Source organism: Anopheles merus, chromosome 3L (assembly GCF_017562075.2).
Source record: "Anopheles merus strain MAF chromosome 3L, AmerM5.1, whole genome shotgun sequence".
In the NCBI taxonomy this organism is placed as follows: Eukaryota; Metazoa; Arthropoda; class Insecta; order Diptera; family Culicidae; genus Anopheles; species Anopheles merus.
Window position 1 is genome coordinate 38,643,933 of NC_054085.1, and position 121,896 is coordinate 38,765,828.

A 121,896-nucleotide genomic window follows, 5' to 3' on the forward strand; every position below is an offset into this window, starting at 1 on the left:
CTGCTCGAGGTTCGCATTTCAAACTTAAACAGTTTTCCACATTTTTATTGGAACCGGCGGGCGATTGGCGATGAAGTCGGGATGGATGGTTGGGGCTCTCCACTCTGCCGTTGAGTTGTGAATGGTAAAATTATTTCCAAGACTGGCGAAAACTAGTGAATGCTATGTGAAGGTTTGCACAATAATTTGAAATGAATCATGACCGTATTCGTCCAATAAATCGCACCAAATCGTGTAAGACCAAAGTCATTTACGGGCGAACATTATTTGGTTGTTTTCATCGTTGCTCTTTCCGTCCTCAGTTTTACTATTTCAAGAACATTTTCAGTGTATTATTTCAGAGCTGCAGCCCAAAACCTTATTAATTATCATTCAATGTTTTAAATAAATAATGTTCATAACACGTAAACCAAACGCAACGCTGCCGACAACCCACAAAGTGCCACATGCCAATTAGTGTGCGTACAGGCCGGACATTCGTCTTGCTTATCCTTGTTTAATTGGCAAATAATTGTACACAGTAATTAAAACAATGCGGCTGCAGTAAACGCGTACGCGTGGTCATCCATTCGCGCCATCCTTACGCCCGAAAGGCGCATTTTATTGCCCGGGAACAAAAGCCCCAATACCGTTCCAATCCTTTCCATGCAAACATGCAGCTAACAAAAAGGACTCCCGCAGCCCAAACACGAATGCTCATATTTTACGCGTTTCCACCGCGGGGCTTTTTTTTTGCTGTGCTTTTGTGCAGCGCACACGGCAAGCTCTTCCGCTTCGCCGAAAGGAAGTGTAAAATCGAATTTTTATTATTAATCAATTTTGCCATAGCTACCGTTACCGCACGGTGAGATACGCAGCAACAGCAAACAGCAAAGCGAGCAGTCGAATTGTATCGGAATCGGGATGCGAAACGTCGAAGCTCACAGTGCGTTCGATTCGGTGGACACAGAATTAAAGATAATTGAAAGAAATGTGCACGATTCAATTAATGCACACGCGTCGACAGGGTTTTTCGCTGTTTCAATTCGATCCGTCGATGTAATTAGTATGAATGTGCTCAACTTTTTATGCTGCCCGTACGCCTATAAACATTGCCGGACCGCACCGCACCAGGCCCGAACAGGCCAGATTGGTTTGTCAACGCACACGTGTAGTTTGGTAAATTTTTATTTACATTTCTGTAGCACGAAAAGGACGAGATGTAGTTACCGCATTGGGGAGCGAAAGAGAAGGAGGCAAACAACACAGTACGGCAAACAATTAAAATGTATACAACCCTTCCCGAAAATTAATGTAAAGTTATTGTGTATCCTTCAATTGTTGGCAATTTAGTGTCAATATTTCTCTCCGCCGCAGCAGTAAAAGTGCTCGCTTCACGCAACAATGTGCAACAATTCGTTCTTTATGCCTCGCCACACTCGCTTAATCATAATGAGCTATCCTGGGCAATGTTTTCCGTTGTGCTTTGCATTGCTTTTACTCCCGCTGTACTGCAGCATAAAATATTCACGTCAACATTAATTTGGTATTAATAACGTATAAATTTGTGCCCGGCTTGACCCCACCGACCCCCGCGCTGGACCGATGAAAACCTTGCTTAAAACAATGTGAGCGAAGTGGTGTGAGTGGGGTTTTTCTCCTGGTTCGGAAACCAACGTTGAAGCAAAACATGAATGCCGCTTTTGCAGTGGCGCATCGTTCGGTGTGTTGTTCAATTGCGCCAGTGTTTTTTTCTGGTGCTATTGTGTGGTAATGAGTGAGCATAATTTTCGAACTGCATGATATATTTACTCCACCGTCAGGGGGTGTATTTTGCATTCCAAATGTAAAGCAAATATTGTACAGTGTTGCACATAAGAAGAATGATCTTTATGTATGTTTTTTATGATGATTATCAACCTCCTCCTGAGTTAATATCCACCGCAAACTACTAAAATATGCTACTTGACGCCATTTATTGGAAGTATTCTCCTTAGCAAATTCAATCCGAAGATTGAATGAATGAATGCACGAACAAAACACACCCATTTACCCAAACGAACGACTCCACTCGCACACAAACATTATCGCTTTTCAGCACACATATTAAACGGTGCTATAAATAAATATGCAAATAAATCTGTTCGCCAAACCGCGCTCCCGCGCTAGTTCTGTCGAAGAACGCACCCAGAAATGCCTTCCCTTCTCCCCTGCTTGGATGCATCCCGTTCGGATGCGCAGCAAATCATCCTCTTTTGCGCGGCCCGGCATCGCCCTTTCCCGGGGGCAGCATGTCGCGCTAATAAAACCATTTATGACATTTACACGAACGCTGTCTAATTGCTGCACCCGAATAAATTATCTCAATGCTGTGTGCAAGACGCAGAGTGAGCGAAAGAAGAGCACACCGGTAGCACGGTCGGGGAGTTGTCCTCGCGCAACGAGGAGGAAGCTCCAAATGATGCCGAGTTTATGCGGCGCACTTTCCTGATTCCGCACGCTGGAAGCGGATGGATTTCCTCCGTGAAGATGCTTGTTTTCTTTTTCTTTCGGTTCAGACCAAACCAAAGTGACATAAACGAGCCAGCTATGCTCATTGACCTTTGCGAAGCGATGAGGATGGAGAGGATTAGTGGAAGGGTTTACACAAACCGCCCAAACCGTTCGTCACGGTGGTAGCGGTGAAATATGACAAACATGTGAAAACCAGCCGCCATCCGTCAAAAGGATGTGGACAGAAATTTTCATAAAGATGCACCTCACACCCCAAAACGCAGTGTCTCCCCTTTCGGCCAGAACGAATCCGAACGCGCGATTCGCTCGGTGCGCTATAATGAGCAAACGCACCAGACGCTGCGGAGGGCGCAAGCCGTGCGCAAGTACGCTGTAAATGCCTCGTGTGATATGATTTGTCGTCGCCTCGGCGGACCATTTCTCAAACTCGCGAACCCTCGCACAGGCATCCAAATGCATCCAAACACGCACACACACAGGGCGAGCGATAACCGTGGCAAAGAATAAAGAAGAACACATCGTCTCCCGACTCATTCTCATTAAAAAGGACGCTACCTTCTAGTGAGACATTTATTAGCGAGCGTTCAAACATGGCACACACGCATCGGGCGACCGGGGAGTCCGCCTGCTACACTTCCTGCAAGTGTCTGCGGGGCGGTGTGCCGCAGGGAAGCGGCCACGCATGGAGCTGTAAATTGGCAGCCAAGCATTAACGCCCGACAGTCGGCGATGTCAACATTCGTAAAGTGAGGAAGATATATTTTCGCACGCAGCTGTGAAATTGCTGGTGACGCTTAACACCAGTTTAGGGGCGACAGTCATTATTGCCAACCGCGGGACCATTCTACATTGCACTGCCGAGTGCGCCGAGTGCCCAGTGCCCCATTCAAAAGGTGTAGCTCGATCGTGGTTCATCGTTCGTCGAGCAGCCGAGTCGTCTCCCGGGGATCTTTGGGATGACACCACAGTCAACGGTTGCAGTGGGAAGCGATAAGTGAAGATCTTGCATCAAACAGCGCCTGCACACACACACACAGTGGTGCTTCATTATGGGAGGATTAAAATAACACGAGTTTCGGATGTAAATAACAGGACAGATGTCGGTGTGCGGAAATTAAATAAGAAGAGATCCTGCGATGAAGGTAGTAGATCAAACGAGACTTAATTGTTGATAGATGACGCTTTGCTAGCATACAGCGCCATCTAACGGAAACTGTACGAAGTGTAATTAGTTGGTTATGTGTTAGGGCCTCGTATTTCTTCTGCAAACCTCATATTTTATCCAACACACTCCATCTTCCCATAGTGACTGTAGGGTCTTTCGCATTCGCTCTGCAAACTTCATCTCATCTGCCTACCCACGAGTGGATCTCCTGCGGCACTCGTCCCTTCATCCTCAGCCGGATGCTTTCTTGCCATGTCCCTCTCTCTCTTCATCTCAGATCGACCAACCCAGTACGCTTGATTTGTGTCCATGTTTCTGCCGTCTTGGCCGGTCGACCGTATGTTGCCCGGTATGATTTATTCGCTGGCTGGAAATTATGATGAGTGCGGTTTAATACCGCATAAGCTGCCGGGGAGATTGTTCATCATCCATCACTTTATCACCTACGCTTGCCCGGATTCTCTCCACCGTTTCCAGCTATGCCTGGATAGGCAAAGCCGTGCTGTACTGACGGCGTGGAATGCAACTCGATTTACTGACCACCGGGCACTGTTGTGTCCGAAACACGCGCACACGCGGGTTGGGCAGAAATTACAAGCAGTTTCCCGCGCTTGGGCACCGGAATCGGTCGTCACGCTCAATCGAACCGTCCAATCGGTCGACTCCTCCACCAATTGACGCGCGCTCGGTCAGCCGTTTAGCACCCACGTTTAGCAGCAGAATATCAATTTTGTGACCCACTCGGGTTTTGGGGCCCGCGGAGTTTGTGCAAAACCCCAAAACCCCCACCGCCTTCACACGTGCACACATTATCGATACCGCAGGCTGTAGGTTTTCCGGCTGCCGAACATCAAACGGTTCGAGGTTTTAGCAGCAGCGCTGTACTAAACTGTGCTACGTTACAGGCGGCCACTGACCACTTCAACGCACAACCCAGCCTGTTTGCACAGCTCGGTTTTGGGGCAGAGCAAAATCAATTCGAATTTCGCTAATTTATGGACGGAACCGTCCGTCCGTTCGTTGGGTTCGCATCTAAGCGGCTAAAGAGAGGTAATGCAGCGAGGCCGGGATGCGAGATTGCACTGGCGACAATAAAATTGACCATGGTTTGATTGTTTCCCGGTCACCGAAATTCCAATTTGCCTGATATTCCGCTGAAATCGGTGCGCTCTGGCAGCCGCCGGTAGATGAATTCACCGCGGTTAGTTGAATTATTTAAAATATCCTGCTGGATTCACCACGACCGGGCACTTTGTCGCCATGGCCATTGAGCCGGATATGTTCCATGTGGTTTTTACCCAAGCTTAGATAATTCCACTAATCAGATTGGTTAGGCACAGTCATCACAATCAAACCGCTTCAATGTCAATCAATACCAGATGTATATTTGATAAACAATCTAAAACCATTCTATACAAACGTTTTCATGCAGTGTGGTTTAAAAAACAAACATTTACCTTTTATAAAACGTACCAAGCTCTTTCAAAAGGAAGCACACCAACAACCCTTTCTTTTTTCTTATAATAATGGGTTAGAATCATGTAAATATCGCATTACATTACTGCTCCATGATTGTCAATGAAACGAGCTCTAATTGAAGCTAGTTTATTGCTATTACTTACCGCCATTGTCACCAACCACCGCCATCTGCATAGAAAGACAGCGCCATCCATGCTTTCTGCTGCGCTCTCCACGCTTCAGTAATTCTAAACTACCGCCTCTGGCGCGATTCCGCCAACTCGCACGCCCGACTAACCATGCAACCGAGCAACAAGCTGCTGGAACTAGCAATAGACTACGCCTCACCTCGTTCGATTCTGATTGTAGATTACCCATTTCGATTGGAACCCATTGCGCTCGGTGGGATGTGGGGGTTTTTTGTGTGCTGTGTGCTTGCACTCTTTTATTTTCCATTCAGTGTTTTTCGTTTTACTTCCCTTCTGTTCAATTCTTTCCTATCGCGAACAGTGCGTTTGATCGTTTTTTGTTTTGTTTGTTTCCTACTCCCGTGTGTTGTTGTGTTCTCTGTTTGCATGTTGTGCTGTTGCTTTGCTATTTCTTTCCTCTTCGTTTTGCAAATTTCCCATCCCCTTTTCGGATGCGTTAAGTACCGCGAGTTATGGGGTTTTTCGCATAAATTATTCCAAGCATAATGTTTTTTTTTTTTTTTTTCATTCGTTTTTGTTCACTGCAACCGATCAATAACGGCGTGGAATATTGCATGGAAGTAATTCAGACGCTGACTTTATGTTCTTTTGATTCAGATCGGCGTTTTTTTTGCCTCCATTCCCTTCCCTTTTTTCGCTCTTCATTCGTTTCATTCCGTTGTTTAATTTAATACATAACTATTACGCCCATGCCCGTTCTGTTCGCTGTTTGGCTGCGGGGAAGAGGCCTGAGTTTTACACAATTTTTCGCACAACTTCAACCGAAACGGAAGCGAACTGGCGAGCGAGCAGCCACAGCCTCCACCGTTCCAGCTTCTCGCTGTAACCTGTTCCCCTCCCGTACTTGATTTGATTTGATTCGTTGGTTTTATTAGCATCATATGTTCCGTTTTCTTATGCTACTTGAGTTCTGTTTGTTTTGTAGTTTCTTTTTTCGCCTGGCTGTTTCTGTTCTGCCACAGCCGCGTTGTTTTATTAGCTTGTAGGTATTTTACTGTTATTGATTCTAGGGTTTTTTTGCTGTTTTGATCTCTTTACTTTTTTTATTCGGTGTTCGATACCATCGATTCCGCAGCATTAATTCGCTCTGCCGAGCGGCAAGAATTTAAAGCCGCGTTCCAATCGAACGAATTTCGTTCGTGGTCTAACTCAATTGCGGTTTTCGGTTGCATCTTATCGATGCGAAAAACCCCGACGCTGTTTGATGCTGCTGCTGAGGATGATGACGGCGATGATGATGATGATGATTGTGAAGTGGCTGATGGCCATCCCGGGCCATCGAGCGGGAGCTGATTGGAGTTGATTTATGGAGCAGAAATCAACAGGCCCGCGTTGATCGCGCCCAAGATCTTTACCTTTCCTCCTCTACTTCATCCAGTGTAGCTGTAAGGTGGGAAGCGAAGCGAAGAGAGACCAGTTGTTATCGAGTTGGTGGTTGCTTTATTTACTGACTGTGTCTAGTCGCTTCCTCTACTCCTTGCCCCTCTCCCAACGTATCGTAAAATGGTACGTATTTTAGCTACCGAAACATAAATAATCAACGGCCGCTTGCAGAAACCAAGCCACAGTACCGCCCGATGCGAGGGTCGATCAGATCGATCCATTAACCGTGAAGAAAATGAGCTTGGCTTGGCTCTTTACAATCGCACAGCATCGTCACAGCCAGAAGTCGACAGGCTCTCGTACCTCTACGCTCTTCTTCGACAAACTATACATGCCCTTCAGGAATTGTCCGATTGGTGTGGTGAAAAGAAAGAAAAACTACCCTAGAGCCCCTTAAGCAGGATAGATCAATGAGGCTGATTGAAATGATTGCACTGATGAGCGATGAGTGGCTGGCATTTTTTTTGTTAAATCAACTCAATTACCTGACCACTTTGTGGTTAGCTTTCAGTCGCGTTCATTTCACAAACATTAAAAATTAAATCGCAACTGTATGTAGAGCCGCACGTGCACGAGTGATTTGAATATTTTCCTTCCGTTGCTGGAAGTAATTTTTACCTCCCATGTCTTATCGCCTCGCCAACAGCTGTCAACAGCTTGGGGATTTCGCGGAATTGAAGTCCAATTTGCAAGGGGCTCAGAAATATGTCTCATCCTTTTCAATCACAGCAAATCCATCCGGCCCGAAAGCCCGATCCGATCAACGGTGTGGTCCTCCGCCCCGTTTCGTAACGCTGCAAGCCATACGTGTGTCGTTTCGGATTTGTCAACTCCAGCAGAGGAGGCAAGTGTCAACATTTCATGCAAAAATATGCCCTACGCGTGAGCTTTTCCAGTCCAATGCTCCACCTCGCTATCGTCCACAACGTCAAACAAATGTCACTAAACTAACGCGTGATGGAAGCGAGCAAAAAATATGTACAAATATACACAGGAACGCCCGCCGGATCCTTTTCATTCCGGATTACGTTTTCACCCACTAGAAAGATTCACACGCTTTACCGGTGATTGACTATTCGCTGAAATTTGCAGTCCATCTTGGAAAAAGTGAAGAAGCGGCTAAAAAATCACATCTGCGTGTATTTTGTTTTTCTCTCCCCTGCCGCCCTCCAAGGGCCCTTCATTTGGAACTCCTTCTCGGCGACAGATAGCGACCCGTTACTAATCGCACTTTTACGCGGAACAAATCAACCGACCGCGAAGCAAAAATCGCTCCTCGTAATGACAATTTCGGGTGCCGAAAGTCCCGAGACGCAAAGCCGACACGCACCAGTTGCGCCAGAAGCACTTCATTAATGTCATGTTTGCCCGCCACGATTTGCGTGCTTTGTTCATATTTCGCTGTAAAAATTTTGCATACCCACCCCCCTCCGACTCGACTGTAAAATGAGTAAAAAAAGCAGAATATTTCCACGCGGTTGCTTGCAAACATAATCCTAACCCTCCCAGCTCGGGTGACTAAATGGACCATATCCGAATATCACAACCGTTTGGCGGTCAAATCACAAATTCAACGCTCTTCTTGGGAAGAGGGTTTTCACCCCTCCACCAATTTCGCCTCCCCCCCCCTCCCCTCCCAACATGCAGCGAAACATAGCAAGCAGCAGCCAAAACAAAAACAACCCAAACGACCAGACAACAGTGGCCACCGGACCAAAACCGACACTGCTGCTGCTGCTGATGCTGCTAACGAACGCGACATTCCGGAGCGTGAATTTATTAAGTGTCGGCATTCATGTTAAACCTTTGCTCCTTCTTTTTTCGTTGTTCTGTTTGAATGTTGGCCTCTTTGGCACACGCTTACACACACAATGCACACCAAGGATGGCAACCATCCGAATAGAATGCATCTCGTGTCATCACCGGGCGATGCTGCATCGCTGCATTAGCTTCTTCCCTCGCTGGGGGAACGGATAAAGAAGGTGTACGCATCAGCACAAGGACTGCCGCCGTTGCCTGTTTTCCATGAAAGCGAATTTTCTGCAAAACACTTGTACACAAAATTATCCCCCCAAATGCAGAATGCATGCATGCATCACACGATGGGCGGAGGGCTGTTGTTGGCCTAGCTTACGCGCACCGAAACCCTCCCTGGGTCGTTAATTGGTTCGTCGTCGGCTGCGGGAGAAACCGTCACCACTCATAACTATTTTAATGACAGACCGAGCAGAATTGATGCTCATTAAATTAACTTCACATTTACGGCAGACGAAAGTCAACTTCAGAGACCTCCCCCAGCAGCCTGAATGTTCCGTGCCTGGCCTGGCTTAGGCTAGTGTCTTCCACCGTGCAGCTGCTTATGTTTCATACCTGGTGCATCTCTTCTTAGGCGATATGTTCACCAAAGCCCATGGAAGCACATCTTCTTAGCGATGGAATGTGCCGGAGAATGTAAATTAAAAGGTGAACAATATCTCTCCCTGCCAATTTATGCAACCGTTACATTCAAATTACGCCCTTCGATGTACAGCTCCATCGCAAGTGCAACGCACAGTGTGCCCACAAACACACACACACACGAGAGAGACTATAAGGAATGTGGTTGCGATGTTTCTAAGCAAGTGTAATTATTGGCGCGGGAGGGAACGGAGACCGCAGTGGGCACGTTTGCGCCGCAACTCATCTTTGATCGTTGCTGAAAGAATAATTCTCTTTTGAGGTGCGCAATTGATAGTCATTGAAATGTTGATTGCCTTTGGCTGCAAACGGTGGGAAAATGCCACTCAAAGGACAAGCTTGTACAACGTAAAAAGAACCTTAAAAAAATAGCTGCAACACAATGTAAATGATCGATTATTTCTATCTCAATGAACAGTAAATGTTACAAACTATAAAAAACACAATTCTCAGCGCTCCTTTCATGCTCTATTCCGAACGGCAACACTTGACACCAAATGCAGCTCCCAAAATTGCCCATATTTGCAACACAAAACGGCTCCAAGAATTGCCATTCTGCATCGTGCGCGTGCAATAATAACGATAATGCCGTGGCCCAATAATCGCCAAAGCCCAGGCCGGAATGATTTAAATTTTTGTTCGTTAATATGACATTAAAATGGCCATAATTTACCACTTACATTCATTAAGCACGCCACGGAAACCGTACCGGGCGCGCGCGCGCGCGCGAGAGGCTGGATCGTGTCGGCCATTCCGCGAGATTCGCGACCATTCGAGCATTCTAACCCATTTGGCAAAGGGCGGGGAAGTAAGGTGGGAACGAGCAGCGAAAAAGACGATCCACTGTTCCGCTTCTAATGAGCATTCCATTCGTGCTGCGGACCAGTTTTGTTGTGGCATCTTTCTTTCGTCCTCGTGTCCGTATTGTCGATCCTGCACTGGGCTCGCCGCCGCTGCTGTTGCTGCTGCTGATGAGTCTCCGCTTGAGGTCCATATTCAAAGCGCAACTGCACAGTCTGGTGCGTTGGGTGTGCGTCCAAGGAAGAAGGAAGAATGACAACGGGAAAAGCTGGCCATTCGGAGTAGAAATTCCAGCCCGGCCGCCGCATGTGCGTACACATATATTATGCCGATAAATGCATTACAATTTTCCACACATTATGGTTTCAGTTTCGGGTACAACTTTATTAGCGTGCTCTTGTGGGGCGCTCGTATTGGCGAATCGATTCACGTCGATTCAGTTACAATTCCAAACTCTGCCGACGAAATGTTTCGGGTATGGGTGGTGGCTGTTCTTGTTTTTTTAATGGAATGGGACATCCATTTCCCCCGAGGACCGACACCACCAGACGCCGTGTGACCACCAATTGCTTGTGCAACTATGTGTCCGCCGAGGAGCACGGATACATCTACATCATGTGTGCTGGTTTTATTTTTTATTTCATTTCGCTTCTGCAGCGCGTTTTACGGCCTTCTTTATGTGTCATCGTTCTCCTTCGTGCAGTAAAGACACACCCCATGGACATGTGGAGCGCAAGCATTTAGAATATTTTTTGCAATTTCACCAAAGTGGATTTCTTTCACTCTTTGCCCGTCCCTGCGCAGCCCCACTACCGAGTGCCGAGGGGGTTTCAATTTTATTTACGCCCAAACGCCCAGCCGTAAATCTTGGCCCATGCTACCTCCCCCCTCACCCCTGGTCGCTTCTCGGGCTGGTTGTTTGTGGCGCTGTCGCGTTGTCATCAGCGCTGTCGACACAGACGGCTTCCTCCCGGGGATTCGTCGTCGTCGTGGTTGCAGCCGGCAGGGCCACCGTCTGGCCCGTCTGGTTGGGGCGGGCGACCCGGAGCACACTAGATTACTGCTAACTGCACACGAAATTGGAATCCTGTGTCCTGCACCGCATGCCACCGCACACCCAGCAGGTGGCGCTGTCCCTGGCACAATGGAAAACTTTACTTTACAACTTTCATAACTGCACGTGTCAGTTGCTGGCTTGTAAGACGCTTTACGGATAAAAGTGGGGGGACGAAAACTTGACGCCACCGAAAAAGGGAAAGCGTTCCCTCGCTTGGAGACATCCAAACATCCGAGCCTGAAGGTGTTGCGATAGTGCAGCGATAGCTCCAAAGGGATGAACGTCGCTTTTTATCAGCCCGACAAGCAGCAAATGGCAAATGGAGTGTTGGTTTAAATTTACGCTATGAAGGTGGTGAGTTAATCTGCAGACATGTTATGCTCTTTTGACATGGTGATATTCCAGGGTGAAATTATAGTTTTACTTGTAAGAGGATACAAACAATGATTTTAAAAAGTGCTCATCCCACGAAAATTAAGCTTATATGTGCAGTTGAGTACTTTTTCTCCCATTACAGTGCTTCGACGACGATAAAACGAGCATTCTGGTTTATACGCCCTAATGTATGCAATCACGCGTATTCTGTAATGCAAATGTTCTATCGCGTTTTCATAATTCGCATTGAAACATAAATCAGATCAAAGTATGCTCATTAAACTCGAAATCCGAATGAGAAATACGATTTTGCTCCCAATGCTTTAACTACGCACCTCTAACAACGCTTTTGCCGGCTTCCACTTAAAGAGGAAATATTTGCATGCCTGAGGCTAACACATCCGCCCCTAAAACAGTCAGACCACCTTTCATGCCTTCCATAATGCGATCTAATGAACCACCGCTGTTCCTAACGCACGCATAACGAATCCTTAAGCATCCCCACGCATTCTGTCTCCCCGTATTCTTAGGGACACATTTCTGCCGCCGGCTATAGCATAATCTACTTCAGTCAATTCTCATTCTCGCGCGCGTGTGAGTGATACTTCAAATGTAACTTTGTTAGAGTCATCCTGGGAGGGCCCCACCAGACAAACACACACACAAACACACACTCACATACGAGATAGGAATAGGCCAAAAAACGCAGCTGAAGAAACCACCATCATATCATATCAATGTCGTCCACTTCACTTAGGTGCCACCATTCGACACGATCGAAATTATGCTCATCATCTTCATCACCTACTGAAGGAAGTGGACGAGAAAAAGCGGAAGAACACGGTCTTCTCCTTACCGTTCACCATCGCCAGAATGCCGGTCTGGTCGAGTCCAATCACGGATGGAGCCGTAGCATCATCTCCTCCGTCTGAATCGCCACCGTGCAAAAACTTCCTTTCGATGCTTTTATCGAATCAGCCCATAATAGAGTAATTTAATTCAATGTACTACTTCTTGCCCCTAGGAGGGAACTAAAAAAAAAACGGCGGCGGTACGCAGCCAAAACCGCACCGAAACGTCTTCCAAATGCGCACATTCCTGACACGTTTCCGAACTGCCGAACTGCCCGAGGTGAAATTACATTTCACACTTCAACGTTTCAGCCGGGCCACATGCCACAGTCGCAAGACACACATTGAAGCTGAAGGGGAAGTCCGCAAATTACTTTGGCCTCCTCGGGGCCCCCGCTTCTGAATTCTAGCCTTCCCAACTTTGTCGTCTTTGTGCTCGGATCATTCTGCTGGGCGGAAATGTGTATCCACAGCAAAAGAATCATATTATGTCCTACAGCACTCAAACAGTTTCCAATATCGGAGCCCCTAGCAAATGCTCCAGGAGGGCACCTCCCCCCCCCCCCTCTTGGAGCCACTGGTCAGCTCGGTCCATCTTGTAGCTTCTAATGTCATAAGCAGGCAGGGATGAGATCGGTGTCAGCTTTTCCGAATTAACCTCCCCAACAACGCATACGCGAACAGTGGACGATGGACGGACGTGTTGAAGTTAAGTCACAAACAACACCAGCGCAAGCAAAACAAAAAACAAAAAACCCCACCCCTAACAAGAGCTCCACTTCCATGGCAGTGTCTGCCGGCGTCAGCTGGACCATTACTGTTATCGGAAGAACATTACCGCTAAACGAGGAATATATTGCCCATTGTTTTGTGGTCAGCAATTTTCTGCGACACTACGAATCTATTCTTGGAAAAACAACACCCAAGGAAACGCTCCCTTTCAATGTTGGGTCCATTTCGCGCACGATGGGGACGCATTCAACACGCATGATCGTTTAAGGAGGCGAAATTGATCCACACAGATGGACGGACTCTGTTCCCTGAAGTTGGCCCTCTAGCGAAGGCTTCTCTTGGAGTGGGTATTATTCACTCCCGAACCGAAACACAATCCCTTTGGCTAAACTCCATTTCGCCCGGTCCATTGAAAGGATCCTGCTGCCGTTGACACTTTATTTAGCAGCCAAATAGTAATAATCTTTCGCTAAATCAGCCACCATATGTCGCCGTCGGGATCCCGGAAATGGAAAAATAAAGCCATTAGTTTGACGAATGCTACGTTGTGCACACACACACACACACAAACACTCGAGCGAAATGACGAAAAGTCGGAAGAATAAAAGCAATTTGTTTCCAGAGGCAGGAGAGCAAAATTATACACCAAACCAATCGGGAACCACAGAACTGCCGTGCCTCCATCTCGCAGGAAGTCTCCAGTGGCGTCAGTCGCTCCCTCTCTCTCTCTCTCTCTCTCTCTCTCTCTCTTTCTCTCTGAATCGGACTTGGGAGGGACAGTTTTTGGACAACATGACTAACTAGCACGGAAGCGGCGACAACTTACCCTTGTGCGACCTGTGCTAACCGGTAGTGTTTTTGACGTCAAAAGCGACCACCAACAACGAGCGGCGCACGATATGCGAAACTCGCCGGAAACACGGTTGCCGCCGACATGCCGACAACAATATGCCGTGCCCTGCTATGGTTAAGACTCGACCGGCTTTTTTTAGGATCGCCAGCCAACAATCCTGCGCTGGCTTATTTTGGGACCAAACCGGTGGTGAAATTAACTTTTGCTCTGTACCCGGCAACACATCCTCTAAATAGGGAAACGATTCGGGGAAAATTTCGTTTGTTCTCCAGGCGGGCACTGCAAGGCACGATTTCAAAGCGAAAACTTCACTGTCACTGTCTTTGTGTAGTGAATGAGCATGCAGTGACAAGTTTTGGCTCATTCACATTAACCTCGCTGGCGGTGAAGTTTACAGAAAGAGCCAGAAATAATCGAAATCAATTCTGCACAACACAAATTGCACAACACTACCATGAAGAGCGCGCCTTAAAGTATGCAATTTGCACAACAAAATTATTCTTTTAACCAGTTCGCTCGCACTTGCCGTGCCAAACTGTGAACAGGTTTTTCGTAGTTGCTACAGCCAGCTCAAAGTTGTGTGGCAGTTTTTCCTTCCCAAACATAATAATGACGTAGAAAACTAACTTCGTAAACAGAGTCGTCACTCAGCTTCCCCGTTCGTTCGTGTGCTTGTTTTTTTTTATTTGCTACTTTCCCGAGAATGACTTTGCCTTTGCTGCTCATGATGATCCTGAAAGTAAGCTTTTTTGCACCATTTTCAATCGAATCGTGCCACACTTAGCACAAACGACACTCACCCTTGTACTGACACGGCTTTGTAGCAACCGGCATCGGGTAAGTATTTTGCAAATAACTTCTTCCGTCTCAAGCATGACGAGCATGACAGCGCATTTCTTTTCCGAGGAATGGGTAAACTTTTTACGGGGAAAACCATCCTTGGGCGCATAATTGTGAGCAAACGTCACGTTACTAGTGCAGTCTGAGTCTACACATCTCAACAGTAGCCACATGGAAAGGGGGAAAGATGAAAGTTTGAAAATGAATTTAAGAGAACAATACACTTACATCCGTTGACGTGAACGTAATTCTGTGGAATATGACTTTCCATGGAGTACGGGTCGTGCTTTTGAATTTCTTACAATCATTTTTGGAGTTTTGAATCAATGTGCATTCATTAATTTACAGCTCAATCCTTTCGCACTGGTAGCGATTTTACTGAGTCGAGGAAATCGTGAAAACTATTAATGCGCACTAAGCGACTTCTCCGCCATTAATAAGTCAGGATACACCAGGAATATTGCATTCAACAGCCACATCACCCACAATTCACCCTTTTCTCAATGCCAGCTCAGAAAATAATTGATTTAAAACTCATGAACGTAGTTATCCTGCGCTTCGCGGGCCCCAGATAAAGAAGCAATAGCAACGGCCAACGAGAAAACAAAAACTACACCGCCCTGAAGATCCAATTTCCTCTCCGAGGCATCTGTAGTTCATTAAAACATTTCCCTTCCATCACCTATGCCGGGACGTGGCGAGACGAAAGACCCCACCATTGTCGGGCGAAATAATTCGATTACCCCGAGTTGGTGGTACCATACCAACGCACCCAAGACCACCGTTTCCGACCACCAAAACGCTATTAAGCGGCCGGAAGAAGTTGTGCCTCACAGAAATCACCAGCGTCGCAGGAACGCTCTCTGGACGGGGAACACAGAGGTGGAAGCCCCCCCCCATTCGTTGGCCATCTGGGTCAGTGTGGTTCGATTTTCTCCATTAAAACTCAACTCGATTAGTGTGTATAAGTGTGTGTGTATGACCACCAAGTACAGCGAGGATGAAGCACAAGAAGAAAAAAACTATACTCCCAACTTGATGATGACATAAATTTCTGTTTCGCACTGCCCTTTTTGCGTTTCGAGCAGAGCAAAGTTATCTGGCTCCTGCCCGCGCGCTGATTGTTCGATTCTTCGTCCAATCCAGGGATCGCGGGATGCAACTGCACTCGGAGGAAATTGGAAACGAACGCTCGGACCGCAAGGTGGAACGACACCGACGGACGCACGGGCACCCACCAGCGCTACGGAAATTACGTCCGATCTTACGGAGGAAAACTTTCCCAGAAAGGAAATGGGTATCGTGGAAGTTTTATTTTTCCCATAAATTTAATTTTTCAACTCATCAAACTAAGATCCACCTCGTTGCGAGCCAAACTTCTTCTGCTGGTGCTGTGATACCGGCGGTGGAAGAATCTCTGTCCGACTGTATAACAAATCGGACTATCTACTTCCTTCGTTTTTTTTTCTTCAATATGCCGTTCCAAAGCGTCTTAGCACGTCGTGCTGTTTGTGGAAAGTTGTGTTTTATTTCCGCAAACTCCCAGCACGCGGGCCGGAACGCTCGGCAACTCCATTTGCCGGAAACGAGGATCTATTTCAATTAGAGTCCAGTTCTCACTCACACTTGTGCGGGGAGGGTTGTGATTTGTAGCAAAACGGTGTACACCCATTACACACCCGGCTTTCTTCAGCTACCAAACTTTTGCTCCATCCGGGTGCAGGTTAAACTTTCAATCCTTGTCGACACCCACCCAGACCTCAACCGTGTGTGTGTAGTAGCAGTAGTAGAAAATAAAAGACAATCGAGCAAAGCAAAGGGTAAACGGATCTACCGGACTCCCGAAATTCAACAGAACACAGAGAATGGGTAAAATCCCTTTCGCACTCGCTCTTTCCGGTGGCCAGGTGTGATTGAACGACCTCCACAAAAAAGGATGTGCCGTTCTTTTTACTTTTACCCCTTTGCTTGGGAAAAAGAAAAGCACTAAGTATGGTGTGGGGTGCGCCACTTGGGCCGGAAGTGAAGCTGCCTTGGCGAGCTGTCCGAAAAAGGGCGAAAGCCAGCCTGTGCCAGGCCATGAAAGGATACTTTTAATTAATTTTAATTTACGACTTACAAACCCCCTGAGACCGTTGGACGAGAAGCTCACTAGTGGACCTCCATTCTAAGATCGGAACCGAGGGATCGGAGGTTCTTTCAACTCATCAAGACTCGCTCAAGAACCTTAATCTGGAACCGAAAGTCGAAAGGTTGAGTGGCATCGAAAAACTCAAGAAGCCACTTTCGCTTCAGCTCTGTCTTAGAGCGGTATTGCTCCAAACACGCTTCTTATCCTTTCGGGGGGCCACGACTTGGCACCGTGAAGGCTTCCTACAAAGGAAGGAGGACGAGGGCAAAGACGAAACACGTTACAAAATTAATAAGCTACGGCCGTAAATTACTCCAACTCTTGCCACCGCCCCGAAAAAAAGGGATCAATGTTCGCTGGCTTCCTTCCCCTCGCTGTTCCACCAGCTTACCTCTCCCGAAACGCAGACAACATCTCATTAGGCGCCGAAAGGTGTGAGTTTATTGGTTTCATCTTTCAACTACCACCGGCAAACGCACCATCGCTCCGCACCGCTCGAGATGATTTTCCATTTGTTTTGAAATCGTTAAAATGATCCCCTTTTTTTCTAAAGCAAAGGATAGGGCTGGGAAATCTCCACCCGAAAGGAAGACATTTGCGAACCGATTTCTTAATCAACTGCCAGGGAACGATAGAGACCGCTCCGGAGCCATTCCGGAGCGTTTCTTAATTAGATGAAAATTTGCTCCGTATCGCTGCGTTCTGGAGGATGCTCCGTCCTGTCCTGGCGAGCATTGACCGTCGAATGAAAAGTTGTTTGACTAATTTGAATCATCTAGTAAATTCGATGATTACAGCCAGGAGGGGCCAGAGAGCGGGCGGAGAGAAAAAAGGATGTTTCTTTGATGTTAATTTATTACCTTCTCCCCCTTCGACCGAGCTCTGGTTCATGCTGTTCGTCTCCAGATGCCAGCGAAACCATCCCAGAACAGAGCGGAGTGGGATGGGTGGCTAACTCACCTCCCCAGTGAAGGTGAAATACAGCCGAGTTTTCGTTTGCCAGAAAAAGCATCTGTTTGTCCTCTTTTACGCAAAAAAATAACAAGCTGCGTATCAGATTTCCAAACAACCACCACCAAGATCCATCAGATTTCTGCTGCACAAAGTTGCGCTGGTTTTTGGGCTGCGTTGTTTCAACTCCAAATTTATGTACCCAGTAAATTATTATAATTCTAAATTAACGCTCTTCCCACCCCGATAATGGAAGCAAAACGGCGTGTATCTGGAGACCATCGGAAAAGGATTAACGACAGCAGTGTGGAGCTCCATATTCCATCCATTAGTTTTATTGGATAGGAAAGGGGTTTTGCCAGATTTTTACGACCCACGGTAATGCTGTTTCGATGTTACTTAATTATTTTATTGTTATCGTTAACGCGATGGAATGATTTTTTAACAGCAATTTCCTTAAGCTTCCCTCCTACCCATCGATTGCGGTAGGAAAAATTAACATTTTAATTAAAATATATGTCAAACAACACACCATACCATCGCCTCAAAATGGAAATTCGGATAAATGTTATCAGTAAACCATTAACTACTGCCCCTTACCGAACAATATCTGACCACCGATGGTTCCCGCTGTCCTTCCGACACACTCAAACACACCCAAAAACCCCTTCCCGGCTTCCGGCACCGACGCTAACGGTGACACACCTGACACTAACCAGCTTTTCCGCGTAGTACGCGTAATGATAATTTATTCTGACCTATCATAAATTCAAAACCCATCCAATGCTACCCACCCCCACCAAACCGTTTCCCTTCCCGTACTGGTGCTGTTTTATTTTATTCTATCGCGTGTCTACGCTTTTTATTTTGCCTGTAACTGCAAAAGTGTGCAGGAATTTGAATCTGTTGCTCGTACCGTGCGTAGCTCGTGCTCGCTCGTGCGACTAGTGTGGCTTCGATTTTTCCACATGACGGTTCCGGATTTTTACGGTCACCGGTGGAAAAATAAATTCTAATTGAAGAACCATCCGCCTGCCGGCTCTGCTGGTGTGTATGTGTGTGCCTGCGTGAGCTTTCCCGACGAGGCTAACGTACGCGCTGTCACCGCCGGAAAACTCACTCCGATGGCAGCGCGCGAAAAAAAAAACTGCCATAGCGTAACAATATACCCTCATTTAGTGGTGTGGAAGAAAAAGGTGACATACAAAAAAGAGCCCCGGTCGAACGGGGAAGGGAACCACACCGAGCATAAAAAGGACATCCACAACCACAAGTGAAAATCACTGCATTATTAGACCATAAATATTTATCAACCAAACCACCGAATGACGATAATAATAATGGCATTCTGCGTGGAAATGGAGCGCACACTTTCGCTGCTGCTGCTGCTTCTGCCACACCCTTGCCACCGCCACCGCCGACCCGTGACAATGACTCATATACTTATAATCAAATTTCCAAACTCCGCTCCGTGCGCTCGGTTTGCTTCGCCCCGTTTTAGTGTTCCCGGTGCGCGCACACACACAAACACACACAAAGAGCGGCATTGGAAATTAAGATCACACTCCTTGGCACACTGTGGGGGGAATGATGGGTGAATAATAAACAGACACTTGAGAGCTCGCTTTTCTCACCCGACACGGAAACCCGCTCTGATACGCGGCGCTCACTCGCCCTCCGAAATCAAGCGGCTCTATTCAGCAGGCTTCAGGTGCTGACTGGAACGGGGAAATGATTTCCTCACTTTCACCGATAAGAATCTTAACGCTGCCGCCGCTACAGAGCTGCAAACGTGCCGGCGAAAAATCGAAATATATTTATTTATGTACCGGTTAGGGCTGACGGTGAGCGAGAAGAATGGAACATAAATTTCCCCTTGAGCACTTTCTTTCTCGACACGGAGTTTCGGTTCGTGTACCTACGCGTTGCCTATTTGCCGGGTGCTATTTTGCTTTCCAGCTCCACACAGACAACACGGTCGGTTCATCAAGAGGCACTTGTTTGCAGAAACATATCCAGAGCACTGGTAACATCGCCACCGCCATCCCACTGTCAGGACATCAATATTCACGCAATGGAGCTGACTCTTTCCGCCTGCAACGCACGCATGTCCGGCGTCAAGCGTCAACCCCCGCCAAAGAAAGCCACAGATTGACATCTAATAATCGTCATATTCCGATTTGATTATGTTGTGTGACACTCGAAATCGAATTTCTACACCCGCCGGCCTAGGATAGCGATAAGGGCGGCAAGAAAGGCGAGATAAATATTAAATTTTCTCCTTTCTGGTGTGACGTCTTGGGAAGATTTTTGCGTGAATCCATGGAGAGCCAAGCAGACGAATAATAACGCACACACTCTGACGGTTGAGTTACAGTGGATGAGATGAATAAACTGACAGCTATTTTTCTGAATATTTTTGCCCACTCCCGAGGGAGCCCTCAGCTAACAAAGTGACCGTGGACAGGCGGACAAAAAGAGTCGGTCCAAAAATATCCACTCGCCGAAGAAACGGGCGCCAGACTTTTTCTTTGCGTAATGTGACACCGACATCATAATGGAAAAGCCAGTTTCGCTAAACTTTTCTTCCATCCGCAGGGACAAAGGGAGCTGTGGGTGTATGGGTGTGTGCCATTTACTGACAGAATCCCGGGAATGCACTCACAAACCACGATGAGCGGGAGGCTTTCTGGAGGATGTGGTAGGATTTGGACGACAAGTAAATTGTATTCCAACACAATCGTTTATGAGCGAGAAAAGATCCTGCCAACATTATGCACGAGACAATTTGAAGAAGATGTCAGTGGAGATACGGCTTTATCAAGATTACAGTAAGCCTTTATTAAAAAACGTGTAGCTTAACTTGAAGACCTCCCGTTTGAGAAACTAAGATAATTCCGCCTAAAATTATGCAATCTGCATCATAAAACTTCTTATAACACAGTCAAGCGCCCTCTGTGAGTGATTCCGTTCAGCAAACATCTCTAAAAAGTTTGTCCTAGTTGAATTGTAATAGTTGTAGCATTCACTATAACGTTCTTAATAACTTTAAGATAACAAAACGTCCTATATCTTCCTTAACTTCTGTGGCAAATAATAGACAAAATTGTTTTTCCCGCCCGCCTAAAACGAAAGTCCAACTCGAGCACACTTTTATGCCTACCTCCCGGCACCGGACACGTTCCAGCCGCAATCTGTTGAAGACTTTTCGACGCCTCGGCCATCGCTGATTGCGTATCATTAAGCATCCAAAAGACACACACTGTTTGCCACACAGTGCTGTCCGGGATCGTGCGTTTGTTTTTGTGCGTGAAACCATCAGGAGACGCTTCCGTTCATCCTCCGATCGTAAAAACCGGGACCGGGGTGGATTCGCACTGTTCCGCTGCGGTGATCCACAGGAAAGCCACCGGAGAATTCACGCCTCCCGCTCCAACCGGGTCAACCTATCGCCCTATCGCCATCACCGTCGCCCATAAATCCTCTTATCAGAGAAGATGATCCATAAATTAGCCATAAACTGTTTTAGTCCACCGTGCCGGGGGCGTGTGGTTGTACCGTTCGCTGTTTTTTTCTACCATCTTGTTTGTTTCCTCAGCTCTTCGTGCAGTTGCCAGCGAACCAGCAAAGTGGCCATCTTGTTCTCTCCATTGCCGGGCCGGGCAGATTATGCGACGAAAATGTCCGCGGACGGGTCGTAAAAACGGAACAACAATCTCCGGCCGGTGCAGGTAGTGGTGGTGGTGAAGGTGGCGAAGGATCGGGAAAAACTCGCCCACTCCATCATCATCATCTAGCTGTGAGCTGTGAGCAGGCACATGACCCTTCAGAGGACTGTCCCGTCTATGCTTTGCCAACGCCGACTTAGAGCTGAGCCCTGGGAAGATGAAAGCAGTATTCATCCCCTATTAATGAATCGACTTACGACAAACTTCAGTCCACTTCTTCGTCCACTGCTGACCTACTTTCACAGGTCCTGCCAGTGTTTTCGTTTCCGGTGCCCAAGATCCCGGATTCGATTTTATCCCCCTTCTCTTCTGCCTTTGCTTTTGGAGAGCATTTTTATGTTAATTGGCCAAAGTAGCGTAGCACCGAACAAAAGTGGAAGAACACGCGAATTACGCTCTCCAAACGACCGAACGCATGCGACATCGCAATTTTCGGAAGGACTACTTTCGATTTCGAAGAGCGTAGAGTTCCCTGTTACGGTTACCGGTTTTTACTTTTGTTCACATATTGCTAACGACACAAAGGCCGATTAGGCAGGGCAAGCAATTTGCCCCAAAAATCCTAGCCCTCTATTGATAAGACTTTCGGCAACGTCTTCCGATTCTACCGGGCGGCAAACAACGGCATGTCTAGGTAATGAAAATTTAAAACAAACAAGAACAAAGAGGCTCTCTGGAGGCTTAAATATTCTTAGCCAACTTCAAAGCTTGCCCGTTGCTGGTCTGTGAATTCTTCGCCCAAATTAAAGTAGCTCCCTTTAACGAACAAACCTGGCTTTTTTTTGTTCGGTCTTCCGTTTGCCTAGCCACAGCCACCGGCTCCCTGATAAAATATAGTCCCAAGGACCTTGAATTCAAACGCTACCCAACCGTATCATTCTGCAAAACGAGCATTTAATATGCAAGCGGACGGTTATAATTTAGCACAATTTTGAGACCCTTCGTGGTTTGCCGTTTCGCTCTGCTCATACACCAACCAGGAAAAAAAGGATCCAACCAGTTCGGAAAGAACGTTTCCACACGGAATGCATGCACAAGCGGCACGTTCTCCATGCGCAGCCGATTGTTGCATGCCTACAGTTCAACTACTAAATCGTGCCAACCGTACCCGTGAACACGTCTTAGGGAGACAGAATAAAAAATATTTAAAACACTACTTTCTCAAACGGAAAAAAGTCTGGCGGAGGGCCGAAAAATATATTACAGTAATAAAAATAATTCATTCACCACCGATCGCACAAGACGGACGCAATGTCGAACCATCCGGCAGAAGAAATGACAGATAATTGCATGATTGACCGAGTCCGGGCCGGGCAAAGGCGCTGTATGTTATTTTAAAAGCATTAGACAAACGCATCGTGGCGCGAATCATTGGAATGCCAACCTGCCAGAGCCTCTGCTGTTCTCTAATCGTTCCCTGGACCGGTTTTCGTTGGTGTGTGTGTGTGTGTGTGTGTGTGTGTGTTTGTGTGTGTGTTTGTGGTGTATTTATGCTTTGTTTCTGCCCGAAGGCGTTACCAACTCGCACCGAAAGTTCCCATAGTTTATGAGTGCTTCCTGACGTCTTATTTCGTTCTTCCCCTCTTTGGGCCAACTCGTTCATGATTAAATGAATTAAATTATATGGCAAATTATCGAGTCAGCTGCATAAAAGCTTTGCTGGTGAGCACATACACTTGTGGTTCACCATCTTATTAGACGGGAGATGTTTGTGTCCTTCAAGTGTTCTTATTTTTCCGTGTTCTTATTACATTTTGATTAGTTTCAACGCCATCTGTTGGCCATACATCCAAGCAACAAGTACTCGGAGAAGTATGGTAGAAAACGCCCAAAACTATGCAATACAAACAGCAAATTCATCTTACTAAACATTCAATTACGTTTTCTGGGCTACCATCAGCTCGATGCAACCTTTATACGGCATTAAACGAAACACATAAACAGACCAGCAATAAAACTCGCTCAAGGGGAACAAAGTGTGAAGCAGTTTCTCGCGCAAAGAAATAGAAGGAAAAACCAATCACTTTTACTAACCGCTCACAGTTTTACGGCCATTTTTCGTCCACACTAAAAACGGTATTTTTACCGCATTCCGTGAAAGCTTTCGGAGAGAGAAATTTATCATTGCACGTAAACTGAGCAACAGAAGGCACGGTAAAGATCAACTACGTACTACGAGTCATAAAAACCACAACCACCCGCAACCAGCACCTCAAACTGCGCCAGTTTTCGATACTTAAAACTTTACATTAAAAACATTTTGCCGTGCAGATGAATCAAAAGAAAAACATTAAACGTTAACCATTGCCACATTCACTCATCCCAGACGGATTGAAACGCGAAAAGTCAGGCTCGCGTATGGGTCGGGAAAACGTAAAGGATTTGTGATAAAGCACCACACACACAGACACACAAGCACTAAAACAACATAAAATGTCCTGCAAATTGAGGTTACCAGCAGGAACGGGATTTTAAATCCTTTTCCTTTTACGCTCCATCTCCCCGTGTCGGTTGGGTGCAGCATCTCGACCCCCGAAAGGATTACCATGCACTCCGTACTACTAACTCCAAATGTCCTTCTCCGTGTGTTTGTGTGAGTGTGTGTGTGTGTGTGTGCAAAGACAAGTAATAAAATGTACCCTTTTCACCACATGCTCCGCAATGTCCAGGGGATTCGGTTTTAATTTCTGCTTCAATGACGGTCTGCAGCAAAGCTCCCGGGCAAAAGCATTTACCCACCCATACTCACTGCGAGGACTTTTTCCTTACATTTTCCCTGTACAGTTGTATCCCGACAAGATGAAAAAGAAAACACTCGTTGCTCGCTGTCTATTTTTCCCCCATGCAACTCTTACCGTGTAGCTACTTATCAACTCCGTCCGGACGGTGAACCGTGGGTGAACGTTGAGCTTTACGAATGGTGTTACCGTTTACTTTTTTCCTGCTCTGTTTCGTTCGCTACAGATTGCTAATGTGACATGAAAGCGGTTGACCGGCTCGCTCGCAACCGTGCCAACTGTGTACTGTTGCATCATTACAACCCACTCACGCTTAAAGGGCAATTAGAACAAAAAAAATACCGGAGCAAAAGGCAAGCGCCCTTTCGTTACCCTTTTAACAGTCCTTCTTGTGATGAAAGCTGTTTTGGGAGCTTTCAAATCCCACCGGGGTGAAGGAGGATTTTTATTTCATCACTTTTTACCGTGGATTACAAAACACATTGCGCCGGCGTATGCTTTAAGCTTGACATGGGTAATAATGAATGTGTCACCCGTTTTGAATTGCTGGTTCATTGGTCCCTTTTGAATGGCAACATTTGAAAAGGATCTTCTTTCTAGAAACAAAACAGAAATTTATCAAAAACTTATCAACACTTCATACCAATAAATTCTAATTTTCATCTCCTCGGACCAAAAACTTCCCCTTCCTCTTGAACTATATGTTATTTCTAATCTCGTAACTCAACTAGCACTCGAGGCAATCCATTCTTATACGCTCCAGCCCCAACTCCTCCCAAACTCCCCAGTCAGTCGGTTCGAAGAATCTCATCAAGAAACTATTTCACCAGCAACAACTCGTAACAAACAGCTTTCGCAACCGCTAATTTGCCTGCAGTAATCAACCGACGTTTCCTAATCTCAACGCCGGTTTGCCTGGCCTCTGCAATCTCCAAACCCCGTTTTTGCCATTCGATGCACACCCGGTGTACTGCCGGTGCAAATACTATTTCCATTTTTGCTTCGATCAAACCCAACCAACCCCAGCGGCAAGAAGAATGAATCCGTTATACAAGTTTTAAGTTTAAATAAAACAGATAAATCAACCGCAACAGCACCGCAGCACCACCAGCCCAGCAGTACGGTGTAATGGAACCGCGTGGAAATTCTGCTACCACACCACACCCCGAAATATCCGGAAATGGATAGCCGAAGATTCTTCCCGAACGGTACAACACTCCCGGTGGACTCCGGTCCGGTACTTCCAAGATCGACCACCAACCAGCAACCAGTGCAATCACCCCTCACCTCCTTCCACTAGGGTACACAAAGCCAACCTTTATAGTAAGGGTGCAGGAGCAGCAACCAGCAATGCCAGGATGTGCTGCAGGAAGTGTTTGGTAAAGGATATGACTCTTGTCTGCCTTAATGTGAGTAATCGTATCACATTTGCCTGTGATTCCCATCTTTCTCTCTCTCTAACTCCCTCTCAGAATTGCCGTATTTCTTGCTGCGCGCTGAGCGGTACCTCCACGGTTGGCAAATGATGAGGTCCTGTACCGAAACACCGTCTGGGCACTCGCACAGCGTTGGACGGAAAGCACCCACACATCCGGGGGTTGTGTGGAACCTTGCATTCCGGAATTCCGGCGAAAACCCTTTCGCCACCCGAACATCTCCTCCGACCCGGTTTTGTCGTTTTGAGCAAAAATTATCGTTTTACACAAACCGTCCTCGTGTGGCGGGGAATGATATTGCCCGAGGCTACAACAGCGGCAACGTACGGAAAGCTCGAGTCGGTCGAATGCATTCGCCCGTTGCCGCTGCAGGGTACAGTGTTTGCTGAAAAATATCGAAAAGCTTTGGCATGGTTTATTTGAACAACGCCAGGAAAAGCATTACTACGTACTTCGGAGGGTAATGGAGCTTTTGGTAACGGAATGTTGATCTAATTTCTAGAGAAGGGTTTCCAAATCCATGCCAAATTATTTTGAACTAGTGTTCGATTCCCGGAACCAGGAAAGGGATATTTAAAATGATTTTGTGCATAGAATTGCATAGCTTCAGGCGCGTTGCGGTGTGATCATTTGCATAGTTTCAGGATTAAATATCTTCAAATGGTGAACATTGTATTTTCTTCTTAAAAATCGCTTGTAAAGCGCATACATTCAGCTAACTGGGAGCTTTGTAACATTCCTCGAAAGTAGTGCTCTTCTATGAAACACATATTCCACTTTCATGCTCCACACTGTACGGATTGCGATTGCTTTCACCAAGCGGCGAGGTAATCGGAGCTAATATCCTTGTCTTCCCTTCTACTCACTTACTGCTCGCTATTGGCAGACGGGGGCAAAACAGGGAACCGACGAACAAAGTGGCACGTAAGTATATCTGTATGTGTGTGTGTGTGTGTGTGTGTGTGCTATATGTGCTAGAATTCGAATCCTTTTCTCGCCCACTGCCCGAAGCTCGTTATCTTTTCCGTGACAATGAAGACGGTGACTAAAAGAGGTGTCATATGGCCCTTTTTTGTGCGTCCTTTCCCTCTCCCCCTTGCCAAGCAACCCCACAATCCACCGGCCAACTACACGGTGCAATATGAAAAATAATACTTTAATGGAGTTATCCCATCCGTACGGTGGCAAGCACGGGCAAAAAGCGTCCACGCGGGCCATGCGACGGATGCAGCGAGCACGAGTCAAGTCGTTGCGCAAAACCCGTACCACCCTCACCGACCGTGTGTACGTGCTTTCAGACGAAATGTATATTTTGTACCAACTTTTTGACACGCATACGCGCAAACACACTATGTGCTGCGGAGGCAGCACAGGAGGGAGCTGAGAATTGTGAAAAGAGACTTCAGTGCTCAGTTTGTTTGCGATTCCACTTGCACGCCCCGTCGTTGAATTTCTTTCCACCAGTGGGTTATTATGTCGCTGTCGCTTCCGAAACCGGCTGGACTGGGGGGGGAGAAACAGGCGAGGAACTGTTTGCAAAAGGATGTCAGTTTGGCGAAGGCTTTGGCGCTACTTGACACTGTTGCAATTACTTCTTACATAATCAACTTATCTCTTGCATCACAGACAAAAGGTGCGGTGCTATCTGCGCCGGAAGGAAATGAGATTCGGGAAATAGGAAATTGGAACGCTGTTTGAATACGGGAAAATGGTAACATGCGCTAAGCCTTTGTTTTCAATTACGGAAAGAGCATCGTTCTTCCAAATTTAAATGAAAGTATGAACCACACTATAATGTCTTTATATTAACAAACGAGTTACGAAGATACGTTGAAAAATCATAACAAAGACGTCCACGAAGCTTTATAACATTCAACTCGATTTCTTTACGTCCAGTAGCACCACGGGCTGCAATTAAAAATCAACTACATCCAGCATGAGCTTATCTCGATGGCGACAATAGCATAACGAAGAGGAACCAGAAACTTTTCCCTCTGACACACTTATCAACTGAATCTTCCAAGGATTCGTCTTGGCTTTTGCCTTAATTACAGCAATGCCTCAGTGGTTTACGATTTTCTTTTCCAAAAAAAAAAGAGAACCAAAAAGCAACCCAACACTGATTAATCAACCGGCGTTCATAAACAGACCCATAAACAACACTTTCCAGTCATAATCAAAAGACGGCAAAAAAAGACTACCGCCTAATTTATGGCCAATATGGTACAGCCTGTTGGATGGAGCAAGCGCCACGCGAGCCGCGATATGGTACGTATTTCATTTTGAGCACAATTTTCACAGCCATTTAAGCACCATTCGCAGCTCATAAACGGGGATCTTGTTTTGGTTTATTTCCACCCAGAGTCATTGTCCTATGCGAATGGTTGCTGACAACATCTTCAACTCTTTATCGATAGAGTTACATATGTACGGATGAATCTTTCCGCTTTTTTCGCACAAAAAGCTGCACCTAAATGACTTACAACCATTACAACCCTGGAGCAATCCCGGCGCCTACGGGAAATTGGAGCACGACTTAACAATGCAACGGTAACCGTGTGCACTCGTTGCGAATTGTTACCATGCGCACCGAGAGAAACTGGGACAGCGTAAGGTGACGTTCGCATCAGAATAGGATCAAAGTGAAATAAATATTACCTACTCGCACAATACGCCACCGTTAAAAGGACGAGGTATCCAAGCCCATTCGCTACGGCTAAGGTTGGCGGGAGGATCCCCGGAATGGACCATTATTTTCACCGCCTCAACCTCGCAATACAGTCGAAGGCCATAAAACACTCCCAAACATTCACCGAAGAAAGACACGGTCGCTGCGGAACGGGCAAATCTGGAGCAGTCAACAAAGGAGTCACTCACTTTATGAATGTCAAAAGCTAGCCCTCGGGTTACCTCGAATTACCTCCCTGGGATGGGAAGATGCAGCTCAGTATATTGCCCTCCCATCTACCACCGCCGGACATTGGGAAATTCATGAACAAAACGAAAATATGATAACGATCCGACATGTTTGCGCTTAAGAGGCCACGGCTGCTTCCCAGCGGAAAGAAGCAGCAAGATGCTTTATGATATCTTGCCGCGCGCTTTTTTTTGTTATTGTTCGGCTTGCCCCGAGGACTTCCGGAAGCTGCTTCGCTTCTTGTGCCCCGTGGTAAAGCTCGTTACGTTTGGCACATACGTGCTTGGTTCAAGTAGCGAGACCGTAATCCTAATGCTATCCGTTCTCGATGCATGGTAGCGGTTGAAACTTTATAAAGCGAAGACAAGCACTTGCTTCTACCCTTGAACATGCTTGAGAGTAAACGGTTATTTTGATTTACTGATTGGCTTATACAATTATTGTTGGGTACAAACCCCTCCGAAATTGATCTTTTTCAGAACTTCTGCCTTTAATTGAGAAGAATAATAAAAATCTTGGCTAAAGGACCCTGAAAATCGCTAAATTGATACGTTATTACGCCTAAAGGTATGCAATTTGTAATGCAAAATTACAGTACTCCTCAAGCATAACCTTCTTATTACACAACATTGTTATAAAAAAAACATTCCAGTCAAAAAATCGAATACATTTTCCAGCTCGCACAAAACACAATCTTGCGCAAACTGTTTGAACCGTATGCCGTTGGCTTACTGAAAGGAAAATTAAAAGCTATTAGATGTGCGGGTAATGGAAAAAGGGAATATGTTACATCAAACATCAAAGTGAAAAGCTCGTCCGTTCTTTGCTGTGCCCGAGTTTTGAAAGTATTCGGTCCAATTTCCAATCATTAGAAGAGCAAACTCTTTCACCGTGTGTTATTTTCGTGTGCATTCAATATTGGCCTGTGTAAGTGGAAATTCTTTCCTTCCTTCTGCTCAATTCAATCAAATTACAATCGAACCGCACCTGGTTCTGGCATAGTTTTCTAAAGTCAACTTAATCCAACAGTGCTTTCATCTCGTTGGCAACATTTTATTAGAAAACTTTGGCTCAAAATGGCTTTTTTGTGAAGCAAATTCCATGCAACATAGATATATAATGTTTCATCACAAAACTCCACTCAAAATTTCATTGAATCAACAATTTTGAGAAACATTTCCACAAGGAATAGAAAATCTCTCAGCATTGATACCGAGTATTTGAAAGCTATACCTTCACGGAGCAATTAAAACGAGCCCCAAGAACAAACCCCCGGTCCCATTTCGCTAAATTTATTGCCTTGTGTTCGCGGATGTTCACACTCGCACACCATCAAAAGCTAATGCTAAAGCATGCCAATCAATGCAATGCCAGTTAGCGTTAATAGCTTCTTTATGAGTGCGGCTTGAGCCTATTCGCCAATACCTGCGAAAGCTGCATTTGCATCGACTAAAATATTGATAACAGCCAGCCTGCTCCCTCGCTTCTGCACTCCTCTAGCAAACACACACCTGGAAAGGACGAACATTCTACCTACACGTACACACCTCGGCCCACCACGCTCTTTCTCTCACACACACACACACATTCCGCCACACCTACGGTGCCGCGGCGAATGAATAATTAAACTGCATTTAATCGAAATATTCGAGCCCGAACCCGTCGCGTCCCGGTCGCGCACCCGGAAAAGGCTGAAGGAATGAACGAATGCCGCAGGATGGACCCGAGCTAGCTGTAATTATCGAAGTAATTATAACTCCGCTATCAATTTCATCACGTGCGAACATTCACACCGCCTTACCACCACACCACGAGCTGGAATCACACAGGACGCACTAAATCACTAATATTCCCACACACTAGAGCACTAGTACACATACATACCTTTCGGAAAACAATAAGTTACCTACCGTATTTTGAGAACCATAATGGTCCATTTCGCTTTCCAATAATTGACACGTGCGTGGCAATATTCACACGCGACAAGACTGGCTTCCAGCGCAACACTTCAATGCAGCACTGTAAACGCAGCGGCCATAGTAGAACTGCCGCCGTGCACTAAGCGCCAGAATTGACATTCCACCGCCGACACCTGGCGGGTGGAAAAGTGCAGTGACAAAACCTGCAGCACGCATTCCATTTACTTCCGCAGCTGTTCCGCCGCACCCACGCGCCGCTTCCAATCCCTGCCTTTGGTCAGCCTGTCTGGGTTCTCTTTCACCATTTTCTCTTTGATGAAATTTATGCAAAATAATTATAATCACTAATTAACTATCATTATGCAAAATCTAATAATTTTAATTACACTCTGTGCTTCATCGTGGCGACTGGAAAAACCACGACCAGGTGCATACGCAGACACACCCATACAACGACTGCGTCACATTCGCTCCAATCACGTATCCTCGCTAAAGATCGTTTCTAGTGCACCGCCGCCGCCCTTCTCACGTGGTTTAATCGAGCGCACAGTCTATTCACACGGTGCAGTTTTTGTGAGCGTGTGTGCGTGTGTAATTTCTTTTCAATATTCTGCTCCCAGTGTCATTCTCCTAGTTCTCCGCGGCTTCGTAATGAGAGGGTTTGGAGGGTGGGTGACATACTGCAACATCCTGTCGCATCCGGTGGGAAAGTTGCGAAATGCTCATTTCGGCGAGGGCGCGAGTTTGAACTGACTGTTTGTTATTTTGCGACAGTAGTCTCTGTGTGTGTGTGTGAATGCACGAAGCTGGAAAATGAACTCTATTAATTTTACATTTTCCGACCCTTTTGCGCTGGTGATTTATTTATTCAGTGTTGCGTACGGGGGGTGAGCATCAACTAATTTCCAACCACTCTATTGAACTAGATATGGTTCGGAGCTGTGTGCAGAAGTGCTGATTGGCAATGCGAAAATTATGAGGTGTCGGTGGAAAAGCGTTCCAATTATGAGCAAAGTTAATCTATTCCTATTTATTTTCTCTCACACATGTATACTTGTAGAAAAAAAACATCAAAGTGTAACTTATTTTGTCGCATTAAACATGAGTAAATTACCTTTTCACAGGCGATAAGTAATACACATCTAAACGAGACACTACTGCTTTCCTCATTCCACAGTGGAGGCGTCGTTAGACTGAAAATATTTAATTAAAACCTCTCATGTACTTAGCGATATTAGAAAAGCATACAAACGACTGCTTTGCCTCACTTTGGTCAATTAAATTCCATTCCAACGGTTGATTTGCTGCTCCCCACCCCGTCTGCAGAGAAAAGCACATAAAAATACAAATTAATGCATCACTTACCTTTTGCGCCAGCGCGTCCCGTGTTCGTGCGGGCTGTTGGGACGCAAACGCAAACCCCAGCCCAAGACCGCAGACCTGGGGGTCGTTCGTTTCAGCTGGCAATTAAATAATTAATTAAATGCAAAAATCAATCCTTTCGCACTTGCCGCATTTCGGTGCGGGTAGTGTCACCGGATCGGTTGCAATCCAGCCGCCCAGGGATGGGATATCGTCCTCGCCTCGAACTCGTGTCAGTAGAGGAAAGCGGACACTAAACTGGAGAGAAGAAAAAAAACATAAGCAAACACATTCCGCTGGCTGAGTTTTAGAACTAATCTTATAAATTATTTATACACACTGAAACCGACACCACCCAGTCGGTTGTTTCTCGACGACGACCGAACTATGCTTTGCTGGGAAGACAACAATTTACACCATCTCTTACTGTCCACCTCCTTTTGTGTGTGTGTGTGTGTGTGTGTGTGTGTGTGTGTGTGTAAGTGTGTGTATCCTGGACCGAGAGCGGACAGTTTCCACCATCGATCCTTGTCTTTATGCACCGAGCAACACACTTTGCAGGTCCTTTCACGCTGTGAAGCAAAAAGGGGATGATGAGAAAAAAAGGAAACTAAACTAGTGTAAGATCACTACCACTACCACTCGCTGTTATACTACCCTTTTCTCTCAGTCACTCCAGCGGTAGCACGATAACTATCTCATCCTTGGCAGCATCCTTGTGCAGCAATTGGAATTTTAAATCAAGACCCGGCGAGTTTGGGCATCCCGGGCACCACCCACCCGCTGCGATGGTGGTCATGTTGGTGGACCCAACCCTTGCTTTCCCCCCCCCCCCACGACGGGTGCTCTGGGCATGACCCCCGCTCCACGCATAAACCCATTTGACGGACTGGCTGCTGGTGAAAAATCGTTCTCCGCCCTTTTGCGCTTCTCCGGAGATGAGCGTGAAAAACGAACGGACCCGAAACCCCTGAGCCCGCAGAGAGAAAGAGAGAGAGAGAGAAAGCGGGTGAACATCGAGTAGTGGAGTAGCGACATCGGAAAGAGTTGTAAAATGTGATTGTACAAGCTGTTGCAAAGCTGCAAAGTATAAATAATGAATATTTATTGGAATCGGGTTCTGGCTGGCAGTTTCTGCCCCATGGTTTGGCCAAACAACCTCGTTCGAATATTGATGAGCGGGAAAAATGTGGGCGGAATTTAGAGCGAAAGAGAGAGAGGGAAAGAACAGCACCAGTAACCCTTTTTTTCGTCCCGATTATCTTTCGTCCAAAATCACACCTCACACACTTAGGAGAGGTTTGTTTTTCTTTTTCGCGCAGCTAGTTTATTTTATTTGGCAATGCAGAGGAAATGGGGTTTTGTTTGGGATCGAAGGAGAGTTTAGTGGGAAATTGGAAAATGAAACAACTCTATTTGACCGGTAACAAATCCCTTCATTATCTCTAACCCGCTCTGCTCTATGCATTGAAAGAGGGATGCTTTTAAAAGCGAAATTCGAGTTAAATTTATTCCAAGAAGTCGTCTCTCTATTACGCTCCCTTCAAACGGTTGGGGGTCCGTTTGAATTTCAATGCACATCCCTAAAACAACCACTTTCGTGCATGGTGCAAGAAAATTGCTACACATTTATCACGCAACGATCGCGCGCCCCTCGATCGATAACAACACCGCGTATTATCTTTATCGGTCCGTTTTCATCCCCATTTCACGCTGATAAATACCTGAAGTGTCGAAATCGGGATATCATTTTCACGCTAACGTGCCCTTTCCCGCTCCCAACCCAAGGAAGGTCAGGCAGAAGACATTAACATACACCGTACACCTGGCCTCTACCCATGGCCCTTTCGTTTGCGTTTTATTCCACCGGTTTGATGTTATCCTTCCATAAATGGGCAAAGGATTGAATAACTGGCTCGCGGGCCTGACGCGCGAGCGGGATAGAAAGGGACATGAGCGGGGAAGGATGAAGAAGAAGAATTGGCTCGACCCCATCCAAACCGACCGGTAATTTGCGCCAATAAATCAACCCAAATCAATTCGACGTTAATCAATATAATTTAACGCCGCAAATGAATCGCCGCGGCGAAGCAGGCAGGACTGCGGATGGGCAAGCACCACTGCCTTCTTTGCCGAATGAAAACAATCGATGCATTGAATATGTCGTTGCTTCACCTCCTCGGTTGCTTCACCCCTCACGATCACGTACGATCGTCCCCGTGTGGCAGTGTTATGCTTTTGCATCTTCTCGCCGCCGCCGTGGCCTTGATCGACCCGGCAGCAAAATAGTACACGAAAGCTGGCGTTAATCGTGTGACAGTTAACGGTTCAACTCGGCCCGATCACCTTACAAAACAAGCGATCCTTCCCTCTCCCTCTGCCAAGCCGGCTCCAGGGAAACGCTTTTGGCGGGCAAAGGTTGAACCGATTTTTAATGCGCGAACAAATGGCAGATGAAAATTGGTGTAATTTATATCCCGATTCGCCTCGTACCCGTGCACACATACGTGGCCCGATCTCGTGCGGCCGATTGATCGGCACATACCGCATAGTGTTGGTGCGCGCTCTACGCCATCCTGGACCAATAATTTATTGGCCATTTTTCCACCATAACCACGGTCATGGCCGCGGTGTCAATTAAGGGTGAGCAAGGGGCAGGAAAACAACGTGCAAGGATGCCACGAGGCGATGGGGCCTTTTATTTATTACATCAACCTCACTTTGAGCAGCTCCATATTGGGATTAAACGGTGTGCAGGTTTCGATCATTGCGGGTAAAGAAAGATCTCCGATTTGCATAACCTTGCGCTGTGGCTTAAAGACCCACTGTACATCTTGCGCCCGTTTTCGTACTTTGTTTTGTTATTTTTAATTAAATTACATCACAATGCTATCAGCCGGGTTCCCGTTCTAATCCCTATCACCGAGTGACTCATAAACATTGATTGATGCCTAGGAAGCCACTTCAGTACGGGGCCATTATCGTGTTATCACTGTACGGTATGGCAATCAACAACGAACCAAAAACCTTCAGCGTCGATCGAGCACTGTTTGAACTGTGAACAATCTGACGCACACATTCACTAGTCCTAGTTGAGGGAGGATTACTACGGTACTGCCCTGGAGAGTAAGCTTATCAACTACTAACTTCGCTAAATGGTTCGTCCATAACTGTATAGGCTGTTCTGTTTGCCTTCCGAGATACTGGTCTCAACCCCCAGGTCCCCCGGTAATCAAACCACTTCAGATAGGGAAGCCTACGAGTATGGTTTTGGAAAGCTATCACCCTCCTCCACGTTGGAGAGATATGTGTACGTTTTGGCACCATCGTGCAGGGTAGTTTACATAGGCACGTTGGATCGTACCTGAGTTCAGTTCCGTGCCAGCCTACATCTGTAGCGAAGGTTACCCGTTGCTTGCCGTATTTCACATTCGAGCGCTAAAAGCCCCAGTTTAGGCACAAGTGTCGGATCTTCAAAGCTCAAAGACGTAGAAAGGCGAAGATGTGTTCCCTGATCGGATGCTGTTGCGATTGTGCTGCCTCGATTGCTTGCTGGTAAGTTGACATGGATACATGGTGAAGTTTTTGAGTCGAGGCATCTCTGCCACTTCACCCAAGTAGGCAGTGAGATATTTGCACAGTCTCTGTATCGCACGGTGTGCAGCTTCTCGCACCAAGACGCCTCGAAAATGTGTTGTTTTATCAAAACGATTTGGTTCTGCGTGAAAAACCTTCTTCAAACCGCGTGCTAGTAAGTAGCTCCAAATACCGGTGTTAGTCATCACCGACGACGATACGGTGTTTATCCCCTCCCTAAACAATCACAACAATTTGGGACAAACCCACCAGGAATTGTTCCATCTACATGGTGGTGTATGTGTGTCACCTCTGTTCAGGGCTTCGATTTGATTGAAATGTATTATCAGTTCCGGTGTTAGCCGCCCGTTCCCAATCTTGGTGTCTTGGTACATTGTGACGACAGGGGACAGTCACACACAACCTGCCATCTGAATCAACACACGGTGCTATTTGAATATCTCGGCGATAGCACGTATACAGCCCCGCAGCTAGATATCCGATAACGAGCGATTGTTTTTTGCGTTATCTTCAAAGCTTTCTGTGTAGTTTAACGCTAGGTGCAGACTTCCTGCTCAGTGCCGGTTCGTACACGTAAACGATCGGTTGTGATTGATTACCGGCAACAAACAAGGGTAAAATGTGTGGTATACTTCGGTGTTGTTGCGATTGCACCAAGCGTATTGCTTGCTGGTAGAGATCAAGCTTCCTCGTGCTTTACCTTCATTGTCTAATGCTTCTCCCATCTTCTCCCCGCAACAGCTGCTGTACCTGCGCACTGCAGACGATCTGCTGCATGGTGTTTGTGGTAGTTATCATCTGCTTGGCGATCGGATTGGGCGTCTACTTTGGCATCTTCCACAACCGAGATTCGGACTCCGGTACGACCACGACCACGCCACGAAGTCTCATCCTAAACGCACTGATGCCGGACGGCTTCCACGAGGAAAAGGAATCCACCTGGGTGTATTGATGAGAGAGTCGCCCCACAATGCATCCACTATGAACGCTGTGATATGTGATTAGACTTAGGCAGGAAAATAGTGTTGCGGCCTCACGCGTGTGTGTGTGTGTGTGTTTTCGTTCCAAAATTTCCCGTTTAATAAATCGAGGTGCACTCACGAATGCTCACCAAAGGCAAAGAAGAGCAACATCCAACCGCGTGAATCATGCGTCCCAGTTTGTCCAATTCTATGCTGACGCAGCTTGCATTTTATCAGTGTGAGTTTGAATGGTTACTTTCGCAAGCGATTGTAGATAACGCTAGATTTGTTAGTTGTACCGCGATAAGCCGTCGGACAAGCAGCGACTAGACGATGCACTCTCCCTTCCCGGAACCAGCGTTAAGATGTGTACGATCTCATTCGGCGATAAAGTTGCTCTAATTGGATGGTCAAAATTAAGAAGATCACTACAAATTAAGCTGTCCTGTGTTGGCTGGCCCCTTTTGGCAATTATAAAAGTGAAGCAATTTGAGCTTGAACAATTTCAAAAACAATGCCGCCCGTTGACGTGATGAGTGTGTCCGTGCGCCTAAATTTATGTAAATTATCGCACCGTTCTCTCTATCTCTCTCCCCTCAGCTCCGAGCGGAAATCCAACCGGCAGTCGGAACTGTTTTTTTCCTAAACGAATCAGTCTGCAAAACACACGACCTGCTCCCTCAAAGTACAATTTCCTGCCGAAAAGCGTGTAAAAAGCGTCACGCAACGTGCGAGGAGCGATTCGTGCGCTGATGGAAGGATTAATTACTGACTGACCCGCCGTGGTCTTGGACTTCGATCGGCACTGCCTGATAGTGTGACAGCCGAAGGGTATTTTTAAAAAAAGAAAGTATCAGCTGATACGAGCTCGCAGGTCGCTGGTGCAAGGTCAAATGGGTAATTGGAAATGAGGGTGCAAATAAGGAGGAGGGAATTACTTCCACTTCAACTAAGCACGACTTGAGCAACACTCGCGCTTTCATGCGTTCAAGTCATGTTACAAAAAGGGTCTTTTAATTCCGGGAATGCGTCGGGAGTCTTAACACAGCGATAATTTATTCACGCACCCGCAAGTCCGTCTGGGCACTGGGTAGAAGCTATCAGATTGTAACATTATTCCTGCTTACTTCCGTTCAACCGCAAGCACTAAAGCGTCCTTTGTCTGATCGGCTAACTGCGGCTCATGTTGCGGACCAGAAATTATGACGCTATCGTCATAGAGCCTCCAACCGTCCTATACAGTAAACAAATCGCCCAACGAGGGGAACGATTTCGCACCATTTTACGTCACTGGGTCCAGCTAAACACGGATCCGGAAGCTTAAGGCCCCAACAAGCCTACCCTTTCGGCGCTGGCCGCATCCTATCTCCCAAACTAACCCGTCAAGCGTCAATGAGCATGCAATTTGCAACGCAGCGTTTGGCGCGGTCGTACCGATTTTTCATTCATCTATTGGCATCGGACCGATGCGTTTGTTTTTCTTCACAACTCAGCCCATAAGCCGACACGCTCGCCCGCTGTACGCTCACCCGGTGCCGGTTGCGTGAGATGCGTTTGAAGTGTGTGCCACCGCTAACAAATGGTCGATCATAAATCCGGGCTACTTAATGTCGCAGCATTGAATTACGCCTGCTTCATGCCCGCCCTCGGTCCACGGTAGGCGTTTCTAAGCACGTAAATTATGGATTATGGAGCGCGAGAAAGGTGCTAACGAACGGGAGCGGGATCTATTTTTACACCATCCAACCAACCAGCCAACCAGCCCACCAGCAACTTGCAACTTCTGCGGTGCATGTGCTCGAGCATTTGCGGCTCAAATTACGCAACGGTCACTTGCGGCAGCATCAACCGTCCTGCCCGGATGCAACCGAATTAATCCTGCTGCGTTGTTGCTGCGTGTTGCGCACCGATAGGACCATCCGCACCGATCGCACGCACCGGTCAGGCGGTAATTTATGTTCACAGCTAACGTTGCAATCGCTTTTTTCTGCCAAACAAACGTGTGCAGCTGAAACCAGCAATATGTGTGGTGCAGTGTGGGTGATAATTTCGCTCATCAATGGGAGCGTTATTTATGGGATGATCTTTGAAAACAATCCTGTAATGGGAAACTGTTTCCCGTGTGCTGTAATTGATAAGCTAGCTAGCAATTAATATTTTATTGCTTTCAAGTGTTTTAAACGATGTTTCTTTTTCAATTTATTTAGCTTGCCGTAAAACAAAAACCGCCCAACCTTCATCCACAGATAGAGCAATTTTAATCAGCTTATTAGTACAATTTAAAAACACAAGCCAACTAATCTACCTTGACCTACATCTCTGTGCGATCGATTGCAGCAATGCATCATTTCCCTTCCCTAATGATGCCATTATACCCAAAACATGCTCAACCTATTTTTTATTGGCAGCCAAAATGATGATTATGATGATGCTGATTCACCTTTTTTTCACAAATGTGCTCAATCAGGTTATGCTTATTTGCCCGCCTGATCCAATAATCCGCTTACGATGTGAATGAGCGAACAAAACTACCCAGAAGAGAGGAAAAACGCCTCATGTCAAAAATATTTCGCCATCCTTCAAAAAACCTCCCATCGAGCGAGCCTCGTAACGCGCCGATGCAACGATGCACATTTCGATCCCGGGCCCGGGGTCTTTTGGCGAAGACATTCGACGACAGCAGCGCGAAGGGATTTAACAGCACTGGTTCGTCGTCACCATCGCCAGCGACAGCGTCAACGCGAGACTTTACAAAGATTATAATAAATAAGCCCCCTAAATGTTACACAGACAGCAACAGCGGCAGCAGCAGCAGCAGCACAGCTTGTTCTTCTCCTTGCCACCGAAAGCGCTTTAAGCATCCGGTCCCAAACTCGAAGCTGATGATGCCGTTATTAATTAAGCCGTCAGAAGCGTGGCGAACGGAAGGTATTATTATAATATCTTTCTTTTTTTTTCTTTTTTTGGTCGGTTCTTACTTCACTCCGGCAAGCTTACAGCCGAACAAGTCTAAAGTCTGTCATCGGTTTTCGAACTTTTCTGTCGCTGCACTCTATCGGTTGTTTACAAAAACCATTTAAGCACGATGCAGCACGGCATTCAGCGAGAAGTTGGAGCGAACGAACGCACCATGACGTAAACCCAGCCGCCTAACTTTCGGTGGAATAAAAATCTGCACCTCTTTTAAGCGGATTTTTGGAAGTCATCGGGGCGTTGATGCTGCTGCTGCTGCTGCCGCTGCAAACCTGCAACCGAAAGCACAAGGCTGCAAACCTTCCTACCATTCGCTGAAGCGGTGGGAAAATACTTACTTCCCAACAAAGCTGACCCAACGGCGGTAGACGATGGGAGAGAGTAAGGGTACGAGTGCGGAAGGAAACGAACCCATCACCGAACCCGAACCCAGCCAGGTGAGAGGCTGTTGGAGTAAAGTTTATCAATTTTAGCACCAACTAGCCCCGAACCCCGAACTACACCACCGCAGGACAAAGTTGTTGGATCGAACCGAAGCCATCGCCATCGGTTGTCATCCGCAAGCTGTCGGTTGGTCGTAAATTTTCACCAGCATTTCCACGAAAACGTGCGAAAGGTGTCTTTTTTAAGCATCTTTTTGCACGCACCTAGCCCGAAAGTTTGCCCCAACCTAACCACCGATATACCACCGATACCATTGCATTTGGCGACGACACCTTACCCGCGGGAGAGCGGTGGGCGGTTGTATTTCTTTGCCGAGTTTATGACCCGAAAGAATTGTGCCATAAATTTGTACGGTGCCCCGATGGTGCCTTACCACGCGCCTTTTGTGAGATTGCTGTCCTTGTTGCAAACTGGGAGCCATCATCCCTTGGCGGCACAAAATTGAATCAAGCGCTCGGTGGCGCGCTCGCGAACTGCCAAATCGTACTAATTCTTCATTCGCTGAATCGATCCACTGAAGTATTAAGTAGAAGCAGTTCACGGAGTTGGAAATTTATGGCGCTCGGACAGGAAATTGCACCCTGTGCTGTGAATAGTTCGATGCTGATCAATATAAAGCGTTTGATAAAAAAAAAAACAGCACACGAAAAGCTCTGCTGGAGATCCTATTAAAGAAATGATGTCGAACAAATTGCCTAACTTTAGGCGCATTAGATCATTCTTTTCGTTAAATGCTTCCTAGAATCTGTGTATAGTTGTGTTCGTTTTTTTTACCAACACTTGCCAGAAGCTTGCATCGACAGAAGCCCAAACCTCTCTCGCCGTTACCCCAATCCGATCTGGGGCGTAATTTGATGGGAAAAGTTTTAACGGCCTCACGCAAACGCATTACCCGCGGGAGATAAATATGGCCACAAAAGCCCACCGAAGGTTATGATGAACTGCCGGGAAAGGCTTTCTAATGGAGCCACCAAACGTCATCTTGCAGGAATGATGTGCAATATTTCGTCCAACACCCGCAGGCTGCTGGATGTTGTTCGCTAACTGACATTAGAACAGACCAAAGGTGAGCAAATTTGTAGACTTTAAACTGTTTGCTCAAATGCAAATTGCTTTGATTTGTTTTTATGTATTACCTTTTTTGTTTCTGTTTTGCAAAAAGTACAATAAATTTCACTCAACTGTGCTGTGTTTGTCGAGAAGTCGAAAGATTGAATGCGCATCCTTCTCGCTACCTCAGGCCCAAATACTGCCCAACATATTCTCTGAACGAATAACCCTTAACCTCGTTTTTTTTCGTTTCACTGCTGCTGCCATTAAAAGGATTCACTCCACGGAAAACAATACGGCGCATCGAAGCTGGACTGTGGGATGGTGGGAAAATCCCGTTTTCTTATCAACGCACCAGCATCGCGTCGCAAATAGCGCCTCCCAGCGGCAAAGGACGGGGCCATGTGGCAAACAACTCGTTAGCTCCGTGCTCGACGAAAGCCATTACGACGGGCGCCCGGGTCGTAACAAGCGGCTGTCGTGTTAGCTGCTACTACTTCTTGCTACAAAGCAGCAAAACTCAGCTAAAAATTTTATGATGTCCACCAGTCAAATTCACTTCCCCTGTCCTGCCGTGGAAAGGGTTTCCATGGACCCCCCCCCCACCACCCGGACGCGGGAAAAAGGACGAAGACAGTCGTTCAAAGACAGCCGGCCAATGTTTGCCAAAGTTGCTGGCATGCTTCCACATCTCAACCAAATGGGAGGAAGCGGGGGGGGGGGGGGGGGGGGGGAGAAGGACAACCGCTTTTTATGGGCACAAAACACTTCGACATTCGCGACCGTTACCGATTCGAACGACCCACGCTGATGACTACTGGTATGGCGATAATAATAATAACAGCTAATGGCCACCATTCATAACCGGGGCATGTTATTTTTATTTTCCACTCGCTCGTGTACACGATGATGGTTTTACGATGGTGTCATTTCGCGCGATGAAACATACTATGTGTGTACGGTACGGCGCGACTCATCTTCACGACTGATCTTACTCACTGCCCGCTGCCCATCTTCAATCTTTCAGCTGGCAGCTTTTTTTTTTTGGCAGCCCAATGCACTGAAAAGGGTCTAGAGAGGAATATTTTGCAATTATCATCAACCGAGAAGCCGAGCAGGAACGAGTGTCCAGTCGGCTAAGGGCCCGGCATCGACACGACACGAGCATAAAATCATAATCCGTTTATTTGTATTAAGTTAATCATGAGCCGTGCGCCGTGTTTGATGGTGGTGGAGCTTGTTTTTTACGACGATTTTTCCGCTTTCCCACTACAACGACACCAGAGCGACCGGGACGCTTCAGTCTCGCGCTAATCAACGGTTTTAATGGCAATGTTTTGCTCCGTAACGAGGTACGGGCCCCGATGGCTTGCCGGGTAGGGCATAAAAAGGCGAACAGAAGCAATTATGATTCCCCCCGTTGACCAATGATTGTTTCGGCGAAACGCTCTAATAAGAAGGATTTATGGTCGACATCCGAATGCTCACACGGGATGGTACATTTGAAGCTCGAAAAATTGTCATAAACTTGATTAATGAATGTAACAATCAATCCTGAAGGACCTTCTTTGCTGCAACCGCATTGTCTACATTTAGGCGCCGATCGATCGTTTGATGGTAGATTCATAGAACGAATCGATTTATGTGGTTCATTTTTTACACCCGTTCTGCACACTTTAGCGATGACAAGCATCCCGTCTAGACAGACAATTCTAACCCAATTCTAATGTATCATTTGCTAACGGAACGGACATTTAGGTGTTTAGAGAAGAAGAGATTCGCCACAAAAAGTAGAAAGTGTGTCCGCTAGAAAAAGTGCCCTTGAAACGAGGAGCATCATTAGCATTGGCTGGAAAAAGGGGAAAGATTCCTTCGCCAACACGCATATCATAAATTCCTTCACCAGAACCAATCGAACTGCTTGAGTTACGTGTCAAAAATTGCTGTTCTAAGCGGTCGCTTCCTTCGCAATCTTTCTCTTGTGTGCTTATCTCTTCCAAAACGTCTACAAAATTTCTTTCTTTTATTCCTTTTTGATGCAAAAACAGAACATTTTAAAACAATCACACACCCATCATATCATTTAATAAAGACCGCAGCATTCGAATGTGTGTCCGTTTGGTCCGATTCTGGTGATTTTCTTACGGTTCTCTTCTGTTTTTTGCAGATTAACTGCTCATTGAAAGCTCGAACGAAAACGAAAATGGATCGAATAAAATGGGCAGCAAGAGATAACACATACACAAAAAACACGCTCCCTCGCACCATTCTGGCTAACGTTAAATTAAATGGCCATCTGGAAATTATACGTAATTACACAATCACAGCGGTTAGCCATGGCGATGGTGGGCGAAAAACAAACGTCCCTCCCTCGGGACGTACAAGAACGCAACGAACGGGCGCGTGAGAAAACAAGAAAACTACAATCATCTCAAATTGCTGCCGATCGTCTGCGTCTTTAGCAGGTTGTTTTGAGCAGGTTGGTTGGCTGTTCGTTTTTGCTTCCTGTGTCGTTTGTGAGATGATGCTCAAATCCCACCACAATCGATGGGTCTTCAGCTTGTCCGGATTTGTGATTCGTTCATACGCAACGCATTTTAATCCGAAGAGCAGCGTTTGTGTCATTATTCAATTATGAATATTTTGTTTATGAAATTGGGGAGAATGTTTTATGCGCCGAAGAGGAGAATCTATTGCAGCCACGTTTGCGTTTCAATCACGTTGCAAAAATGTGCTCGCTTTCCGCATGACGCGCACAGATCGATCGCTTCTTTCTCATTACCTTTCCGAACGACGCACTATCGAGTGTTATTCCATCTGGCCAATCAAAACGCATCGGAAGGAGGGTGCCGGTTTGCAGATTTTCCTCGCCAAACGGCAGCGACACTAATCCCCGTCCCACAGTGGTGTAAATTTTGTCTCCCAGCCCCAACGGAAAGAATGGCTTTCGGAGGGGGCGAGCGAGCATTTGCGAGGCTGCTTCCGGACGCGCATTTGTTAGGCCGGGCTTCGTTTGGCTGGGCTGTGTCGCGATCGTCACTCACGCCAACGCAAACTGCATGTGCACGTGACGTGTCGGTGCAGATAAATCAGCTCCCAGTCACCCCGCTCCATCCCATGGTTGCAGATATCCGTAGGGTTTTGTAGGAAGCAGGCTTTTCCGGCTGAAATTTGCTACCACCGGATGTCGCCGTGCTGCAGGTGTCGTACCGTTTCAGTCTTCTTACGTAAAACCCATTTTTCAGCTCCTCACAATGGGCTACTTTCCTCGTAGTAGATTAAAAGTTAGAGGAAAAAGGCATGTTTTTTGTAGTCGAAATTACGTTATTACTTAGCCTAATTCAGGAAGAGTTCAAGAAAAATGTAACCTTTTTTTTTAAAATTTATGCAGATTTTTCCCGCCAATTTTCGGTTGTTCTCACTGTGCCTTCGTAGGATTAAGATAGGACACGCACCAGGCTACCAAAACCGAGCCTCCACCGTCAGCCACGTGGTTACAACGGTCCTACAACGTTGGTTTGTCACCAATGCAACTCGGTGTAATCATACGCGTCGGCGATAATGAGCATCGAGCGCTCCCAATCAGTCTTGCACAACGTGTGGCAGAATGTTAACAGCGCACGGCTGGCAAAGTACGTCAACGACAAAATCAACAAAATACCATGGATAGGAACAAAACTACCTGTCCGTGAAAATGTATCGAGCTGCATTGAGTGCGTTTTGGGCACGGCTCAACACTGACACAAGCGCCCAAAGATATGCAATGCACGTTACGCAATCATCTTATTAAATCATGGCGTAAAGCTTTTGCGTCTACTTTTAACCGTAACGCCTTCGTTGTAACGGTTTAAGAGAAGATATGTAAGCTTCCGAACGGCTTATCATTTGACATGGACGACACTGAAGCGAAAATAACTTCATCACATCTCCCTGTCTGACCGGAACGGTTAACCGCAGTGGAATGCTTTCCTACAAATATTTGCCAACCAACCTGGAATGCAAAAGTGAGTGTGTTTTACTTTTCTACCGCCAACTTCTTCCATAATGTTTTAGTTTGAAATGTTTTTTTTCTGGCTGCTCCCCCGTCTCTATTCACCCTTGACTTTTCCTAACGAATGTTGCTACCCACGCCGTTTGGAATTCGAATAAAACTTTCGTTCTTCTTTTCTTTTTGTTTTCGTGCCTGCAGACCTCGTTTACGACCTCTCCAACATAACTCCTTGCCACAACAAGCTCAATGCAAATTGTAGGGGTTGAGGAGCTTTTTGCTACTTCCCATTGCCGCAGTCTTTCATCTTTGATCTCCAAAAATAGAAACACCAAGGCAACAGCAACCACCTATTTCCTACTTCGAATTCTGGGACAAAAGTCAACCCGAAACTATTTATACCCTTTTTCAAAAACAACAAACTCGCAAAAAACACACACACACACTGGAGTCGTGCAAGGCATCTAAACAAGCTTTGTGGTACGATCTGAATGAAATAGGAAGGTTGGTATCGGTCAGCCTCCTTCCCCGGGTTTTTTTATAGTACTCCAAAGCGGAAACTATATCCTTTGGGAAGGTGCAAGACCAAGACCAGCTTAGCGACACCAAGGGAAAGCTCGCCCACACATCGTCTAGCGGCAATGTCTCACAGAACAAACCAACTCAATGTGGAAAAAACAGTCCTTTCGGTGGAAAATCCCACACCCCAGTTGCGTTAAATAGGTTAAAGAAAGGATCCCGGGTTCGATGACGCAAAGCCACAAACATTCGGTGAAATAAATTGCTCGGAATTCCTACGACGGCAAACTTAAATACACTACACGCATTTGGCTTGATCGCTCTAAATCAACACCCTCGACCTAGAGAACGACTTGTTGCAGCAGAGTGGTGTGGGTAGTTATGATATGACGCAATGGAAGACGAAAGCATTGAATAAGATGTAGATTATAATAGCTTGAGCCATCTAATGTTCCTACAAATTACTCCAGTAACACAACAATAATTAAAACTGTTAAAACAAAGTTCGTCCATTGCGATTCAAAATTGAATTAGGTTCTTGTTCTTTGATTGTTGTTTATTTATGACTAAATCTTCAACAAAATCATTTAAAATTATGTCTGCAAGCAGTTTTCGTCAACGTTTCAAAGCATTCCTCCCCTTGTTCGGCGCTCGCGCCATCTATCGGGATTCCCAAGACTCAAACCTGCTAGAAGCGTTACGTAACAACGCTACCAAGGAACGTTATTATAGTTTTATTTATCCGTTGAATAATGTTGAGGCTTGTTGAGGCCAGTTAGTGTGACTAGGTACTGGTCATTAAATTACTTTCTGAACTTCCTTTTACAACGTTCAGTTTCTTTATTTTAGAAAATAACTTATTCCAGCTAAAACCATTCACTCAGGCAACTGCGGCTCTACTGTTTTTCTCCCGGCTGTCATATTCAGTGTGGCCAGATTATATTGGCAGATTTCGGTAGGAAAAGCAACATTTTATCTGTAGTTTTCGGTAGGTTAAAACTCGAAACTCAGTTAAAAAGAAGCATTAAGCAGGGGGTAGGGTGCTGATGCACAAAATGAAAATTTCATCTCACAAGAATATGCATCCTTTATCTAGGATATGGATTAGATTTGGTTTCCGATATAAAAAATTGGTAGGAATACGGATAAATCGGTATTTCTGGTCACTCTGGTCATGTTCCACCACAGCTGCTGTTTACATTCGCTCTCGTAACGCAACAACCAACAGCGGAATTTCACTTGCAAAGTGAAAAGTTAAATAATTTCCCTACCGTCAGCCGGCGTGTTACTGGCCATGCTTGGGCAGCTGGTACGCCGGGGCAGCCGGTATCCCCGGTGCGTGTACGCCGTCCATACACGCACAATCAAAGTGGACAGTTCAACCAAGCTCGGGTTCCCGTGCGCTTACACCGACGAGGAAACGAGGAAAATTCTCAACACACTCAACGAACAGGACGTGGAGGAGCTGTACAAGTGAATTTTTAACGCATTAGCTTCATTTGTAACACTTCTCTTTAATTATTGCTTCGACTTTCCGCCGTTGTAGGTATAACATCTCCAAGTACCGGCTGAAGAAGATCGAAGGATGGCGCAAAAAGTTCGGCACCTTTCTCTCCCTGGAGCAGGTGCTCGAGCTGGACGGGTTCGGCGTGACGGTGTTGCGCAAATTTTACGACTCCATCGTGCACGGCCCAAAGGAGGACGCCGTGGTGGCGCCGAAGGCCATCAAAAAGGACGTTAAGTTCACGACGCCCCTGCTGAGCGCACAGATGGTGCCGAAAATCAACAGCTGCGTGTCGCTGTACGTCGGGCTGGACTACGTGACCTGGGCCCACTTCAAGCTGGCGAAGGAGCAGCCCACCGCACTGGCCGGTTGGAACAGTTACAACATCAGCGATCGCAAGCTGCACATCAACGAGCTGATCCGCAATGTGTCGCAAATCAATCGCCTCATCCCGGAGGCGGACGTGTACGTGGTGGAAAACCCACCGGTCGCGCAAGCCTCCGCCATGGGCTCGGCCGTACAGACCAACATCAACGTGCAGCGCTCGCAGCTGATCGGTATGCTGATGCTTATGCTGGCCAACAGGCCGTCTCCGTTTACGGACAGTGGCGCCAATCAGCCGCCCGATGGAACCGTCAGCAGCAACGTGTTCTTCCTCAAGCAGTACCTCTCCGCCCGGCTGTTCGGTATCTTCGTCGGCAACGAGCGGGTATCGTCGGAGGAGGTGATCCGCTCGATCATGGAACGGCAGCTCGCACCGAACGAGGAAGTGCTGGAATCGATCCAATCCCGGCTCGTCATACCGTCCGGGCTGAAGATTATCTACGAAGAGAACGACAGTGCGGAGCGCGAGTTTCTCGGCCAGTCGCTGCTGCTCGGGCTTACCTTTCTGCGACTGTGCATATTCAAGTGCGAGGACAGTTTGAAAATATTTAGAAGATAAACCCTTAACGCGTGCCCCCGCGTGTGATAGTGCGATGTGGTAGAGGAAGATAGAGAGGCATAAAATGTATTCAAATCAAACGCAAACACACTTGGATCGTTATTAGCAAGAAAAGCGAAACATATTCAAGCGAACACTCGTAGGTTCCTCAAAATTACTTCCGCTTTCCTTTGCCCTTCCGACCACGTCCTTTGCCACGCATCTTGCGCTTCCTTTCCGCGACCGAACGCCACGCACGCTGCAGTACCTTTGCCGCCCGGTTCATCATAAACGCTTCGATCCGTTCCTCCTGCTCGCGTATCTCAATCTGACGCTTCTCCTCCATTGCATCAAAGTACCTGCCAAGGAGAAACCGTTTAAACACACACACACTTCTCCGCCGTTACCCTTCCCCAGTACCGTACTTTTTCTCCTGCGGATCGAAGATGTTGCGCTTCCAACGGTTGTACTCCTGCTGGCGCGTGTTCAGCTTGGCCACCAGCTCCCTCAGCTCGTGCGTCCTTTCGCCCGCATCCTTATCATACTTGTGCAGCCACATTTGAAGCTGATTGGTAAGCTTCAGTTTCTTCAACCGATTCGTTTTCTCCACCGTCAGATCGGCCTGCAACTGTTGCTGGTAGGTCTTTTGCGTGCCGGCCGCTTCCTCAAGCAGATTCTCGTACCGCTGATCGCTTCGTTCGAAGTAATGGTACATCTCACGATCGGAATCATCCCTAATGAAAAGAGGTGCAGGAGAAAGAGTCTTCCAGAACGTTAGGGAACGGCCCAAAAGAAGCGTACTTACATGAATTTTACGATATTGTCACGACTCCTCTCGCCCAACTCTTCGTACTCCTGCCTGTACCGCTCGATCACGGCGTACTTTTCCTGCACCGACTCCTCCAACTTTTCCTTCTTCATCACCAGTATGTCTTCGATCTTACGGATTTCCTTCTTGTTGCGCTCGTTCCGCGTCCACAGGCGGTGCAGTATCTTCTCCTTCGCCAGGTCCTTTTGCGCCGTCAGCTTCATCTTGTTGATCGTGAACTTTCGGAACTCGCGTATGTTCGAAAGAAAGCGACGATAAACACCGGGAAGCTGTCGGTGGCATGAAATCGTAGTGAAAGGAGTACAGTTTCTTCATGTCATTTACTACCAATTACCTGCTTCACGTGCCCAACCGTCGCTGCGTGCAGTTCCTTCTTGGAGAGAAGCGTCGCCAGCTCTATCAACTGTCCGGAGGGAATCTTCAGCTCCTCGACCTGCAAATTAAATGCCAATCAAATCACTATTGAGCCCAGTTTCCTGACCCTTGCTTCCTTACATCGATATCGTCCTTGGTCATCGCGGGCGTAGTATTGGACGCAATGTACTGGCTCAGGAATTTGATCACATTCTTGTCGTCCACATCGAAGCAAGCGTCCAGCAGGGCTTCATTTTGGCAGATGATTGGCAGACAGAACAGCACCTCGAGTGTTTGCGTCATTTCGCCCAGGATCATGCCGACCCGGTTGATCTGAATGTTAAACTCCACCTTCTGGAGGCTTTCCGGATCGTATGAATCGTACTCCTCCTCACCGTGTGCCATTATTTCCGACGTTATCTTCTCCACCATTGCCCTCACGGCGGCCACATCCTCTTCGGAATCGCCGGCACAAACCGCCTCAAAGCTATCGCCCATAATTCAAATGATGTTCCGACCTCGTCCCTGAAGCTACTGGAAATGTCTTTAGATAAAGAGAAAACTCCCCCAACAAAACGGTTTACAAATTCCATAGCAGCCGTGGTTGTAGTTATAGCAACGGATCATGCGCATACTAAAATTTTGAACCTTTATTCGAAAAAAAAACTCCCCCAAAAGGACTCACTTCTTCCCCTTGCCTTTCTTCTTTCCCTTCTTGGAGCGCTTTATGTCGAGCGTCCGCTTCCACGCCCGCTGCAGCACCCGTACCGCGTGCAGTTTGCGCATTTGCTGCACCTTCTCCTCCGTTGCGATAGTCTCGAACACTCCAATCTGGTCCCGCAGCTGGCGCAACCGTTCCTCCTGCGGCCGGGACACAGTGTCGCGCCACTCGTCCAGCCCGGCCACCTTTTCCTCCAGCGCCCGCAGCGAAGGCATCGGTTCGCCAATGAACTTGTCGTACTTTTTAACCCACAGCTGCAGCTGCGCGTCCATCTTGGCGATGCGCTTCTTCTTCTGCTCGTGCTTATCGAGCAGGGAGAGATAGTCCGGCGTGGTCTCAAAGTGTGGCTTACTGGCTAGCTGATGCTGTAGCCGTTGAATGATCCCGTCGCCGTCCAGCTTCATGTCCACAAGGACGCTTTGTGAGGCATTGAGTTGGTCCTCCATTTCCGCTGCACTGCGCTGGTGAAGGCGCCGGCGTTGGGCCACCGCTTCGTTGGCTTTCCGTTCGCATTCGTCAATCTTGCGCTGGAGCGACTCGAGCTTACTCTCTTGCAGTGCTATCATACGGCTCCAGCGGAACGTTTCATACTCGGCCCGGTTCTTGATCGTCACTTTGGGGCTTGGTGGACGCAACAGTGAGCTCTCGCCAATGATCCGGACGTGTCGTATCACTTCTCCTGCAAGCTGAGTGATTGGATCATCGGCACAGCATCCCGCTCCTTTGGACTTTTTGTCCAAATCTCTCAGCATGTGTTGAAATATCGTGCAATTTTCATAACCTTGAGCGCATCCGACCAAATCCCTCCAAACGGTTTCTCCTTCCTTTGGACACTTTTTAAGATATGCTTCTACCCTTACAAACGCTTCCAAATCGTTCACCAGTTCCTCGAAAGCTTCCCCGATGCGCTCTTTCTGGAGTGTAAAATCTACATCCTCTTCTAATGCCGGTTCGTTCTTCAAATCAAGGATAGAGTCAAAGCTGGACATGCTTTTTGACGGAGGACTGAGGAATACCGTTCCAAACCCGTCTACTGTTGAACTGTGCACCGCGCGTGCCTGCAACGGTCGCCAAGGAAACCCCACCAGGTGGCTCCGTTGTGCGTTGTCTTCAAATAAACAGTCCAAGCGGAACAGCGGTAGTGATTGGAACTGTTTCTACCGAAACAAGCTCAATTCTTTAGCAAAAAGTTAAAAGTTAGCATAAACATAAATCCAAAATGGGAAAGAAAAAGGGAGGGAATAAAAATAAGCTGGCCAAAATGTCCGACGAAGAGCGGGCAAGGTACTTGCAGCACCGGGCCGATATGGAGGAAGAGGCCAGACGCCGGAAGCAACAACTTATAGCGACATTCATGAAGGTAAGTCACTGATTTTCAGTTAAGTAAATTCGTACTAAACATCAACTTACTATACTTACCCCCGAGCAGAACAAGCTGAAAAGAGAGGATGCGTTCGCGCGGCTAAATCTGGCCAAAATCAACCAAGAGTGGCGCACCATTCTACGCAACATCAAGTGCAAAGAGCTGAAGGAGGAGGTGGAAGCGGTGGAGAAGACGTGCACCGAGTGTATCGAGAACAAGAATGCCGTCATCAAGCGGCTGCTGTGCGATCTGGACGAGTCGGAAGATTTGTACTCCACCATGCTGCATGCGCACATGGAGCGCGTGGAGAAGATCATACGTAAGTAGGCGCTGGACACGTGCGTACCAGCGTGTGTGACCATACTTCCGCACCTTCCTTCCGTACGCAGGCATTCACAACGATCGTGTCAACTTTCTGACGGAGCTGTACGAGCTCGATAAGAAAGAAATCATCGACAACTACCAGCGCGAGATGGAGCTGTACAAGCAGAAAAAGTTCGAGCTGCAGAAGGACCTGGAGTGTGTGTTTTACGGGCTGGCGGAGAAAGCGCGCACCGACCGACTGCGCAACGAGGAGGAGCACATGCTCAAGAAGGATGAGCTGAAAAACTCGGTAAGTAGCGATGCTGTCATCGATTGAATGTTTTATTGCCCTGCTAACGGAGTTGCTTAACTGCTAACAAACTGGTGCGCCGTGTGCTGTTTAAAATGATTCGCCAACCTAGCGTCTAAAACATAGCGGAGGTCACACTTTCCCAATCGTCACAGTTCGTCTCGAACCGGTCGCTCAAGCACGTGACAAAGCGCATCGAATAGTCGCACTTGTCCTTTAGCCGATTGTCCAGCCCGAGCATGTGGAAGCACTCCTGGATCGAGTCGACGTAAAACTCGCGCAGCTCGTGCTCCCGGATGTCCTTCGTGATGACGTGCAGCACCTTGTGCTTCTCGGGAAACCCGTCCGCGTTCGTCGCCTTCATCTCCTCGAAGAAACACTGCATCAAGCAGGCCCGATCGCGTTCGATCGTGGAGGAGGAGGAGGAGTTCCCACCGCTCCGTGTTCCATTGCCACCCTGTCCCGCTTCCCCGTACTGGGGCGAAGCGCGTCCGTTGTAGGAATGCTCACCCGCCGACCCGGAAGACGACGAACCCGACGTTTGACCTCCGTAGTACTGCCGTTTGCGTCGGCGGTGACTTCTTCCGTAGTCGCGCATCATCTGTTGCTCCTCCTCGTTGCGATCGCGCTGTCCCCACTCGCCCATCGTTCTCGCTCGATCCGGCTCTCCGTTGCGACTCTGCTCTCTTCTACTGCCATCCATCTGCTGCCATCGGCCACCCTCCTCCGGTCGGTTCATCCGTCCCTGTCCTCGCTCATTTCCATCGTAGCGCCGATCGTAGTACACCTTGTTCGATCCTCCCTGCCTTTTGGGCTGCGAGCCGCCTTGCCTGCCGTTGTCGTCGCCGTTGTCTTTCCGCTCGTTCGATTCGTCCGAAGCCGATGAGTCATAGTCCGCGTACTCGTCGCTGCTACGATTCTCCGACCCCGCGTTCGTTATCTTGTTCATGCACGTCCGCACGATACGCTTCACGTCGTCGGCGCTCGGTCCTTCACCCGTGCGACAGCGCAAACCTTCGACCGGCGCGGGAGACGTGCCCACCAGCAGCAGAAGCACTATCGCACCACAAATGCCAACGGTGACTGCTCTGCCAACACACCTTTTCTGCGGTGTGTTCTCGTCCATCTCCGTTAAATGTGTTCCAACATTTCGCTTCTGACTCTGCGAACTACCTGATACCTGATTGCTAGAGCTACTTCATCGGAGTTGGACGAGTCGGTACGGGTTTTATACCTCACCGAGCGACCCACATTTGATGGACAGATCTATCGGCCAATTGGTCTGTCAGAATGCGCGATAACAATGCGATGCCTACAGAGTGGACATGTTAATTGCCGTCAGCCTTGAGATGGCACATATATCATGCCATGTACACTGTTCACCTGCAACTCCCCCCCTCTAACCAATGTACCTTGCATACCTTGCAGATGATACTGAAGCTGGAAATGATCACCAAAGAGCGGGAGCGGGAGATGGAACGCCTGTGGAAAGAGTTCCAGCGCGTACTCAACGTCTACCTGCGCAACACGGAGGAGTACCGGAACGAGTACAACACGCTGCGCGACCAAGACTCGAGCGACACCAAGAACATCCAGGACCACTACGCGGAGGTAGCACGGCTGAGCGACCAGATAGCGGATCTGCGGCTCAAGCTGGCCACCCTGAAGGAGGAGCACGACTTCAACATGAAGCAGATGCAGAAAAGCAAGGCCGAGCTGCAGTCACGCGTCCAGAACCTCAAGCAGGAGATGGAACTCGGTACCCGGCTTGACCGCGAGCAGCTGAAAACGCTCGCCGTCTACAGCAACGACGCCATCAAGCATCTCCAGGCGATGCTGAAGAAGGTGAAATCGATCTACCAGATCGCGAGCTTCTGCAAAAAGTATGAAACCGAGTCGGAAGATTTGCTGCCCTTCGTGCGACGTGCGAACAACGAAACCGGACAGTCGGAACAGCCGGCAGCCGGCGAGCGAGCGCTCGTACCCGCCGCCACGTTGGATCCCACGATGGAATCGTTCAAGCGCGAAGTGTTCGACACGGCGGAACTGTTCGAGAGTTTCTGGATGCGGTTCAACAAAGCGCGCATCGATGTGGCCTGCCTGCGGGAGGAAAAGCAGCAGCTGATCGATCGGAACGAGCAGCTGAAGGCGCATCTGAAGGATTACCTCATCACGGTCAACATGAACAGCGGCGGGCCGGTCGAATCGAACGCCGATCTGCTCGCCAAACGTCCCACCTCGATGAGGATCGAGAAGCTGGTGCGCGTCGACGAGGAGGTGATCGTGCCGGAGGGAACTCGCAAGGCGGTTCGATTCCGAACCAGTGGACAGCAACAGCGTCGGCCGGTAACCTGCATCGAGGGAAACCTCAGCAACGCCATTCGTAACGAGCGGCTGCTGGAGGTGCGGGCGAAGTCGTCCGAAATTTACTCCATGGTCCCAAACAGAGCCTGAGCGCGCCGCAGTGTGTCAGATTTCTGTTAAACTTTTATTAAATAAATTCTTCTTAAGCTTACGAGGGTTTGTGTCTGTGTGTGTGTGTGTGTGTGTGTGTGTGTGTGGAATGGTGTGATTAGTGCTTACACTGTAGAATACGTAGACGCCATACCAAATATACGCTTACATCGAAGCATACATGAAGCGTGTTGCAAGGGGCGATGGATGACTTGGTTCTTCTCTAGCTAAACCGATGGGAAGATCTGGTGCCGGCTACGAGCACTGGTCGATCGGCCGCGACGAACGATTGCGTCCGGCGGATCATGAACTCGCCTGCGCTGGTCCGGTAGGTGGGAGACATGGCCTGCGAAAGGAAGCGAACGTGTAACACAAATCGGAACAATCTCAAGCGCTTCCGGCTACCAACCTGCAGTTTTGCCTCCACGATGCCCTTGTTGTCCTCCGACAGCTGTATCTTCTGCCGGGCGAGCTTCAGCTCCCGGTCCAGCCGTTTGCGCTCCTCCTCCAGCTGCCGCAGCATCCCTTCCGCCTCGAGCAGCTTCTGCTCGTTCTCCTGCTGCCGATGCTCGAACTCCATCCGCTTCTGGCGCTCCTGTTCCAGCAGGCTCTTCTGCTCCGCCTGCAGCTGCTCGAGCTCTTCGCGCTTTTCCCACTCCTCGGCCAGCACGCGCGCCTGCAGCGCCCGTACAATCTCCTCGTCCCGCTTGGCCTGTATCTCGTCCTCCAGCATCTTCTCCAGGCACAGCTTCACGTCCTCCAGCTCGGCCACGCGGCGCGAATCCTCCCGGGCGACGGCCTCGTACTGGCGGGCCTGTGATTCTGCCGCCAGCCGGGCCTGCTTCTCGCGCTCCAGCTGGACGTGCGTTTCCTCCAGCCGGCGCAGATGCTGGCTGCGCAGCTGTTCCTCTTCCCGGCGACGGCGCTGCTCCGCTTCGCGCTGCTGCTTGCGCCGGTTCACCGTGTCGCGCTGGAACCCTTCCCGCCCGGTCGAGTACGTGATCGCTAGCTGGAGGGCGGCGATCCACTGCAGCCGCGTCTTGTGATCGTGCGTCCCGAGCTCGTACGTCCGGTCGCCCGACACGAGCGTGAAGCGCTGCACCTTCTCCTGCTTGCCCGAGCTCGGGTTGCCCGCCGGCTTCACCATGAAGCGCGAGTCCAGCACGATCGTGCCGCAAACCTCCCGATCCGCTGGGTGCTTGTAGTAGGACAGCTCGCACGGCTGCAGCACGAAGAAGTACTCGCGGAACGTCGGCAGCACGTAGCCACGGCGCGACAGGTAGCCCTTCTTGATCACGTCCTCGATCAGCGTCTGGTACATGTCGCCGATCGCTTCGCAGATCGATTCGCGGTAGTCGTTCACCTTGTCGTAGTTCTTGAAGCGCAGCATCTCGAGCAGCTCGCCAAACTCGAGCGACTCCTCCGAGGTGCGCAGGTAGTCGTACTTGCCGTCGCCGTCGTAGTTCAGCCCGAGCGCGTTCAGCAGATGCTTGATGATGATCAGCGCCTCCATCGGGTGGATCTTGACCGTGTAGAGATCGGGCTCGGACGCGTCGGTGGACAGGTCGGCCACGAGACAGAATATGCGGAACAGCTTGTACACGGCCTCCTCCGTGTAGTACTGATCGTTGGCCGGGAAATTCATCCGGCACACTAACCAACAGACCTAGCGGATGATGGAAAATGGGTCCATTTAGCTTGAGCCAGCCTTTCTTTAGTGTCCTCTTATCTTACCTCATCGATTTTGGTTTCATAATTGCGCAACGCCGCCAGTGGCAGCTCGTTCGACACGCCAGCAAACACCTCCTGCGCCAGGTAGTACCGATAGTGCTCAAAGTTCAGTGTTGCCGTCGACCGGAAGTGGTCCAGTCCCCGCTCCACACCGTACAGATCGAGCAGCGTTGCAATGTTAGCCGTTAGCACCTGTTGTGAAGAGCCAAGCGAGCAGGAAGCGTTAGACCAGGGTTTGTTGTTGTGTGCATTAAACGTGACACGTTGGTGGCAACAGCCAAGGTGGAACATTAAACAAATAACAAACTTCTAAAACCTATTTTTAAGCATCTAAACGGTTCATTTTCAAAATAAAAAGCACTACGGAACGGAACTAGGAAGCTTTGAGCAGGGGAGAGTCAAAACAATCTAAAACGTTTAGCAACTTCGTGAACGGTGTTGTTTGTCGGACGGTTTTTATTACTTCCTCGTGGGTCGGCTAGACGTTTTACAACACCCTAGAGGTGCCAACAATAAACAAAAAAACCCATTTTCAAACAGCTTTTACAACCTCCATTACGCTCGGATGACTTCGGTGGGAAAGTTCAGAAGTTATTGGGAAGGTATATTGAATCCAATCATTAATAAACGAAGGGATGGCCTTTTAATTTCAATAGTTCGAAAACAACACTCACCTTCAGCTTCGATTTGCTCACGAATCCGTCCCGGTTCTGCTGCAAAGCATTGAACGCATGGCATATACTGTTGGTAACGTTCTTCAGCAAGGTCGCCATGATGATTCACTGTGTGTTGTCAGCACTCGCCGTTCTTGATTGTTGAGTTGGTTGAGCTTCCGTTCCTTTGCCTACTGCACCGTTTCACAAACTACACTTGGTGTGTCTTCTTTTGCAGTAAATGTTCACTAATCGTCTCTTTGCTTTCGGCGGACTTAATTATCGTTCCGTAATCGTGTCACTGTACCAACTACGCGCGCACTACCGACAGCGTATCGCACTCGTCGCCACGCACCAGCACACTGTCCGGCGAGCGCATCCTCGCAACACCGATCAACGCTGGAAGCTGCTCCGGCTGCACCAATCGGGCGGACGAGTGGGGCGATATCTCCAAGCCAGCCGATACGAACCTCGCGCAGAACTCAGCCACAGTCACAACACAGTCGGTCGGGCACCAGTGTGCTTTTGCTGTTCTTTCGGCTGCTTTAGAGAGGGTGGCAACTCCGATGGCAACCCCTTATTCTCATGCGTGTGCGTACCTAAAACACGAGCTCTGGCTGCAAGATTGAAACGATTAGAGGTGAAGAAATTACATCGATTTGCCAACCCAGACCCCGCGCGTCCGATTGTGTCGCCTCCCACGGCGCGAACAGTGGGACGCGCGCACGTGGGCCTCCGGGGGGTTTTTCCCACCCATTATCTTTGCGAAGAAGCGCGCGCTACTAATTTCACGCATTCATAGCCACTAATCAGGCTCGGCTGCACGAAGAACGTGAAGAGATTATCACAATAACAACAACAACAGCTGAGTTCGGCCGGCCCGTGTTGCAATTGCAGTTTTGCACCTGCCCCAACTGCATCGCCTGCGCGGCCTGTGTTTGTGTGCATATTTAGACATTGCCGATGTGAATGATGTCACAAGGGCGCACATATTTGACGAGACATTTGATACCGAAACAATGGCGCGTGTGAGCGCGCACGTGCGCGTTTTCATCAATTGCGACAAAGGCAGCGCGAGTCGTCGAGATTACCCATTGCACACAGGTACAACATGCAATTGGCGTCATATGTGCACTTGAAATGGATGTTTATAAACACTGTTTGAAGCATAAAAGTTGTCCTCCAAATCTTCCAACCCTTTGAAAGTCCCTAAAAGCGCCCTGGAATTATACAGTACGGAACTAATTCTATCACTTATTGGGAATCAATCTCCCAACATTGTAACGATCTCTGCCCCGCGATCATCGATGAATCACGGGTTTGCCCAACTCGGATCGATAGCAAAACAGTCGCGGACGCGTTCTCGGACGGTATCGATCGCCTTTCTCTCCTTTTCCAGCGCTCCCGAGACGCAAATCGGTCCCGTTTTCAATGTTTGATTTTTGCGTACTGATTAGTCCAGCCCCCGTGCCGACCAAACCCGCTACCGACACCTTATTAGGCGAACACTGGCTAGCCAGCCAGCCAACAACTTGAGGGGATGTGTTCAATCGTAACGCTTCTTAATTGCTAAACACCATTTCGCACGCCGACCATTCGCCGTTCGCTTTCCCGGTCCGTGTCCATGTGGTCCCCAGCATTTTCTCCCACGCGACGACAATTGCGCTGCTCAAAACCGGTGATTATAAAACTCACTCAACTCTCCGTTGTGCGTGTACCTTGTTCAGTTTTTGTTTGTGATTTTTTCTTCTTTACAGATTGTGAGAGACATGTCGAGCACTGGTTGGTTCTCCTTAGCTGAGCAGCATTATTTGGACAGAACAGCTTTTTTTTTTTTTGTTAATCCAGGGACAAGCCCGACCTCTGATCCAGATTTGTGGCAAGCCCAGAAAACACACGAACCATTCACGCGCCGAAAAAGAAATGATCGCTAGCTGGCGACATAACGACACAACGCGATTCATTAATTTGAGTGCTTTTCTGTCGCCATTTTGGAAGCGAATCGAACCGGGGTTCGCACCTTGCGCCAAGAAACACGCAAAAAGAAAGTGCTGTCGCCCCGCGGGCCCGCAAACGAGGACGCATCGTCCTCATGGCGATCGCGTTGCGTGGGCGATCGTTGTAATATTAACGATCGATCGATGGTCGCGCCATCAATCGGCTTCCACTGGCCATTTCCAATTGAGGAAATTGTCCCCATTTTGTGGATCGTCAACAAAACTATCGTTTCAAAACTAATGAACAAAAGAGCGAAAGATATTGGCCCAGTTGTGCGCTTGGGCAGCTCCGCTGAAAGAGTCTTTGTTTTGAAATCGAATGACAAACTGGTATCACGGCAAACGGGATTCTACCCCCATGCGCGGAGCTCCAATAGAATTAGCTCACATTAAATATTAACAACGCAAGATCGTCGCAAGATTCGATCAAGCCAGAACTTCTTCCTCGAACGCCCTCAACTCATATCAAAAGCGTGTGTCTGCTGGTTATGAACTGCCGAACGTCTAGGATTTAGGACGTTCGCCATCGGACCAAATAAGGTTCGGACGTGTTATTTGCATGCAAAATCACCGATACTCCCCTTTCAAACCCCACCGAGGAGCAAAATTGATCGTTAGGCAATTAAAATAAATGATCTCTTCCATTTCCGGCCGCAATCAACGTGCGCGCGCCCGCGTGTCCTTTTTGCGCCAACGGGCATATCCAACTCTCCAAGTCCAAATGATGCGTAGTAACCTTGTGGCAAGTTATGCACATTCTGACAGCTCAATCGAGGATTAAATATGATACGATATCACGAACGACACAAGTCTGTTGCGTGTTTTGCAACAATCTTGTCCTCTGCAAACGGATGCTCTTAAACGATCTCATCAACTCCACCGGGTGGGTCATTAGCATAAATACCGCCGATCGTAATGCCTCGCCACTTTGGGAGACACTCCAGGTGCGGACCTGAGCTCTTAAGCGTTGGGGCGCTAGAGAAGCCGCGATCTAGAACGTCGTGGTCGACAATAAAAATGCACTTGACATTCGTGACTAATAAAACACCGCCGCTCGGAATCCCATTTGTGAGACAGACGCCACCGAGCAGAGCGACGAGTCCCCCGCCGTGGATCGATCCAAATATGGACATTTCTTTATCAAAACTCACCGTTCGCGGCTTGGCAAACGGCAACCGACCCATCATCGCACATCACTCTCGGCGCTTCGCCAACAACAGAATCGGACAACTTCAGACAAATCTCTGGGAAGTAGGAGGACAAGGAGGAGCAGACAACAGACAAGTAATAAAGCAGCCACAAACGGCTGCTCCCCCCATCGGCGGCAGCACATTAAGCGGCTCCAACTGGCGGCTCCAGCATCATAAACTTAATCCCTCCCCCTCCGATCGACATCGGCCGGTAGAGATTAATAGTAAAGCCGCGGTACCGCTTTGCGCTGCGGCCATATTCTAATGAGATCTCCTCCACCTCTTCTTCCGTCCTCCCGCTCGACAACGACTTCCTTGTGGTGTCCGTCAACTCCCAGCCACCCTCCCATGGTAATGCGCAATTATAAAACGATCTAGTTTTGAGCAATGTTTGCGAGTGCCGAGTGCCCGAACCAAACCGATAGTGCGCCCCGGCACAAGAGCGTCTATAGAATACGGTACACACTCCAGCAACCGATTCTAATGTGCCCTGCTAAAGGTGTGCCCCGTAGGCGGCCCGTCGCTGTCCGTTTTGCTTAGGTCCGTCCATGGCAATGACCGAACAATACACGGCTACTCCCGGGTCTGAGGTGGGTCCTCAACGGCGCTCCGCAGCGCAGCGTGAAGAGAGTGCCCAAAAAAGGTCACCTTGTTCGCAGCAGTAGGGCCTGCCGGCGAAGGGTTCCGAAAAGGGCCGCGAACGATGGCCAAGGACGCGGCTGACAGCACAACGCCGACGCCGCATGCCCAGATGAATGGATGCGCGCGCCCCACGTCAATGTAAACAAACGCTCTTCCGTAATTTCCGCACGCGCGACTGAGTCGGAGTTCAAAAGCACGCTGGGGTTCTCTTCCTGACCTTGACCGACGACGCCACCGCCACATTGTCGCGTGAAGCTGAAGCTGGGAACGAGTTTTTATGCCCAAATATGCTCGCGCCCACCTCCGCTTCGGGGCACATTCTTCACTTCTACCGCTTGGTTGTATAAAGGGGGAGTTGTAGCAGTACCGCTTGCCGATCATTATGAATTCCACCAACTCTTCCAAGCGCACAAGCGCACTGCCACGATCGCGGGGCACCGGACCGATCAAGACTCGGGGCCCAAGTGTCAAGTTACAACTGCCAACTTGGTGATGGTGTATCACGGGCGGCCCCCTCCCTTGGCGGAAGGCAGCGTGTGAGATAAATTGCCCGATCACGATGTGTCGTGGCCAAAGCATAAACTAAACGAGCGACAAGCAACGCCACGCGGCCGTTTGGCGCCGTTTTACGACCGACTCGGGGAAGGCGCCCCCGCTCCAAGGGAACCAGGGAACGTTCTTAAACATTGCCGATCGGTTCGGGGACAATCGCTAGTCCACACACGTGTGTGCCTGTGTGTGTTTGTTTACTGTCCCCGATGGTCGGTAAGATAAGCACCTTGATCTTAGCATTAAACGTAAACGATACCTCAGTCGGACAGTTGATCCGAGTTGTAGCCCCAGTGCACCCAGTGCGATTGGGTGATGGGATATTCACCAGGTCGTGTGCGCTTCTTCGTACAACAGCAGAGCGGGGGAAAAAGTGGACGGAAATACACCAGCACGCGTCATCTTACGCGTTGTCACAAGTGCATCCAATGCAATGTGATGAAATATGAATGGTGATGATCGTACGATCTTGAACACAAGGGCACTAGGGTCTTTGTACCCAGGGAAGTGCTAGAGTGGGGACAACAGTGGAGCTACCTAAAACTAGGTTAATTGAATTTCACCAAACGACAATTCCTGACAGTAACTGGTCTTTGTGCTCACAACTTATCACATCGTTCACCTAAGACCAATTAAGTTCTCCATCAGTGCCTCACACGTCAATGCCTTCCGCACGCACCCTATACTTATCTCCCGAGTAGCGACGACGACCACAAGAGTTCCCCCCTAACACAGGGATTGGGTTGAGTGTGTTGCTGTTGTTTTTATCAACGCCAGGAAGCGTTGACAACCCCACCGGACATTATCGCCGTCGTGCGAGACACCTCGCGTCAATCACCGTTCCCAAACACCTGAGATAATTGAATAATTATCTGACACGCAATGCACGCGTCGTCAAATCAAAGGCAGGCGTTAGTGGCGTTCCCCTTAGCGAGACTCTGAGCACCGGGGGAGGAAGCGGATATCTGTCGACGATCAAAACATTACGACCCGCTGCGTGGCGTTAGCCTCCGCACACAAGAGTTCCCAGTTCCGCGGATCATAAACCATGTGCCATATTAGGTAATCTCAACCTGCTGGGAAGGTTAGTGGAGTGTGTTGTTGTTGTCTAGTCATCGTTGGACTACCACCACCTTCGGGACGACCGGTTTCAACCAATCAACAACACAAAGCCAGTGTGTGTTGGTTTGGGGTCTTTATTTACCATAGGTTCATAGGAGACTCGAAGCGTCTTTTCGGCAAGCGACCCACCAAAGAACTCCTCTCTAAGGGCAAAAAAACATAATCAAACAGTCCGTTTCTTTGCTGCTGCTTGTAGGACAGACGCCCAACGGCCCCAAAAACCCCAGCGTATCAGACACTTTACAGCCCCTGGCACGATCTTCTACCTAGCACACCCCGAAAGGTAGCAGCAGGAAGTCTACAAATGATGCCGTTTTCGATGGCACGACCTGCGAGGGAGAGACCTTCAGGACGGCTTCGAACCGGGCGAACCCCAAAATGCGCGTGATTCATGCGCCACCCCGGTCGTCGGTAGGCCCCAAAAAGGAGACCCCCGAAAAGCCTACCACTGCCTGCGCGGTGGTGCCTCGCAACTTGTTGTGACACCGCGGTGACACATTCGGAGCCTGGCTCGGTTGTGACAGAGAGCCAGGCGCCGCCGCATAACGTTTCGATTGGAGTGGCGAGGCGACAGCACACTTTTGGAGGTCGATCGTTCCATTTCCAGCTCGTCCAAAGATCGCCTCTCGTTCTCTCTCTCCCCTCCGCGGCCGCCATAATGCTCGTGTTGTGGTGCGCGAGTGTCACGGACGGTCACGGATCGGCATTTCGCTCGGATGAATGAACTCATTGAACCGAAACCGATACTTTTCTTCCGACGAATGTGATTGACCCTCTCCGATACCCGCTGGTGGAGGTATTTGAGACATTTTTAAAGGTGTCTCGAGCGACATCTCATTAGTCAAAGGTTAGGCGCACGGAATTTCAAGGTTAAAAAGATATATCTGTAGAAGTCGCTGCACACGGCGTTACCTAAAAGCGGAGCAAAGCGAAACCTTAATTAAGTAATGAAGAAACTTTCCATCTGCATGATTCTACAGTCTCGACTCCGCCAACTTCTGAAGATGTAAATTTAATCAATACCCTTCTGTCGAGCGGGTAACCATTTTCGCGTCCCTGCGCACTAAACACTATCATTTACCGCCAATTCCATTTAACGAGTTGTTTGCTGTAGCTACTACGCACGTCCGTTTCAAGGTGAAAATAAGACATAGAGCCGACCGGAGCTTAATGATCGGATCCTCCCAGTTACAGGGCCTGACGTCCCAAAGGATCACGCCCTAATTGACCAGCATAAGGGCGATGCTGCGTTGCAGTAATCATTTAATCACTGGCATTCGGTGCTGATTGCAATGTGTCGTCCCCGGCTAAGGCCGCCGGTGGAAGGGTAAATGCATCTTTTAATTCCCAGCACAACAAACAAACAGTCAAACAGTCGCGAATCACACGGAGCAGCGCGAATGGAGCGAATGCAGAGAGAAAAAAAGTCGCCAGGCGTTTGCGATCTAATTACGCGCCACGCGGCATTCTTCGGCACGCGAAACGCGATTAAAGCTCGTTCGTGGCCGTTTTGCGAAGGTCGCCGCCAAGGACTAGTTCCCCCGAAGAAGCACACATTACCGGTGTACGACGGTGGGGATGTTGATCCTTGTGGATGGACCGCTGGTTCCGTGTCCGTCGTTGGTCTTTGTTCCCGCGAGCGCTCGTCCCGGACCCGTCTAGAGAGGGATATGGGTTATTAATTCTTTGAAGTGTGGAATGTTCTCCGTCTCGCACTCCACATCCTCTTCAGACAGGACATTCCATACCATTCCTGCCATTAAGGTGGCTCCACTTTCTGCGCCGTCCGTCGACTCGAGTGGATCTTTGTATCTGAAACGATTAACCGAAATGGGGCGACAGAAGGCAACAGGCCTCATTCAACACGATAAACAAACACACAAAAACTGACCAGCCAGCCTCTATGTACGCCGTCTGGGCCGTGCGCAATAAATCAATTTGCAGGTCGAATGTCGTATGCAGCTCGGCGTTTGTGTGTGTGTGTGTGTTTGTGGAGGTACTTTGATCAACATACGGTTTTCCGGTTTACCTTGTCACTATCATGCAGCCAAGCATAAACGGTTTCTATAGAGTAGCCTGTATGGAGAGAGGGAAGGTAAAGCTTCGGCGGTCGATCGCGCTCAGACCTGTCAAATTAAAAGGATGCTTTGCGGAGGTACGCGGAGTGGCACAGACAACAAACCCCGCTCCTTCCGCTCCTTCCGCTCTCTCTCTCTCTCTCTCTTTGTTGGAGATTGGTCTAGAAGAGTTTAAAAGATCCTTCTTCCTGCACCATCCCAGCCCGGAGGACGGGCGGCGGCGGTTTCTGTCGATCGCGGCCCAATGCAAAATTCCAAACCCCGTCATCGGCGCAGGAAATAATCTCGCAATGTGCAGTTTTGTCGGGTGTTCGGACTTTTTTAAGCTTATTTGCTTTCGATTTCATTTCTTGAGACATTTTTTGCTTCTCGTGCGCCGCCAAATGCACCACTCTCTGTCTCTGTCGGGTTGCACACAGCGCAACATTGTACGGTGTGTCTAGACAGGACGGCACACCCTTCTTCCCGTGCACTGCCCACCGTGCGGAGGGACCCAGAGTATGTTTCCAATTCCGCCTCTGCCTCGCCGTGATCGCACAAACGAACACGCTCTGACCAAGGCGCCGAATAACATGCACGCACGCAATATGCAAACCCCCGAGCTGCACGTCCAGTGATTCGATCGCGATGATTCGATCGCCGAACGGCGAGAGGTGCGAAATGAAAATCCCCTCATCCTTGAATAACCGCGCTCAGAGGTTTCATTGCCCTTTCCGGGTAAGGGGAGTACGGGAGCGAGCGAGATTCGAAACAGATGGTGGTGTGGATGATGATCGGATCGAGGATCGAGCCATGAACCGTGCGGTGGCCTTTGCTGCCATTCTGCCGCTGAGCCTGCTGTTGTGCCCACGAGATGACGAAGATGACAGGCTGTGGCTGACTTAACGAAACGATGGTTGGAATGCGCTTTCTTATCGTGCCGCGCGCTCTGCCCCATTCACCAGCGCCGGGGTAGATAAATTGCCCCACGCTTTTGCCCGTGTTTGCCCATGTCACTCACTCACGGCCCAAGGGCGAGCCCGGAGCCACTTCTGCGAATGCAATTTCTTTCTGCAAACGGCACGGCACGTGTCCTTCGGTGGCCCGGAACAAATGGACAACGGATGCGGAATTGATGCACTTGTGGCTCCACCAGTACGGAGAAGGGGGAAGCGATCCAATCTGTAACATTTTGGGGAAATCTCTGTAGCTGTTGATTGATTTTATTGGACCAAACTAATGGAATTGTTTGTATGCGTCAGTGAGTTCTAAAGCGTTTCGCTAGAAAGCTATTACACGATCAATGGAGAACTTCCTCAAGTGATGTTGGTTGAGTGAGCAACAGTTTGGTTTGTCTTTTAGCAAACAAAAAAGCGACTCATTCAAAACAACATTCCCATCCTCTTTGATAAGCGTGATGAATGGAAGAAGAAGCAAAAACTCACAACAAGCGACGAAACCCCCGACGCGCTCGCTGAGAAGCTTTCCATGCCATCCTTATCTTAATGCAATTCATTCGAGAATCGCAAGACGTATTTGCATTTTGCAAGCACCGACCCGGACTGGCCCGTTTGTGTCGCGTGTGCTCGTGTGTGGGCGAGGAGGTACACGGATCGGTTCCCATTAGTCAAGAAATTATGAAATTTGCAAACCAGACGCCCAACGTGACGCTGTTTTTGCTGACCCCCGTGGGCATGCCTTGACTCTGATCGCCTTTGCCGATGGCTGTGAGGTTGATTAAACTTGGTATGATATTGTTCCGAATCGGACAGGGTACACGGTGCGCACTTATCTGAAAGAATGTTCCAAACATTGAGTAATTGCCACTTTCTTCTAGCTGCACGTACTGATTATCTGTTCCTTGTGTTCTTACGTTGTTTTCTCATCGATCGTGACACAATCTTGCAAACAGCACACACACACACACACACTCAAACACACAAACACGTCTTAAATGATAAGATAAAAATGCCATTCCTTCACGCGGAAAGGTAAGTAGTTAACGAGACTTTGTCAATTTGTGTCACTCAATTCGAACTACACGCACACCCCGTTCTGAGCTTTGTTTGCTTGAAAAAAACCCTTCATGGAACACCTCCTGTTTAAAAACACATACACAATAATGGCTCGAATTTGCAGTGATCATCAATTTTTGCAACGAGAGCAGCAAGCGCCAGCCAGCCACCGGCGACTCAAGCACTTCAATTCGTAAAACGCACCCCTGGCACGAACAAACAAAACGCTCAAGAACCCTCCCTACTTCTTCTCCTCTCGCACCAACTCACTCACTACACTAAACAGCGGCAAACGAGAAGTGCGAACCGTTCAAAACCGCGCTCAGATTCAAACTGAAATGTCGCGTGCGTACTCTGCCGCCTTCAACGGTCGCTCGGCCACGGCGACACACACACACACACATACGGACACACACGAGGCGTATGAATCATACGAACCCGCGGGTACGATCGTTCCGGCAAGTGCGCGCGCCGTCCTTTGTGACGATCGTGTCGCACGATCATCGTCGTCGTCGTCGTCATCGATCATCGATCACACGAAGCCGGGGCCTTCCCTTCGGGCCCTTCGGTGCTGACGTATGGCAGGTGACAACCGAAATGGATGCGTCATACCGCACGTCTCCACAACACAAAACCCGCTAAGCGCAAGGGCCCATCCTTGAGGGCGGCAGGTCACGGGGTGTACGCACCGACCCAAACGGAGACGCACACGTTCTAAATCCCTTCCGTTCTCCCTCTGTCTCTCTCTCTCTTTCGGTAGGGCTTTTAGATAACGACCGATAAACAGTGAAGCGAAAAGGCAATCAATCCAACGCGTACATACCTCTAATATGCGTCTGCGCTTCCAGTTTTGACCCTTAAAAGGGTGTTCCCCGCGGGCGCGCCCTTCTCCTTTGCTCTTCTCGTCGCACCAGAATGCCGGTAAAGCCGTTTCGCCTTCTACGAAAGAAAACCGAGAGAAAAGCCATCACAAACAGGTTTTTGTTTCCGCCGCCGCCGCCGCGCGCACACCTAACGCCAACTGGCCCGCTGCACACTTACCGGTTGGAATGGTCGTCGGCACGTGGGTAATGGATGTCGCAACTGATACCGCGCCGAGGTGGGTCGAAACGTTCCTCCGTTTCGGGTTTTGCGGATGCAAAATGTGCGCTCATGTTTGCATTATTTTTAAATGTTTTCCCGTGCCTCGCTCTGCTGCAGGCACAGAACGAACATCTACTGGAAGGTGGGACAGATGCAGACCTCTCGCCGACACTATGACTCACGGACGGGTTCTTTCATAAACGTTACATAAAACACACACACACACGGGACACGAGCGGTAATCATTCCATTAGTTCAGAGACGGACGAACGTTCGCCTTTTGATTTGTTGTAATTTTGAGATAACATACATATCATATTGGATGACCCTCGTCGTTCAGGGAGAAGGGAGAGCACAGACACTGGAGACATTCTTTCCCCATTTTCTGATCCCTTCCTCACGCCCAGGACAATTACAAATGACTTAGAAAACGCTTCTTCTTAAGGACGTAAAGACGCATGAGCCATCTCTACCTCTCCGAGGGGGAGAGTGGGGATAATTGGGGAGTTCGTCACTATTAAGTGGGTTTCCACCGTGTGTCTCACACTTCATATTTAGTTTTCAAATGGGAATTTTCGCGAGCTCGGTTCGATAATTCGGTTCTCTACGTGCAATGACAGACGATTATTTCTAAGTTATTTTTAAATTCTTGTGTAATTAAGTGTTCATGGAGTTCCGCTTACATCCAACGCTTTTTTTTTTTTGGTTGCTTTTTCTCTCTGATTTGTGATAAGATTGTATTATTCCTCTAACATGTTTAGTTTTAAATGTTTTTGTGTAGTAGAATGTACGGCGTCGCATTCGGCGAAAGTGTGTAAAATAGTGGAGGAGTTCTTTTCTAGCATCCTGTTGCTTTCTAACTGTTGCGTTCGGTTATCAAATTTTAGAATCCTGCATACGACGAACATCGTGAAAGTTTTACACACCAATAATTTCTCTCTGCTACACACATATTATTAAAAACTATTTTCTTCCTGTAGCGTGTGCGATTTCGTTTTATATTTAGTCCTGTGGTTCAACTCTCTCGCTGACACTTTTCTTTATGTTGTCTACCCCTCGTCGTTTGGCACGCATGATACGCGTTCGTTTCTTCATAAGAAATAATCGACAACCAAACAGAAAAGCAATAAATAGTGCATAGGGAATGGTTTCCCATCGTGGCAAGTGACCCCATTAAATAATCTGTATAGAGGAAGTTGTTACAACTGGATATTAATTCATTAGCGTTGTCTTTTCTTGAATTGCTTCTAATGCTACCGAGTGTGGGAAATTATCCTGGATGTTGGGATTTACGACCAACTTTTCACTCACTTTGTACGTTCGTAACTAACTTAAACTAACCTAGTGCAAAAGAAAACCCTTCCTTTTATCAATTAAAACACCACAGAGAAACACACAAGCGTTATACACAACTTACCGTATCAAATAAATATAAATCTTTCCGCATCTGTTCGCGAACTTCACAAACAGATGCACACGCTACCTTCCGTTTCGTTCTGTCACTCTGCTTGCAAATATTAGCAGTAAACTTAGTATAAATCACGGTAAACGGTACAACTAAATCCACCAAACCGACGCCTTTGGGTGTCAGAAACAGCCGGTGTCGCAGGATAAGAGCAACGAAGCATAGTGTTATTGACAGTACGCCAAAAAGCACATTTCTCCGATCGTATCGATGCAGTCTACAACTTATACAAAAACACAGCACCAAACGGTCGCCTAAAGAGCGAAGAATATCTTCATGCACGCGACGAGCTAAATGGAACACACCTGCATGTGGTAAGTGGTTTGTTCTCGATAATACCAAATAACGAGTCCATACTAGGAAACTCAACCCTACCGTTGTGTAGCAGTGCAAACGGAGCATACAAAAACTTACACCCATATCTTGCACACTTAATATTCCTGGCAGATTTCTCTCAGTAGCGCACTGCAACGGTTCCTTCTTCACGCTCCCAACCTGCAGCAGCTTTCTACTAGTCGGCGTATCATGGCTGTGTCGGTTCAGTCGCTGCAGGTAAGCAGCCTGCAAAGGGTAACATTGAGAATGCCTTCGTTCTATCCTATCGTTTGGCGGCCTGCTACTACCGCCCGCACACGGGATCAACACTAGGGAGAGGCAACACTGATCTGAAACTCTACGACCGTTCGCAGCTATGCGAACAACATTGCGAATATGCATACGGTTGATTATAGTGGTACGAATAAGAGTAGTTACGAGACGGGCGAGAATCTGCTTACGTGTCCAGTGGATTAAATGTTATATCAGCAGGATCGGCAACCGAGCGCGACTTTCATCCTGCCCCGGTCGCTGCTGCTGGTGCCGCTTCGACAGATGATTATGTTGATAGGGATGCATAGCACACGTCCACTGCTGTTGCTGCTGCTGCTGCTCCATCGAGTCGTACCGGGCGTCTGGCCGGTACAGATGATCCAGCGCATCCCGCTGGTACCAATTGCACTGTATCGCGGCGTGTGGATCGCTGCTTTCCCGCGGCAACAATTGTCACCTGGCATCGGATGCGCAGGGAGTGGCTAAATTTTTGGCCGCTCCACCAGCTGCCGTCGAAGGGCCGGCACCGCCTGCACCGCCGCCGCCACCACGATGAGAGTGATGATGCAGATGGCGCTGGTGCCGGTTGCTATGGTGGTGATGGTGGTTGTTGTGCCGCCTATTGCGCCCACGGTGATGATCGTTCTGTCCCGAGCAGCACGGACCAGCGCAGGCGTCCGGATCGTCATTCGCCTCACCATTCACCGGTTGAGCATTGTTGCGCTGGCGTGCACCCTTTGAGCTGGACGAGCTTTTGGCCTGCTGTTGTGCGTTGGTGCCCTGCTTCTTACCGGCAGGGTGATTATTTCCGGGCGCCCTAGCTTCGGGCATGACACTGCCAGGGTTATTGGAAGTTTCGTTCGTGCCTTTCGGAACCTAAAAGTCAATGATGCAGCAGTTATTGTTTCAATATTGCGTGTTGTTCCCCTCTCCGCATGCTCTGCTTACCTCTCCATTCGGCGATTCTGTTCGGATCGCAATCACGTTACCCTCTTCCGCCTCCAAATCGATGATACCGCCGCGCCGTTTCTGGTGCATAAACAGCCGGTTCATTTGTGCCTGCAGCGACTTCAGCTCATCGGTCACCTGGAATCGTGGCGCACTTTCCCGTTCCGCCGGTGGACGGCAGCGCATCAGCGGCTCCACCTCCACATCGATCGGTTCCCGGCACACCGGGCACTGGGCCTGGAACGGTTTCGCTTCCTTGCGCTTCCAGATCGGCAGCTTCTCGATCTCCTCCTCGTAGTTGCGCTTCGAAGCATTGATGTGGCACGCTAGGCAGTGGCTGTGCAGATAGTGATAGCACACCGTCTTCGTGAACTCGTCGCCCTCGAGAAACCCGTACAGACAGATCACACACTGGCCGGACGGTAGATTGCTCTCCGTCAGATGCTCCCGGATGATGTCGATCAGGTCGAACACGACCGGCTGGCCAAGCGACTCGGTCAGCTTCTGCTGTACGGCCCGTTCGATCAGCCCGATAATGTTATCGTCCAGTCCGCGCGGATTTCGCAACTTCACGTTCGGGCGCACATCCGGATAGCCGGCCGAGGGTAGCACCTGCAGCGTGATGCACACATACTGCGATTCCAGCTCTTCGCCGACTGTCGGAAACACGGTCGTTTCAATTAGCTCGGGAAATCCGCTTCAGTAGGTTGAAAGAAAGCAAAAAGAGAACAACACACACATGAGATGAGAAAGAATCATATTGTGCAACAATCGGGGCACCTCCACCCGTCGAGCCGCGCCTTCTTCACCGAGCACCGAGCGGAAGGACACTGGTGCAAATCAATAATTCCAGGATATCACCCTCATCTTACCTCGCATTCTTCGTAATCTGTACATCGTCCATCAGAATCGCTTCCAATGACTCGACTTCGTCCAGCAGACTGCGGAAAGAGAATGCAAATACGAAATGTTTATGAAACCTGGACGTACAGTTTCCTTTTACCAACAGCAAGCTTTGCCAACCGTCCCACGAACGGTTTACGCCCTTTTACGGGTAATTAAACAGTACACAAGGATTAGCAGGAAAGTGATTGCCCCTTCATTGAAATCTCGCCTTCGACGAAATTGCAACCGATCGATACTTACGCGTCCATCCTGAAAAATCACGAGGCCGAGTTTTCCACCCAAAGCAAGCCAAAACCGACCAGTTTCAGGGGTCTGGTGGTACGGTCGGTGATATTACAGCACGGGATACACTTTTCCAACGCCTAGCACAAGAAATAAACACACTTTTCCGACGATACTGCACGGCAAGCGGTATCGAAAATAACCTGCCCGTCTCTGGTGAATGTGTGTGCACTTTCAACTTATGCAAAAGACCAGGTAACGCCATTGCGTGCTCGATTGACAGCTATCCTTCGTGATTGTACAGATTTGACATTTATCTGACAGATGTGCGATTTGAATAGCTGTTGTTGTTCGTTGTCGGCCGTTGCTGGCGATAAAATTTCTTCATTGAGGTAATTAACGGTCTATTTATTCCCCCCCCCTCCCATTCTTTTCGCACAAAAAAGATTTGAATCGAAGGAGACAAAATAATATAACCGCAAATCCAGTCTGATCAACAAGGAAGGACTCGCCAATCCTATCTATCTGGAGTCATTTGTTTGAGCACTCGCCACAAAATAAATCCCCCAACTGGAAATAGAACAGCTTTTAACGGAGGCAGTGTTATCCATTTCTGTTTTATTTATTCATCTTCAAATATTCGTTTCACATCTATTGAACTCTTACTTCAACGTTTTCACCCGGGGCACTTCTAGGGACTGGATCGACACACACACACACACATTAAATGCGCTCTTAGTACGCTTTTCATCTTAAAAACGGCCTCCTGCTTCTTTTAACAACATCTATTCCAACCGATATCCGAACAAGTTTTCCCCATCTGGAGCAGACAGATAGGTCATCAATAATGTATCTAAAATCTACGTTTACCTATTGAAGAGTCAACCCACGAAAAACAGGGCGAATGTTACGAATGGTCAGAAATTGGTCAGAACATAAAATACATAAAGAAAACATGACAGAGAAACAATGTGAATAGAGAAGGATGGAAATGATTTCTTTCGCCGTTTGCATGCGCGTATCAGGACAGAACACACCCAACCAACAAACTCCAGACAAACAAACCTCACCCAAACTACACACCCTAACCAGACCATACAATAGTACTTCCCGTCAACCTTCAGCGAAATCCTCTAACTACACACCAAACACCTACGAAAGGACAACCTCCTAATCACAACTCTGCTATACCTACAACGAAGAAGTTCTAGTTCACGAATTCTTTTCATTTTTATTCAAATCGAACTCTAGATCATTTTCTGTTGCTTTTTTTGTTCTCTGGTCGCACTGGGAGGGAAAAAGATTTCAGGAGGATATAAGGGTTGCTTGCGTGTGTAAGTATTCCGCGTCTATTTCAGGTACGCCACCTGTGTGCGCGTGTGTGGTGCCGTGTGTTGTATCCTAAGCCGACGACCGGAGACGATGTTCTGGCGATGTCCTCCTCCTCCTCACCCTCCTTCTTCTTTTCCTTTCCCGATGGATCCTTTACATCGCTTTCTTGAACAAACGATTCTCTCCTAAAATCGTGCGCATAAGTATATAGCAGCACTACCTCCGGAGCGATTGCCTCATACTACACCTAAACGACGACGACCTAACACAACAACATCCCCACCCAAACCCACATAATGGCCCATATGTTTAATCCCACCTCCCCTTTTCTCCCCACTTGAACTAAAGGTGTCTAATCCTAACATTAAGACCCTAACATACCCACAACATCCCCACCCACCCACCACTCCCCTTCTTCCGTAGCAGCATTGTGGCAGACCAGAGTAATAAGGGAAAATTAGATTTAAATGGAGCTTTCATTATCCAAACTCTCCTTGAAATGCGCGCAAAACATGTGTTTTAAGTTTTCCTTACTAGTAAAGAATTTATTGTTTATTACTTCTCGGGCTCTTCCGTTTTCACTGAATATCAAGAGACAAAAAACTAATCCGTTTGCGTATTCGGCGCACGCGTGAACAACACACGCATGCGCACCCTACACACCGCCGACGCACGTTGTAATGGCATGGTCAAAAAGGGGGATGATGATGTTTGAACGAACTGAATCAAACATGGCTACTAACCGACACACTACTACTCCTCTCTTATGCTATAACCCCTCCGCGCATCTGTTATCTTCTTCCTATGCTGCCGACTGCTCTGCACAAGTTTTCCCAGAACTTTGTACATGTTTTCGAAGGGTAGTGTATCATATGAAGACCAAGACACAAATGACCGAGTACCCTTCCTTTTCCTGTGATCCTGGCAAAGAAATATATGGCCCCAGAGATCGTTCAGAGAGGAAAGGGGATCATCTTCAGTATACTTGTGTCAGAGCCCAGTTCATAGAACACATTTCCCCGCAGGATCAAAACAAGTTCGCAGGAGCCCCAGTGCACATTTGCTGCCACCTCTCACTACCTTATTTCCTTGGAAGGACCGTGGCCTTTCCTAACGCATTTGCGAAATACATGAGAGACTGGGGGAGATGACACAGAAGAGTACGTGTGTCGTTGTGTCAATATGAGAGTGTGTAGATGTTGTGTATGTGTGTTTGTATCCAGTATGTGCAGCATACATGGATGTGTGTGTGTGTGTGTTGTGTTTTGTGTATTTTTGTGGGTGTTTAAAAAACAGTGTCTCCCTCCCCCTCTACTGCTGTGGGGTACACTTCCTACCGCTGATATTATTATTAATTACATTATTAGAGTTACCCCCCTTTTTCCCTAAACTCTGTTCCCTGGCTTCCCTAACCACACTAAGAATAATTTTTATCTTCCTTTGTAAAAGTGTATTTGTTTTTTAATGTTATTTTTGTATTTTTGTCACTCACTTACAAAACCTGATTGTAAAAACAAATTAGAAAGAGATTTCGGCGCGACAGATGGTCGTGCGCGCCCTTGTGTTCGATATAAAAAAAAGGGAGGAGAAGAAATGTAATCATCGATTTGGCTGACGACCCCCACACACCACACCAAACACCATTCGCGCCTTTCCTTCTCACTCTCCTCCTTCCGCTTTCTGCATCCACCTCCTCCTCCTCATCCTGCGCTCCTGCTGTGCTTTTTCCTTTTCTTGCCTTCCTCTCCTTTACGATTCCATTTCTGATCTTTCTCTCTCACACTTCTTTTTATCAATCATCATCATCATTACTTAATCACGGCCTTCCTTGAAAAAGAAACAAAAAAACACGAAAATTAAGGAGGATCATCAAACGGGCAAAACACGCTTTGCTAGAGAAATGTGATGCGACGGCCGAGTGTTTTCTCGCGTGTGGTGTGTGCCTGTCGCAACACATCTATCTAAAGCAAAATCTAAGTGAAGAGAAAAAAAACCAAAAGGAGGAAAACGTGAGGAGAGATGATATGCCTGGTGGCTGGTTGGTGAGAGGCGCGCAATGCATTGGTTTTTTCGTATTAAGAAAATAAAATAATACTAAATAGTTCTAGAGGCTCGCAAAACAAGAGTAAAATAATAATAATAGTATAAAAAAGGTACATTACATTACTGGTCGGTTAGTGCTGCTTTTTTCTACGGTAGTTTACACAATTTGGGGAGGGATCGGTGTTAACCTTCTTTCTCTACACGCTCTGATTCTATTGATGCATCGATCTAACATCCTTCTCTAATTCTTTACCCTGCTTCAAAACCAGGAGAAAACGCACCTAACTCTTCTTCCGGGAAGTGCGTAGAACCACACAAAAAAAAGCGGAAACGGGACACTTGGCACGCGACATCCACGCGCACACTCCAAATACTCTCTCTCAAAGGGGTATTTGTATGAATGCGGAACGGTCGCGTACACCCCCTCCCAGTAGCATTCGGACGCAATCATGTGTCTGTAATGTTATTAAAAGCTATCGCTAATTTGGTGAAAAATGTTGGAATGTTGGTTGAAACGTGGGTGTTGTGCTGTGCCCCAACAACTGACATGAGATGGAGGATCATACACATGCGCAATCAACGATGAAACGGTCTGCAGAAACTGCTGATCTTGCGCACCGTTTCATCATGATGTTAATGAAAGTGTGTGTGTGTGTGTGTATGTTGTGGGAGATGCATGATAGAAAACATAAAAGTAAACATTGAACATGAACACGGTACTTGTGTTTACTAAAGCTACGATATCCCTCTCCTTCTCCACTTGTTCTCGTGTATAGTTTGAAGTTAGTGATGTAGGACAAGAGAGAAAGTAAAGCGATCTTCTGTGACAGTTGCACAGGCAAACGCTCCTACATGGCCTTTTGTCCGTGTACATCCTTCAGTGCACTTATGCCAAATAGCTTGGTGGTCGGCGGGTTCAGCACATAGCTGACAACACACAAAGCCGGCCAGCATAAATGCAACAACTATACGCGTACGTGGCATTATACTAAGCTTTTTGCTCTAAGAGAGACTCCCCCAAACAAGATACAGAGGACGTTCACAATCGACATGGAAAATAAAAATCCAAATTATACCTCCTGCTTTTACCCTTTCCTTCTCCTCCACACACTCGAGGGGTGGTGGGTTGTGTTGGTTGGTGGGTGGCGTGTGTTGTGTTGTCATGGTCATCTTTTCTTCCAAATTCTTCCAAAAATGCTTCTTTTCTTCTTGTTACTCATCATTTCAAAGAGACAGAGGAGGAACACAACAAACATGTATCCATCATACCACTATCGAAACTTGAATCAAGGGGGGGTAGGTACAGGGGCGGGGGCAGACATTTCCCATAAAATTATGCGCGTTTGGCCTGGTTGTTTTTGGTTGTTCAATAGGTAAAACTCTATTTTTCCACTTGTCATTTTACGTTTTTTTAGTTCGTTTTCATTTCAATTTTGTGTAAAGTTGTGTGTGACGCGGTGGCAAGTTGATAGATCTTTTTTGGTTAGTGAACAGTAGTAGCAGTATTAGGGTAGTAGTTTTGATGAAGAAGGAATCTTTTTGACGGTTTATCAAACTGTCGGAAAGCCTTTCATTATACTGACGAGGGGTGCCGGGAGGGGTGTGGTTTTAGAGGGTTATTTTACTAGTACGATGTACGTAGCAGGGTCAGTATCGGGAATACTGGGACTGGGGACAGCGAGGACTGTCCTCAAGTAGTGCGTTGGCTGTTCTGTTTCCGGCGTGTAAGACAGGGGGAGAGAAAGAGATGGCTGTGGTTTTGTAGTTGAAGTAAGGCCCCGAACATTTACACAATAAATTAAAAATAATTATTTTAAGGTTAGTGATTAGTTCAGTCGCTCTCATCTCCAGACTCGTCATCTTCATCCTCCGAATCCTTCTTTTTGCTCTTTTTGACAACTTTCTTTGCACCTTTCTTTTTCTTGGTTCCGGCGTCCTTGCTTCCTCCGTTTCGCTCGAAGTCTTGCATCTGTTTGTTGTACTCATCCTTCATCTTGGCCGCCTTGTATTCCCACTCCTGTTGAGTAAATTGAGCGCAATTGCAAAATAACAGAACAAAGATGTCAGCAGCGCGTCGGTTTGTTTTTCTTTAGCAGTGTGTAACATATATTAAACGAAAATTATTCAACAAAAAGGCAAATAATATATCAACACAGGCAATACTTACCGACTTATCCTTCATTCCTCTCCACAGTTCTCCGCCCTTTTTGGCGATTTCTGTCACTTTAATTCCGGGGTTCTCCTTCTTGATCTGTTCGCGGGCCGAATTCAGCCACAGCATGTACGCTGATAGAGGACGCTTTGGTTTCTCAGCCATGGTAGCAATTACTTTTCGTGTTTTTGCTAGGTTTTAGTCACAAACAATTAAAATGTCCTGAAAATACAACAGAGGAAGAACGCAAGTAAATAAAAAGAACTAACGACCACACGACACGGAGAAAGAGGGATTCAATCGAAATCACAAGAAATTACAAAATGGATACTGCTATTCATCCATCTTCACCACCCATCATCGTGTCATAAAGAAGGAAATTTGAATTTTTCCGTTTTTCGTCGTCGTAACCCTCTTTGAACGCTCTCCCATCTTTCATGCAACCATTAGCGAAACAAACAAGACAACATGGCACGACTGCGCGCAGAACACAGGAGAAAGACCATTTTCATTAGGCTCTAACCACTACCGCCCCTTGAAAACCGTTTACAGCAGTGTGCATGAAACGACTCTTCTTCGTCTGTGCGGTAGTTATGAGCATCTCAGCATCTTCTTTCGTGCCGTTTCTCGCAACACTTGTCCCTGGCGCTATGAGTATCTCTTTTCTAAACTCATCCTCCGCATCATTTCTATTTCTACCAACAAAAAGCAGGGACAGTTTTTTAACGCATAATATCGTAACAAAATCTGAATTTGACTTTTGCTTCAACGCAAATGGGTTGCAAAAATGTGCTCTCAACATACATATCGCGAGGAACACTATACTGCTGTACCACCGTTCAGAAGCGTGAGTTCCCTCAAGGCAAGAAAATATTATAAGATGATGACGTTGATGGCATTTATTGGTGATGTGTCTCCCCACTGCTCCTCTTGTCTTATGTTTGCTTCTCTTTAGTGTACGACGATACACGACAGGCGCTGTACTGTTTCATCGCGCTTCCCTGTGCTCCCTTCTCCACCTTTTAACCCAACAGCCACATAACGTCGTCATGTAACGCCTCCTCTTTCCCTTGGCGACGGTGGCCCCACACAAACACAGTAGATCTCCTCAACTCATCAAAGTATTCTCTTTAGGTCCCCCCTTTTCTCTATTCGGGGCTATTTTTTGCTGACAAAATATGCTGCTTATGCGTTCTTCTCTCGCTCTCCGACCTATTGATTCCAATCCGAGAACTGTTGAGTGGTTGTGTGGATTCCTTTCTGTGTGCTGCTGGCAGGCAGGTTCTCACGCAGAATGGAACGAACACACCGTAAACGTTCAACACAGAGAGAAGAGCAAAGAAAATAAAAAAGACGATACGACGCGCACACGCAGCTGCCCCTGTGTGTCGCTGCGACCGTCAAACGCGCGTTCTCACCTAGGGAAGAAAACGTGCTCTTGACTACCTCCCTTCTTGGTGTGCGCTCACATGCGTTCGCTTCTTCCACACCACCCCGTGTGTCGACAAAACCCAAGCCTCTCAAAAATCCGCTTGCCCAACACACAAGCTTCCTTCATATATCTGTGGCTAAAAAGGGAGCAACGGTGCTGTGTGGTTGAGTACCGGACCCAAGAAAGAGGAAACTTGCTTGTGAAATCTGATGAAATTGGAGAATGATGAACACGACGACACCACGACGGAAGCGCGGTCCTCTGCGCTGTCGGTGTGCCGTGTCCCTCTTGTCTTGTTGAGGAGGAGCTCACGACTACGGTTGGATTTCCGCTAAAAGAAGTGTGGTTTCGCAAGAAATCTAGTTATGTGATCTTATAATAAACACAAGAACAAAAAAAAACAACTCCATTTGCCAACAAAGTTTTCATATCAAAATATGACAAAAGAGTCGAAATTATGCGTATGTGCTGTGATACAGCTCGATGATTATTCGAAGATTAATGTACAACAATAATTATTAGCAAAATACATCCTTTTTTAATTAACCTACTAAAATTAACAATACATCCATTTTCATCCTTAGCTCTGATGCGCTTCATCTTCCGCCGCTGTGGATGTAACGCTTCAGAAAAAATGCGCGCGCTTTTTCAATTCCAGCACGATGCCAAACGGCGTACATGAGAAAGGAACAAACCACACATGCCAGTGATGCAATGGGTCCGTTAAAAGAAATTTTCATAGAAAAGACTCAGGCAGTATAAAATAATGTTTTTGCTATACATAAAATGTACACATGAATAACATTTTTCACACAAGTTCAAAATTAGACCCTCGTACCGTCATTGTTAGACGCCATATCAAGCAGCTTGTTTTCAAGAAGCTCTAGCATCCGTTTGCCTTTGCTGCCACCATACAAAATGGAGGACGCAAATGAGAGCGAGCTACTGCTGCTGCTGCGGCGGCTGCTATTTACATCATCTGCCACAATATTCCTTCCACACGCAGGTCTCATTCCTGCGATTTTTATTTGCTTTCCAAAAGCCTCACTCTCAGCCTGAGAGACTACGAATTGAATGGTAATGGACATTAATATTGCGTCAACTATTAACCCAAAAAAATGTTTCCGTTAATTTCCATTCGAACGAGAGTAACGCGCGTTACGCAGCGGCGTTACAATCGCCGAAGTTCTGTCAATTTCTGTTGAACCTTCTCCTCGTGAGTGCGCGCGGGTCGCGCGCTTGGCATGATGATGCCCTGGCGGCTGGGGCTTGTGGCCTCATCACGCTTGCTAAGGTTATGGCGCGAACGCGCTTGTATTGGAAGCGGGCCACAACAACGCCACAGGTCTCACGCGCGTCACATTTTTGGCCGTTACGTAGTAACAAGACCAAGAAGCCGCTGCGAAAGATGAGGTACAAAAATCAGACACAGCTTGGGCTTGGCTTGGCTTTGTGTTGAAAATGTGATGATAACCATTAATTTTAAGGTTAAATTCTACTGACACAGAGCCGTACCAAAATTTCTGAAGCGAAATAGTAAGCGTTTTTTCGTGAAAATGTTTCCATGTCACTCCCATTTCAAAACTACACACAGGCGCTATTTTAGGGGTAACGGAAGCCATTCGCCCAGGCAATGACGCGTCACTAACACCATTTGGTAGAGGAACACAGCCACACTTCTTAGAAAATGTACCATTTTCGCAAGACGCCTATTTTTCCCATTTTCTTGCCACTTTCGCTATAAACCCAGCAGAGCAAACCAGAAAGAATTTCACCTCTCCATCGGGGAAATGAAGAAAAAGCCACTCAAAATCAAGCCAACACCGCACACACAAGCAAGCAAAAGCGTGCGTCGTCGTGCGCGTCTTACACCAAAGAGCAAATGAAAAAAACCGTTGGCACACACGCACACACGCGCACAAGCCGCACTTTCAACGAGGCCAGTTCTTTTCCAAGCAAAACGCACGCACACATGCACAAGATGCCGGTTAATGGTAACACGCTGTTCAAATTTCAACCACCAAATTCGGTATGATTTACGATTAATTAGTTCAAAAATGCACTGCTAATTGAAAGATTCAGCAACAAAGCCACTTACTTTTCCACACTTGGGACAAACTCGAAAGCTACCGCACAGCTACTTCCGAGAAAACACGACCAATGCCAACAACGTTCCTCACTGCAACTGACTGCTGCGAACGCGTTCGAACAACGCCAAAGGTCTCGACGGACACAACCAGGTCACTCAGCGCTGAGTGGCCTTCATATACAGTAAAAAAAAGGGGCTCTCGCACACCATCAACGGTCTGGTACTGCGCGGTAACAGAAATGGTCGACGTAACGGGCACGCACACACCGCGGCACTCACTCGCTTAACCGCACATACACACGGCCTGCTATGGAGCGATGCGGTGCGGTTGTGTTGGCGCCTGTGTCTAGCTCGCAGCACGGCGTCGGTAGCCATTTTGCCTTGCGGTTCCACTGTACGTGAGTGGCGCTTCTTTCTGGCCCAGCTAAAACGTTCCGCACGTACACACACATGGACGGTGAGCGAGACAAGCGGAACCATTAAAGAGCGGGAAAAATAACAGTCAGGAATTTTTGTTCGACGTTGCGAGTCCGCGCGTTTACAAAAATTGTTCGATCGAAAAAATCTCCCTATGCTTTTGCAAATGGATCCCAACAACCCAAGGACTTGTTCAACGCATCTTTTACATTTCCTCTCTCGAATAGCGTCATCACTGCAGCAACAAACAGTGCCCATTAGACTGATATTCACAAACAAAAATTCCTTCTTTTCCCAACGAAAAACAACCCACCCCTGCGCTGCCATGCCATGTTTAATCGTCCGCGTTTGCAGTTTAAACGCTTTTCGATGGCAAAGCACAACGCTTAGACGCTGCTACTACTGATAATGCACCTAATACAGCACACACCCGGAGTCAGTAAATCGAAGACGGAAAAAAATTACATTCTAAATACGCATCGCAGCATGCCCAGCGAGCACGCCGCCATTGCGATAACCGATTTCCGAGGCAAAATTCAAAAACTCTACCGACGCTTTGCTACGGCCCATACACAGCCCAGCATCGACTCTCTACACAGCGCGCTGCTGCTCGTTGCTCTGTGTGTGCGAGCGATACACGGGGTGTGTGAGTGCCGTTTGGCTCGCACAGTACCACACACCACACAACAGCGCCTCTTATCGTATCGACGGTGAGTGCCCGGCCCGTTTCAATGAAAAAACCTCTTTGGCTCGGTTTGCAAGGGGCCCCATAGAAAGATGGACGAACTGTACAGCATTTGGCCCACGGTACCAGCCAATATATGGGAAAAATATTTTGGCGCGAAACGAGCCATTTTCACGAATTTTCCACCGAACCGCACGGGGTACCGATGCCAATCGATCGGCCACACCGCCGTAGGACGATTATGGAACAAAGTTCGCCCCTCGGACGCGGTCCGGGGTGGGAATTTATTTTTCAAAATCCCACCCATATTTAATGCGAGCACGGCGGTGTGGAAGCCATAGCCGCTCGACCGCACCAGCCATTTTGATGATTTTTTCTGTTCCACCGAATCGCACGCACGCCACCGAAATGGGTCGCAACGGGTGCGAAAATACTTTTGCTAAACTATTTCACCCACCATCGGTACGGGTCCGGTACCGCGATCGACCGAAAACGGCCATCGTTTGCGGTGCCGTCGTCACCAGCCACCATACAATTCCAATATGTCGCCATAGTGGATTGGGTGAGCGAACCCACGCCAGCGAAGCGGTTCGGAAATTGGCGATTTTTTCCCCCTAAATCGTCACCGATTTTTGCGGTCAGCGCGAAAAATACTCTTTGAATATTGTCACCATAAGTCGTAGAACGGGATATTTGACTCACCGGAGTAAGATACTGGAGAAATAGGCCGCACAAAATGCACTAATTTATGACCACTTTTTTCCTATGGACACACACAGAGCACCAGACAGGGCGCAGAACAACTTACTTCGGGGACTCGAGCGAACTGTGAACAGAGCCAGAGCACTTGGACCGATCTAAAGGGAAAGCTTTGTCTGCGCTGCGAGCGCTGCTACATCCAACACACACTCTCACACCAGCGGCGGCGATCTCTCACGCACACACGCGCACCTCTCCCCGGTATCGCTGAGGCGTGCGCGCGTGAGTGTGTGTGTGAGGGCGCGTGTGCACGGATGCGATGAATGAAAGCCAAACGTCACTTTTTCAAACGCACCAGCAGCCCAGCAGCCGGCGTTATTTGTTATTTACGATTGCTTGCGGTACCGATCTGTATATATGGCCACTTTTGGCGACGGCGGCGGCCCATGCATGCCCGCCGGGGCCCGTTGCCGTTTGCGCGAATGCATGCAGGGAGTGGAGATAAGAACAGCGTTACACTGTCCACCCAGCCAGATTAGCGCTAAAAGAGCGATTTTACACAAATCAAAAAACCCTCTTTTGCGCGGCATGGGAAAGCGTTCTACCAAAATGATGCTTTCCTTCATACAAAAGGCGTGGGTCATTACATGAAATTTTATAACAAACATTCTTAAATGAAACAAATTTCTTGAAAAGTAACAAATTTGCGTAACACTTTCATGCAATTTCCTTAGAAACCGCTTCATCAAGCGAACGCGCCATCGTCGTCCGACAGCGGACCTGCGCTGGGTCAAACGGCGAACGATGCTACAGAATATAGGGTTTGTTTACGTTTTTTGTTGCACGGACGGAAGGCCGTTTTGCCACGCGGTTCGCGGCTTGGTAGGCAACATCCGTACCGAGGAGCTTTCTGTTTTGCGTGGTTTATTATTAGGATACAGTGATTTGTGCTGTTGAATAATATTACTTTTTTTTTAAATGCCTTGCGCATACCGGGTCGGTGGAAAGCTACCGGAGTGGTGGAAGAAGAACAACAATTAAAAATGACATGAAAAAATAAACATTTGGTTCAAAACAGCAACTCACTGAAAGGATTAACTATTTTATTGTGAAGTTGAATAACTACAATAAAAATGAACATTTTATGCGTAAAAATAATTGGATTATAATCATTTGAAATAATTGGAATTTGGATAATTGGATAGGAAAAATCAGTTTTCGCTTAAAAAATGTTGAAACATTTCCAGCGTACAGTAAACGGGTACGACAGGCGCCTTTTTCTGTACATTTGTTCTGGCGGATCATTTTTGGCGCCAAAAAGTGTATTGTATCGCTCCCTTTTGTACCCTTGCACACACAACCGTGTACAAGGCGAACGTTTTGAAGGGCGAAGCAACATAGCAATAAAACCAACTGGCTTGCATTACTGATTGATAGTTTAAACGCTACAAAAACTACCGAATGTAACGAACATTTTTAATGTACCGTTTCCATCGGTGAAGGGTAAAAGGACGCTGCGTCGTGACAAGAAATCTCTACCGTAACCGTCCGGTAGCGAGCAAAAAACCCAAACACACACACACCCTACATAAAGCCGTAACATAACCGTTCCCTTTCCCGTCGGTTGTTGCAATTCTCTGTTCCCAAAGCAGCACGCCGATCCTTTTGAGCGTCCTTGTGTGTCGATGCATTCGGCGGTCGCGCTTGCCTTTTTCCCGTTGCGAAGAGGGTAAGGGGCAAAGCAAAGCGCCGGCTGTTACTCTGCGGAGTCTTTTTTTTTTCGTTCGTTCGCCTGCGCTGCGTCGTGCACTTTCTACCTTGTGCTGCTTGAGGGGCACGCTGCGATCGTTTGGTTTCCTTTGCTAGGGGAAGGACACTTTCGAAAGGGACGCTTTCCCATGCAAACGGAGCGTCGATAGAGTTTGCATGCTGCTCTAGCGCGGATCCGCCGATGCATGTGTGTTGGTGATGGCTGTTGCTTTGCATCGGTGACGCCAGAGAAAGCGGCCGTTACATGTTTGCAAGCGGCATCAAACGCTTGCATGAGATGCTCATTTCAAACCAATCAAGCGTAAATTTCTCATACATTTTCTACTATATTATTCGAAGCTTTGAATATTACCGGTTAAAGGTGAAGTTAACATTTATTCTTTTTAACCTGATAGGAGAGCTTGGCTGCTTTCGAGATGGAATTGGCATGGAATTTCAAAAGAACAGACATTACCGATTCGTTCCGTAACATAAGGCAAACGGTAGAATGTTTACATACGTGTCGTACAGAGTTATACAGATGATGAGTAAAATCAGAAACGCGTTTCTTATACATAATCAATACGATACTGCAACGGGAAGGTCGCTCCGGGCGAGATGATGCAAAGGCGATGGTTGCCGGATTTAATCACTGCCTTCGCTCATATCCTCGTCCTCCTCTTCCTCCTCCGAGGCGGACATTTCGGACTCCGAGTCTGATTTTTTCGATTTCTACAAAGCGAAACATAAAAATACATACATTAGACACATCGATAGCTAATTAAACTGCAGTCGGTGTCGGCTTACCTTCTTCTTGTCTGCTGATTCCGGTGCTTTTGACTTCTTGGTGTCCTTCTTCGTGTCCTCGTCGCTGGACGAATCATCCCCTTCGATGAACTCTTTGCTCTTGAACCCGCTGCCCTTCATGGCCGAGTCGGAGGATTTCTTGGCCGTCGACTTCTTCCTCTTCTCTCCCTTGTCCCCTCCATCGGTACCGCCGCCCGATGCCTTCCACGCTGCCATCGCCTCCGTGTAATCGTCCTTCGCCTTCGCCGCCTTCGCTTCCCACTCCTTCTTGTCCTTCAGCTCCTTCCACAGCTCGCCCCCCTTCTTGCTCATCTCGGTGATGGACAGGCCCGGGAAGTCCTTCTTTATCTGTTCGCGGCTAGCGTTCATAAACAGCATAAACGCGGTCGAGGGCCGTTTCGGTGCGTTCGGGTCCTTCGATTTCTTCGACTTTTTCGCCTTAGGTTCCTTCTTCTCCTTCTTTTCCTTCTTCGGTTTCGGTGCCTTCTCCTTTACCTTTTCCTTCTTTTCCTTCTTTTTGTCACGCTTCTTCTCGCGGCCACCGTCCGATCCGCTACCATCGTCGCTGTCACCGCCGCTGCCGTCCTCGTCGTCGGAATCGTCCGACGACGACTCCACGTTGCTGTCGAACTCTTCCGCCACGTCGGACTCCTGCTGGTTCGGGTTAAAGTCCTCGTCGGTCGACTCCTCCGAGTCGCTACCGTCGTCGTCCTCGTCCCGCTCCTTGGCTTCCGCCTTGACGCGGGCCAGATACGCGTCCGGTTCGCCCTCGTTGTCCGAGTCGGCAAAGTCGTCCTTGTAGCTGGCCTTTCCACCCGTGTTCTTCACGTTCAGCTTTTTCGACACGATAAAGTCAAACAGCTTCGAGTACTCCTCCTTCTCGATGCTGCTGAACGTGTGCACCGTTCCGGTTTTCAGCTCAATCTCAAAATCGAAACTGCGCGTGGAGCCTCCGCTGCGGGCAAAGTTTACCGTCGATATTTCCTCGAACCGGATGTGAACTGGCGGTTTGTGCACGTATATAAAGCCCCGCTCCAGTGGATACAGATAGCCAGCGGCCGCCTTAAACGAGCATCCAATCGCCGGCGTGCCCGAATGGCCGATGAACGTGCCCGGCCCAGTCAGCTTGCGGTTGATGATGACTTTCATGATTTTACCCAGCACCTCGTACACCGGCCCGGACAGTTCCTTGGTCAGCTTGTCCTCGTACTTTTCCTTCAGCTCCTCCTCGGTAAACGGCAGCTCGATGTTTGTCTCCTCGTCCATCTGGAACAGCGTGACCAGAAAGTGGTACCGCGTCTGGCCCTGCTTGATCGGTGGATCGAGCGAAATGACGAAAAACATCTGCCGATTGTCCTTGTGCGGGAGCAGAAACAGCCGCAGCACGGACGAGGTGGGGATTTTGAAATCGTACGTTTTACCGTGCAGCTGGAAGAACGACTGGAACACCTTGATGTCGTAGCGACCGCGGGGCGTGAGACAGTGGATCTCGCGGAAGATGGCAATCGCATCGCCCGACACCGATATGACCGAGGCCTGCTTCATGACGTTCTCCTGGAACGCTTCCACCGGATCGACGTCACCGGCCGACTCGGACGTGGGAATGTGGAACCGCATCTCCATCAGGCTGACCGGCGCGTCATCGTTCCGGTGGAACTCGACCGTCACCTCGTTCTTGCCCACGTTGCACTGCGACACGTGGTTCAGCGGAATCTCGAAGCTGGTCTTGTTCTCCACATCGAAGCTCAGTACCGCCCCCTTGAACTGGACCGAGCCCCAGTTCCAGCCGCGCATCGACAGCTCCTTCTCCAGCATGTCGAGCTTGTAGTTTTTCTTCACAAACTCCGCTATCTTTGCCTCGTCGCCAGTGAAGCCCAGAAAGCGGTGCAGCGACCCGTTTTTCAGGAACACCCGCAATCCAAAGCTGCCCACGAACCGCTGGTAGTTCAGCAGCTCGATATCGCTCGAGTTGATCTGTTCCACCTTGCCGGTTTTGTCGCTTTTGAACACCATCGCCGTGTCGGTCATTTTCAGCTTGCCCGGGCACTGGAAACGTACAAGAAGGGGGGGGGGGGGGGGGGGGGGAAGGGTTAATGATTGTTGCACGCACACGCTGCCCGACCGGATGGTGGTGGCGGCGGGGGAGCCAGTCTACTCCGGCGTATCCATACCATCGCACCGCGAATCTCCGAGCTGATCGATGAATACTCGAGGAAATCGGCCATTTTTACGCGTTGTTTCTGAGCCTAATCGCCCAACAAACCGACCAGGGAAGTTTCTAACCCCAACACACTCTGAAAATAACCTTTTTTGCGTAGTTTGTCACGGAAAATCACAAGGAAAAAGATCGGAGACGGCAATTGTTTGGATTGGTTATGTTTGGCGCGGTCGCAGCCGTTTGACAGCTGCTTCTGTTGACAGCCGGAGCAGGTCCTATTCAAGGTGAACAGAAAGAGGTAGAAGAGCCTTTTTGTGTGTATTGTTTCTTTCTTTTTAGAATAGATTACCTCTATATTTTAAGACACTTTTGACACAATAATTTAAAATGAGCGAAAGGCATTTATTGGGCGAGGGAAAATGGAAGTTCCAATCCAAAAAGCAAACAAACACGATCTCTACACCTTGGCGTTGCAGCCCGGTGAAAAATCTATACAAATCCCTTCTGACGTTTGATATTTGTTGTGATAGCTATTGTTGTTGTTATTCCAGCAGGGTACAGCACGCAGCACGGTACAGCAATGTTGTTGCCGCTTCCACGTAAATGTGCGGAGTTTTCGTTTTTGCGCTTAATTTGCCACTTCATCTAATCTGCAGCAAGTGTTCGCCGTTTGTTTAAATCCACACACAAGTCTGCCCGACAACATGAGCCACAGTGACCGTGCCGTGCATCAGCGAGTTCCACCAAAAGTCCATCCCGAATGGAGTGCCGAAGAATATCACGTGGAATGAAACGGCTCACACGCTGGCCGAGCGCTTCCGGTCTGAAAGGCGGCAAGTTCCGGTACAGGTGCTGCTGTGCAGTGACCGCACTGGCACTGCTCGCCATTTCCTATATCATTATTACACTACTAGTAACGGTAAGCGTTTGCTTCGCGTAACAATAGCATGGAGCGTCTGATCCTCTGATCCTTTCCGATTCACCACAGCATACGTCCAAATCGGCTTGCCAAAATAGCTACGAAGTGATAGATGTAGTATACACGTGGGTGAACGGAAGTGATCCACAGTTCCTGCAAGAGCTGGCCCGCTATTCACCGACGCGAGATAACGCCCGGTACGACGATAAGAACGAGCTGCGATATTCGCTTCGTTCGTTGGAAAAGTACGCCCCTTGGATAAGGAACGTGTACATCGTCACGAACGGGCAGGTACCGTGCTGGTTGAACTTGGAGAATCCACGCGTCCAGATCGTGCCACATGCCGACATCGCGGACGCGGATACAGCGCTGCCCACCTTTTCCAGTGCGAGCATCGAAACGTTCATACACCGCATACCGGGACTGTCGCAGCGGTTCCTCTACCTGAACGATGATATCTTTCTCGGCGCCCCGCTCCAGCCCGATGATCTGCAGACGCTCGCCGAAGGGGTGAAGGTTTTTACCGCCTGGATTGTGCCCGACTGCGCCCCCGACTGTCCGTGGATGTTCGTCGGCGATGGGTCCTGCGATCGCGATTGCTTCCTGGAGGAGTGCCAGTTCGACGGGGGCGATTGCGACCATCCCGATTACGGTGCGGACCGGCAGCATCCACACCAGTTCCACGATTACGAGGACGTTTCCGCACCGGAGGACGCGCTGGAACCGTTCGAGGAGGAGGGAGAGCAAATGTTTATCGATGTGCCGAAGATGTTCCCCCGTATAGCGCCCCCGGGTAGTGTGCCGGCCTCGGAAAACATTCGTGATATTTATGAGATTTTCCGCATGAAAAACAGCAATGGGAACTCCTCAACGCGGCAGCTCGTGGAGCGGTTCAACAAAGAAAAGATGAAGCTTCGAAAACAGCACGCAAAACAGCGTACACGTGGGCGACAACGGACGGGCGGGCAGCATGGAGCGGTTGTGCACAATCGAACAAGCGAAGATAAGCCACGGGATGCGCAGATGCCCTCGATGGGTGTGGATGCCGCCGTGAGCTCACAGGACATCTTTGCCAACTCGCTGATCCATACGAACCGGGTGTTTAATAAAGCGTACGGATTCCACAACCGGAAGGTGCTGGCCCACGTTGGCTTTCTGCTGGACGTGCAGATCATTGAGCGAATGCTGGAACGCTTTCCAGGCGAGTTTTTCGTCACCAAACAGCACAGGTTCCGAGCGAAGGACGACATGCAGTACGCGTTCAGCTACTACCACTTCCTGATGAGCGAAACGAGAAACAAATCCGTCGGAGAGATCTTTGACGACTTTGACACGGATGCCTCAGGGTGTGTGTGTGTGTGTGGACGGGGTAATGTAATACTCTTATGCTGTTGATTATACGATTTTTCTTTTAAATTGCAGCACTTGGTCGGACCGTGAAATTAGAACACTTTTGACGAAGGTGTACAATCTGCCGCTGGACTGGTCGGCCGTCCGATACTTTGAAGAGGTCGTCACAAACTGCTCCCTCCAGCAGAACAATTTCCTTCCGCTGGAACACCAACAGGAGCAGCGACAAGTGTACCCGACGCTGGTGTACGAACGTTACGAGGATTCAACCATTGTGAGTGTTGCAAACAAATTCTCGCAAACTTGCACTGACTGAATTGCCCTCTTTTCCCCCAGCCAACGGTTACGAGGTCACTGGTGGTCGGTTGTGCCGAGCTGGCCGACATGATGCGGGCCAACTTTGGGAAGGTTCCGCGCTACCGGTATCACGTCAGCGCCAAAACCGGCATCTACAGCAACTTCAAGATGCTAACGTCCAACATTACGCAGGTGGTCGATGCGCTCGACGAGCTGCGCAAAACACCAAAAAAGTTTAACTGTATTAACGATAATCTAAGCGACGATCGGCCGGACGACAACCAGCTGATCGGTGCACTGCTGGAGGATTTCTATCTCAGTCTCTTCCCCGCCCGCAGCAGCTTCGAGCTGGAGAGCACGTATCGGAATCGCTTCCAACGCTACGACGACTACCGGTCGTGGCTGTGGCGAAAGACGCTGTTCCGGAACTCGGTCTACTTGGTGTGTGGTGCCGCGTTTCTCCTGTGCGTACGGTTGCTCTGCTGCCGGCACAAGGGAAAGGTTGCTCGCACACTGCTACTGCTGGGAGCGGCACGATCATCGGGAGATTACAATAGCATTTCCTAATACAGCAGTGGCTAGAACAGGCGCTCTGGCACAAAATGGCCCAGGAAAATAATACTTTTCTTTTTTATTTAAACGACGAAAAGAACAATCAAAACACGTAAACACTGGTAACAAAAAAAAACGAACACACAGTCACACAAACGCACGCATTGGTGGGTTAAGGAGGTCCGCTCCTCTCATGACTGGTGCGACGCGGTCGAAACGTTCGCCATGCTGGACGAGACGGTGTATGTGGGTCCGGTGTAACGGCGATTAAGCTTGCGGTAGGCAAAGATTCCGATGATACCGAGCCCGATTGTAGCCGCAATACTGATTCCTATGATCGCACCAACGCTCATAGCTGCACAGATGAAGAAAAAGCAAGGTAAGAATGTCAACAAACGATGAGAAGGCATCCCCGATTGTTCCCGCAGTGCAAATGAATTTACGTTCAGCGTTACACGCAGCGTGTAACGCCTGAATCCTACGTACAGTGAGCATGATGATGGCGAAACAAGCATTACCTCACCTTCTTCAACAATGTCCATCGAAATTTCGTACTCCCGGCCGCGCACCTTGAACGCACACTTCCACCGGCCAAAGTCTTTATCCTGCAGCTCGACAATTTCCAGTCCACATTCGCCCTCGCGCAATCCCTTCCCATAGTACCGGTATCGCGCATCGGTGGATGGTTTGATCTGGTTCGAAACACCGTGCACCTCGCCGGACGGATCCACAAACCGGCAGATATCGATCGGAAGGTCCAAAATGGTACGACAAAGCAGCCGCTGCTCGCGATCGCCACTGCTGGCCGTCAGCTGCTCGGTAACGGTGCGCCCCGGCTGCTGGTACACGCTCACATTGTAGTACGTGAGGTGATCTTCCGCCCCGTCGAGATCGTTAATGCCGCAGGCCCACACGCCGCTCGTAATGTTGGTCACCACGAACCGGCAGAGGCCGAGCGACTTCAACCGATCGAACCGTTGCGGCGCATAGTCGCCGGCAGTCGGCCCGGAAAGGTAGCAATAGTCCATCTCGTACGGTACCGCACAGGTCAGCTCCGTTACCGTGGCGCTGGACGATCGTGGATCGTGAAAGATCTCGATGTCGGTGGCGGTCAGCTCCAGTCGGTTGCTTTTAGCGGCTGGCCCGCGGGTGCGTATGAGTTGCCGGGTTTTGGCGAGGCGTTTGCTTTTCACGTCAAACACGCAGCCGGTGTAGTCGGTCGGGTTGAGCTGCTGGTAGATGCGCCACACGCCAACGTCTGCCGGGGCGAGTGGTTTCTTGATCTCCAACGAGCAGAGACCGGTCGAAATTCTGAAAAGTACAGCACAATCATAAGTCATCTAGCGACGGCAATCGTCTGTGACCTTGTGTGGGGAACGATACGAAACGATACTTTGTGTTGTACGCCGAGTAACGCCCGGAGAGATGCCCATCAAGCAGCATGTACTGGCGATTATCTGTCTCCGATAAGGCGCGGCACAGCGAAACCGTGGAGCGGTACTGGCAAGACAGCACGATATGGTCCTCCGTTTCCACCACCGTTGCCTTCACGTCACGGTCGTCCTCTGCAATTAGAATGCGATTAATGGTTGAGTAGTATCGCGTGGCACCACTCATACCTTGCACGATCAAGTTGATCTTGGTGATCCGCTCCGTCATTGCGCCCCAAAACATCGTGTGGCACCAAAAATGGCTGATCTGCTGCGTAAGATCGACCGTTTTGGTGCAAGATTCGGACACGACCTGGTCGGCATCGATGATGCGACAGTACCGGGAACCGTCCTTGTCCGGACAGTTGACTGTAGCCGTGGACGCCGATCCGCTCACGGTAACGTTCAGCTCATCGATGAATTTTATCGCTAAAATGAAAATTAATTTAAGGATGCATCGATGCGTAGGAGTGCAAAGAACACTTCACTTACACGTAACGGTCACTTCAAGGATGCCGGTTTTATCTTGCCCCGTCTGATCAGTGCCGTACAAAGTCCAGCTGGCTTCGAGAGCCTTCTGGAGGTTTTTAACCCTTACGCCGCAACGCTCCGTATCGTACCGTTCGACGGTCGTTTTGTCCCCGATGCGATGCACCTGATCACTGTCCAAACTGTACTGCACATTATTGACCGACACGGAGCAGTGTATCCAGGGGCTGGCGCCAGCGATCACGCGCGGCTGGCGCAGTAGCTCGGTTCCACCGTTGGGATTTAAAAACGCAAGGAAACCGGCACCTTCCGCGATGGTCAGCTTGTTGGCAGGGAAGATAGGACTCGTGTCGGCCAAGGCCAAGGACGGTATACGTACACCCGCCAGGATTACGATCAGGACTATATGGGACAGCAGCATGTTGTGTGCGTGCGCCTTGCTTTAATGGCACAGTTCGTAGGGCAACGACGAAACAAAGCTCTGCGATAACACGCCCTTACACGCCTGTGCGATAATTGCACTGCAGACTAATGCACTAGAAACGATTAAACGCGCATGTACTAGTAACACGCTTGACACTTGTGTCCGATGCGGGTGAGATGTGCGTGTCTGTTTCTCGCGAAATACGATCTCGCAGAACGTGGGCGATCGTGCGAAAATCAATCGTTTACATTTACAACGCCACGCTATTTTTGGTTTCGCATACTTCCGGGAGGTGCTTTATCCTGAACTACCGACCGGCACGGCGCTTCGCTCTGCATCCGACGATGTTTCCCGACACACTGAACTGAACCGCGCGGTCCGAGTGTGTCCACACACATTCTGTGTATTCGCTCGGTTCGCTCGGTTTCGGATGCAACTTCGGTGGGGCGGATAAGCTTCGTCGCGTAGGAGAAACAACCACAAATCGACGACTTAATCGTGTGATCGTGTGCTAATATACTCTCAATCAGATAAAGTTCAGGCCCTTTTCTTCTGCCGCGCTTGCCACAGCCAAACGGCAGCACCAACATAAGCGAGCGACAGATAAAGGTCGTTTGGAGCATTGTTATTGTCTCCCATATTGCTCGTTACTATCGCATTCCATAAGCCGCGTGGTTCCAAAAGGAACAATTTAAAATGTGAGATAAAAATACCACACACGCACACGCCCGCGCGTAGAGGAGTGTTTGAAATTCGGTTTCCCCAAGCATGACCGTTGGCAAACATTTCACCTGTTTGTTTGTCACCCAACTCTATCCGTTTCGTCTGGAATGAACGGTTTCTTCTCTCTTGGTATACAGTCGTCGCGTTTAGGCAAAACGCTGCTGAAAGACATACAAACGAGTTATAAATAGTGTCCGTTAGTGAGAAAACTCATCATTCCATGTCGACGGATGGTCTAACACGAATCTTCTGCATCTGTTCCAATTACTTATTGGACGGTGGTATAATGGCGCCAAGCAGAAAATAACAGCAAAAGCACAACACAGGCAACACACAATCAGGTTCGCTATCAACGCTAACGTGTTTTCATGAAATAACACTGGATATCCTTTATTCTCCCGGAAAAGCTATCGGTTGCTCATATAGTTCATTTAGTCTGCTTCAACAAAGTGTGGTGGTACACCTCCTAATGCTTCTTCTTCGCTAGAGTTAGTGTTGGTTGGTTAGTTTTGCTTGTTCGCCTGTATATAGTGTGCTCCTCCACACGACACTGCATCTCTCCTTCCCCCCTCGGGAGGGCGATCTTTTTTAAGTATTTCTTTACTACATTTTCTAGCTTCTAGCAGCATGTAATTTAACGCCTTGCTTGGTTATATGAATGAGCGCGTCGTGTGCGTTTTGTACGGATACGGAACCATCCTTACCCTCCGTTTGGAGTTAAGTGGAACGATTTTCTTCTTCTTCTTTGGGATAGCGGAGTATGCTTTGGGAGACGGAATCGAACGCGTTGGGGCAGATGGGCAGACGAGGGGCACTTGTTAGGCACGGATTGTATGGAGGAGAGAGAAAAATGCTGCTATTGCTCTTATTTAGGACGTTACGTGTTGTGATGTTAATGATAAAAAGGGGGCTTTCTTCCTTTAACCTATCCCTCCCACCACGGAAACGATGAAAAGCGTAGTATGTGTTTTTTTTGCGTTTAATGTGAGTTCTTCTTTGTCGTATGGTTTGCCATTATAACTAATCTGATTTTGTTCTACTACGCGAACGGAATAGCGAAATTTAATGCCCGCGCGCCCGCCGCTCGGTGCGATTCTGGAAACGAACGACACACAAACACAGAAAGGGAAGTGTAATGGGGAGAGGGGGCGAGAAAGGAGACGACGATCCTGCCGGCAGCTTCGGAGGGTAGTTTCTCCATGCTATTGTGCAACACACCCCGGCAATGACGATGAGGACGTGCAAGAGCGTTTTTCCAATAACAATTATTCGATTGCTTGCTAAACGACGCGCGAGCGCTGTACTGTTGTTGTTCATCTCCCGGCAGGTAGGCAGTTTCAGTGTTTGAGGGGAGGGTAATTGGTGTTCCTGCTGCGTTTTGGGGGCTGTCGTTTGCGTTTCTCCACTCGCTGCTGCCGACGACGATAGACACACATTCTCGCTACATTCTCGCTACCTCTCCCTCCGCTGCTGCAGACGACCTTAACTACTGCAAATGCCCCGTGTGCCACAAAACAAGACCGACTGGATGTGTTGGATGATTGGGGCCGCACTTACTCCAGATCATCGTTCATGTCCTGTATCTTGCTTCGCTCGCTCTCGCCCGCCTGATTGCCGTACTGTCGCATGCGGGTGATCAGCAGTGCGAACACCTGCGCTGGCAACGTTTGCTGGAGGACCTGCAGTTACAGAAACGGAGGAACGGACCAGATGATTAACGATTGCGCTTCTGGAACAGTGGATTGAATCCCCCCACTCACCTGAAGCAGTTGCGTCGGCTGACCACACACGATAATTGCATTAGCCAAATGTTCTACCCCGTTCTCGATGTCACCGGCGGAAATGAGCGCTTCGCCAGTTTGGATCTCCTGCAGGAAGAATCTGTGCCGGTAAAAAGGAAATTTTGTTAGTTAAAATAGCCCATTATTCATGTATGGTTTAGAAAAAAAATGGTTTGTTCCATAAAAATCGCAGCACTCCATGTGCTTCTCCATGGCATGTTGTCATTTTGGACCCCTGGACCGACACCGTGCCGATTACATAAACCACAGCGCCTTGTTCTAATCGGTCGAGAAGAGCAGGAAGAGGAAGAAGAAAAACACACAGCCAAGCATCCCAATGACAACACGCGCACGAGATGGAAAACTCGCAGAAAATCAATACACCCCCAACCATCCGTTGCCTCCCGTGCGGGAGCTTCAACACTGGGAGCACCTCTTCTCCTGCCCCGTTACACGTACCTCTGCACCTCTTCGTGATCTGTCAGGTTAGGGATTGTTGTCCTTGGCCCTGCCGATGCTGCTGCCTTCTTGGCCTTTCGTCCTATGGAAACGGGAGGGTTGGAAAGACACACATTACGATCACGCTTAGAACATTATCCGGCGATAAACAAAATCCGCACCACGCCATCGCAGTGGGAAAAAGAGAAATCGAGCAAACATTGATGGCGACCGGGAGCGGTTACACCACCACATCTCGTGTCAGTAGCAGCACTTACGTTCGCGCAATTTCTTCTTAAAGTCGGGATCCTTCCTGCGCTTGTGGTCGAAGTATATGCAGTAGCCGAGGAAGAGCGTTCCGGCGACACCGGCCGCAATTCCAATCGTTTTGCTGATCTCCATACTTGTAACTTTTCGTCGGAAAACCCAGAACAAATCCACACGAGCGCTCCGCTAGCGAAAGCAAAACCACACCACCGAGGCAAAAAGAAAAACAAAATCAACGCACAGCCTCGTTGACAGTCGGTCGAGTTTTGGGACAATTTAAGGTGACATTATAGAAGCTGCATTTGGGCGTTTAATTGTTTTATCGACGTTAAAATTTCTTTTAAATAAGGTAAAAATGTTTAGGGGGTTGTTTTTGCTCTTATTACACGGCAAAATTATTTTCTTTTCGATCTATGAACTGCAAGCACGGTATCACTCAACTCATCGACTGTAAACGCAAAAAGGCTCAGAGTGACCAGACATTCCGATGTACAGGCGGTCCCCGAGATACACGGTTATTGGGGACCGAAAACGGCCGCAAAATACCGCGTATCTCGAATTTCCGCGTAAGTCGAATCTCGTGATTTCCAGCCAAAATATCTCTAATTTCCGTGCAATTTTGCAAGTAGGGGGTGGTTTTAGCCACCAAATTAATTATTTGATATGTTTCTAATGAATTGAACAGTTTTAAACCTTTTTAAATGGTATTTTACATTCGATCAACACGGAAATTATTTGGTATTTCACAATGGATGTGTCAAATCAGTACAATTTGCTCCAAGAACTGTCAAATTTTGAAAACCGCGTATCTCCGAATCCGCGTAAAAGAGGTACCGTGTATCTCGGGGACCGCCTGTATCTATATTCCTACCGATTCACAGATAAGCTCCCTAAAACTACCGATTTTGCATTTATCCGACTCAAATCACAAAGTTTCTCATAATACCAACCGATAAGTCATGCAAACGTCAAATTATTTAAAAAAAATTCTGTTCATCTCCCGAGAAAAGGGAGCCGCTGCCGTTCAGAAGAAAATGTGCATCTCACACCTTCGATGGCTAAGAATCGCTAGTGCAACTATCAGATCGATACTTCATAATGGCCTTATTCGTATGACCACTATGAACCAAATCTATTCCATCTCCTATAAATAAATAAAGGATGTACATATTTTCTCGTGTAGATTAGCACCCCCCCCCCCCCACCCCGTCTCCCTCCCCCCACCACTCAACATTTCATAATATACCGAAAACATCTGGAACTCCTACCGAAAACTACCGAAACAATCTGAAACTCCTACCGCAAAACCGCCAAAGAAAATCTGGCCACACTGATCCTGCTGGAGAAGCTTACCTGTACGAGAACAATTGTTTCACTTTCATGGTAAGTCTCTTGCTCAGCGCTCGGCGTATTGTGTGCAGGTGAAATTGCAGAAAATCTCAGCATTCTGTGCTTCGGACGGCAAGTGGGGGAAAATAAAGGAAGCTATTTCTAACAACAAATTGATCGGACGCGTTGAACACCGGCAGTCACAAGACAATACAATTCATATTCTGGGTAAGTCCACGGCAAGGGCAGCCTGTTGAGCGAGCTATGCGGAAGAGATAGCAAAAGAGCATTCTTCAGCTCATCGTATGAGTAGGCATATTTTTATCCTTTCTTGTCCACTTTTTAAGACAGAACAACCGCTGAAGTATAGTGTAGAACGCCAGCAAAACGGCAGGCCAGATTGATCTAACAGCAAAAGTGATCGGACACGGGGGACGCCGGCTGTCACGCAAGAAGCCGGTACAATAGAATTTTCAGGTAGGTCGTGGCAGAAGATTGATTGTTGAGTGACAATACCCATCACTCACACTCACACCAATGTACTATCTCCCTATTTGATCAGAATGACGGAAACACGCATCTCTAATCTGGTGGACACCGATCGTCCCCTGCTATGGGTCCCGAGCCCGAAATGTGGAATGTGCTCACTGCCGTACACGAACAAAACGGACTTCCATTCGGTATACCGGACGCCCTTCCTGCTTGCCTGCCAGCATCTCATGTGCAGCGATTGTGTGTCTGAGTATGCCTGCAACGATACGATCCTGTGTGCGCAGTGCAAGCAGCCAACGCTGCTGCGGACCGTCCAAGGCGATGCCACGATCGCCCTCCATCCGAGCTACTACATGATGGGGCTCGTGGAGCGAAAGCAGGAAGAGCTCGACAACTTGCTGCAGTATGCGATGGACGAGAAAAATCAGCGCGAAAAGCGGACGATTGCGAACGAACCGACGACGTCAATGAGCTTTACCATCGCGCCAGTTCGAGCGCACGAGATAGGCACGCCGAAGAAGTTGAAAAATCTGCTAGAAAATGCGTACTACTCCTACGAAACCACCAAACGCTTGCTGGACAATCGCAACAAGTCGTTGCCGGCCAATGCCGAGCAGGTGTTCAAGAAGATAAACGCCCACTTTCTATCGCTGCACAATGCACTGCAGATGGAGGAGATTCGCGTGCTGCGGCAGGTGCGCAACTCGTTCATCGACCAGTGGCAGCATACGGAACGGCAGCAGCAGCGTTTGCAGGCTTCCAACGAACAGTTGAAAAAGCTGTACGCACGCTCGAAGCGGTTCCTGAGCGATCCGCCCGAAGCCGATGACGAGTCGTGGCAGAGGTTTAGCAAGGAGGTGAAATCCTTCCTCGAATCCGAACCGCTGAAGCTGATAAAGCGGGACTACACTGCCCCAGCGGCCATTCTCTATACGGAGTGTGAAAGCTTCGTTAAAAGCATCGGCAGGTGTTACAAGCTGACCGTGCCGAATCTGAACAAAGTGATGCAGCTTGCACCGATGACGGCCAGTGCCGAGAACAAGTATGCATCTGCCGGTACATCGGGCGAATGGGGCGATTCCAAACGTCGCCACACGGTCGCCGATCGAACCTTTACCAACGATTCGAACGAGGGAGGAGAGAGTTCTTCCCGCCGAGAAAGAGGAAGCGCAGCGAAGGAGAAACCACCACGCTCCGAGCGATCGAGCAGCGGCCCTCACAGCAGCCGTCACCAGACGTACGACAATAACGAAAGCTACAAGATCTCCCTGACGAAGCGTGTATCGCATGCTAAGAAGGACGCGGACAGGGAGAAGGATCTGCAGCGGCACTTTACCAGCGTGAAGGTGACGTGCGTGGTGAATCCGCAGGAATTCTACGTCCAGGATGCGCTGAATCTGGACACCACCACGTCCCTGGTCGAGTTGTGCCAGCAGGAGGCAGCAGCCTACGAAGCGAACCTGATTGCCGGCATCGATCCGCTGAAAGTACGCGTCGGCAAGCTGTACCTTGTGCGATCGGATAGCTCCACCGCCAACTGGTATCGGGCGATGGTGTTGGATCTGCTCAACACAACGCCCGAACAGCGCGGACCGTACCGGGTGCAGTTCATCGACTACGGCGGGCGGGCAACGGTGACGCACGAGTGTGTGCGACCGATGTCGAAGGAGCTGGCCAGCATCGAGGGCCGGGCGATTCGCTGCTCGCTGTACGGCGTAGCGCCGCCCGGCTGGAAGCCGGACGACCTGAACGCGTCCTGGCCGGAAGAGTGCCGCGTGATCATGATGGAATTCGTATCGGAGCTCAACATGCTGATGTTCACGGTGGAGAATAGTGGCGCCGGCCAGATGGTGGATCTGTTCCAACCTCCGGTGACCACTCGCTCGTGGTCCAGCAAGCACTCCAGCAGGAAGGATCCGGGAGTGTACTGGGAAGGGTTCTACGCTCCCATGTCGCTGCGCAGCACGCTCATCTTCGGACAGCACTGCATTGCGACGGACGCGACGGAACAGCGGCGGCGTGAGGTCGTCGAACGGCTCGCGCTGCTGGACCACTGGATGCATAAGGCTAAGGCACAGGCGCAGAAGCGAATGCACATTCCCCGCGCGCCGGAACTGAAGGAGTACGATAGTTTCGACGTGCAGATTACCCATTCGCTATCGCCCGACCAGTTCTACCTGATGCCAATGCAGTGGAAGACGAAGGATTTCCAAGCGCTGCAGGAGGAGCTGGGCCAGCTATGCCAGGGCGAGCGCAAGTGCTTCCATCCGTACGCGGGACTGGTGTGCGGGTTCACGCTAGGCGACCAGGGAAGCAAGGTCTGGTTCCGGGGCCGCATCGAGACGGTGCTTCCGACTGGAGCGTGCGAAGTGTACGTGCTGGACAGTGGCGAACGCTTGACGGTGCACTGGTACGATCTGTACCTGCTGCCAGTGGACAGTGCGCCGCTGCGCAAGCATCCACTCGCCGTTTGCTGTCGGTTGGAGTACATCTACCCGCAGAGCAATGGGGGCAGCAGCGGCGGTGGTAGCCATGGCACGCTCAGCTGGACGCGAGAAGCGGCCGAGGAGTTCAATCGCATGGGCAGAAGTAAGACGCTGCGGTTCAGCGTGAAGATGGGCAAGCTGTGCAAAGTGACTGACACGTACGGTGTGGTGCTGTACCTGCACAACAAGGCGGACTGTGACACGTGCATCAACAAGCTGCTGGTGCACGAGGGTCACGCCCAATGCATTGCGGGAAAGGAGAGCGAGATTAACGATCGCATGCTGGAAACGGCGGTGTCTGATGTGTTGGCGCCTACTACGCCGACCAGCACGACGAGCGTTGCCTCACAGCCGAGCAGGCTGGTTGATCCTCGCATAATGGTCGAAATGCTGCGGGTGGTATCGCCCGACGAGTTCTACGTGCGAGTGTGCTCGCGCAAACCGTGCCTGGAACGGTTGCACAACACGATCCAGCAGCACATGGTCGAAGCGTTGGACGGCAACGTGGCGGAAGAGGACGACAGTGGATCGGGCGAATGCAACTGGGCGGTCGGGGACATGTGCGTCGTGTTTACGGCAACGTCCGACGGCGACTCGAGCGAATGGTACCGTGGCCGGGTGACGGCCGTGCAGGAGGAAGCCATTCTGCAGTACCAGGTGTTCCTGATCGATCGGGCCGAATCGGTACGGGTGCACCGTACCAATATGGCCCGGCTAACGTCGAACGTTTCGCAGATCCAACCGGGAGCGGTGCGGTGCCGGCTGGCGTGCATTGAACCGATAGGGGGCAACACTAGCTGGCATCAGACGACGCTGGACACGCTGCTCAATACGATCGAGTCGTACGACAAGCACGCCATCTCGCTCGACGCCAAGACGCCCAACAAGTCGGACGATGTCGGCCGCGCGCTGTCGGTGGTGCTGTGGGGCATACGGCAGACGATGCGGCAGGCGCTGGCACCGCAACGGACCGAGTACCGGAACATCAACCAGCTGCTGGTGGTTCGCGGACTGGCCCACTCGACCGGCCGGTTCCGCACCTTCCCGACCAAGGGCGAAGGTGCGATGGAGGAGGTGCAGCTGTTCGAGCAAGCCGTCGACGAGATGATGCGGTCCGAGTACGAAAGGTTGCAGCAGTTTTTTCGGACCGTCGCCGCCGTCTCCACGCACTCGCAAGAACTCGACTCCGGGGAGGACGGAAACGAAACGGCAAAAACTCTACTGAACGGCAATGAGTCCGACGTGAAGGTGGACATCGATGATGCGTGCGCCGCCGCCCTGTCGCTGATCGACGTCGCGGTCGACCGTATCGCGGACTGGCCGGAGGCGACTCGGTTCGACAAGACCGTGTTTGTGGGCATGCCGACGTACATCGGTAACGACGGCACGGTGTACATTTACGACGTCAGCCAGGAGCCGGTGCTGACCCGGATGCGCGACACCATCAATGAGCACGTGCAGAATGGTCCACCGCCGCCGGCCGTTCCGATCAAGTTCGAAAGCGGCCAGCCGTGCTTCGTGAAGTACCACGTGGATGGACATTTTTACCGCGGAAAAATTCAGCTCGTCATCGAACCTTACCGCACGTATCGGGTGCTGTTCGTCGATTATGGCAATGAGGAGACGTGCTCGCTGCAGGATCTGCGTCCAGCGTCGGCCTGTGGACTGGTTCCAGTACAGTCGCACCGGTTCCGGCTGAGTGGCATACTGCCCATAGATTATTGCTCCGTAACGTCCCTGTGGCCGGAAGATGCACTGGTCGTGTGCCACGGACTGTTCGTGCAGAAGCTGTGCAAAATCCGCGTCGACACGTCGGTCTGGTCGGGCGATGGCACCGCTCGTCATCTGCCCATCCCGTGCCATCTGACACTGCTGAAGGATTCGATCGCAGTGCGCGAAGCATTGTTGGAGCTGAATATGTTTAAGCTGCGCTCGGAGCAGCCAGAGAAACGCCCGAGCTGGGTAACGGAACATATACCGCCCCGGAAGAGCGAGTTTGCCGTGATGATAAACCAGCCGAGCACCTCCTCGCACACGATCTCCACAACCTTGTCAACAAGCATTACATCGGAGAGGAGCGAGCTGCAGAAGCTGATGGAACAGTTGCAATCGGAATATGTCTGTAGTAAAGATATCGAAGATCCCAACGATCTACCGGAGGAAGAGGACGAGTACGATCGGTTTAACCGGGCTCAGCTGATTCACGCAGATCCGGACGATGAGAGCTACCACGAGAGTCAGACGAAGGAAAGCGAGATCTCACTAGATCTGACCCCACTCCCATCGCCGGCCTCCTTTGACTCGACCGAATTTGAGACATCGTCCCGTCTGTCCGCCCAGGAAAATGACGAGACTCTGGACACGTGCCACTCTCCTGCCCAGAGCGAAGATCCGATAGCACGCAGCTTTCCACACCAGGCACCGATCAAACCGTCGACGATTGGATTCTTTGCCGACTTCATCAACTATGGGGACAATTTGACGTTCCACGTGTTTCCCCATCTGGAGGGGCACACGGTGCGGATGTCAAACATGGAGGAGAAGGTACAAACGGTGGCCATGTCCCGCAACCCGCTGCACCGTTGGCAGGCGAGCGTGCTCGAGGTGGGTGCGCCCTGTCTCGCGCCCTACCATGTGGACGGGAAGTACTATCGGGCCATCGTGGAAGAGATCGACGACGAGCGGGAACAGGTGCGCGTGCTGTACGTGGACTATCTGAATCGCGAAACGGTGGCTAAGAAAGATTTGCGCAAGTGCCCGATCGGGTTGCGTATGATCGCGCTGCGCAATGTCATGGTGCGGCTGGCGAGCGTTCAGCCGAACCCGCGGCTCCGCAACGAGGACGTTATCCGACGGCTGGTGGAGCTACTGAAGACACCGTTCTACGTGCGCGTTATCCATTACCCGCCCAAGACGGACAAAACGCCCGTCGTGCTGGAGGTAGAGCTGTACACGGATTGTGACTGTAAAGAGCTCGTGTACCAGCAGATGATCGATACGAAGTATTTTCTTCGTAAAGCTACCACAACACGGAAATAGGTGAGCCTGGGGTGCAGTGGACAAGCTTTTTGTTTTTATTTTGCATCGATTTTTTATCGTTCGAATTATGAAATTGTGGCTGGTAGGATTATAGGTTTTCATTTTTTTTTCATTTACATTTTGTTCGTTAAAAACGTATCGAGTTTATTCATGTTTAAAATTAGTTATGAGTTAATCAAATCGTATTTGCAACGTTGTGATCAAGCTTACATGAATTCCAAAGGAATGCCAAAGTAAGGATTTTGGAGGAATTATGGAAACATTTTTCTGAATTGATAGAGCAATGATAGAGCGAATAAAACAAAAAAATGCGACTAATGCTTTGTCTCATGTTTTTACGGTCGAACTGAACGGTACTGCAAGGGAATTAGAAGCGTAAACTGAATATAGGTCTGAAAGTACAAATAGTGAAGCTACTTATCTAAATATAAATGAATTTTATGGGCATTAGAACGTAATACATATATATTTTTTATTTGTGATGTGCGAACTAAGCGAATGGAAACGACCAAAGAAGGAACTTAAATAAAGACATTTCTATCTCGGCGCGCAAGAACGCGCCGCACGACAGCACTATAAACGGTACACATAAATCATGTTGGGACGCGGGGATACACAGAAGGTTCTGATAAGCAAATGACGGGCCAGTTCAGTTGCAAAGCGTATGCGTGTGTGTGTGTGTTTACTTAAGCCTCGTAAAAGCCCATTTCCGTATCGGTTCCAAAAACTGTCTATCAATTTAGCAAACTCAACCACTCCACCGTACGGTCACGGTCTTTGTGTGTGTGGTTTGCGGTTGCAGTGATTTTTCATGCCCCGGGCGGAAGTTGCATTTATTTTTTGTTATCTTTAAACTGATACGCACTGTACATTAAGCAGCGATCGGAAGCTTCCTGTCGACATGCGATCTCCATTAGCACCGGGATTATCATTTTTAATGGAGCAGCGGTCCGTTACCTGTCTGCCGTCGGATGTTAAAAGGGCAAGCACGTGGCCTGAGATTTTAAAATCAATATGTCCCCTGTGTGAACTGCAGTAGCGCGTTTTATATTGGCTTAACAACAGTTAGTGTGACATTACCCTGTCAGCACAATTCTAATTTGGCATTGCCCCATGGTGCAATTGCACTTGATCGAATTTCAGCGCCTACCATCAGCAACGCGCGCACCCTTGGCAACCACCACAGCGGACCGATTACGATTCCCCAAGTGAGCGGTGTGTGTCAGCACAAGTTAGACCAGTGTGTGTGTGTGTGTGTCCCCGTCCACCGACAATCAGCCACATAGTCTGTCCAGTTGGAAAGGTTTGAAGGAAAAAAAAACGCTGAAACAACCCCCATCACCCCCCCTCGAGGGGGGAGGGGTTGGGTGAGGTAAGGTGGTCAATCTCACCCATCCACCCACATTCTCAACTTTTCCAAACCCAAACCCGTCCAATCTCTCCAAATCATCCCTCCGCTACCTCGCCTCCGCACCTCTAACGCCAACCCACCCCAATAGGTCAACGAGCAGCGGCAGCATAAAGCGGAGTCAATTGCCTCGTGCCTTCGGAGCTCGTGCCATCCAACCGTGTCTGGGGGGGGGGGGGGGAGACGTAACAAGGGGAGAGCGTTCGCGGTACCCCCCCCCCCCCCGTTGCAATCCCCAGTGGAGTTGGTCCCAGTGTGAGACCGGATTCGAAAATGGTCTCCACCCCACTTCCAATGCCCGCTTTCCCGCCTCTCCCTTCCACCCCGTTTGCGTAAACACACCAAAAGAACCAATAAAAGGGGGTGAGGCGGTGACCGATTGAAGCATGCCAAACACGCTTTTCGTATCGTTAATGCTGCTGGTGCTGCTGTGCCTACCGCACACACACACACACCACCCGCGGACCCATTCCTCACGGCGCTCGTCGGGGTAGGGAGGGGAGCAAAACGGGTCCGAGGAGGCTTTGGAACGTGCGAAACAGACGAACGCTCCGAAAGCAACTTTGAATACGCGACGGAGCGCTCATTCCCTCACTCTCTCTCCATCGCGCACGCTCGCTGACTGTCTCCCTCCTTCTCTCACTTACACCCAAGCGAGCATAGAATTGTCAGTTGGTTTTAAATATCAAAACATAAAATAATTATTAAGTTCAAGCATGCACACGAGCTCGGTATGAATGTACTGTAGGGCGAGGGGGCACAAAGGGGGAGGAGAGTGACACGAACGGGGGGAAAGAAAGGTGAAGAAAGGGCGCAACAAAAGTGGTACGCGCAGCTTATTCATAATAAAAAAACCCATGCCCATGCGCTATGGCTTTCCTTTTCTCGCCCGCCGGCCCAGTGCGCAGCAGCTTGTGTCTCGTGTTTCGCGTCGTGTTATTTCTTCACCCAACCGCCTCGGTTCCCTTCCCCTTTCAAACAAAAAAGCACACACATATAGTGCCTTTTCCCTCTATCTCCCCATATCCCATGCACGCGCTCTACATTTACGAGAGGGAGAAAGAAAGAAGAGAAGAAAAAAACCGCATCAATATATACGGCGAACGCGTTCGTGGGAAACTTTGCGCTCGGAAGACATTTTCCCACGAGTTGGTACTGCTTTGCGCGCGCGGGCAGCAGCAGCAGCCAGTTGGGCCCGTGCTGCACAGGCTTTTAACATGTCGCTCGTGAGGAAGTGTGAAAGAGGCAGCGGGCAGAGGGAGAAGCAGGAGCCGAAGCAGTGATGAATAAAGGAGGATTGAAAAGGGAAACACACACACGCACACACACACACACACGGCCAACGTGCTCGCCGCGCATAAACAGATGGCTTGGCCGCGGCGCACACAGCTTCCCGCGTCTCGGGCTACGCTTTGCGCTGCGCTCTCGAGAGCCGCATCAGTATCACGTGTTGAGCTCGAGCCAATTTAGCTTAATAAAACTATAATGTGCCCTGTCCGGTAAGGTGGGCAAGAGAGAGAGAGAGAGAGAGAGAGAGAGAGAGAGAGAGGGAAAGGGCAAGCAGCACATGAAGGAGGGGGGCGCCAATGGGTGTGAGGGAAACAGAATAAAACACAGACCCGTCAGGGAGGTTGGGTTAGAGGGCTGGAGGAAAAATCCGTGGCACAAGCGCGAGTTTTGTTGTGTTGTATTGTGGTGCGCCTTCCCTTTTCTTCGTGCGGAAAATGGATTGCCTCGACGTGTGTGTGTGTGTGTGATGCGCGTAAAAGAAAGAGAAGGAGAGGGAGAGGGAGAGAGGGTAAGGGGACTGTTTTTTATTGCTGCTTTTTGCCGGTTCTTTTAGCTTCTTTCCCCCTTGGTCGCGCGGCAATGTGTGTCGGTAGCGCGATTTAATGGATATTGTTTCGGGTTCTCCCTTCCCGGGCGCGAAACAATCCTTTCTTTGGATAGCTTTGTGTGTGTGTGTGTGTGTGTGTCTCTGTTTTCGGTTAGAGGTTTTGCGTTTTTGTTGCTTCTTGCGCGCTCTGGTTCGTGCACTTTTTGTTGTGTCTCCTTCTTCCCTGGCTTTTTTTTTGTTATTCTGCCGCTTCCTCTATCTTTTTAGCTAATGGAGCTACTCGCCTTTACTTAGCGCAATGCGCGAAGCAAAAAGGGAAAAGAAGATTAACAACTACGCAGCACCACCACCACCACCACCCCGCAGCACACCGACAGGGATAAGTAGCTGAATGTGTTGCAATGCTGAAGGAAAAGGAATTGAAATCACTCACGAGCTAACACAAAAGAGCATACGCACAGACACACACACACGCCCCTCTCCTCGAGGAAAGGAACTAACTGAAAAGCCCTCGCAGTTGGAAAAAGGAAATTCGGGGAGCAGCGGGATAGGCAGAGCGGAATCGACACGCAAATGCGCATAATTAGTGTCGCTGGTTAGGAGCGGATCCTTTGCTTCCCTTTTTTTTGCTTTGCGTGCGTTTCTTTTCCTTGCCTTGTTTTGTTGCCGCACTTTACGTACGCTTCAGTAGATGAAGAATGAACAAAAAAACAAAACCGATGCGTTTGCTTGATGCGTAATTGTTGGCGCAATATGCGCAACGATCGGTGACGCATACGAATCCTTGCGGAGTAGAGCAATACCTCTTGGAAGAGAAGATGACGAAAAAGGGAAACGGATCGTTAAGGATAAGATGGGCGCAAGACCGTTGCACGTTCGGGGAAGGTCGTCGAAACGTAATACAGGCCAAACGCGGGAATGTGACGGGACCCTATCTTGAGTGCGAGAGAGAGAGAGAGTGTGTGTGTCTTATCTGATCACTTGTTGGCGTGAAACATAAAACGTGGGTCAAAGGCAAACAAGTTGGCCAGATAAGCGGCACGGCAATGCTGTCGGTCGTTGGTACGAGTACAGCTTTTTTTTTGGTACTGAATTGTTTTACGAGCATATATCCCTCGGGGTGTGTTTGTTCAACGACACAGGATTTGATAATTTAGAAGAAACAGATCTTTTACTGGCTTTGGTATATCGTCAACATATCGAACGCTCATGCGCAGCGGTACAGAATAGATAAATCACGCGAAGATCCTCGAGAGTTTAGATGTAGATAAGAAAAAAAAAGGCTTGAGTAATGATTTTTATGGTTTTATGACTTTGGTCGTTAGGTTTTAGGCATGCTATACGTTGAAGTTGATAAAAAATGGATTTCTTATCGAAATAATGAACCATAAAGAAGGAACGCCGACGAAAAAGCCATGAGCGAAGGTTTTGTTTTGGGGAAAAAGTAACACAAAAGTCGATCGAAATTCAACCCCAGCAATAACATTTACGTAGAATTGGTCCATCATAAAAGGTCCTAAAGATGTGCATCGCCTCAAAGGTCCTTTTGGGTTTGTTATGTGAATGTTGTGCGGACAATAAAGACGCCGACAGTATAACCAGTTCTATTATCCAACAGCTTTCTAGTTGGAATGCTATGAGCCATGCTCACCTGGAATCCAAGCAAGCGCTTGCTCATCAAGCTTGACCGATGCGTTCCTTTACAATAAGAAAAATCTTCACCCCCCTTCTAAGCAAACAAAACGTGGAACAGGAAGAAAACACAAATCAAGACCCCGCTTCGACGCGGTATAAACTTATTAGAACCGATCCTTGCACGTGTTCATTCCTATACGGAACGGTTGAAGACCCTCTCACACACTTGACACTCCTTCGCATGCATCGGTACGTGTTCCCGAGACCACCCCTCCCGCTGGCTTTCCACTCCTGCAGAGGCTTGTTTTTCCAACAAATAAATTACCATCTTTTTTCGACCCGCTCCGTTCTCCGTTGCCGTTGCGAGCTGACAGGTTTCGATAAGGGCCCATGGGTGTCAGGTTCGGGGCTTTTTACCACTTGCTGCGCCTGCCAGCTTCGTAGGTAGTCCGACCTGCCCCCGGCGACGCAAGACACAGGCCGGGGGACGGAGGTTTATTGGGATGGTTAGAAATTAAGAAGAAGGTATTAATTGTACGTTTTTCGGCTGTGGGCGAGTGGTAAGCGAGTTTGTTTTCCGATCATGGTTGGTTGTGCAGTTGTGTTATTACTGTCATTTTTATATGTTTTTGAAGATGCGCGTTGTGTTCAGCGCATCTTTAGCGATTAAAATTTTTTTTCTTCCTTAGGCTCTTCCCTTAAAGTGAAGACAAAGCACACTTTGTAGTGATAATGGATCCTCGCCCGAAATACACGCATCCTCTCCACAGCAAAACGTGTCTTTAAATCGGGTTACTTTGGGTAGAAGCGATGATTACGGTTGGTAGCGACAACAAAAAAAAAGAAGATAAACGAAGACAGTCCAACTGAAAATATTTCTCACGGCACCACCTTAAAGGTGACGAAGCGACCCGAAAAGATGGCGACAAAAGGAGGTGGCAAAAAACCAGCAGCAGCAACCAAAATGGCATCCTTAAGTGGAGCAACAAATTTGCATGCATTTAAAGACGCTCGAGACGAGGCGAAGAAGGACTCTCATTAAAAGTTAGAATAACAATTTGCACCCAAATATGAATTCAGCCGCTCGACACCTTCCCACTTGGCCCTCGACCCCCTCCCTCGGTGGTTCCCATGTCCCAAGCTACCGGTTCTGGGATTTGCTTTGGGTTTTTTTTTTGCTCTCTCTCTCGTGTTGTGTTGAGTTTGCTTATTAATTCACTTGCCTCACTGGTGTGGTTATCATTTCTCATCTTCATTTTAGCCTTTCTTTTTGATCGACCGTTGAAAACCTGTCGGACGGACGCGCCACCGCGCCCCATCATATAATATCCTTTCGCGTTTGCGGGCTGGAATAAAAATTACAAAATAAAGAACGCAACTAAAAAAAAAAAAAACGGGAGCATTTGCATCCATTTATGCCCGATGCATCAACTATCTGGTTTCCCGTTGGCATCGCTTACACAAGGCTCATCAGGCTGCGTTTGTGTGTGCTTATTAACCCTTGAAGCGTATCGTTTTTGAGGGTTGCATGATGCATTTCTATTTACATTTTGATGTCATTTTGATATTTCAATGGCTTTCCCTATAAAAAGAACAGCTTGGAAGGCTTCTTCTATTAATTTCTGGGAGATTTTTGAACAAAGATCCTGCAGATGCCATCAACACCACCCACCGAAGGGTTAGCTAATGAGCATCTTTGCGCCGTAACGCGGGTATTCGGTAGGATTCGCGCACACGAAACTGGGCCCCTCTCCCGTTTGCGCACAGGACCAAAACCTCGCTCTTGTCCAACCCGCGCCAACAAACGCAAAAACAACAACAACAACACGAAGGAGTCATCTCTCGTGCCACTTGTCGCTCCAAATTGGCGCTCCCCAAACGCCAGGTGCATCGGTGTGTTGCAGTTTCCCACTCGCTTTCGCTCGAGTGCGGTTCGGGCCGCGCTGTTGCTATTTTCTGTTTTGTTGCATATATCTTCCGGGGGCACCGGGGAAAGGAAAAAGCGAGAAGTGAAGGAGCAGCAACTGAGGGAGAGAAAAAAAAAAACAACAGCCCCATCGCAACGTGGCGCGCAAAAAAATCTTTCCGGAGCGTGGGAAACTGCGCCAGCGCACGGTTCTCACAAAATAAATAATAACAGTGATAAAAACAAGGCGCTCCGGATTGGGGCAAGATTGAAGTCAAGAACACGGCCGAAAAAACACCTGCTTCTTGGCTCGGTTTCGGGGGGCCTTTTGCGGGCGATTCTGCGTCAGCGAGAGGCGAACGAGCGGTGCGGGGTGGACGGGGAGAAGGCATCTTCAGCACAGCCTCCACGTGCAGGACAACGCAGCGGATTATGCGCCCCCCGATCAATGCGCCAGACTAATGCCGATGACGTCGGTGGCCGAAATTTGCCTCCAAAAAGGAATCGGCATCGTTATTTGCTTGTTGAGCAAATGTTGTTTTCCGTTGTTTTTTTTTTTTTTTTTTTTTTTTTGAGAATGCGAGAGGAAGGCAAGGGAATTGCTTCCCAAACTACCAAACCGCGCGTTGCGCATCGGAAGCGGAAGAAGCTACCCGACGAGCGGGGAAGCGGCGGTGTGTTTCCCTTAGGAGGTTCGATTTTCTTGTGCGTTAGATCCATTCGCATCGATCAACTTTGGATTGGGGCGGAAGCTCGGGCGCGTTTGGGTTGCGTTGAAGAAGCGCGTGTTGGAGCGTGTCGGGAACGAATGCGCAAACAAACAAACATACAACGGTGCCCTTTCAGCGGTGGCACGTGTTTTGATCTTCGTTCGCTATAAAGAATCAATTACGTACGCGCGCGCGGGCGCGCGGAGCTGGATGACGTTGGACGGATATGTTTGTTGGATGTGTTAATATTGACGAGATTGTTATCTTTTATTTGTGCTAGTTTTAAGCCTAACCCTGCACGAATTCCTTGTAAAAATCCACAATTTTGGATCTACGGTTTAACTGCCTTTTTGGGAATGGCAAAGCGAAAAGTCCACCGTTTCTTGTAAATTAATTAACGCCTAAAGGACAACGCAAAGAATGTTTTCAAGAAGCCGTTTGTTTCCACTTACGAAGCGCTTATTTGCGGGCTCCCTCTTACCACAACGGCCCTAATTAGGAAAAGCGATAAACATGATAATTGGGAAAGCCTGGGCCTCTTTCACCAGCCGGACGGCACTGTTCCGGATCATCCTGCCTGTTGTGGGCCGCATTGACCCGCCAGGCACTTTCACTCGTTCACAGAGATTTTCTGAATATAATTATAATTGTGTTGCCACCCTTAACAGCCCTTTAGTTGCTTCTTTTTTTTGCACATGGCACTTCGTCACACGGAAGATTAACACCTGGCCATTCCGCTCTCCCGATCTTCAGCCTGGAGGGCTTACACGCAATCGCTTCTTAATAGGACGAGTTCCCGGGCCCATGGTCTCATGCATCCACAGAAGAAGAAAAAAACAGGACACGAATGCGATGTAAATGGCAATAAAATAAGAATCAAGCTACTTTCTCATCACACAAAAGGTCATCCACACCCGGTGCATCTTCCCGCTGGCAGTAGGTTTGGCGTGTTTAATAGCTGGATAATTCCTTTCCACTGACCTTCGACGGCGGCGATACAATTTATGTCGTAACAATTTCACCCGGCCGAATCCCCCGGCTGACCAGAGAGTGTCCCTTCGCTATTGTAGCGGCCAATTCGATCGATTAGATTCGAGGGTTTTGGTAAACGGTGACTTTTGTGGCCCCTGTTTTCCCATCCTCTCATGATCTCGTCAACCGTAAACGGATCGTTCAAGACGCTATTATGTTGCGTCTTCGGATTGTTTGTCCAGAAAAAAACATGACTCATTCCGTCCGTCTTGCCTTCTCCCACAATCTTCTCACAATTGCATCTTCTGCAGCATCGGTTTTGTCCCCCGGACGTGTTGTGTATGCGTTACGTCGATTTATTAGGCAACAAATTTCATAGTTGCCGATGAGCTTAAATTAGGGCTTTAGCAGGGTTTTTACCACGGTTGCAACTACGGTCCAATTGGACGGATGAAAGGACAGCTCAACACACACACACAACACACTGGTGGTACAATTGAATTGAGCAGCAAAGGTGAAACCGTTGAAACAAAACTTGAATAGCATCGGGAAGGAAAATCGATTGTCCTGAGCGATGGAATCAGCTATTCTGTCGCTCTGTTCCGTCCTTTTACAAACAACGAACAAAACCGAACAATCCACCAGTCCACTAACCAACAGTCTGAAGAAGGGCGAAAGAAAAAACAACACAAAAATTGGACAAAAAGCAAAGAATGTGATAATAATTTCTAAAGAAACCTCTGACAGAATTGAAGAACATTCAAACCCATATCGAGCTAAAGCCATCGAGGTTTGCCTTCTTTGCTGGCCTTTACCGAATTGATCGATTAGGACCCGTAGGGTTTTCACATCTTTCGAGGCATTCAACACGTCCAGTTTTTTTTTCTAATTCGGGGGTCGTCCAATTTTCGGGACCGGACGGACGGGACTCTATTCTTTGCGCCTTCATGAAAAAAGTAGTAGAAAAATTACACCCTCAAGTAGGTTGGTTTTCTTCGGGCTGATGAAGAAGAAGCACCGGATAATGAACACACAAAAACGACACAAAACGTACCAGAAATGAAGGCGAACCCGAATTGTTGGACAGGATCGAACAAGTCGAGTCATAATTTTCCTGCGTTAGAATGTTTTAAATGTTTCCTTTTTTCTTCCTCCACTTTGTTTGGTGCTGGTCCTTTTCTTTCCTTTCTCTTTCTTTATTTCCACCTCCTATTTGGTTGGATTTCGTTTTGTGTGTCTGAATGCTTCTGCCCAGCTCTATGTTTCACCTCTATTCATCTCAGGGCTCGTCCTTTCTGTCCAACATTATTGACTTCTAATTCGGCGTAACGTGAAAAGGGATCGGGAAGTGCCAAGCTCCCATTATCCCAGGATCGGGACAAGCAAGAATGAGCGCTCAGAATCACATTCGGAAACTGTGGAAAACACAGAACACAGAGAAAAGAAACACAATTGCCTTCGGGAGGCCTCGCATGACGAAGAACAGCAACGAAAAAAGGAGCGGAAAGGAGCAGAAAGCAGCAGCAGCAGCAGTAACAACAGTACCAAACACAGCAGCAAACGGGCAGCGGAATCACAATCGGGTGATCTCGGATGGTAGATTACCCATTTTAGTACGTGCCACGGAAGCCTCCTCCCTGGTCAGCGGTGGTAGAAGCAGAAGCAGAAGCACAGCAACACAGACGCGATCGGTCCGGGCACGTGATGGAGGGGAGGGGAGAGAAGGCGAGAGGGATCGCGGTTCGCTTTCGATCTTGAACACGTGCACCCGAGAAAAGCAGAACCTTCCTTTTTTTTTACTCGTCCATTCCACTCGTTTGTTGTCTCTTCTTGCATCGTTGCATCGTTGATCGAGGCGATGGGAGGAAATGCGGGCCAGAGAGCGGGGTGGACAAGTTGGACTGTGTGTTGTAACATGCAACGTGTGAGAATGGGTTCCATCTTCTTAATTTTGGAGGGTTTTTTTTTGGCTCGTTTCTGTGCCCCTTTCTCGCCCACCTCACCGCGTGTTTGGGCAAGGAGGGAGAGGCGGAATGCGTTTCAAGTTTGTTCATGTTCAGTAAGTCGAGACCCTCGGGGAAGAAGGATAAAAAAGTACGTACAGTTTTGAAAATGTCCAACCAAACAGAAAAAGGAGTAGAAGAAACACAAAAAGGCGACACAGGGTGGTGTCGATATTTTTGATGCAAAGTGATCTTGAGGTCGATTTATTAGCTATTTTTCAGTTAATTTGCCATGGGTTTTTTTATTTCCATCAATGTTCTTGTTTTACAATGATTTAGAATATTATTGTTTGTGTTTTATTGTTTTGCTTTACTATTTACTTCTACTTCAAGTATAATCAAGAAAATATACAAATAACGAGATACAAGACATAAACATCTAAAAAAAGTAAGAGCCTTCAAAGGCTGAAACACTTTTGCAAATTTATAGGAACAGTATACAAACACGAGTAGGAACTATAAACAATGAAAAAAAACATGAATAACAGAACGCTCAAAAATGCAAAAAGAAAAACTCAAATTATTCTGTTCTAAATAATTTAGAAAATTGGATACATTATTAACGATGGACAAACCAAACAGGATTGTAGTGACACGACTGCATGCAAAAGGGCAAGAAAGATTTAAGAATTCAATAGAATGCCGTTGGACTTTCCTTCTTTATGTTTTCATATTCATATTGAATCGTGTTTCTCTTCTGTATTTACACAGTGTTCCTTTTCACCTATTAAATATGCAAATGTTTTAAACAACTTCCAACATCTTTTCATACACTTTGCCATACTTGTGTCATACACTTTGCGACGAAATTTCTGCACACATGTTTCCCAAACGAAACACCTTACTCCACCTATTTATGGTTACACTTTAACATGCCATCACCCTCCAGTAAAACCTGCAGCACCGAACGAGGAAATTCCAGCACCATTTTCAGCAGGTTTTTCCCGACCCGACCGATACTGCACCCTAAAATAAATGCCCAATGTAAAGCCACCGGGACTGCCTGTACTGCACACCCTGTGCCGTTTGAGGTTTGCATCGATGCATCGACGACCACCGCAAGCAGCATTATCATCACCGCAAACTCTCGTCCCGTCCTCGGTGGTGCCGCATACACAAACACACACACAAACACATAACCAAATATATACTTTTGTACCGTTCGGTTTCTCCCGTCCTTCGCACCGTTCATCCTTTTAACTGCGTGCACGTGTTCAATGAAAGTGTGGGAAAATATATCGAAAAATCCGTCCTCCGTGTTCCGACCGCTGGCAGTGTTTTATTATAGGTTCCTCTTGTACTGTTCTCCTCTTTCTCTGGGCTCGCCTTTGTTGCTGTCCTCCGTGCGTCCACTTTCCGCTTCGGTCCGCAAGCGAGAAACATGATTCCTGTGCTCATCGATCCCTTATTACTCCTTATTAGATCTTCCCTTCTGCAGGGCCGTGAACGATCTTCATCACGTTTCGGTTTCCTCCCGCCGTGTCCTCCTGCACCTCCTTCCCCAAAGCTGACCGAGACCGAGGAGGGGGTGAACCGGAGAACGCTATGGAAAAACGGACCGCCAGTAAGGAAAGCAAACGCAAGGAAACAAATAAAAACAGTGAGGAGACTAGGGAAGAGGAACCGAAAAAAGCCAGACCTAGACATAAACATCATAAAACAACGCTCAACGCCGACAGCGACGGATAGAATTACCTCCAAGGGTTTGGACCCAGGGAATGAATTCCTGTGTGTGTGTGTATGGACATATTGAAGTAGGATAAGATTGTAGGGATCCTCGGGACGGGATACTTGGGCAAACATCGATCAACAAGGATCACAACCACACCGGACGACGGACAACGAGAGACGTGACTACGGGGCGTTTTCCCTCCTGCTCTTTCTCTCTCTCTCTTGCTGCCTCCTTTCGGTTAAGGGGAAAAAGGGGACCGATTCAGGATAATAGGGCAACGCTAAAAGCAAACGAACACTTGTTCGCCTCGAAGCCTGGGAAAGTTTCACCACTCAGCACAGAATTAGTGCGGGTGTAAATTGGGACGGGAAAAACCCCCCGTGAAGCGGTCCTTGCACGGTTATGGTTGCGGTATACGGTCCTTCCTTGCTCCCTGCTTCCCTCCTCTTGGGTTCCTCTGGTGGACGCTTCAATCAGGATTCTGCCTTTTTCGTGTTTCTGGTTTGTTTCAAATTTGAATCCTTACAAAACCGGAGACGTGAGGAAGGCTCGAACAAGCTAGGCCGCTACGCTCTTCCGCTCCATCCCCGAACCCGGAGCTGGGTAAACCCCGACCCTCGCCGGGCAATAGTGCACTGTGCACGGCCATTAAATTGTCAACTTGTTTTTATTGCATCGCTTGCGATGCGTTTTGTGTTTGGTGAACGATGTTTTTTTCCCACCATTCCCGGTCGGTCGGTGAGTGTTTACACATCCTTGAGCCGCAAGGGAACAGGGGAAAGGAAAATTGTTTAAACAATTTATGCATTTTTGTACAACACATACACAGTGACTACAGGGGGAAACGCTGGTGACACTGTTAGCTTTTCACTTGACACGAACTCGACGGCAAAAGGCAAGCGGGAGGAGGATCGTTTGGCACAGAACCAATTGATTCTGGCTGGTTTCGAGACCCCGAGACCCGAGACACCGACCGCGACGGACGTGATTTGTTGGCAGTTTCTTCCCTCTCATCCTGGGCTCGGGGGCTTGGCTCGGGGTTAATGCTGGGCTAAAGAGCACTTAATCAACGCGCCTAGGCTAACGTGTAGCAGCGTGGGTCACCAAATATTGACAGCTGTGTATGTACGTTCGTCGCTTACACCAATTGGGCATTAATTGGGAAAAGCACTGGCGTGTAATGGATGGATGTTGGGTTGGGTTGTAAACTTTATTGGGACTGGGACCGATAAGGCTCGGGGATGGCACGTACATGCGTGTACGTGGGCATCTGCATATTCACTTGTTACGCCCGTTTCTTGTTTCCCACCCCGAAAGCAATGTAACGCATGAAAGGAAAGTGATTGTTTCCCAGGATTGGGTGTACGTAGGGAAGCACGCGGTGTTTTCCCTCGGCTGGGATTTTCCACGGACGTGCCTGGCAGGGGAGAAACGCAGATAGTTTTACAGATGGCTCATTATGCGCCGGGGAATGCGCCGGGACACCTCGGAACAAGTGGAACTGGTGTTGAAACGTCTCGTAAATAATCTCAGTTGCCTGGGGCTTGGTCTATGATTGGCTTGGCGGGGGGTTTTGGAGGATTTAAATTATCTATGAAAAATATAGCTTTGACATATTGGCTTAGAAGAGGTATGCTACTGTGGGGGTCATAAGTAGCTGACAACATTAGGTGGAACAGATAAACACATTGAACGATTGACTCTAGGTTGGGATTACATTGTGTACGATCACTTACATCTCTGCTACGACTGATCTAGGATCTCTTATATTACTAGTTCACATGACCGGCCGATCTGGTGATACAGTCGTCATCTCGTACGACGTAACAACATGCCCGTCATGGGCTCAAGTCCCGAATAGACCGTGCCCCCATACGTAGGACTGACTATCCTGCTATGGTAACAATACCTCACTGAAAGCCAAGCTTACCTTACTCTAGTAGTGGGTACAGGCAGACCTTAACCCACAGCGGTTGTTGTGCCAAAGAAGAAGAAGAAGAAGAAGTTCACATGACCAATACGTCACCCTTATTTTTTACTAAACTATGTGGAGAAAAGAGTTGCTAGAAGGAGGAAACACATTACATATGAGATATCAAGAAATAGAAAAAGGAAGGTTTTTAGAATCTTCACAAAAATGAATAAAATACAATATTTATTTCCTCCTCTGCAACGACTCGAAGCGGACATGTTATCTCCAAAACGCCTTCCAAATGGATTTCCTCCCAAGCGAACTGAAATCCACCGAGAAGTTCTCACCCTTCACTTAATCCCTTGATCCTTCAACTACTCGAACCAAGAAACAAGTGAACCTTTCCTTTACCCCCAGTGTGCTGGAATTTACACCTCAGCTCAGCTTTGCCTGCGATACGGTCCTGGGAAAACCTGTCGCGTACAACCGTTTTCCCCCACCAACAAACATAAGCACGTGTTCACGGCAGGGAATTCCCTGTTCCCGCTCAGACGGGGGCAAGTGCACCCCTTGGGCAAGTCGTTCCGTTAGGGGGAAAACGAAATGAGAGAAAAACAGACGCACTTCGTTAGCCGGTGTGTGAAAAGTCTCAATTCCTCCCCGCCTTACTGTTGTTGTTGATTTGGTTTCAATCAACGTATCAATGCATCAAATGGACCAACGATGATAAACGAACGATGGGAAAGGTTGTTCCCGCAACTGTCCCCTGGAACTGGGGCAGGGATAATGATACGGCAAATGGGATAATCGATTACGTGAGAAAGCATCACGCAGCTTGGTGTGGATGAAAAAATAAACAGCCGAGACGTTCCCACCATCTCCGAGACGGCCGATGAGCTCGGACACTTGTCCTTTAGCGTTAGTCCTTATGCTCGGCTCTTTCAGACAGTCCCCGAAGATGTCCTGGGAACTGTCGGTTGGTTGGTGTGTGGGAAGCAACAGGAAAATTAATCAAAACCCCGCACAGTTACATTATGATTGCATCCTTCGCCTCGTGCACTTGCAGTGAATCCTGGGAATCGAACGCTTATCCTTTTCCGAGTTTGTTGTGTGCCGTGTGGAGAAGCAAAATAACAAACCCCCTGGCCTGAACCAAAACACTTCCCGGAGTCTTCCCTTTTCCCAGCTACTTCGGAGCTTCGAAGGATAATGCTCGATAGCTCGAAACGGGATCGGTCCGAAGAAATGAATGCATGATAAAAAAAGCATAGAGAGAGGAAAAAAAGCCGTTGCAACCAACAACAGCCGAAACTCGTAAACCAGCAAATTGTTATACATTACCATTTTCCAGCGCAACAACAGACAGGGAAAAAAACCTCACAAAAAAAAAGAATACAGCTCAACAACAACAACACACACAAAAACAGGCTAAACCCACCAGTAGCCCAAAATCTGACCGAAAACGCTCCATTCGATTACCGGTTGAACGATGAGAAATTAACCAAAAATAAAATGCACAAAAATACGGTGTGCGCGGAAGAGCGAGAGAAAGAGCACTCCACGAAAGTAACACGCAAGAATGTCCTCCCTGTGTGATGCGTAAAGCCGCTCGAATTGGAGAAGAAAGGAGAGAGAAAATAACACCCGTAAATGATTATCGCTGTGCCAAAAAGGAGTCTAATTGATCATGAATGAAAACCCGGCAAGGGCTACGGTGCAACGGAGGAACGGAGGAACGGAGGAAAGGGAAGGGGAAGAAGCGGAACCCATACTCAAAACAACAACACATACCCTGGGGTGGAGAGGAGTGGAGAAGCAAAGCGAGGGACGGGTCGATCCGTTTTCGTTTCGAAGACAAAGTGCACGTGTTTTTCATGGGTCCGAAGGAACGATCGCGATCGTCGAATTTTTCCCAGGCTCTGAATAGCGCAAAACACAACACAATCGCAGGACTCCCGGGGTCCTGCCCCTGCCCCTGCCACCACAAGATCGAGCCAGCAAGATTGTGCGCCGTTGTTGTTGTGTTCGTCCTGAGCGCTTAATGTTGCGATGGGTTTTATCTTCCGTGTTCCGCCCAGGCGATCCTTTCGCTCTCGTCATCTCTCGCCCATCATTTTTCCTAGTCCGCCACCGCCACCGCCGCCGCCGCCGTTGAACAGCATCAACAGCGAACAGCAGCATGCAGCATCCTGCGCGCGCAAGAGAGTCAGCAACAAACCAACCAAACCCCCAACAAAAAAAGGGAACAAGCGAACGAAGCGTTAACCGAAAATATAATCACCCTCGCTAGCCATCTGCCCGCTTTTTAAAGGCTGCTTTTTCAGTGTAAAAAGTGTCTGTGGGAAACTGTAAAAGATTTGAGTTCCCACGATTTCACGAAAAATCGGTCCCGAGGCTCGGGTTTTGCGCTTGGTCCTGCCTGCTTGCTCGAAATCCTTCTCCACCCCAACGTTCCGCACTTGTGTCCGCACCCTCAATCCACCTACGGCTGTGTGTATGTGTGTTATTGAATTACGTGCAGGTCCTTTCCCGGCAATGCACAGCCCGAAGGGTCCGTGCCGTCCCTTGCAGCCCACTCCCCTTACCCACTTTTTGGTAGGGATTTAGTCCGGTTCTGTGTGTGTTTTTTTTCGACCTTTCTTTCCCTTCCCCCTTCGCTTGTGTGCACTGTTTCGTCGTCTGTTTGTTTCGCTCTCGGCTCCGTACTCAGATTCCCTTCGCTTTGCTGCTTTGCTGGGTTTTTCGGTTCCCATGGAAAGCGGGAACACCTGCCTGCAACGGCGTGTCCTGATTCGTCCGTTTTTTCCGCTGCGCTTGTGTTGGTGCCGTTCGCTCTCGTTCACTTGCCTGCATGGGATGTGCGGGCGGGCGTGGAAGCGACATGTGGAAAGAGTCGGGGTCGGGGTCGGTTTCCTATATAAGGCCCGGTCGGGCCCGAATTCTACATCAAACGCATTCGATCAGCTCAACAGCGAACAACGCAACGCAAGTTCGATAAAAACGACTCAGCGTTTTTACACACAAACAAACAACTTCGAACGGTTCGAAAAACCAGTTTCTTGCGAAAGCGCAACGTGTGATAAGTGAAGTTTACCTTGTGATAACGTCAGCAAACAAACAAAACAAAACAAACAACATGCATTCGTACGCCGTGAACAACGCCGCCAACCTGGCCGTCTGCAACAGCAACAACAGCATCAACGAGAACCGCTACAACAGCGAGAAGCTCGCCAAATCGTCCGCCGTCTACCGGCTGAAGAAGATCCTGAAGCCGCTGGTGACGCTGCTGAAGAGCAACAAGAGCAACAAGTCGTCGGCAAAGTCGTCCCACCACGCACAGGTTGACCAGCGCCGCTCGATCATCAGCTACATCGACGAGTACGATTGCGACTACGACAACTCCGCCAACGAGCGCCTGGAAGCCGAGCTGGTCGCCGAGCTGGAGCAGTGCCACGCCACCGACGCCGCCATCCTGGTGCTCGAGGAGCAGCAGCTCCGCCTGCAGCCCGTCCTGCCCGAGGAGCTGTACGTCCCGGTACACTTTGCCCGCACCGAGGCCGGCACCTTCTTCTGGACGACCATGCCAGCCCGCGAGGTCGATGAGGATCTGATTCAGCCGGCGCACTGCTACAGCGAGGAGAAGCAGTACGCCCAGCAGGCGTACGCCGACCGTTGGGCCCAAGCCTAAGGTGCCCCAACCCGGGCAGCCGCACAAACCAACCAACCCGCTCAGCAACCGCCCGGCAGCAATCGCACCCCGAATCGCCAGTGATACTCCAACGTGTTGGGGCTCTCTTTTGCCAGCACGTGGCGGTGCAACAGCGGAACAACAAAACTCACGATCTCTTCCGAGTGCTTCGCGCACCATTCCTCGGACCGTCTTGCTTGCAGCCCGTCTAGCAAGAATGTGTGCATGGGGAGCCGAAACCGATGATGATGATGATGATGGTACAGCTTTAATAGGTTTAGTTTAGGGTCCGTTAGCTTTTTTTCGTGATCTTGTGATAGTAGGGTTAAAAAACAAACACGGTCTTCCAGCATTGTGATGATAATCAATGTGTCTTCCAATTTTGTTTGTAAGCAAAATCTGATAGATGATATTAACAGAATACAAAACACGCCTCAAAAAACAAACAACTTCTTACTGCTTTCTTTACTGATCTTGGGGATTGGGGATTGGGGGAGAACGAAAAAAACATTGGGCGAAAGAAATTGGGAAGAAAACGGGAATAATGGGGCAACAGGTTGTTGTGATGTTATTGGTTGTACACGAAGTTCAACTCGGTAGCAACAGCAGCAACAGCAGCAACAGCAGCAGCAGCAGCAACAGGTTGTTTACAAACAAACGCGTTTTTTGTTGTGATACGATTGCTCTTCATCGCACTCGTTGGTGTCTTTTGTTTGTGGCAGGTTAATGAGAAGAAAGACTTCAATGAGCGTTAAGAGATGCTCTAAGTTTTATGAGTAATTGATGATAGAATTCTTACTACACAATGCCAATCGGAATATAATATTCTACTTAGTTTCCAGTAGGCTTTCGGAATCCTATTGGAATGGTAAACAATATTCTTGGAATTTTTCTGGGTGTTCCAGGGTGTGCTTTGCCGGTGTTCCTTTCGAGTCCTTTTCCCGCTGTTTCTAGGATCGCTCCAGGAATGTTCCTGTAGGCAGTGGCGGCGGCATTTATTGCGCTTGTTCGTGTGAAATCCTACTCCTAGACTTAGGGCGGGCCTGGTCAAACGAGGCAAGAGCCGGAATGGGCTGGAAATAAGCTCTTTGTAGGCAACGACAAATCCTTCCTGGAATTTTAAAGGATAGAGCAGGCAGGAGAAGAAGAGCGAGAAGGTCCTGCAGAAAACAAAAAGGACCTTTTTTTTAGTTTTGGGATGCTTTGTAGCTGGGCACATCCCACACATCGTCCATTACCGCAGTTCATGCGTGCATA

At 48.6% G+C, this 121,896-nt stretch overlaps 15 protein-coding genes across 26 annotated transcripts; 6 read left to right on the forward strand and 9 right to left on the reverse strand.

The window, feature by feature from the left end:
- Positions 1–34,990: 34,990 nt before the first annotated feature.
- LOC121600307 (protein midgut expression 1-like) lies at positions 34,991–36,590 on the forward strand. Of its 3 annotated transcripts, none has more exons than XM_041928772.1 (2): positions 34,991–35,411; positions 36,195–36,590. In XM_041928772.1, exons 1-2 carry the CDS (start codon positions 35,359–35,361, stop codon positions 36,403–36,405), a joined length of 264 nt encoding a protein of 87 aa, XP_041784706.1. In that variant the 5' UTR covers positions 34,991–35,358; the 3' UTR covers positions 36,406–36,590. The 3 variants fall into 3 exon arrangements, with proteins under 3 accessions (XP_041784706.1, XP_041784703.1, XP_041784704.1); XM_041928769.1 differs by lacking the exon at positions 34,991–35,411 and adding an exon at positions 35,462–35,607; XM_041928770.1 differs by lacking the exon at positions 34,991–35,411 and adding an exon at positions 35,803–36,125.
- Positions 36,591–46,565: 9,975 nt separating this feature from the next.
- On the forward strand, positions 46,566–47,936 carry LOC121600120. The gene is made up of 2 exons (XM_041928437.1): positions 46,566–46,862; positions 46,936–47,936. The coding sequence occupies exons 1-2, from the start codon at positions 46,684–46,686 to the stop codon at positions 47,834–47,836; spliced, it is 1,080 nt and encodes a 359-aa protein (XP_041784371.1). The 5' UTR covers positions 46,566–46,683; the 3' UTR covers positions 47,837–47,936.
- LOC121600118 (dynein regulatory complex protein 10-like) lies at positions 47,887–49,516 on the reverse strand. The gene is made up of 5 exons (XM_041928435.1): positions 49,140–49,516; positions 48,979–49,077; positions 48,621–48,913; positions 48,241–48,549; positions 47,887–48,174 (listed from the first exon to the last, which is right to left on the reverse strand). The coding sequence occupies exons 1-5, from the start codon at positions 49,494–49,496 to the stop codon at positions 47,991–47,993; spliced, it is 1,242 nt and encodes a 413-aa protein (XP_041784369.1). The 5' UTR covers positions 49,497–49,516; the 3' UTR covers positions 47,887–47,990.
- Positions 49,517–49,602: 86 nt separating this feature from the next.
- Positions 49,603–50,793, reverse strand: LOC121600121. The gene has a single exon (XM_041928439.1). It carries the CDS (start codon positions 50,706–50,708, stop codon positions 49,680–49,682), a length of 1,029 nt encoding a protein of 342 aa, XP_041784373.1. The 5' UTR covers positions 50,709–50,793; the 3' UTR covers positions 49,603–49,679.
- A 34-nt stretch (positions 50,794–50,827) lies between these two features.
- Positions 50,828–54,202, forward strand: LOC121600116 (dynein regulatory complex subunit 2). The gene is made up of 4 exons (XM_041928434.1): positions 50,828–51,079; positions 51,149–51,401; positions 51,472–51,695; positions 53,124–54,202. The coding sequence occupies exons 1-4, from the start codon at positions 50,939–50,941 to the stop codon at positions 54,147–54,149; spliced, it is 1,644 nt and encodes a 547-aa protein (XP_041784368.1). The 5' UTR covers positions 50,828–50,938; the 3' UTR covers positions 54,150–54,202.
- On the reverse strand, positions 51,715–53,190 carry LOC121600122 (general odorant-binding protein 71). The gene is made up of 2 exons (XM_041928440.1): positions 53,117–53,190; positions 51,715–53,007 (listed from the first exon to the last, which is right to left on the reverse strand). Exon 2 carries the CDS (start codon positions 52,819–52,821, stop codon positions 51,811–51,813), a length of 1,011 nt encoding a protein of 336 aa, XP_041784374.1. The 5' UTR covers positions 52,822–53,007; positions 53,117–53,190; the 3' UTR covers positions 51,715–51,810.
- On the reverse strand, positions 54,163–67,793 carry LOC121600115 (differentially expressed in FDCP 6-like). 7 transcript variants are annotated; one of them, XM_041928430.1, is made up of 6 exons: positions 67,147–67,793; positions 66,929–67,044; positions 56,555–57,150; positions 55,884–56,072; positions 54,559–55,815; positions 54,163–54,495 (listed from the first exon to the last, which is right to left on the reverse strand). In XM_041928430.1, the coding sequence occupies exons 3-6, from the start codon at positions 56,651–56,653 to the stop codon at positions 54,373–54,375; spliced, it is 1,668 nt and encodes a 555-aa protein (XP_041784364.1). In that variant the 5' UTR covers positions 56,654–57,150; positions 66,929–67,044; positions 67,147–67,793; the 3' UTR covers positions 54,163–54,372. The 7 variants fall into 7 exon arrangements, with proteins under 7 accessions (XP_041784364.1, XP_041784362.1, XP_041784361.1 ...); XM_041928428.1 differs by lacking the exons at positions 66,929–67,044; positions 67,147–67,793 and adding an exon at positions 66,380–66,474; XM_041928427.1 differs by lacking the exons at positions 66,929–67,044; positions 67,147–67,793 and adding an exon at positions 66,376–66,459.
- Positions 67,794–67,893: 100 nt separating this feature from the next.
- On the reverse strand, positions 67,894–71,559 carry LOC121600119 (E3 ubiquitin-protein ligase RNF25). Its single transcript, XM_041928436.1, has 4 exons — positions 71,336–71,559; positions 71,062–71,130; positions 70,190–70,886; positions 67,894–70,117 (listed from the first exon to the last, which is right to left on the reverse strand). Exons 1-4 carry the CDS (start codon positions 71,341–71,343, stop codon positions 69,695–69,697), a joined length of 1,197 nt encoding a protein of 398 aa, XP_041784370.1. The 5' UTR covers positions 71,344–71,559; the 3' UTR covers positions 67,894–69,694.
- Positions 71,560–75,693: 4,134 nt separating this feature from the next.
- LOC121600123 (mobility group protein 1A-like) lies at positions 75,694–82,325 on the reverse strand. 2 transcript variants are annotated; one of them, XM_041928442.1, is made up of 3 exons: positions 82,170–82,325; positions 76,860–77,066; positions 75,694–76,709 (listed from the first exon to the last, which is right to left on the reverse strand). In XM_041928442.1, exons 2-3 carry the CDS (start codon positions 77,007–77,009, stop codon positions 76,524–76,526), a joined length of 336 nt encoding a protein of 111 aa, XP_041784376.1. In that variant the 5' UTR covers positions 77,010–77,066; positions 82,170–82,325; the 3' UTR covers positions 75,694–76,523. The 2 variants fall into 2 exon arrangements, with proteins under 2 accessions (XP_041784376.1, XP_041784375.1); XM_041928441.1 differs by lacking the exon at positions 82,170–82,325 and adding an exon at positions 80,375–80,485.
- Positions 82,326–84,284: 1,959 nt separating this feature from the next.
- On the reverse strand, positions 84,285–87,132 carry LOC121599828 (FACT complex subunit Ssrp1). The gene is made up of 3 exons (XM_041927915.1): positions 86,894–87,132; positions 84,723–86,768; positions 84,285–84,647 (listed from the first exon to the last, which is right to left on the reverse strand). The coding sequence occupies exons 1-3, from the start codon at positions 86,945–86,947 to the stop codon at positions 84,561–84,563; spliced, it is 2,187 nt and encodes a 728-aa protein (XP_041783849.1). The 5' UTR covers positions 86,948–87,132; the 3' UTR covers positions 84,285–84,560.
- A 279-nt stretch (positions 87,133–87,411) lies between these two features.
- On the forward strand, positions 87,412–90,065 carry LOC121599140 (N-acetylglucosamine-1-phosphotransferase subunits alpha/beta). The gene is made up of 4 exons (XM_041926690.1): positions 87,412–87,799; positions 87,869–89,145; positions 89,222–89,423; positions 89,486–90,065. Exons 1-4 carry the CDS (start codon positions 87,641–87,643, stop codon positions 90,011–90,013), a joined length of 2,166 nt encoding a protein of 721 aa, XP_041782624.1. The 5' UTR covers positions 87,412–87,640; the 3' UTR covers positions 90,014–90,065.
- A 20-nt stretch (positions 90,066–90,085) lies between these two features.
- LOC121599141 lies at positions 90,086–93,319 on the reverse strand. The gene is made up of 5 exons (XM_041926691.1): positions 91,921–93,319; positions 91,618–91,857; positions 91,392–91,563; positions 90,522–91,309; positions 90,086–90,353 (listed from the first exon to the last, which is right to left on the reverse strand). Exons 1-5 carry the CDS (start codon positions 92,336–92,338, stop codon positions 90,190–90,192), a joined length of 1,782 nt encoding a protein of 593 aa, XP_041782625.1. The 5' UTR covers positions 92,339–93,319; the 3' UTR covers positions 90,086–90,189.
- Positions 93,320–94,027: 708 nt separating this feature from the next.
- On the reverse strand, positions 94,028–95,792 carry LOC121599142 (mitochondrial import receptor subunit TOM20 homolog). The gene is made up of 4 exons (XM_041926692.1): positions 95,562–95,792; positions 95,305–95,386; positions 94,825–94,945; positions 94,028–94,743 (listed from the first exon to the last, which is right to left on the reverse strand). Exons 1-4 carry the CDS (start codon positions 95,683–95,685, stop codon positions 94,618–94,620), a joined length of 453 nt encoding a protein of 150 aa, XP_041782626.1. The 5' UTR covers positions 95,686–95,792; the 3' UTR covers positions 94,028–94,617.
- A 1,121-nt stretch (positions 95,793–96,913) lies between these two features.
- On the forward strand, positions 96,914–103,210 carry LOC121599589. 3 transcript variants are annotated; one of them, XM_041927481.1, is made up of 3 exons: positions 96,914–97,107; positions 97,193–97,356; positions 97,442–103,210. In XM_041927481.1, exon 3 carries the CDS (start codon positions 97,443–97,445, stop codon positions 102,894–102,896), a length of 5,454 nt encoding a protein of 1,817 aa, XP_041783415.1. In that variant the 5' UTR covers positions 96,914–97,107; positions 97,193–97,356; position 97,442; the 3' UTR covers positions 102,897–103,210. The 3 variants fall into 3 exon arrangements, with proteins under 3 accessions (XP_041783415.1, XP_041783413.1, XP_041783414.1); XM_041927479.1 differs by having other exon boundaries at positions 97,227–97,356; XM_041927480.1 differs by having other exon boundaries at positions 97,231–97,356.
- Positions 103,211–119,906: 16,696 nt separating this feature from the next.
- On the forward strand, positions 119,907–121,079 carry LOC121599290 (enhancer of split malpha protein-like). Its single transcript, XM_041926999.1, has one exon. It carries the CDS (start codon positions 120,088–120,090, stop codon positions 120,637–120,639), a length of 552 nt encoding a protein of 183 aa, XP_041782933.1. The 5' UTR covers positions 119,907–120,087; the 3' UTR covers positions 120,640–121,079.
- The last annotated feature ends 817 nt before the right edge of the window (positions 121,080–121,896 follow it).

Bases quoted from the DNA above. Each gene is read 5' to 3' on its own strand.
- LOC121600307 (XM_041928769.1), top strand. From the start codon at position 35,546: ATGTGTTGTTTTATCAAAACGATTTGGTTCTGCGTGAAAAACCTTCTT. The intron at 35,608-36,194 runs GTAAGTAGCTCC...TCCCCGCAACAG, and splicing joins CTTCTTCAAACCGCGTGCTA to CTGCTGTACCTGCGCACTGC.
- LOC121600120 (XM_041928437.1), top strand. From the start codon at position 46,684: ATGCTTGGGCAGCTGGTACGCCGGGGCAGCCGGTATCCCCGGTGCGTG. The intron at 46,863-46,935 runs GTGAATTTTTAA...CCGCCGTTGTAG, and splicing joins GACGTGGAGGAGCTGTACAA to GTATAACATCTCCAAGTACC.
- LOC121600118 (XM_041928435.1), bottom strand. From the start codon at position 49,496: ATGGGCGATAGCTTTGAGGCGGTTTGTGCCGGCGATTCCGAAGAGGAT. The intron at 49,078-49,139 runs GTAAGGAAGCAA...TTTAATTTGCAG, and splicing joins TGACCAAGGACGATATCGAT to GTCGAGGAGCTGAAGATTCC. The intron at 48,175-48,240 runs GTACGGTACTGG...TCTCCTTGGCAG, and splicing joins TTCGATCCGCAGGAGAAAAA to GTACTTTGATGCAATGGAGG.
- LOC121600121 (XM_041928439.1), bottom strand. From the start codon at position 50,708: ATGTCCAGCTTTGACTCTATCCTTGATTTGAAGAACGAACCGGCATTA.
- LOC121600116 (XM_041928434.1), top strand. From the start codon at position 50,939: ATGGGAAAGAAAAAGGGAGGGAATAAAAATAAGCTGGCCAAAATGTCC. The intron at 51,080-51,148 runs GTAAGTCACTGA...ACCCCCGAGCAG, and splicing joins TTATAGCGACATTCATGAAG to AACAAGCTGAAAAGAGAGGA. The intron at 51,402-51,471 runs GTAAGTAGGCGC...TTCCGTACGCAG, and splicing joins GCGCGTGGAGAAGATCATAC to GCATTCACAACGATCGTGTC.
- LOC121600122 (XM_041928440.1), bottom strand. From the start codon at position 52,821: ATGGACGAGAACACACCGCAGAAAAGGTGTGTTGGCAGAGCAGTCACC.
- LOC121600115 (XM_041928430.1), bottom strand. From the start codon at position 56,653: ATGGCGACCTTGCTGAAGAACGTTACCAACAGTATATGCCATGCGTTC. The intron at 56,073-56,554 runs GTGAGTGTTGTT...TCTTCACAACAG, and splicing joins TGAGCAAATCGAAGCTGAAG to GTGCTAACGGCTAACATTGC. The intron at 55,816-55,883 runs GTAAGATAAGAG...ATCATCCGCTAG, and splicing joins ATGAAACCAAAATCGATGAG to GTCTGTTGGTTAGTGTGCCG.
- LOC121600119 (XM_041928436.1), bottom strand. The intron at 70,887-71,061 runs GTAAGATGAGGG...AACCTACTGAAG, and splicing joins CAGATTACGAAGAATGCGAG to CGGATTTCCCGAGCTAATTG. The intron at 70,118-70,189 runs GTAAGCAGAGCA...ATTGACTTTTAG, and splicing joins CAGAATCGCCGAATGGAGAG to GTTCCGAAAGGCACGAACGA.
- LOC121600123 (XM_041928442.1), bottom strand. From the start codon at position 77,009: ATGGCTGAGAAACCAAAGCGTCCTCTATCAGCGTACATGCTGTGGCTG. The intron at 76,710-76,859 runs GTAAGTATTGCC...TTTACTCAACAG, and splicing joins GAGGAATGAAGGATAAGTCG to GAGTGGGAATACAAGGCGGC.
- LOC121599828 (XM_041927915.1), bottom strand. From the start codon at position 86,947: ATGGCCGATTTCCTCGAGTATTCATCGATCAGCTCGGAGATTCGCGGT. The intron at 86,769-86,893 runs GTATGGATACGC...GTACGTTTCCAG, and splicing joins CGGAGATTCGCGGTGCGATG to TGCCCGGGCAAGCTGAAAAT. The intron at 84,648-84,722 runs GTAAGCCGACAC...TTCGCTTTGTAG, and splicing joins AATCAGCAGACAAGAAGAAG to AAATCGAAAAAATCAGACTC.
- LOC121599140 (XM_041926690.1), top strand. From the start codon at position 87,641: ATGGAGTGCCGAAGAATATCACGTGGAATGAAACGGCTCACACGCTGG. The intron at 89,146-89,221 runs GTGTGTGTGTGT...TTTAAATTGCAG, and splicing joins TTTGACACGGATGCCTCAGG to CACTTGGTCGGACCGTGAAA. The intron at 89,424-89,485 runs GTGAGTGTTGCA...CTTTTCCCCCAG, and splicing joins GTTACGAGGATTCAACCATT to CCAACGGTTACGAGGTCACT.
- LOC121599141 (XM_041926691.1), bottom strand. From the start codon at position 92,338: ATGCTGCTGTCCCATATAGTCCTGATCGTAATCCTGGCGGGTGTACGT. The intron at 91,858-91,920 runs GTAAGTGAAGTG...TTTTCATTTTAG, and splicing joins CCTTGAAGTGACCGTTACGT to CGATAAAATTCATCGATGAG. The intron at 91,564-91,617 runs GTATGAGTGGTG...TTCTAATTGCAG, and splicing joins GATCAACTTGATCGTGCAAG to AGGACGACCGTGACGTGAAG.
- LOC121599142 (XM_041926692.1), bottom strand. From the start codon at position 95,685: ATGGAGATCAGCAAAACGATTGGAATTGCGGCCGGTGTCGCCGGAACG. The intron at 95,387-95,561 runs GTAAGTGCTGCT...CCGTTTCCATAG, and splicing joins TAAGAAGAAATTGCGCGAAC to GACGAAAGGCCAAGAAGGCA. The intron at 94,946-95,304 runs GTACGTGTAACG...TTACCGGCACAG, and splicing joins GATCACGAAGAGGTGCAGAG to ATTCTTCCTGCAGGAGATCC.
- LOC121599589 (XM_041927481.1), top strand. From the start codon at position 97,443: ATGACGGAAACACGCATCTCTAATCTGGTGGACACCGATCGTCCCCTG.
- LOC121599290 (XM_041926999.1), top strand. From the start codon at position 120,088: ATGCATTCGTACGCCGTGAACAACGCCGCCAACCTGGCCGTCTGCAAC.